Below are 136,984 nucleotides of genomic sequence, written 5' to 3'. Positions count from 1 at the left end.
AGGACAACCGGAGCCCAGTGCCCATCATTGCCATAACTGACCCTGTTGAGAGAGAAATCGATTTTATCCCTTCCAAAGTCCCTTATGATCCCAGGTGGATGCTGGCAGGGAGACCCCATCCGAGTAAGTGAGAGCAAGCTGAGACCTCTGCAGCAGTGCTCCCAAACATACCTTGTAGGTGCAAAGTGCAGCTCCTGGTACAAGAGGTGCTTTTTGTGGTGCGCAAGGAGCTCTTCAGCGCTCACCCTTGTGCCACTCCACCTTTTCCTGTGCTCTGCAGCAATCAAAGGGACCTGGCAGAGTGGCTTCTTTGACCAGGGCAGCTTTATGGAGATCATGAGGCCGTGGGCTCAAACAGTTGTGGTTGGCAGAGCAAGGTACTGGTGGGAGCAGGGGGCAGGGAGACATGCAGGGAGCCTGTACATGTGGCCGTGCTCTTATGCCCTGGCTGTGGCATTGCTTTTGGGATGATGGAGTGGGAACACCTCTGTGGTGGGGCTGGGGTGCAGCATGGAGAGGAACTGGGCTCTGCTGAGAACACCCTGCCCTGCTGCAGGCTGGGAGGTCTCCCTGTGGGTGTCATCGCCGTCGAGACCCGCACCGTGGAGGTGACCATACCTGCGGACCCAGCCAACCTGGACTCGGAGGCAAAGGTGTGTGGGGAGACCTCAGTGTGTCTGGATGGCAGCTGGGAGGAGGCTGGAGGGGGAGCAGGGAAGAAGCTTGGTGTGATCCTTTGGCTTCTCCTTACACATGGTGGAATGAAGGCTGCTCGCTCAGTTCGCTGTCTGTCAGCTCTCACACCATGTGTTGCTGACCTAACAGCGCAGCATGATGGGGAGCACTGGTGCCAGTCTCAGTGCTGCTGCTCTGTCTCTTCCAGATAGTCCAGCAGGCCGGGCAGGTCTGGTTCCCAGACTCTGCTTTTAAAACAGCCCAGGCTATTCGGGACTTCAACCGGGAGCATCTCCCTCTCATGATCTTTGCCAACTGGAGAGGCTTCTCCAGTGGCATGAAAGGTACCTGAGCTTGGGGTGCCCACCTCTCTGGACTGAGGGTACTGCTGCCACCCCATGGGGTCTTGGGATGACCCAGCCCACCAGTGCCCTGCCTACACTGCAATAGGATGTGGGATTGGGCTGGGGGTGGGATGAGGCAGTGCCAGGACCCAGGTCCCAAGGCTTGGTGGGTTCCTGCTGGGCTGCCTTTGGGGTGCTGGTTTGGTCTCTTCAATGGTGGCTTTGGGAACCCATGGCCATCAGAGCACCCAGCTAAATCCCTTTGGCTTTCAGACATGTACGACCAAATGCTGAAGTTCGGTGCCTTTATTGTCGATAGCCTGCGGGACTTCAAGCAGCCCATCCTGGTCTACATCCCACCGCATGCAGAGCTGCGGGGGGGCTCCTGGGTGGTCATTGACTCCACCATCAACCCCCTGTATGTGGAGCTCTATGCAGACAAGGAGAGCAGGTCAGCATCCAGAACACATCTACATCCTCTGCAGCCTGGGTGTGGGGAAATGAGAGCTGGTGCATGGGGACTGCAGAGTCATGATGCTGCTGAGAGCTGCCTGGACCTCTTGTCCTGGGGTTTATTCTCCCCTTCAGTCCCTCATCTTTGCCACTTTTTCCTTCCAGGGCAGGCATTTTGGAGCCCGGAGGAACAGTGGAGATTAAGTTTAGAAAGAAAGATTTGGTGAAGACCATGAGGAGGATTGATACAGTCTATGCCAAGCTGGCTGAGCAGCTGGGTAAGAAAAGGGTGTTTCAGTTTGCGGGCACTGGTAACAGTAAGATAAAACATGAGGCCCAAACACCATCAGGAAATCCTTTAGTGTTCCTCTGTGAAAATTCCTCATGGCTTTTCTGATGGTGGAGCCTACTGAGAGGATGTGGTGGTACTTTAAAACACCTGTATATGGTGCTGGACTTTTCTTCCATGCTTTGAGATGAAGAATGGCAATGGCCATGCCGAATCAGTGCCTAATGAGATGAACACAAAGCAAAGGGATGTGATGCTGAGCACCTTGTTTCCTGGTGGGGGTGGCTGATGTGGGAGCACAGCCCCTGGGGTGTCCTGTGGGATCCCATCACAGGGATGGAGGGGGTTTGCTCAGCACAGCATCTCCCACAGGGACCCCCGAGCTGCCCGAGGCACAGCGCAAGGAGCTGGAGCAGCAGCTCAAGGCCCGGGAGGAGCTCCTGCTGCCCATGTACTATCAGGTGGCCCTGCACTTCGCTGACCTGCACGACACCCCGGGCCGCATGCAGGAGAAAGGAGTCATCACAGTGAGCCCGGGCACCAGGGGATGGGGCTGGGCACGGGGGGGTTGCTGTGGTGGCACAAAGTCCCTTCCTATGGGTCTGGGCTTCAGTGCTCCTGCCCTGGGTGCAGAGACCCCCAGGGAGAGCTGTGAGGGAGCAGGTGCTGCCATCAGCTCCTCTTCCTGCAAAGACAAAGCAGGCTCTGCCCCGTTCCTGCAGGACATCCTGGAGTGGAAGAGCGCTCGCTCCTTCCTCTACTGGCGCCTGCGCCGGCGGCTGCTGGAGGAGGTGGTGAAGGCTGAGGTCCTGAAGGCAAACAGCGAGCTGAGCCACATCCACATCCAGTCCATGCTGCGCCGCTGGTTCATGGAGACCGAAGGAGCTGAGAAGGTACCTGCAGCCCCAGCCTCCTGAGGCACCCCTGGGGTTGTCACCTTCTTCCCTGTCACTCAGGCACTGTCCATTAGAGCCTGTAAACCTGGGATGGGAACTGCTGTTTTCCACCCTGTGCCGGGGTGGATGTTAACATGCCAGGCAGTGGGGATTGTGCTGTGTTGCATATGTGGGCCTGAGAAGTAAAACCCCATTGCCTGATTTTGTGATGGGAGCCAAAACCCCGAGGCCGCAGCAGAAAGGGGGGCTCAGGCTGGGCAGGCAGCAGGACCTCTTGCCCACGGTGCTGCTCTCTCCAGGGCTACCTCTGGGACAACAACCAGGTGGTGGTGGAGTGGCTGCAGAAGCACCTGCAGGAGGATGAAAGCACACAGTCAGCCATCCGGGAGAACATCAAGTACCTGAAGCGGGACTTCGTGCTCAAGCGCATCCGGAGGTGAGCGGCCGCAGGAGCTGGGACGGGCGGTGATGTCCCCTCGCTGGGGACACCATGTGGTGGAGAGGAGGCAGCTCTCGCTGCAGCCTCCCTCTCCCTCTGCCTTGCAGCTTGGTGCAAACCAACCCCGAGGTGACCGTGGACTGCATCATCCAGATAGCTCAGTACCTCACCCCTGCGCAGAGGGCCCAGGCTGTCCATCTCCTGTCAACGGTGGATAATAAGAGCCCATCTTGAGCCAATGGCCGGCAGTGTGCAGGGCAATTGCCATGGGGCAGCAGGGACATGGGGACAGGCGGCTGCCCAGAGGCCAGACCTCACCTCCTCACCCGGCTCCTCAGCCTTGAACTGAAGCTTTGGGCTCTTACTCGTGTGCCTAAATAGAGGATGGCAGTGTTTGGATTTAAGCCCTGAAGCTGGTCTTGCCATCCATCCAAGGCCCCTCTGGCGCTGGGGTGTTCGTCAGAGGGGCAGCTTGGCAGAAGATAAACTCATCCTGAGCCAGGCCTGGAGTCTGGACCTGGTGCAGAAGTTGGTTTTAAATCTAAAGTCTTTTACTGTGTTTTAGTTGCAAGCTCTGGCCTTGGTCTTTAAAGCAAGCACCGGAGTCAGCCACATCTCTGGAGACTGGATGGAGCTGGAAACACAAACTGCATGGCTCAGGCACCACAGGGAAGTGGGATGAAGAGGAGGAGGAGGTCTCCATTGACCAGGCACTGGCACAAGGAAGTGTAACACCTGCTTAAGCAGCACTCTCAAAGTGCTGGTTTCTGATAAACTTGAGGACTGTGAGGAGCAGCTTGTCCCATCCTTCCTGTTCCTGTGGAGCCATCAGTGGATGGGACCGAATGGCTGGTGGCCCCGAAGAGACATCAGCGAGTTGTGCAGCAGGGACAGCAATGGATCCACCATGGTCTGACTGACCCAGCTGTTCCTCTCGCCTGTTCCGTGTCCTTTCTGGCTGCTCCTGCAGCTCCTTGAGGTGTTTTCAGCCTGTGGCTCCTGCAGGGGATGGGGAGGAGGGAGGGGACAGCCCCGGGTGCTCCTGCCCCAGTGACCCGGGTCCTCTGCCTGAAGCACAGTGGTTGGGGTGAGCTCTGTCTGCCTGCACCTGTACCTTACATCTGAAGTGGCCTTTGATCTTGGCTCATGGAGGGGAGATGTGCAATGTGCTTTGCAGTGTCTCTGTGCCACTTCACCAGCACAGGGGTGGTTTTGCCTTGCAGGGTGGTGATGGGAGGTGGGATGCCTGCTTCCAGGGCAGTGCTGGCCATGCCTGTGGGGTCCCACAGGGCCTGTGGGGGGTCTTCCTGTCCTAGGGCTGGAGGGGAGAAAAGGGCTTAATGAAGTGCTTTGTGTTTAGGAAGGTGTTGTTGCACTTTGCTAGGAAGGGGATGTGGTGGTCGCTGTACGGGAGCCAGGCACAGGCAATAAAGGGAGCCCAGCTCTCGGGCAGCTCTCCTGACCTCCCCTGCTGTCGTTGTCTAAACGTGGTGGATCTGAGCAGGGTTGGTGCCTCTGCCACTGTGGAGCCCCCTCCCTGCAGCACCAACACTGCTGTGGTGCAGAGCAGCCCTGAGCATTCCTCTTGTGTGTACTTCCCCCTGCTCCAGAGCTCTTCCATGCAATGAGCTGGTGGAGAGGTTTTCAGGAGCAGGTTGGCAGGAAGAGCTCATATCCCACATACCTGGGAACTCCTCTCCTGTGGGATTTGAGCCAGGGGCAAACTCCTGGCTTGGGAATGGGGGGAAGCAATGAAGCCTGAGGGAAGCTGCTCTTCCAGAGGGGAGCTTTCACCTCCTTTTGCAGATGGACACTAAGACTCCTGTGTGAGGGGATGAGATGCTCTGCTCTCAGTGGGGGCATGTGAACACCCCACTCGTAGACTGCGGAGAAGCACCTGCTCCTCATCCCTAACTTACATGCGAGTATCTCCTGGCTGGGTTGGATTTCCAATAGCGGATGCCTTGGAATGGCTGTTAATGGGGAGCTGCAGTGTGGCACGGTGACAACACCCACAACCACAGGCTGAGTGCTAAGAAAGGTTTATTTAACACATGAAGAAGCAGCGCTGCCGCCGCTCACAGCAAAGGATCACTCATGACAGTCAATGAGGATGTGGAGCATCCTTTGGAAGAGGCACCTGTGGGCAGATGCCTGTGGGAAGATTCAGGCACAGACCAGCCCCTGATCTTCAGTGGGGTTTCCAAGCCCCAGCGTGTGGCTCCAGCATCCTGCAGTGTGCGATGAGGAGCCTGCGAGCACATGGATGCAACCCCAGGAGCCAGGAGTGTCTATGGATGCACAGGAACAGATGGAGCGTGAGATGTAAGCATTACTCCATGGTCACGGAGGTGTGAGTAGACTAAATGCTGAATTCCCACATCCATTAACTTTGTAGATTCTCCGGTGTCTCCTCATCCTTTGGCAGGGCTGTTACCAGGTACAAACCAGGGTTTGACAGTGTAAAAGCCTCCGTTAGCCTCAGCTGTACTGGGTTCACCAGGAGAGAGCCTTGTGATGGTCACTAGGAACAGTTACAATATTTGGTCTCTGAGTTACTCCTTATAACACTTGAGTTTCACAGTGTCCAAAGTGCTTCTTTCAAGGTAGTGGAACAACAGCCCCTGAACTCCTTGCATTTGGAGCATGAATAATTTAGCAGGTGTAAAGCAGGCACTGCAGCATTTGACAAACTTCCCATTGTTTCTTTCCACAGCAATAAATATAAATAAATTTACAAAGAGGAGCACTGCCTAGCACGGAACAGACAGGAGCACGATGCACAGCTCTAACCACTTCTAATCCCCTAAACCCCCTAAAAACAGGCATCATTCCTAAAACCTCCTACTTTAACAATTCAGTAGTTCCACTCCCTTTGCAGGTAAGGGCTCTGCTTTTAATCCTACATAAAACAGTTCTCTGCTATGGGTTGGGTTTGTCACTTTTTAGTATTTTTCCTCCTTTTTTTCCTACCTCATAACAATAAATTAACAATAGTTACATCCAAAAAGCAATAGGGGTGCAGGTGGCTCCAGAATCTGGATGGTCCTTGTTCAAGGGCAATTGTTATTTGGTAACTTTAGGAAAAGAGATGGAATGGTGCAGGATCAACCCTTTTGGGCTCCAAGTTGGTGCTGCCCTGCCATTGGGTTGTTGGCTTCTGTGTATGTGGTGCCGGAAGAGCATACACATGTTAAGTCCAGAGCCCAGCACCAGTTAAGTGTGTGTACTTAACCGGGCTGGTTTTAACCTTTGTTACTTTCTAGTCTGAGGCCTTCCCCATCCTTCTGGAGAGCTCCCCAGTCCTGCAGCCCCAGGGTCCATTCCCCTTCTTCAGCCTTCCAGTGGGTGAAAGTGGTTCCAATAGTGACAGTTCGGTTTATTTTGGCATCTTGTGCTGTGTCCTAGGAAACAGCATCTGCAGGAGGAGCTCTCTTATTGCTTTCAGGTTGGATCTTAATGGCTGGGAGCAACTGGCCCCTGTGTTGGAGGTCCCTGGCATGGTGCAGAGCTCAGAGCAGAGCGATGGGTTTGTTGCCCTGGGGGTTCATGTACTGAGCTGCTGCTGCCACGTTGTCCAGCGCGGTGTAGGTGGTGTAAAGGCCGGTGACCTGCACGTCTGAGAAGGAGCGATCGCTGCCGCTGGAGGCAGGAGTGAGGCCGGGGGGGCCCAGGTCACAGTCTGAGAGGTGCAGCGGGGAGGTGCTGAAGGCAGCCAGGGTGTCGAGGCTGAAGCTGTCGTCTTTCATCTCCTCCCATATGTTACCTGGGAAGCAGGGAAGTCTGGTCACAGCAACGCATCCAACCCACCCGGGCACCTCGTGTAGGGGCTGGGCTGTAACACGAGGGCTTTGCCAGCTGCTTAGGACCAGCGCTGCTTGTGGGTGCTGCCAGTTGCAGTGCAAAGGCAACAGCAACCACGTTGGTTCCCCCCCCCTGCCCCCCAAAATCCTCTGGTTCCAGGAATGTAGGATTCTTTGGGCAGCATCTACCTACATTGTGCTGACCAGAAACCCAGGGGCCGTGCCAAGCTGGGGAAGTTCTTTTACAGAAGGGGGAAAAGCAGAGCTCTGGATGCAGAGCAGCTGGATGTCCCTGCTCACCTCTACTGCAGTGCCTGCACTTGAACCACGAAGGTAGGCTGTTGTCCCATCCAGCACAAGGCAGAAATGCACTGAGGGTCAGGTAAGTCGCACTGCAGCAGCCAGCACCCAAAGTTTTCAGCTCAGTTACACCCCTGGTTCTATAGTCAGGACATAAATCGTGTCCTTCCCCACCCCAGCTCCTCCTCCTGTACCTTGCAATGCAAAATCCATGATGCTTGGGTCAAGAGCATCCACCTCCGTGTTCATGTCGGCTGTCACGTTCAGGAAGTCCGGCGGTGCGCGTCCCATGGGGTGGTGTGGGAGGGGACTGTGGCTCCCATCAGGCAGGGTGTGCAGAGGAGGGGTCTGTGCGGGTGCTGGTGAGTCCGGAGCGATGCGGGGCTGGGGCTGGAGCTGGTGGTGCAGGGGCATGGACTGCAGCGAGAGCGTCATCAGCGGCTGCGGCTGCAGCTGCGCCAGGGCCATGCGGCTCAGGGCAGAGACCTCGGGCTCGGGCTGCTTGCTGGGCCGCCGGCAGCTCTCGGGTCTGTCGGTGATGAGCTTGTCCAGCTCCTCTGCATGGGCAGTGCCCATTCCCAAGGGACAGAAGAGACAGTTTAACCCGTTTGCCCAAGCAGGGGCCAGCCAAAGCATTTCACAAGCGAGCGCAAACCCATGCTCTTGCCATAGAACTGAATGGGCAGCGTCTGTCCCGTGTGAGACATGGCACAGGTACAGGCTTTGACTGTGCAGGGAGCCCCTAAACTGAGCTACAGAAGTGATCACAAGAGGCTTAGACCGAGCAACTGAGCCACCACCACTGGCATCTGACCCATAGAGGCAGAACGAGCATCCTCAGCAGGGCTCCTGCTCAGAGGGATGCTCTGCATTCTCTTTGTATCTCAAATGAGGTTGGTGTGAGAGACTCCTGACAATTCCAATGGCACTTTTGGTTTTAAGCAAAGCAGAAGGTGATTTATCCTTGATTAAAAGCAGGTTTTGCAGCAAAAAACTCCAATTTATTTTGCTAATATTGAGCTCCTGAAAGCTGCATGTGTTTTTGTAAGTAAGAATGAGAAGGTCTTAGTGTGGGGTGAGTTTTGCAGAGGAGCAGGCAGAAGTGTGTTTAAAAAGTGACGTTATAACTACTAACACTGGAGGCAGTGTAACTGCTCAGCTGGTGCTGGCTCCGTCTGCATGGGGGGGAAAGACAACCCACAGTGAATCTGGGGACCAGCTCAGTGACCTCCTCCTCCTGCTGCTGGGTCTCACCTCAGACCAGCAGCAACGAGCTCCTTCAGCACAGAGCATGGGGTGTTTCAGCTGAGCAGAGGAGGAGGCTGCTGCAGGGCAGATCACCCATCCCTGCTAAACAGCCCTTTGTCCCCTCTTGCCTCTCGTACCCATTGCAAAACCCCACCATAAGCCCTACCTGGGTTAGCCATGCTCCTGTGAATAGCAGCCAGGTCCTTCCGCTTCCACTTCTGCATCTCCTCCTCCATCTTGTCGATCTTGGCTGGGTTGAGAGCCCACAGGCACCCCTTGCGGGAGGTGCCGCTCAGTTTGTTCTCCACCTTCTCAAAGCACTTGTTGAGGGACAGGTTGTGGCGCACGGAGTTCTTCCAGCCATCGGGGGCTGTCTGCAAGGGGCAGGGGGATGTGGGTGAAGTGAGCCAGGACCACAGTACCGGAGCCTCTGCCCTTTGGCTGTGCCCGTACCTTGAAGTAGGGGAAGTGCTCCTTCATGAAGCTGTAGATCTCGCTCACTGGCAGGCTGCCTGTTTTGCTGTTCTTCAGTGCCATGGCGATCAAACAGCTACAGGACAGAGAAAGGCAGGAAAGAACAGAGTGTGTGCCCTCAGCCATCCTGCTGCCTTCCGGGCTAGCATCCTCAGGCACAGCCGACCATGGGGTTACTGCTCCCAAGTGCTCACAAGCTATCTGAGAGCTCTCTACTCACCTGTATGAATAGATGGGCTTGGGGTAATGCTTTGGGTGCAGCTCTTGGGCAGAGTGAGGAGCCAGGCGTGGCTGAGAGTAGTGGGGCTGAGTCCCATAGGATGTGTTGTAGATTGCTGCTGGGTTACACTGTGTGCAGAAGGAAAAGACAGACGCAAAATGTCCATGGGGAGGTAGCTTTAGGGATGCTGTGTCGGTTTTAAGGGTTCTAGATGTGATCTTGGGAGGTACCTCAAGACACAGACAACACGCAGATCACAGTACCTGTTGTGTGCTCTGTGCTAGGGCAAACACTTGCTGTGAATGAGGAGGAGGAGGAGGGAAGAGCTGTTGCTGTGTTTGTAAACCAGGAGACGGCTGCCCACCTACAGCATACTGGTTCATCTGCTGAGATAAAGGCACCAGTTGTGTCAGTCTCCAAGTTACCAGCATCTTTGCTGAGAGAAGTGGTGCAACAATAAACCAGCAAGGGCTGCTCTTACGTTCGTGCCATGTGTTGACATAGAGCTGAGTCCCAGGATTCCCTGTGGAAGGCTGGCCTGGACGTGGATCATTGCTCCAGGTGCTCCTGTCGAGTGCAGGTTGTTTGCCACAGGACCTGTTTTGGAGAAAGCAAAGGCAATGAATGCCTGCAGGAAAGTGCACTTCAGAAGAGAGCTGCCATTCACCAGTAAATGCCTTGCACTTGAGCCCAGTTCAGCTCTGCAGTGGATAATCACAGCTCACTGGCTTCCCATCCCCAAAGAACCCAGTGTCTCGCAAATGGCCAAGATGCCATCAGCTGCTCCTAAGGCTTGTTATGCAGGGAATGAGAGATGAACCTGTAAGAGTCCACAGTGCTGCTGCATACACAGGAGCTTACAAAACAGAAAGCCCCACGTATCCAGCATTATCTGCACTCCAGAAGGGTTTCTGCTCTGAAGAAGGGGATACACTGAGCTCTCTCAGCTGAATGCCTCAGGGAACCAGGGTGTTTGTCTAAAGGATGCTCACAAGGCAAGGCAGGCGGTCAGTGAACACACGCTGTGAGTGCGTGAAGCAGACAGGTAGGGGGTCAGTAAGTTACTCTGGATTTTAGCAGGGTTGAAACAAATGAGGAAGCCTGATTAGTTAATGTCAAAGCTGTGGAAAACCTCTGAAATGTGAGTCTGGTGCCCAAGTTCACACAACAAGGCACCAGCAGTTACACTGGGCAGAAATGCCAATTGGATCCTAAGGTCTCTGTTGTCATGGCCGGGGCTCACTGCCTCTTGGGATGAAGGAAAAGGATCAGGGATGCCCTTAACAGGAGACAACAGGTTCCAGGTCTTTTGACAGGAACCAAAATGTAATGCACTTCATATAAACACACTAATACACTAACAGGAAAGCTGGCCTGGAGGGGAGGAGGAGGTGGTAGCTGTGCCTGGTTAAAGAGCAGTCATTCAACACCCCAGCAGTTTACCTGTCTGTTGCAGCATCGCGTTCTGGGCACCAAGGCTAAAATCCATCCTCCCACTGGCCATCTGCTGTAAGCGAGGGACATCAACAGATGTCAGCCACGACAAGGACTGCAAGTCGCTGGGGAGATCATCCTCACTCAGCTGGGAGGGCTCGGGAGCCAGGAGCCTGCAGGACAGCAGGAGAGGTGAGCAGGGAGCTGTGCTGCTCCATCGCTGCCCCGCTCAGAGCGGCGGTGCCCGGGGTACCAGAGCTCACGTTTGCAACTGAAGGAACCCTTCATCACTGCCATTGGCAGCTATGAGGTTACCGGTGCTTAACAAGTGTGTGAAACAGTTACTAGGGAGGTTTTGGCATACTAAAGGCTCCAAATGCAAAGCCAGGGACTGAACGCACACTCACACCCACTCTGATGTTAGCAGCACGACGCTGAGGGGCTGCTTTTGGGTTAAAGCCCTGGGTTTGACCCGTTCTGCATCCTCCATCTCATGCTTCTGATAGAGTGTGTGGCACAGAACTTAACTATAGAGATATGTTTAGAACACTCAAAGATTCCCATATGGCCCAAGCTCCCATTCAAGAGCTATTATAAATGAAAGGCTAAACTACTTATGTTAAACAGTATTACAGAAGTCAGGTATCTTAGAACATGGCAGGAAGTTATCATTAGATACCCACGGTAAACCCAAAGGGATCCATGTCAAGAAAAACACCTGAGTACCATAGAGGATAACCCAGTACAGTTGGTTGTAGTTGATTTTGCTTTCGCAACACAGGCTCTTGAGAGCCCTCCCATAGATGTGTGCCACTGACGGGTGCTCCTTGCCAAATGATGGCACAGGAGCCTTAAATAAATCTGGTCTCTTGCTGAAGCATCTTTTATGTTTTAGACTCCCCTAAATCAGCTCAAAAGAGCAGGGCAGAGCTCCAGTGCCCGGCTGCCCAGCAGCTTTCAGCTCCTCTATTCATGACCTCCAGAAACATGTATCCAAGCTCCCAAAGCCATTATCTGGGATCTCTGGAAAGCAGAGGGTGATTTATTTGTTTGTTAAAGGAGTCTGAAAAGAAGAAAAGAGGAGGAGGGGGGAAAGAAAGGCTCAAAACACACGACCAGGAGCCAAACCCTCGAATCCTGGCCAGAAACCATGGCCAAAGCTCTCTCCCAGCCTCCCCTGGTCCCTTTCTCCTACTGTAGTTACAGCACAATAATTAGCATTGCCATGGTTACCGCTCTTCAGTTATGTTGTGAGGCCTGGGACTTAAATGCAGAAGAAGCCCATCAGGTGACGGCATTCCCGGCGCGGAGATTGGCTGGATTGGAAGTAAACAGGAGCAGTAAATGATTTGAAAACTGGGCAGGCTCGTGTGGTTTGCAACAGTTGGGCCCATTCATGGGGAGCCGATAACCCATTGTGCCGGCAGCAACCGCTGCCCGCCGGCACGTGGCCCCCATTGTTTTGGGGATTCTTGGTTAATTGTTTCCCCCCCCCCCTTTCTTCTCCTGCTCTTTCCAACCCTCCCATTAACGTGGCTGAATGGCAGGCGACACACAGCACACATCCCATGCCATCTGGCACCCCTGCCACTGCTCCCAGCACCGCAGCCCCTGCCACAAACAGCGGGGTCAGATGGGCGGTGAGGGTCAGCACACGCCTCCTGTCAGGCAATGAATCCGCCACATGCCCTCGGCATGGGATGAGCGCATCCATCCCGCACACCCCGTGCTGCTCTGCAGCCTGCCTGGGTTTAGCTTGGTGGGAAACGGTGGCTTTGCACTCATCCTGATGCTCTTCCCAGAGGTGGGAATGACTGGTGATGCTCCGGGCACAGCTGGATGCCATCGGAAGCTGCAGCTGCACCTCCCCTACTTGCCAGTGAGCATCATGCTGTATCCCGCTCAGCATCCTCATGATGCACTGACTGCACTGTCAATCCAAACAGGGACAAGGAAGGTGACTGAGCTTTTAGGTGATATTAAGTTATTAGAAGCAGATCCCAGCCTGGTTTGGGTGGAAGGGACTTTAAAGCTCACCCAGTTCCAACCCCTGCTACAGACAGGGACCCCTTCCACTGGAGCAGCTGCTCCAAGCCCCTGTGTCCAACCAGGCCTTGAACACTGCCAGGGATGGGGCAGCCACAACTCCCTTGGCTTTAAACAGATACCAAGATGCCATAATATAACATCAGGACAAACGTGTGAGCCGTCTCTTCTCCCAAGACAAAGACATTTCCTTCCCTTCCCCACCCTAGCACATCTGAATTTGGGTTTACAGCACTTTTAAAACCACCTCTGGCTGCCCACTCACTCCTTTTCATTTTGAATGGATTTGAGTGTCAGAATAACTGTTTTCAGGAATAATGGAGAAAAAAAAGGAGTCTATTGAATCAGAATGAAATATTTCACGTTTAAGGATTATTCTTCAGGTTGTTTTCAAAACCAGTGCTGAAATTTCATGTCTTAAAGAAGATGAAACTGCTCAAAGTATGCCCAGGGGTTTTACATGCCCAGGTGTATTCTGCAGCATAAACCCAGCTCATCTCCTAGTGCACAGCTTCAATGTGTGCCCTGCTGTTAGTGAAGGAATGCTAACCTAGCTGCCTCGGGACAGAGCTGTGCACAGGAATACCTGACACTTGCATCTCATAGGGTTCAATGTCCCTGCCCTGAAAAGCTGCCTGTGCCAGGACAGCTGCACATGGATCAGTAGAACAGAATCATAGCATCATAGAACACTCGCACATAGCACATGCTGTGATATCCCATGGACTCTGATTGTGCCCCCCTCTGCCACCCTTTCCTTCTCACGTTCGAGGGCAAACTTCAGGAGTCAGAGATCCTGCCTTTGGACGGGTGTTCACAGCCCCTGGCACAATGGGGCACTGTAGTAAAAGCAGCTCTTTCAGAGCATGTAAATGAGATAAATAGCGATGATAGGCTGTAATGAATGCAGCACCAAACCCCTCCCCAGCTGCACATTCCCCAGGGCTGAGCCAGGAACCCCTGGGAAGACAAGGTGGCAGTGACCCCAACGGTGCTGCAAGCATGGTGTCCTGTATAAAGGTGTGATGAGATGATGCAGCTTGGGTTTTACCCTGCTCCTTTCAAAGCCCTGCAGGAAACCACACTTGTTTCTGTGTGCTTCTGTCCTAGAAAGGCACCTGCAGAGGAAGAATCCACGTGATGCTGAGGGTTTGAGCCCCAGTTCTCCTCTTCGCAGCAGAGGATGTACCCCTGAGCTATGGCAGGTGTGATACAGAAACGCTCAGTGGCAGCATGAGTCTTTGCTCTCTGCTCTAGCACAGCCTACCCAAAATACCCATCCAATTCATCCCTGCCATTACCTTGAGGGACTCTGCAACTCACTTCAGGGCTGAATTTGGATCTGCATTCATAGAGGTAGCTTTACCATCTTTTCTGACATTGAGCTGTGCTAAGAGCTGGATCTAAGGTTCATCACTGCTGTGAATGTGAACTATCCACTTCTACATCAGCAAACACATTGGGAGGGCAAATTTGTCACTGGGGACTATAGGGACTGTCTCTTCAGCAGCATCATAGGTTGATCTGCCAACCAAGTGTGCTAACACTAAAGGACAGCTCAGCAGGGACAAGCACACTTTATCTCCAGACAGTTTAACCAATAAGTGGGTGTTTTAGTTTATGGACTATTTGTATTTATCTATTACCATTGCAGCATTAATACCTGAGTTTTTGCCTGGGCTGAATACAAGGGGTCAACAAGCAGGAGCAGATCAGGAGTGACACCTGAACAGGAAGAGTCCTAAGGAAACCTCTTCTTGACGTGATGATGAGCACCCGGTTTCTTTTGCCTGTGGTTACACAGTGTCCTCAGATCACACACAGTGATTTCCCATATGTAAAACACCACAAGGAAAACGTGTGTGTTTTGTGACTCTTCAGCTGTCTCCATGGGGAGAAGCATTCCCTGTTTTACTGAGGGAGTCAACCTCACCATCCCTTCTGCTCTGCCTCTTCCCTCTATGCACTTCCCTTCCCATCTTCCTCCCATGCAGGTGCTTTTACCCACTCTAGGTTCTGCCTCCATCCTCCCTGGGTCTGCCCCATCTCCCCTCCTGCTCCAGCCAGCAGCTCACCCTGCTTTTGCTCTGCAAGTCCTCTGCCTCTTGAATCCACACCACGCGCCCAGCCCCAAACCAGCACACCTTTCTCTTCCCTTCCTTTAAGTTCTTTGAGTGATTTCTGGCTGGGTTTGCCTTTGGCAAATGCAGCTGGGATGTGACCCTGCAAGCAGCTTTGCTATAAAAAACCCCAAATAAACCAATGAAAACATAAACCTGGGACTGCCATCAGCGTGAGCTTCTCTTCCATGTGTTGAAGTGTAAAGCACCACAGCAATGTTTACTATTAAAGGAGCATTATCTACCTGGGAAGGTGATTTTTCCTTTAACATTGCTCCAGCTGCTGTCTGTTAACACTGAGCTGATTCACCTGCCTGGGGTTGCTGTAGTTCTTTACCCCAGTGTAAAGGGAATATAAACCATGCTATCCTTTGGGTGTTGTAAGAACCCATCTCAAGTGCATTACTGGCTGCTGTGGTCGTGCAGCAATTCTGCTTCCTGCACCAAGGAGATTAAGATGGGTAAGATAAGAGCAGTGCTACAAGCAGCTGAAATGTGCCAGGAGTGCTGAGGAGTTCCTTTCCTGTGTCCATGCTTTGAATGGGAGGTCAAGCCCTGCTCATGAGGTAAGATATGGGATGGTGAGCCTGGGAAGCAAGACATTGCCTGGGTACAGACCCATCCTTTCCACCGCTGCCTGCAAGTGCAGGGCAGTTTGAGGAGCAAGAGCCACAGTGTTTTATTAACAGTGCCCAGCACAGTGCAGGAGCTGCATAGGAAACAGTTGAGTTAATCCACTTAAATCAATCCACAGTGGCCTGAGTTTGGCTGGTTCCTAGGAGGTTTCTCGCGTGTATTTAAAGGATGAAGCAGCTACTGTGGTGGAATTCCTTGGGCACACGGAGCCATGGGCCCGGTCCCTGTCAGACACACACGGTGTCAAGGGAATGGACCCTGGCACGTTCTTTGGGAACAGTTATGGTTCTGTTGGTTATGCATTTGGAGCCTTTTGGCTGCAGGAATGTCCTTCAGGCAAACCCGCAGCCCCACTGGGGACAGAACCACTTAGGAGAGCTAAAATGTACCATGTGCCAGAAGGATAAAGACTTCCTGCCTTTTTCACCACCATAATGCAGTCACATCCCTACGATATGAACTGCAGCTGTTGCAATGTCTGTATCTTGCTTCTTAGTGTATGATTTTATGCTCAACATTGCTACAGTAATTATGACAATGAAAAATGAATCAGATTATCTGAAGAGCTGATGAACACAGACCGGTTTTTGGAGAACCAAAGGAACTGTTAAAATGGGGTGAAGGAGGATGTCATTTACTAATATGTTAAATGGTTAATGACTGAGTAACACCTTTTGATCACAGAAGATAGCTATTGAAAAGTTAATTCCTGTTTAATAAGTATAGAAAGTGTGCTGCAAGGCCTTCGAAACACTACATGAGGCTTCTATCAACTGGAAATACATAGTAATATAAACAACATAGGGATGGAGCTCTTACACAAACTATTGAGCTGCACATCATGAAGTTAATTTATCTTGATCAAGGGTTAGCTTTACACCTGAAGTAATGTTATTTCTTCAAATAGAATTCTGCATTTTAGTGACTCCTTTCAAAATATAGATGCCACACTGTTACCTGAAGTGATGATTTGCTTCCTTAAATCCAGATTTCCATATATGCCAAATAATCAATAGCAAGTTGCTGCCTCCCTTCTGACAGCCTGTTTTTCAGGTCGTGATTTATTATGCAATATGCAATAAGCAACACATAACTGTGCCTAGTTTGGGAATGGGATGGTCCCTAAGATAAATAAGTACATTAAATCAGATTAGACTGTGAAGGGATAGAGTGCAGATTTCAATGAAAACTGTTGCTTGAAGACCACAGTGTGCTACAGTTCTCTACTTTTATTCCCTGAAATGTAAAATGAAATCGTTGGAAACATTTGTCACTACAACAGTCATGAAAATACTGAAGGTTGGGGCATTTACACTGGAATATGAAGTGTTACTTGGCACTAGTAGCCAGGCAGTGGCAGCGCCATAAACCCATAGACATCAGAGGAAGGATGATGGCTCTTAATCATCCCTGGCCATCAGGATGTTCTGTATCCCACAGTTAGAAGAGATCTCAGTCTAAAATCGTTTTACTGCAGTACAAATAGTCCCTGGACTTTTCCTAGCAGTCTAATCCTCCTTGCTACCCTATGTGCTACATCAAATGTATTACAGATGCTTTGGATCCACAGAGTTCAAAGATCTGATAAAATCAGGGATTTTTTTTCTTTTTAGGTTTAAAAAATAAATACTATCACTAAAATCCTCTGCTTTCAAACTGTACCCATGAAAACCTCTTCGTGTTCGCCCGTTTGATCCCCTGCTTACATGCCCATGCGCTCCCTCCTGCACTCCTGCAGGAAAGCCTGGTCTCCTCCAAGTCCAACTGTCCCATTGAAAGATTCCAAGTGAGACAGAAGAGTATTCTCAGCACAGCCCCAGCCTCCCACTCACTAATTGGAGGCCATTCCCCATTTTGTGGAGCCTTGATGCTCCCCCATGGAGCACTCGGGATTGTGGGTTCCAGTCTTGGACTGTGGTGACAGCAGGAGAGTAAACAGAGCTGATAGAATTTGACAGGTCTATTCTTTCCTTAAAATCATTCAGTCTAAAAGATTTTTCTTTTACATAATCCAAAGTGTTTTCTCATGGAGCAGGACAAATGCTGCTCTGCATTTATGGGGCAGTTCAGATTTTATGCGTCTTTATCAGCATTTGCCACTATTAAATGAGGTCAAATCTTTCGTTTTAAAGCTGCGTTAAAGAAATCGCAAGTGGAGGGGGGAAAAGCTGCCGAGAACTGGGATCTTTCAGTGCAAAATGGTTAGCAGAGGACTGAAAGTCCATTTTAAAAGCAGCTGACTTCTGAAGAAAAGAAGAGACTCTCCCGATCATGTACTGGCAGCAAGTTAAATCCTGACTTTCCTCCCCAAAAGAGAGGTTTTTTTTCTGCAGCTATGATTTAAAGAACGGTTCTCTCCATAAAAAGGGTCTTTGTTAAGGTGGGATGTTCTTCAGGGCACTGAGGCTCCAGACATGCATTTAAGTACCCGGAGCCTCTCTCCTACAGCCCCTTCATTAAATGCTGCATCACTGCTTTACAAATACTGACACAGCCATCAGTGATGCCCGGAGCAAGCAGGGCTTTAGTGACCAGCAGAAGGGGCTCTGCAGCCCGTGTGCCACAGGGGCTGCACACAGGCACAGATCACTTGTTGAGCTGCAAGAGGCTGCGGGGCAGGGTTTGGGTCTTGAACAGAGGGAGGCGGATGGAAGCATACCTGCATCGGAGCATTGCTACCCATGGGAACGGGTGAGAACACCCCCAGGTGGGGGGGTGTGGGGTGTGGGGAGGTCATAATCTCTCATTCCTCACATTAACCCAAGAAAATAGAGTTGTTGTTTCACTGCAGGAGAGGGGCTGCGTTCTGCTCTTCTGCAGTGGAGCTTCCATCACGTGAAGAGTTGTAACCCAGGTTAACCCAGTGCACTGTAATTCACACACAACTGCCCCGTGACTCCCAGCAGTGCTTCCAAATGGTATCAGACACATAGGTTATCAAAACTATAAGTTACCAAAGGCTGCTGACAAACCCAGCTTTGCTCCCACCCATCTCACAAGACACGTCAGTACTTTGGAGCACTACAGAAGTGCTCTTCTGGTGTCTATTACACTTGATTTAGTCTCTCCGCGACTGCTTCATAGCAATGCAAAACGGGGTCTGAAAGGGAATGTCTCAGTAATTGTTAGTTAATGAGAATATCCCTCTCTGGCAACGCGCATACAGTTGAGAGAGTTTGCTGGGAGGTCAACCCAAAGCTCTGAAGGTGCATTTATCCAACATAACTCAGCATCAGAACACTTTAAACAGGAATGTTTCTATACAAGTAACGCATTGTAACAGGTCAGCAGCTTAGAAATGCAATTCAGAGTGGAGAAATAATGCGGTAAACTTTAAAAAGAAGGGGGAAAAGGTGATTTCTATGCGCTAAGGAAGTTTCTAGGAAATCACAGGGAAACAACATCAGTTATCAGCACCAGCACAGCGTGTATTGTTGAGATCGGTAAAAGCCTCACCTGTACTCCTGTGGAGGGTGGTGGGTTTGCCCTGAATTCCTAAGGATTCCTGACATTATGGACGGGATATCGCTCTCTATCATCTCCTTGGCACGGACAGGGAAACCGAAGGAAGCTGTTCGGGCAGCAGTAGCTATCCAGCACTTCAGCAGCGGCGGGAGACCACGAATCCCAGCTGGAACCCCGGGCTGCAGGGAAGGAAAGCCCAACTTCCATCACCTCGCCCTGCAGGTGCACTGGCCTTATTTGCACCTGGCAATGCAGTGAAACGCTTTAGGGAAGGAGGAAGTATCCAAAGCTCCAAATGGGACCGTTCCCCCGACGGGGAGGGCAAAGGGGCTGTGGGTACCGGAGCAGCGCAGTCAGCTGGGATGCACACCCCGCTCTGGTGGCCGCTCTTAAACACCCCGAAACCCGTTGGGCTGCGCCAGCCTCGGAGCTGCTCCTCAGTCGAGGCCACCCCGGCCCGAGGGGACCCCGGGATCCGAACCCGGCACCTCCGGCCCTGCCCCGGGGCGCTCCGGAGCCCTCCGCGGCGGCGGCCCCCGCGCACCCCCGCTCACCCCGCGCCTTGCACCCACCTGCGGGCCGGGGCCCGGGGGCCACCGGAGCTCCGCTCTGCGGCCGGGATGGGTCCGTCCGAGGGCCCGGGGGGGGGGGGCAGCGGCTCGGGCCCGGCGGCGCTCGGAGCCGCAGTGAGTCCCGGCGGGGCCGGGCTCCAGCCCCGGTTTAAATTTCCCTCTCAGGAGCTGTCCAGCCTGGAGCATGCGCGGCCGGGGCCGCCCGCGGGGTCAGGCCCGGGGCAGGGCCGGGGGAAGCGCCGCGTTCCGCCGGTCCCGCCCCGCCGGCGCCCGGGGGACCGGACTGTGGGGAGGGCACCGGGGGGGGGTGGAAGGGGAAATAACGCCCAAAACGGGGGGGGATCTGCAGAGGACCCGACTCGGAGCAACTTCAAGGGGGGGGGAGGGGACCCGGCCGCGCTCAAACGGCTGCAGCGCGGGGGGAGCGGGGCCGGGGCCCTCAGCCGGGGCAGTGCCTCAGGAGGACCCCGCACCGGGGCCGAGCAGGCAGTGCCCGGGCCCGCCCCGCCCCGCCCGCCGCCTTCCCCGCCGCTGAGCCCGCCGCGGGCCGGGGCCCGCTCCGCAGCGGGAAGGTGCCCGGGAGCGGGTGAGGAGGAGCGGGGGGGATGAGGTGGGACCGGGGCTGAGGTGGGACCGGGGCTGAGGTGGGACCGGGGCTGAAGTGGGACCGGGGCTGAGGTGGGACCGGGGCTGGGGGCGAGGGCAGCGGAGGGCGCTGGGGCCGTGGGCACCGCTCCTCAGGTGAGGTGATGCACGGAGGGGTGCGCAACAGAACGATTCGCTCTGAGCTTCATACCCTGAGGCTGCTTAACCGCGGTGTGCCCATCGGATAGCGAAGTGTGACGGCAAAGGAGTGCGGTACAGGCAGCGGTACCCGCAGGTGCCGGAAGGACACAGTGAAATGGCTCAATGGGGTCAGACCCGTGGCAGTGAGGGTCAGGCACAGGCTCTGCTGCTCTGCACTCAGCTGGTGTTTACCGCTTGGTTTTTTCTCCCTGTAAGCCCAGCACCAGAACAGGCACCAACCTTATTTGTCATCAAAGGTGGTCTCTGTAGAGGAGCAGTTTGAAGTCGATGATGGAAGCAACTTATATGGACTCTGCATAGTAAGGCATTAATACAGAAATCACAGCATCCCAGCCTGGTTTGGGTTGAAGGGACCTCAAAGTTCACCCAGTTCCAACCTGTGCCACGGGCAGGGACCCCTTCCACTGGAGCAGCTGCTCCAAGCCCCTGTGTCCAACCTGGCCTTGAGCACTGCCAGGGATGGGGCAGCCACAGCTTCTCTGGGCACCCTGTGCCAGCGCCTCAGCACCCTCACAGGGAACAGCTTCTGCCTAAGAGCTCAGCTCAGTCTCCCCTCTGCAGGTTCAAGCCATTCCCCTTGGCCTGGCCCTACAGGCCCTTGTCCCAAGCCCCTCTCTAGTTTTTCTTGTAGCCCCTTTTAGGTGCTGGAAGGTTCCTCGAAGATCTCCCTGGATCCTTCTCAAATAAAATCTACTTTCAATAAACTTTCAGAATGAAACCCCCAAAGACTCACAAGGAATCCATGTCCTTAGGCTCGATGGTTTACCAAGCAATGCAGAGGGAACGGGACATGAGGACTGGGGATATCTTCCACTCTCAATGAGAATCTGCTCACTTTGATGAGCATCAAATCTCCCTCTGTTAATTACTGTCAATAGAAATAGTGATTAATACTTGTCAGCATCAAGGCCTATACCAAGCACATCTGGAGAACCAAAAGCAGAATAAAAGAACCCATAGCAGCGCTTGTGCCTAAGCACAGAGTTGCAAGTGTTCCCTTAGTTACAGCAACAGGTTTTGCTGGGTTTTGTAGCTTTCTCCATGTTCATCTTACACTCGTCACATACTTACCTTGAAACTTCAAAAATGCCACTTTCTAAAGTGCATTCCTGGAGCTTAATATTTGCGGGGGGGGGGGGTAAAGATAAAGCAGACCAAGGCTTTGAGACCTGCATGGAATCTGCTCCAGCCATTGTGTTGGACTTTCCGCTTGGCTGGTTTCCTTGTTGCAGCACATTCAGGGCATGGATTCCCTTCTCTCCCTCAGGTGATTTGCATACCTCCTGCCTAGAGGGGCCAGATTATAACAGGTAAAGAGTCCAAGGGTGGTTTATACCCATCCTGCTCACTGGGAGAGCTTAGACTGAAATGTGACGGGACAAAGAGCTTAGCCTCTGCGGACACTTAGAAGAGTACATAGCAAGTTGCGACAAGGGAAGTTCTAGTTCATTATTAGGAGGAAAGTTTTCCCAATGAGGATAGTCCATCGCTGCAGCGTGGCACCGAGGGGTGGTGAGTCTCTGCCCTTGGAAACACTTAGAGTTTGGCTGCTCTCCACCTGCTTTGGGCAGAGGTTTGGAGCAGGGACCTCTTGAAGTCCCTTCCAACCTGAATTACCCCATGACTCCGTAACAGGGACGTGTGGTATCCCTTGGGAAATGTGCACATGGGTATTTGAGGGCTGGGTTTGGATATCTGAGCGGAGCAGGCTGTGGAGTCTGCCAGTTACCAGCCAAAACACTGTTCAAATTCCCAAGCAGTTTGAACAGTTTCCTCCCTAAGCATTGCCTCACTGTGCGTGGCTTTGTGGTTACTTCCATGTATTTGGGGGGAATTCTTTGTTCTGGGTTATGCGGGAAGCTGGAATCCAGGTAAGCTGCACATCAAATACTTGACACACAGAGACTGACTGCATCCAATTCTTCCTGTTTTAGGTGTTTTCTCACCAGTTAACGTTACACTGGAGATGTTATGCCGTCCAAGGGAATAGCAGGAACAGGAATATCAATATGTATTGTTTCTTACATGCATTAGCTAAGTTTCTTTAATTGGATTAAAATGTATTTTTATATTATTATTTAATATTTCTTATATTAATTTATAGGCTTGCCTAAGTGAAGGACTAGGGCAAGTCCACCTGACACAGCTGAGGTTATTTTTATAGAGAATATTAGCAGAGAAATGTGTATTAGTTATTTCTGTGCATCCAGTTTCTCTCTAATTCATATTGGTGGCCTGTAAAATCACATATAGCTTTTAAGAGAACATAATGTTCAGCAATTGAATTCTTCCTGCCTTTGGAGTGACTGATTGGTAGCAAACAAATAATGCAATGAAACAACAGAGGCAAAAGAGGGCTTTGCCTTATGAAGGCATTGGCTTTCTTGCGTGTGGATTTCTCCTAAATGATCTTCAGTTTCTATAGGCTACCATTTAAACTGCAGGAGCTTCCTTTGGGTGAGGAACTGATTTCATTTTGCTGCCAGCTGAGGTCATCATAAAACAAATTTGGTTTCTTTTCCCCATTCTCAAGTGTGCTTAAGGAGACAAGGAAGAAGCAGGGGAGACTTGAACCCTCAAAAGCAGAAATCTGTGAGAACTCTGCAAAGACCTCAGTGTTCCATCTATTTAGGGTGTAAAATCCGATTCTTCCCCCATCTCAGACCAGTTTGGGCTGGGACTTGTGTTTCTATGCAGAGCCCAGCACGGCTGGAAAGCAGCTTTGTGTTTACTCCTCATCTGTTCTGTTAAAGGACATGCGTGTGTCCTGACCCTGGATCTTACTCCTCACTTGGTAGTGTTCATCCTTCTTCTGCTGAGTATCTAAAGTGTGTGGAGGAAATGATGATGTGAGTTAAGATCAGTGCCCTGTCTGTAGTGAAAACAGGCTTCTAAATGCAGGTAGCACTTCTTAAAAAGGAATCACTTCTTTGCACTCTTCAATCCAGCTTTGTTTTATGTGACAGAGTGGATCCTTTAGCTCTTCCTTATTTACTCAGTGCCTTTACAATTCACCCCTTCGTTCCCCTTAGTACAAGAGTGAAATACTCTATGTACATTTTAAACTGCAACTTCCTCATGCCATTTCTCAGTCCCTGAATGAGATGGGAAGTTACACCTCACCCCCCTACAGTGCCCAGATTGTCTGTTTCTGTTTGTATTCCTCCCCTCAGAACCAAAAGGCAGCTATTTTAATTACCTGAGACATTTTGTGCTTGTGTCTGAATGGAGCTCCTATGCAAGTGGGTTCTGTACACCCCATTTCAACAGAGGGAACTTCCCCGCTCCCTCCTCCCATCACAATGCAAAAGCTTTGACCGTTTCTTTTTCATTTTAGAATACTGTATCGTAACAAATTATAGTTAAAAATCATTTGGTGTGAAATTGCAGATTAATCCCATGGGGATGGGGGTTTAGTGCTCCACTGGCCACTTGGGAGCATACAGATGGTGAATCTGAGGTTTACAAAAGGCACAATCACTGATTACATGCATGGATGTAACGGACAAAAAGGCTTTCCTCATGCTAAGATACGGAAGAGACACTGGAGGTCCTAGTGCCTGGCTTGGGCAGGAAAAGCTACACTTTAAAATGCCTTTACTGCTGAAAAGTTTCGTATGATGTATCCCAAACAAAGGGAAACCTGGTTTTCACTCCCTACAGGGTCCTATTTTTACTTCCTATAGCAATTACTGCTTTTCTTAGCCTTTTTTTCTTTCTGTTATTGTTTTATTGCATCTTTAGGCAACAAACAAATGGTGATTTCTTTAGAAAGGGTTTGGCAGTTCCCAAGTATCTGTTCTTGTTCCTAGAACTAAGACCTGCTGTTCCCGTTTCAGGAGGGAGGAAGTTGCCTTGCTCAGTGTGAAGTGCTGGTACCCTGGCATGGAAGAAATCAGTCTTCATCCTCACGGAGATGCTGCTGCTGCACTGGATGCTGTGAAGTTAAAACTGCCATGGACCTACTCAGTGATTTTGATGTAAAACTGTTCATCCTCAGGAACTGCAGTGTTACAGAAGAATTCCGAAGCCCTGGAAACAACGAGCTGGGGGGATTTGCTCTGTTCACCTCAACTGTTCCCATTATACCTGTAGGTCTCTTAGAATGTCTCTAAAATACTGAACAGAGCTATGCATTTGATATGTAATTTCCTCTATGGCTGAAACCATCTCACTGCTGTACATTTGCAGAGTGCCTGGAAAAATGGGCTTGAGGCTTCTGTTACAGAGATAATACAGATATTGTTAGATGGGCTCTAAGATCTGGCAGAACCACAAAACCCAAAGGACACTCAAAGCCTGACAGCCTGTTTATAATCAAGCCACTTAAACCTCAGCCTTGCCCTGTTTTATCTCTGTGAATGGACTACAAGAATGTTTTGCCTTAGTACGTGTCTGTTTGGGGGCAAAACGTATGTTATAGATAGTGTAATTGTACAGTGCTGTGGTTATTATACAAACTATCACGAAGTAAGTGTGTGACAAGAGAATTCTGGTTGGCTGGCATGTTTTCCACCACTTCAGATGTCCAACGTAACTGCTCTTATCACAGGCTGTAGCAGATTTTAACCCTCAAAATTTCATTAAGGAGTAGTTTTAGTGTATTTTCATTTAGCCTCCAGCGAAATAGCTACTTCCAGAAGTACCATGACTAATACAGGACTGTGGGAAAAGGAAAAGTGGGACTGAAGCTAAAATTGCTTCCTTGAACCATTCGGTTGTCTGCAGATACGGACATGTGGGTATGTGCCGTGTGTGACAATTAGTATCAGGATGTGCAAAAGGTCATTATTCCCTTCTTAAAACCTGTAGTTATAAAAGGTCGGAATAAAAACTTATTCTCAGCCTGAATTTTTCATGCTAAATTTAGACTGAAGTTAGAACAAATCCTTCACCTGGGTAAGCAGAGTAGTAACACTTTTATTTTGTGTTTTGGGGATAAAATAGATACTTTTAAAGTTCTCTCTGCTGGTCACTGATGGAGATGATTTCCAATCGAGTTTGTCAACAGAAAGCAACTTCTTCAGCAGAGCGTGCTGCAGACCCAGTTGTCAGGTTTGATCTCTTTATTGCTCTTTTGTAGACTGGGGTTTATTTACAGCTGAAGGACACTGCAGAGAATCATGTGTAGGTCTCATTGTCGTAATGAGCTCTCCCTAAAGTCATGTTCCTGATTGTTTCCAGCAGATCTCCATGGGTTGTGTTGTGTGGATAGCATCAGTGAACGCTTTTGTCCATACCTGTGCTCACAGGGAGCTAAAAATAGGAAAGGAAAAAGGAAAACTTTACAGGCACCTACTTTCAGCTTTGGGTAAATACACAACTTCTTATTACAGAAGTAATGTCAACTACCTAAGTACTTTGGGATATTCACCTCTGGGGGACTATTTGTTGCCTCAGTTGGAGGCACAGCTGGATATTCAGCCCTTAAAAGACTAAACCATTTGGTTCACACCGTGATGGACATGTAGAGCATAACTGATGGGTCCACCTTGCTTCCCAGCAAGGCTGCTGTAGCATCCAACCTTGACAGAGTGGAATGAAGTTTGCCCAATATGCTACACCCTGAGCTGCACAGAGACAGACACCATCTGAAGATCACAATCTGGCCACTGTAAACTGCTATTTCTTACATAGAAACACAGTGATGAGAGAAAAACCATAGTCTAGTTTGGGGTTTTAAATGGTGCAGAACTCAAACCTCCTTGATCACATCAGGCTTATCAGCCAGGACTAGAAACACTTGAATATTCTTCAAGGTTTCAGGAGGAAAACATGAATAACAAATACACCATTTTTCTTGGTTTATATTTTGGCAACATCTTCAGCACATACCCTGACACTTCTTATCTTCAGTAAAATATCTCACCCACAGGATGTCAGGGCAATGCTCTAAATGGGTAAAGCCCCAAGACACTGTGATAAAGGATTTTCACAAGCTGTGACAGGATGATTGATTTCCATTTTCCTTCTAGCTGCTGTAAATCTTAGGTGAATAGGTAACTTGGTTTATGCATGTGTTGTAGCTCCTAAAAGCAAATCTGCTTGTTTCCTTGCTGGTCATTCAAGAACGCTGAGTGTTTGCTGGCATTCCTGGTATTTGCATAACTTTACAGGTGGAAGCATCCTGCAGAAACCAACACTGGGATAATCCCTTTCAAGTCAGTGAGACTATCCGTACGGGTGAAGACAAACAGGTACATACTTTTCTAAGGTTCTAAGCCTGAAAAGTTAAGATCTCTTCTCTAAATAAGACCATCATCAAGTTAAGCTAATGAAGAAGTAGTCAGCTCTATGTGCAGCTGCTCTAGCAGGTATCCTGCCACCTCAGCATCTCTCCTCTGAAGAACAGCACAGTTCAGATGAGGAGTGTTTCCCGTTGCTGTGACACACAAGTCCAATTAAACCCTTTCAGCACCTTCCCTGAGCAGAATTCTTCATTCCAGTAATTGGAAGACACCACAGTACAGCCACTCTGGTTCATCAGATTTTAGCCTACGAGACTTAAAACTAACATTTTCAAAAGCATTTCATGGTTTGAAAGAATGGTCAATTAACCTTCAGTTTCCTGTGGGGAACCCTGCAAAGAACTGTCAACAGTTCAGTCGAGAGAGATTTGTCCAGTGACCTACAGGGCCACTAAGTTCACGAATGCATGTAACAGTGTCATCATAGATTTGTTTCCTGGGTTACTGTCACAAGAGAATAAGCCACTTGTTTGGCAGTTTCTGCTACAGTACTGAAGGAGGAGTGCTCCAGTACAAAACCAGAGCCACCCAACAGCAAAAAGGAAACTCTCTGCTATCTCCCAGATGAATTATGTGTCTCTTTCTCTTCTTTCCATAAGGTTCTGTTCCTTTTTCCTAAGATGGAGCCAGGGGGAATTCATCGACTGCCTGCTGTTTCTTTGTATTTTGCACTCTCTTCGAGTGGCAGTGTAAGATAAACGTCTGGTTATTCTGTTGGTGGCAGTCTTCACCTCTAAGTGATAGCAACATCTCATCTGTATTCCAAATTGCGGGCATTCAGTGGAGCAATAGGAATTGATTCAGGGGATGCACCTGCTGAAGAAAATCAGGCATCCCCACTGTGATCCCTTTAAGAACCTGCGTGCCGTGAGCTGGTACTTCACACTAGAGGAAATGCAGGCATTTTTATAGTAGTTTTTTCTTTTTAAACTAAGGATTGTGATTGAAATCTATGCAAAATTCCTCTGTGCATGCAGGGACAGTCATGGCTCAGGCTCCAAGGATCTTCCTGCCCAGGCTGATCCCCATCTGAGTACAGCCGTATGGGTCAAGGCAAGCAGGTTGTCCCCTAGAGCCAGGGGTGACTGCCTCCCAGTGCTTTCAACCAGGAGAAGACACTGGAGGAAGGGGATAACATTGGTCCTTTGTATTGCCAGTAACCCTACGCTGTATTTTAGCAATGACACATTTGTGCTGTTCTAATGGTTTCTGCAGGATGCTTCCACATGTAAAACTGTAGTTATGCAAATACCAGGAATCCCAGGAAACACTGGGTCTCCTTGTGAGGTTCTTGGTGTACAAGGAGGGGGGGATGAAGAAAACTAAGAGATCAGATTATAAATGTGCCCATTCTTTCAGAGTCACACTGGGGAGAAGCTCAAATGCTCAACTTTGTTTTGCCTTTCCTCAGGAGTCACGGAGAACAGGCTCAGAATGCAGAACATGACTGTAGGTGTAAGGGGGAGGGAGCAGAGGATAAAGTGCCGTTGGCAGCACGTTGCAGGAGCATCGTTAGACATTGAGAAAGATCTCATTAGATGAAAAAGGTATCTTCAGAGGGAAACAAAAGGCGAGCGCAGGCCCAACGCAAGCTGCAGGCACTGCTGCTGACAAGGGATGCGCAGGCATTGCCTGGGAGAGGCTCCCGATCTCAGGCAGTGTCCGAGGGGTGCTCACACACACTGACTGTCATTCCAGGGAATAAACAGTCAAGAGAGCTCCACATCTCCCCCTCAGCTCAAGATGAATTACTCATCTAAAATGACAGCTACTGTCTAGTGCCTGAGCCTTGCCAGGCGCCGTGTCACCCATTCATGTTCTTCAAGGACAAATGGTGTCGCTTCTCTCGGGCACGTTTCTCGCTTTGCCTTGGAAGTGCTTAGCAAAAGATGACAGATCTTTTCCTATTTTTATTGCTGAGCTGAATAGGAACTAATCCGTTCATCATGTGTAATGTCTATCAAGACAGAGAGGGTTCGTAATGCGTTCAAATGACTCTCCCTGGGTTTGTTTTCCAACCACTCTATGATTCTTTTTATAACACTCGTGTAAAATGAAAGCTCAGCCATTTTTGGAGCATTACCTAAGGAAAACATTGATCCTGCTGAACTCCTGAACACTGGCCCTGGGACCTGAAGTTGGGCACTTACTGCTCTAGTTTTGCTTTTGTCAAATAGATTTAACCTTTATGCATTCTATATCTTGCTGGTTTAGAATGGGCAGTTTAATGGTCAGATGAATGGCAATATATGGGTACGTAACAGCAAAACGAATCTGTTGGGGTTATTCATGTGCTTTTGGATTTGATTTACTTCCTACTTCCTTATTTAATAACTAGGTTCCTTAAGACTCCTTAAGCTTGAATGACCCATGTTTTGTTGGCAGGTCTATTCCAATGACCCCTGCCAAGACCCCTGCCCCAGTGCGTCTATCAGACAAAAATGAATCTATTCCAGGAGCTATCAGTTCCCATTATCTCTAATTGAGGCTGACAGTTGGAGACAGGCCTCATTATTTTTAATTGGGCCCTATAGTTCTAGAGTTAAATTAAACACAATTTAATGCAGATAGCTCATATACATTGGCATGACAGAGTCAAAGTTTCCTGAAACAACAGGGTTTGGTTCCAGGCTTTGCTTTTAAAATAGTTTTACTGCTTTGAGCTGTGCACTGTTTAAAAGGTGCCTGTTGCTGATGACATGTACATTCATTAGAGTGGGACCTGACCATGCACCTGCAGAACCTTGCCACTACATGCACTTCTATACTGAAAATCAGCATGTAAGGCATAAGGTGGTGATGAACAGCTCGGACTGCCTGGGCTAGATTCATATGCAATTGTTAACATAGCTTTAAATGGATTTGCAGTCACTAGTCATGCAAATGGAAGAAACTCCTGAAAGTTTTCCCCAAATTTCTGAGTGGAAGCTTTATTCAGAACTTAAAAATGAAGATACTGCTGATTACCTTGTAACAGAGCATCTGGCCTTTCTTCTGTCATGGAGCAAGCACTCTTACCACCCTCAGGTGATGCTGTTCTGTGAAGACACCACTGAATTAAGAAGGAATTGAAGCATCCTGTTACACAGGTGCATGTAGCTCTATTATAAATGATCACGCACTGAATTGTCATGGGGAAGGACAGACTAATCCATGCCAGTGAAGGAACCCATCTCACCATCCTTACCTATAGACTTCAGCCATACAAGGGCTTGTAAAACCATTCCTTGTGCTCATAGTGAGGCAGCAGTAGGCTGCAAGACTAAGTCAGGTTTTATTGAATCTCTTGCTTTGCCAGAGGTACTGGAGGAGGAAATGCATCAGTGCTACTCCTCGTTGGATTAAAGGTCATGGAACCAAGCTTCCCACTTACAGAAGGCTCTGATTGATCATTGGACTTTCAGCTGCAAGTTTCCCTTTACAGGTAAGGTTAAGAGATAACTTCTTCCACAGGACATTTCCTTAAATACATCTGCATGTGCTGCAGCTCCCTCTGCAGCTTTGCTTAAGGTCAGATAAATAAACTACAGCACTTCTCTAATGAGCTGTGACACACACAGCCAAACTGGGCAGGTTTTCACCTATATGTGTATAGGAATGCAAGACAAGCATCCCTCTGGAACGGCAGGAACTCTGAGAGCTCCAACAGCTTGCATTCAGTCATTATGTATTATTGTGTGTTTGATTAACAGGTACTTAGCATGGAAATTATGTCATCAAGCCTATAGGATTATCCTTGGGCAGTCACTGTTCCTTCCTGACTGCTTTCCTTGGCCTGTGCTCCTTTCCAGACCAAAAGTCAGTTCTGGAAGCTTCTTGTGAAGCCTGTTACACCTGCAGCACTGAGTCTCACCCCAGAGGGTGAGAGGGATGGAGGTCAGCAGGGAGGGAAACCAGTGCAGGAGGGAGAAAGGGAAGGCTCAGAGCAGGAGCTTGCAGGACACGAGTCAGTGACAGTGTTCAGGCTGTAGGGCAGAATTTCCTTTCCCTTGTTGTAGACAGAAACCAGGGGTGGGGAGGAATGAGATAATTTCCCTCCCAGATACTTGTGATGGAAGTGAAAAGAGTCACCAGAAGCAGTGGGGTTTGTCAGTGCAACCGGTCACTTGCAGGTGTAGCTTACAGCATCTCTTTCCTGCCGACATTCCATGTGCACATGCTACTTTAGCCAGAGCTAAACGCAATGAGCTGCTCAGCTCCTCTGCTCATTAGGTATTTCTGTTAGCTTTAGCTTGGCCAGCAGAAAACCCTCTTTTCCTAGCGCTGCAGGAGGTCCCTGCTGTGACAGGCTAAAATACCAAAAGATACAAGGGGTCTGTCATATGCTGTTGTCCTTTTGATTGAACTTGGAGAGAAAAGGCTTTTGTATAGCTTGTGGCCAGTTAGCCAGCACACTCCTAATATTATAGGCACAGATTTAGTGACCTGCATGAGAAGTGAGGTTGAAATAGATTTATTACAGCTTTCCATGCCCCTAGAAACCATGGATCTGCACTTGGGACTTTTGAGGGCTCTCTTGTACGTTAGCACTGGGGCACTGCAGAGCAATTCATGTTTGAATATTCACAGCAGCTGTGCAAAGGGGGGAAGGCTTGTTAGTTGTGTTTTACACGTGTGGAACTGAAGCTTTAAGGGTGTATGTCCATGATACAGTACAATGCTATGGAAAGGTTGAGATGAGGTAAACTTATGTGGCTTGGCTCCTGGAAAGCAGGCTGGTTTCTAGGCATTTTAGACACACATTTGTTTGTAAGGCATTGTCCTGTGTGTAATAAGCATTTTGGGTGTAAATTCACACCAGAGGCTTGTGGCCAAGCAGAGAGCTGTGTGCAGGGGTCACAAATCCTGACCGACCCTATCAGTCCTATTTCTGTGCAGGCATAGGCTCCCATGGTGGGTGAATTGCACATTCATTTATTAAATCCTAATAAATGGATTTGTCTTTCCCAGTTATCATCCGAACATACCTGAAAATCAAATCTTCTGGTCTGTCTAAGCCACCTGATTGTGTTTCTGTCATCACTCACACCACTGTGTCCTGTGGGCTGAGCCCCTCTGCTCCTGCACAGCCACTGCTCCTGGGCTGACATGCATGGAGCTAGCAGAGAGCTCCTAGGGCTGACAGACACCTCTGGAGCATGACCCCGTTCAGCTCCAGGGCTAAAATGCTTTACATGGCACCCCTCTGTTGTTAGCATAGGAACAAAGCTGCCAAAATCATCACTTCCATATTCATTGGACTGATTAACTTCTGGATGTCCCAGTGCTCCAGTTCAGTCCCAGCACTCCAGTTCAGTCCCAGCACTGCTGGTGGGTACATTCCTGAATGCTTCCCAGCTCCGGGTGAAATCCTGAGTTGCATCCCTGTACTAAGAAATTCCTCCTAGTTTCAAGTGCAAACAGAAGGATGTGTTCATGTTAAAAGAAGGAAGTGAGAAGAGGGAGGGTTTATTGTACTGCATGGCATGATGAGAGTTACAGATAACACTTTGTCACACATCATGTTTTCTCTTTGTTGTTTTATTTCCTAGAATGCCAAGTCCATGAGAAGACCACGAGACCCAGGCCCTGGGAAGGTGGATTTTCCTATTCCAGACACCATTCTGAGTGGTGCCAGTGAAACTTCAAGTGTAAAACAGGCCCCATGGCACAGGCAGTGAGTGGATCATTCAGTAGGATGCGTTACATCTGCATGATTTCAGGTTTGCCTTGTGAAGATGAACTTTTTGATGGGCTACATTCATGATTCTGTGGCTTGCGCAATTTGCTGTGTAAGATTCCTGGATTTTCGTGGCCATCCTGGATTGATAGTAAAGAGTTGGAAGGGAAAAAGGCTTTTGTTACAGTCTCTTCTCAGCAGCTTTCAAAGCTTAAGGCATGCTGGCTATCAGGGGGACTGCCCTGGCTCTGTCAAGGAGTCATGCACTGGGGGCACATCTCCTGCTCCGTGTGCTGATGTGCAGCGTGAAAATGATGTATTCCAGTCTTACAATGACAGAGTCTTTGCAGCTTGGAACGTTTGCTCTTGGGTGCCTGCACTGCCACGTAAGCCCCGACTCGCAGGGAGCAGGTTGTGGTTTCGCTGTGTTTCACCGGGATCAAATTATCTCCCGTTCCCTCTGGGGTTTTTTTGTCTGCTTTGTTTGTTTCCTCTCAACTGGCTCCAGCAAGAATGTGGGTTATAAACAAAAGATGTGGAGGATTTAATTTAGCTAGTCAAAAAATACTCCTTTCAAATGGTAAAACTGGGGCTGAAAGAGGGCTCTGAGCTGCTGGGTTGAAAGGAGAGGAGTTTCTTTCTCAGTGCTGTTCAACAGCGATGGGAGAGACTCAGGTCCTAAGCTGATGGATCTGCCCCATGCTACCTTCTGACACAGCACCACTATTGTACCTTGCCTGCTAGCCTGCTTTCTTCTTTAAATAATATATACAGGACAGGCCTGTATAATTCACTGGGCAGCTTGCAGTGATGTGGAGACCAGATTAAAGAGGAAAATGGAAGTATTAGGGGATTTTAGCAGAGCAGTCCTATTTATCACTCGATGTTTGGGATGAATGAGTACACGGGTGAATAATTGATAACTGTTTTAACACCAGCAAGGATTCAATTAAATATGAACAAGAGGAGGCTGAGCACATGGTAAAGTATTTATCTTTCCCTTTTGAGTGCAAACAATCCTTTCGGATCTGGTCACTGCAGACAGCTGGCAATGAAATGGGTGTGTGAGAGAGGAGGAAACCAGATATTACCTTACTTAAAAGTCATTCATCATGTCACAGGAGGGCAGCAATCTGAACTCCTGAAATAAATAGTCGCTAAAGGTGATCTCTCTGCACAGAGCTACTGCGGCATGAAGCTGCTTCCAGCCACTGTTCCCTCTGTAATTAGCCCAGGTACCCGAGTGCTGTGCTTGCAGTATGGCCAGGGAAGAACAGGACACACTACAATGATTTCCTGGGTGAGAGACCTCCATGAACTGTCTGTATGCAATGCAGTATTCCCATCTCCGATTTACCCACCCGGGCGCTGGAGTGAAGCAGGATTCTGGGTCCAGTTTTCAAGCCTGAGTTGCAAAGACCATTCGGAGAGCCCCACCAGTATCTGTCCATCAGAGAACCTTGACCCCAAGCACAGCATTAATTGCCATTTTGCATTTGGCAGCAAAGACTATGATTTCCTTCTGTCTTTTAATTCCATGCTGGTTTTTAACTACCCTACGTTCCCCACTGAGAGTGGATGGCATGGAAAGGTCTGTTGGATACTTCATCTGGTGGCGACTTCAAGGTTGTAACTGCCTGAAAGAGTAACAGTGCTTTTGTTGGTGGTCAAGGTAACAGCACCACAGCCCATCAAACAGCCCAGGCCAGCTTACTGGAAACATACTGCCCTGTCTGTGTAAAAACCAGGGGTTTTGGGATGAGGATGGGTACAGAAGCTCCTGCCAGCAAAATAAGTGATAGTGAGGGATCAGTGTAACACTGATGTGAGGGTTCAGCTGAGTGTGAGCCCACCTTGGTTTGCCATCTCTTGTAACACTCGGTGACACACTCAGCTCCACTCTGCTTGTCATACATCAACTAATGAGTTTCCTCAGCGTTTCTGCCCTGAAGTCAGCAATGCACATTCATATACTCTTCATCTGTGTATTATTCTCTTCATCTATGTATCATTCATATACTCTTCATCTACGTATTATTCAGGTGCCTGAGATCCAAAGTGAGCGGCTTTGCAGTGTTTATCAGCATTCCCTATGAGACAAGTGTGCACAGGAGCTACAGAAGGCAGCCTGTGGCACTGTTAGCCCGAGCCTTTGCTGCTGCTCAGTTTTGTCATGCGAGCACTCCTCGCTCTTCATTGTGCATAGCTTTGCATTCTGCTTTGCTGTGCCTCATGTATAAATACGCCCAAGTCCTTTAGATGCACCTCACAGTACATAATGGGGATGAACTGGTAGATGATAAATCTTGCAAGAATTGAATAAATGTTTTCTCTGTCTTCATTTAAGCAGCTCTGGAGATCCCTTGGAGCTCGAGGTCTGTTTTGCATCAGATAATGTGTGCGGGACTGAGCATGAGGCCGGTGCAGCGCGGATGGCAGCAGAGGTAGGACTGCCTCTCCTCAGATCTGGTTACAGCACACCAGGACCCTGGAGAGGAAAAGGGAGAATACAATATGTGAACGTGAGAGTTGAGCATTCCTTCATTACAACACTCTTTAGATTGTGCTTTCTTTAGGGTAAGGCTGTACCCTTGTCAGAGGGGCAGCACATTGCACGGTGAGGTGGAGGGATCACAGACGTTGCAGCAGTGCAGGAGAGTTGGTAAAATTGAGCCTGAATTGGAATCCCATTAAAGATTCATGTGTAGTCTCAGCATCTGTTCCTGCTTTGTAGGATATCGGCACTTTTAATTTTTAAGCATGTCTTAGCCTCAGCCTGGGAAGGGAGATACTGTAACCTGGAGAATATACATTATTAACCTTGAAGCATCCAGCTCGTGTCAGCTCCTGCAGCCTCTGACATTCCAGTCTGTGCACTGCCAGATGCGCACCCACCGCTCGGTCTGGGGCACTGGCACAGCCTGGATGGGGCTCACTCCGGGGCCAGTTTTAGTGCAGCAGATGGATGCGCTCACCTATTGCAGTAGTTTGTAATTAACATCTGATGCTTACACCAACTCACCGAAGATCACCGGTGCTTGCAATGTAATCTCAAGGAAGATAGATAGAGTTTCTAGTTCTTATCTTGGAAAAGTGGCCTCTAAGTGTATGCAGGTGCCACAGGACCAAGTCCCCAACTCCCACAGTGAATTATTAATGGTGCTTTATTTGGGTGAGGACGTAGCCTCCTCGCCTGCTGCACAGTGTTACCAAGGACCTTAAGTTCAAAGCACCTTTTGAATGGTTTAGCTGGAATAATTGTTAAGAGCTGACTCTAACAGCATTCAAGATGGACACCCAGGTAACTTTCATTATTAGTGGCTGTGGTGATAGATGCATTAGCAGCTAGCAGATGTAGCTCCATAGGATGTTTCTGTTAACGGCATTAGTAGATATTTAAGTCGTGCATTTCCATAGGCTAGGTGATGCTATAATGACTTTGAAATAATGTTTTTCTAAAGCACAGCTGGTAGAATTGAGTCACAAATAGCAAGAAGTTGGTGGTGCAGAAGCATGTGTTGTGTTCAGCTTGGACAAGGGGCCTCCAGTGGGAAGAACAACTTCTGTCCTCGATACCTGTGTGCCATAAATGTTCACTTGCCATCTCTGCTGGCTCATTTCACTGCATGGACTTCAACAAAGAAGCTTCTTGGAAGCTGTGACTGGGGTGACCTCTCTCTCACATGCTAACGCGGTGCTGACAGAGGAGATGACAGATGGAACTCCAGGATCAAAGCAGCTTCTCTCCAGCGAGACATTAAAACTCCAAGGTTTCTAACAGCTCTTGCCATTAGGGTACAGGTTCCTTGGTGTCTGCTGATGACTTTCTCTTCCCATAGCAAAACTTCTAGGGATAACTCTGAGACCTCTGTAGCAATACTGCATCACTAACAGATGTGGTCTCTTCAATAGTCCAGTTTAGTCTTCCTAAGTGCTTAGGAAGTCTGGAGCTGGCCTGTGTGGACAGTGCTCACGGTACTGGTGTGGCACTCTGCCTCCAGCAGTCTCCATCATGAAACCTGGTGACAGTTTCTATAGGACAGGCATCCAGGTAATCTTGACATCTGAAAGGTCTTTTCCAGCCTAGTTGATGCTGTGATTCTTGGTCCAGAGCTGCCTCCTAAGCAAATGGAGGACGTGGTGAAGATCTTGAGATCTCCTTGGTTATAGATAACTTGGTTAATCCTCCAGTTATTTCTTGAGCACCAGTGGGTTGAGCCCACTGAAGGAAAGAGCTTCCTTTGCACCTCCTTTTCTCCTCTTCCCCACTGAAAACTGGTGTCTGTGCTTGGGGGGACAATGGAGTTCACACATGATGACTCTTGTGAAGAGCAGTTGTGGTGTCCTCTGAGAACCGTGGTTGAAAAGCAGCACAGAGAGCTGCCCCATCAAGTCATTGGGCTGGAGAGAGCTCGGCACAGGAGGAGAGGGAGGCCCATGCAGGCTGGGGGGGGGGGGGGCTTGAAGCAGGAAGGGTCATGGAGTCGCTATGGAGAGGAGCTGGAGCGAAGGTGGGCGGCTGGAAGCGACGGCACGGAGCACAGGGAGCAGCAGTGAACACAGAGCAGAGCTCTGCAGCTGGCACCATGCAGACCAAGTGACAGAGCTTGATGCTGAAGCCAAAGAGAAGGAAGGGAATTCTCCTCCAATAGAAGGTGACAGAGGCAGAAAATAACATTTGAGCTGCGTGTACTGAGCCAGAGAGAGAAATTCAGTTTTAATTAGCCTCAATTAATTCCTTCCAGATCTTATGTCTGGCGATAGCACGGAGTGAAAGGAGGTAAGAGTGGGTTTGTTTCAGTGTGTCCTAGTAGCAGCGAGGGGGACAGAGGGATGTCTTTGGTGAGTTGAAGGGCTGGCTGCTGAATGCACAGGTGATGCAGGGTCTGCCTGTGCAGTGATGCTCTTACATCCATTTAAGTTTTGCTTATTGCAACACTGAAGGGTTTATTACTCTGCATTGTGCTTGTCCTTGTTGCTACTCCCTAGTGCATGGTCTGACTGAAAACAGAGACAATGGAGCCCCTCACTCACAGATCCAAGCCTCAGTATTGATGTAAAATGGGATGTGATAGGTACCGTCCAGTGAAGCTTAAAACTGATACAGGAAAGAGGGATTTCCTTTAAATAATAATTGAAGAATGCTTGAAAATACATTTTTTTTTTCCCAGAGAAGGAATTATTTTATCCAATAAAAACAATAATTAATCCTTCTCTTCCCCTTTTAATGTGTGTTTGTTTGACAGACCCAGGCTCTAACAGCTGTCAGTAGCTGGGGGCTTTTGCAGTGTTGCTGTGGAAGTTTTCCTGCCCACTATTACACGAGGAAACAGATATTTGACATAAATTACAGTTACCAGACAAAACTAAACCCCAAACTTCTTTGCTCTTGTCACATAACCCCCCGTGGCTGATGTTAAACCTGCTCCTTCTTTATTCATCCTCCCAAGGAAAACCAGCTGGGACCTGTGTTTCTCCTTCCTAAAGCCCCAAAGCAACATTGCTTGCTCATTTTGTTAAGGATGAAGCCTAACAAGTGGTTAATGTTTTGTTGCTCCTTTAAAACATACTTCTGCCCTTACCCATTTCACCTGTTTTAACAGGTTTTCCCTGTTTCAGATGATGAAGTTTCCCTGCTTCAGCTGTGCTGTAGCCTTTTAGCAGTAAGGGCAAAGAGCTGAGTCCTGCTGCCTCCAGCCAGCTCTGCCTGGTGATGGAGCATACACAGAGGGGGTAGGTTTGTGTTTCAGGGGTTTATTCTTCTCTCCCTTCTTGGCTTGCCTCAGGCTGCCTCTTTGCAGCAATATGGAAGGAATGGGGTAAGTTCAGAGCTCTTTGTGGTTTTCTGCTAATGTGTGCTTAAAACTGAGGCTTTCTGGCTAGGTGAGGAGGGATAACTTGTTAAACTGACCTGCTCTATGGGGGCAGCAGGGGCTTCCCTCCCTCTCAAAGGAAGAGGGGTATAACGGTTTCCACATTGTCTGGGGGAGGATGCTGTAACCAAGGAGGAAAGAAGGAGCTGAACTTCACCTGCTTGGAGAGGAGAGAGGGTTTTGTCTCATCAGTAGAGAATGGGCTTGCAACATACACACCGAGAGCCTGGTGGTTGGATGTGACTGCTTGGGGAGCCTTGATCTTTACTTCAAAATGAGATTAACTGTCTTTGTGATGGCTGGGTCCTGCTGCACACAGGGTGCTGGAGGTCCCCACCATACCCTTTTGTACTGGCTGTGGAGCCAAAAGAACTTGGATGCTCTAAGAAGGATCCCTGTGCTCCTTTTCCTTCTTCTCTGTCCCTGTTGCTGTTATGTTGTCAGCACAGGATGCTTGCCTCTTCCCTTGCTTGGTTTTGGAGCTGCAGGCAGTGATAAGTTCCTCACAGGTACCATGACCAGACCCTTCCTACCTGGAGGATGTAAGTGTCCTGTTGCTAATGTCTTCCTGTTTGTCTGTGTTAGCAAAGTGCTTTGTGTGCAAGGGGATCCAGGAAAACTAAACCAAGGAAGGCAGCTGATAATGATGTTTTCTGCATCAGTTTGAAGGAGGTTTGCTGTTAATTCCCAAGAAGGTTCCTGCTCCCCTGTGGCTGCCAGCCCTGCTAAAACACTACAGAGCCAGGAAATTTACACCAGGTAATGCAATGAGCCTGTGCTTGCAGCTTCCTCTGGTCCAGCCTCTGAGCTCCTGCCTGCAAAACTGCAGCCTTGGCATCGGCTGCTGCTTCAAGCCTGACAAAGCAGGCCCGGAGCGAGTGCATGGTCTAAATCAACATGAGCATTAGGGTGACCTTTGCTGTAATTCATGTGAATGAGATCTTGTGCTGCAGCCTCTGCAAGTTCCTGGTTTGAAGTTGTTACCAAAGCAGATCCTGATGGTTTTGGAGGGGGTGGGAGGCTCTTGTGCAAGGATAAAGATTGGCTTCTCTATGGGAATGTGAGTTGTAACCTTGTTCTGGACAGCAGTTTGTTGTCCTGCACATCCCTCATCTGGTCTGCTTCCAGTTTTGATGCTGACTTGTCACCTCCCTTGAGAGGAGTGATTGCACAGGTCAGCTTCTCCTTGCTTTCTGGTACCCAAAGGGTTTTATTGTCAGGGTTTGCAGTGTAATGCTTCCATGGGAGATGTGATACCAATACTTACATCCTCTGGGGCCTTCTTGCTGTGCCCAGAAGTGTGTGTTTGGGTCCAGTTTTCCTCTACTTCTCTCTTTTGGCTGTCTCAAAGCCTTGAATTCACCATCATGGCATTTACACTTGTGTTTCTGTAAACCAGTGCTGCCCTGGGGGAGCAGGAGGTTTTCCTATTTTGGAATTACAGCATAAGAATGAAGATTTGTGGTTGTGAAAATAGCAATATGTGAACATACTGTTGTTTAATGCTGCTCTCTCTGTAACATCTGGATTGACAGATACTCAAGGACTGTCCTCCTTGTTCCTGGACATTGAGTACATCTGCTCTCCCTTACTTCCAGAAGCTTTAACTCTGAATGTTAACTTTCCTGCTGCAAATCCTGTGCTCTCTATGGAGCTTATCAGCAATTTATGCTTTGGAATAAGACATCCTGTTCTGCAGTTAATACAGTCAGGATTCATTAAGGAGTAGCCTCTGCTCCAGCAGCAGTGGTACACCTACGCATGTCAGAAGAAAACTCTGGTGTTCATACCTAAAACGCAATGCCAGAGAAAGCAAGAGTCAAGTGTCTGTGTTCTGGCCCTGCAGGGTTTGTAGCTGGGGTTTAGAGTGTCCTAAACGTCCCCTGTGAGGTTTGATTGTTGCTTTCCTCCACACAGACAGAGTGGCTGTGGTGTGGGGCCATAAGCAGCATTTTGGGCAGCAGCTCTGCTCGGTGCACAAGGAGTGATGAAGCAAATAGAGCTTTCCTAGCAGCTGTGGCAAGTAAAAGGTGATAAAGAAGGGGTTTGTGCTTTGGATCACGTATTGGTGCCTGCTGCCGGTGCTGTAACCTGTGGGCACTGGTGTGAACTGGGAATTCAGGGGTGAGAAGGGCTATTTTCCCCTAACCCGCCCCAGAAGCTCACGCATACAGGCGCTCACCCCAGCCCTGAGCTGCTCACATTAACCTGACAGGCGATTGTTTTATTAGAGCTGACGTGCTGAATGGGACTCTCTTTAATGATATTCTTTACCTGTCTCACTGTGTTAAAGTGGGGCCAGGACAAAGGGGGTTGGTCGGGCAGGTGGAACCGCACACCAGCACCGGTTCCATGCCCCGACCCGCGCAGCCCGGGTGGACCCCGCGTAACAAGAAAGAGTTGCTAAGAACAAATCTCTATTGTTCGCCGTCATCTTTAAATGAGTGTCAGGGTAGGCAGGGGGGCTTTGACCGTTAACCGCACAATTTAGCCTGCCCGTTGTGTCCGGCAGCCCCCCCCCCGCCTCGGAGTTTCTCGGATGAGAAAAGGCGGCCTCAGCCCCTTATAAATGGGCCAACTCTTCTCCTTTGTGTGCAGACTGCCCAGTGTGAAATCTGCAGTGACGTTAAATGTTTTCTAATGAATAATTACTGAAAGGAAATGGAGGAATATATGTGTAATGGATTGTAGCGCATTAAAATGTTTTCTTTTGGGCACAAAAATGTTGTCCTTCACCAGCGCCGCGATTGTTTCAGGAAGCCTTTTGTGGGGGTTTGATTCTCAATGGATTATCTGTGAGCGCTCGCATTTCAAATAGAAATCAAAAGGGTCCTTTGGCAAAGTAATGTTTTTCAAAATGGCAGCCATGAAGCCCATTTCGTATTTAAAGTTTGGGCTTTAAAGGAATGTTTGAACTCGGGAGATTTTCTCACTTTTTGTTTTTTTTCCCTTTCTTTTGATTTATGAAAGTGAAGTGGTTCACCTCGACCTCTCCTCTATTGAGAAAGACAGACAGTCACCCTTTAACAAGTCTATAGCAGACTATGCCCTGGAGACAGACAAGAGGCCTTAAGAACTGTTGGCATTTCCCTAGGCTGTTGATTAACCTTAAAACCCTCTTATTCTGTATTCTTTTGAGCAGAAATTAGGTTACAATGTGTAAATTTTTCCGCAGTATAATTGTATGTATGAATTCTCTTGCCTTGGACAGTGCGTGCAAGATGGGCCAGGGTCCTTGTTACAGACCCAAGATGTCCCTCTTCCACGGTGCTGCTGCATTTCCAAGCATGGGCAATGTACAGAGGTTTAGCTTCATTATAAACGTGAAGGAGGCTCCTGGAGATACAGGGCCCGGTCTGCCTGGGGTATCTAAAACTCATCCCAGCTTCTTCTTGGCTTTGCTGCAATGGGATGACCATAACTTGGTCACCTGGGGGAGATCTGGTCTGGTTTAATTCATTGATGTGCAGTTATTGTTCACCTGAAAATTGCCCTGAGCACATTAACTCTTACGAGCCAAGGTTTCCACAGTAAAGTGTTTCGCTCTTGCTCTGAGCTCACTTATTCTTTAGTTCCTATTGGCAACCAATACCTCTTTGGTGTGGATTCCTTTTGGGGATGGAAGGAGGGGGTCCTGCCTTCTGTGGGAGCAGACTGTGCAGGCAGCTGCCTGTAGCCCCTTCCAGCATCACTCTGGCATGCTGTAATCTTGACCTTGAGGTCGGTGCAGAGTTGAAGGGATGTGATTGCTGGGACCAGTCCATGCTCTCCTGCTGACCTGGCCAAGCAGGTTCTTGCAGAACATCTTCCTTTATTGCTCTTTATGGTCAAGCACTGTCACTGCCCTTCTGGCCAGCTCCTTTTGGGAGCCTTGAGTGGAGGAAGGTGGAGCAGAACTCAAGGGCTTCCCTTCCTGCAGCCCTTGCAGTGCTGCCATCCTGTTTTGAGGACTCTTAATGAGCAAATTCCTGTTGCGCCCCGGGAGCAGGACTGGGTCAGGAGCTGCCTCTTGCACTAAAGGAGTATTTCCAAAACAGAGCTCTGATGTTTCCAAAGGAATCTGTGTCCGCAGCATTGCTCCAGGCCCATCTGTCCTGAGCAAGCCTCACGCTCTCCCATCTATTATAAACTGGATGGCTTCAGAGATGTCTGTTCACTGCCCTCCCTTCCTGTGGCATGAGTCCTATTTGCTTATGTTTCATGGATGTAGCAACAGAAGAACAGGCAGGAAAGGTCATAAAAGTTTGGTGTCAGACTGGCTTTCCTGGGGTACCAGCTGGAGACAGATGATCAAGTTGCCTGGGCTGTGCTTTAGGATCACTGTGTCCAGTGCTGCATAAAGCTCTGAGTGTTGGAGGAGTTGGGAATGGGAAGCTTCTGCACAAGAGATGGTAACATGAGTGTGCTCTTGTTGGTGAAAGTTAGCTTTCCATTACCAAAACATGTTTCTTTGGGGAAACAGATGGTTCTAAATGGATGCCCCATCCCTGGCAGTGTTCAAGGCCAGGTTGAATACAGGGGCTTGGAGCAGCTGCTCCAGTGGAAGGGGTCCCTGTCTGTAGCAGGGGTTGGGGCTGGAGGAGCTTTAAGGTCCCTTCCCACCCAAACCATTCTGTGATGCTATGATTCTAAATAACATGTTAGACAGGTGTTTCTTTCCACTTCTGTTTGGGGATGTATATTACGGAGAGGTGTTTATTGTACGTTTTGGATGTTCTTCTTTATAATGAGTATTTATTACCCAAGGGTAAGTCAGAAATGCCTTTGCCTGATTCAGCTCCCCAGATCTTACTCTTTGCCTGCCTTCTTCAATGACTGGGCTGTTGTCTTTGACAGCTGGGCAGAGGGGAAAGAATTGGCAGCATGTAGCAGTCGTTGGCAGTCAGATTCCAAGCCCAGAAGTCCTTTTTGGGGGTGCAAACTGTCCGTTTCCCATGGAAAAAGGGAGAATCCATGGGAATTCCAAGCTGCAGATGTAAAATGAGTTTTGCAGTGACCTCTAGTGGGCAGCCAAGCCGGGAGCTGCGGGCAGGGGGCGAGGAGCCCCTTCGGGGTGATGTTATTTTGCACCTGGATTTGCTCGTTACCCATTGGAAAGCTTGGAGCCCATCGCTTCATCTTCGGGCTCAGCCTTTGGTCTTCCGGCGAGACCTTAGAGTCCCATCGTGCGGTGCTGTCAGCATAAACCTCAGCGCAGCTCGAGTGCTGACAGCGCGCTGGATAATTCATTGAGCAGGGAGGATGCTGGCATCCCTGCGCACGGAGGGAGCAGCAGACAGCCCGACACATGATCCGAGGTGTCAGCGGGGCCGCAGCTTCAGCCCCGCTGCCTGGGAGAGGCGATGACAGCAGGTGACATCCTGTGGCTGGGCAAAGCAGGAGGTGAGCTGGAAACCCTTGTGCTTTTGTGGAGTGGTGGTAAGGAAAGGCAGCATCTCTGCAGGTTGGGGTGGGGGGAAGAGGTTCTGCTGTTCTGCTGGAGCTGGTGGCCTTTTGCATGGCCCCATTCAGCCTGGAGTCGGGTGCTTGCAGGGCAGTTTGCTGCTGATCTGGGGCTTGAAAGATGCACTGGTGTGAGTGTGTGCACCTTTTGTGTCTGCATGCATGGCATGGCTTGGGTTGGGTTTTCAGGTGCCCTCAGGCTCGCAGTGGCATCAAACTGATGCTCCTCTTTCCCTGTACATTGATCTCTTCTCTTCAATGGTATTTAACCAAAGAAACAGTAATTAACTTCAGAGCCTGTTGGAAAATGAAGCTCTGAGCCTCTGGTGAAGATAAGTCATAATTTAGCAGAATTGCTTCTAAGTTGCTTTTTAACTGTTCCTTGCCAGGTCTTGTTTGGTACAAACGTTACCAAAGAACCTGGCTTGTCGGTCCTGACCCTTTTCCAGAGCTGCACATCTCATGCATGGTTTGTGTTGTGATCTGCCATGGTTCCTTTGCTGACAGGCAAATCCCTGTGGGGAAAGAAGCTCATTGTAGTGAGGGAGAGAGTTTCTTCTACTGCTTGCATCTCAGTAGGCAGGAGAGAGATCTCCTGACTCCTCAGTGGTGAGGGAAGGAAAATAGTCCTTTAACAAGAGCAGCTCCTTGCTGGGGTAACGTGCACTGGTGTGTCCTGGGGTATCTCTTACTGATGGTGGTACCAGGTGAGCACAAGACTGGTAAAGCTCCAGGGGCAGGGTGGGAAATGCACTGTAAGAACATCTGACCTCAGCAACAGCAAAATACTGTCAAAATCTGAGCACAAAGCACTGGGATTATTGTTTAATGGGAGCAGTGTCACTTCCCCATTAACATACGAGTGAGAGAACTGGGTTAAGGAAACCTGATCAGGTAGATGGCCACTGTGCTTTCAGGCTTATGTTTTCCCTCTTCCTGCTTGGAGAGAAGGGAAAGTCTCTTGTCCAGCTTGTCCTGGGTGCTTTCTCAGAAGGACACATCCCCCTCCACTTGTTTCTACCCTTTCTGCCTGGTAAAACAGCAAACTCCAAGCTCGGGCAGCCACTGGGCTATGACCGGCTGTGCTATGGTTCAGGTTCTGTGCTGCATCAGGTCACACTCAATTAGAAGTTCTTGGTTTTCATTGTGAATATTAAGGACAAACTGTGCTGAAAATGAGACTAACACTAAAATTCCTGTTGGAGAGCTGATCTTCTGAACTGCCCCCATAGAGAACAGTGTGTGTTGGGGCCTTTGCTCTTCATTTTAGTGAAACTCTGCTTCTAAATCCACTAAGTCTTAGTGTCTGCAGTGCTGTCAGCTTCCACCAGTGCTAGGCAGGCGCATCCCAAAAGCCTCCTTCTGAAGCTGGGGTTGGTGTTAAGGTAGGAATCTCCCTCTGAACTGTGTAACCCTGGTGTCTTTTAAAGACAAATAAACCCTGACAAAAACCCACTTAAGAAACACTTATTACTTATTGTAATAAGTATATTATTATTAAATGAGTAGATTATTATTAATACTCTACTATTGCAATATACTTATTACAATAAGTATATTCTTATATACGTATTGTATAAAGAAGCTTCAGGCTAGCAAATAGACAAACAGAATCTATCAGCTTGATTTCATTAAATAAAAGCATGCTATTTACCCTTGCAGCCTGGGAAGCAAGAGCTTCATGCTCAGCACTGAGTATCTTCAGTATAAAGTCAACTTCCATGATAAAGACTCCAGTGGAGCGTGCAAAAGAACTGTGTTTTGTCACTGCCATCCTTTCTGCAGCCTTCAGGCTTTGGGGAAAGGTGGAACTGTATCCAAATGGCTGTTTCATTACTTGGAGTGGCTGTGACATGCTCGGGTCTCTCGCTGGTGTGCAGAGACATCTGCTGCCCAGTCCTGCAAGTTAACTTCCATCTGCTTGTTCGGCACTAGGAGTAATGGAGCAGTCTTGTGCGGAGTAGCACTGCAGGAGTAAGCCTTGTTCCCCAAAAGGACCCAATTCTGATCATCCCTGGTTTGTTGCAGAAAGAAGTGGAAGATAACCCTGATGCAAACATGGAAGGGGCGCTGATAGCCCGGGACAGGGTCGGGGTGCAGGACTTTGTGCTTCTGGACTCACACACCAGCGAGGCAGCTTTCCTGAGCAACCTGCGCAAGCGCTACCAGGAGAACCTCATCTATGTAAGTGCTGGCGTGTGGGTTCCCACAGCCTGTGGCAGGTGAGGGGCTCTAGGTGTGACCTTGCTTGTCTCGGAGGGGCTGAGTACTTCAGTCAAGCTAAGGAGGCTTTGGAGCAGTGTCTGTTTTCCCAGCAGCCCTGAGGTCATACATTGGCTTACAATGTTTATTTGACTCCTCTTTCAGGAGCCATCGTTCCATGATCCATGTGATGGAACAGGTTTCCCACCTGCATGTGTTTTTTCCCCCCACAGACATACATCGGTAGTCTCCTGGTGTCTGTCAACCCTTACAAAGAGCTGGATATCTACACAGTGACACAGATGCGGCTGTATCGAGGGGTGAACTTCTTTGAACTGCCACCACATCTGTAAGTAGATCCCTTAGGATTTCAGTCTGTATGAATGAATTGGGTTTTCTCTGTGACACTTGTGCGCAAGCAGCAAAGATGTGCACCTGCACTGACTCAAGGCAGACCATGAGGTCTGTCTCTATCAGAGGAAGCTGAGATCTTCCCTTTACTAGAATTAAAATTCCTCTGCTTTGGAAGACAGAATCCCTGCTGAGTATAAACTGTATTCACTAGGAACACATGCAGCATGTAGAAGTCCTACAGCAACAGAAGGAAAACAACAAGCCCTGTCTGTCTCTCAGATACAGACTGGGGTTTACTATGAGACCTTGAGCCTCACATTTAAAGCTCTGCTTTCCATCATGTCCAATATTGATAATGTACTGCTGAAAAACCTTTGACACTGTCTCCTGTTGCCATTTCTAATGTCTGCTTCACCCCTGAATGCTGCTTGTGATCCTCATTCAGATATGCCATAGCTGACAATGCCTACCGGGTGATGTGCAACGAGTACAACAACCATTTCATCCTCATCTCCGGGGAGAGCGGAGCTGGGAAGACGGAAGCATCCAAGAAGATCTTGCAGTATTATGCAGTTACCTGTCCAACTACTGAGCAGCTGCAGATCGTCCGTGATCGTCTGCTGCTTTCCAACCCTGTTCTCGAGGTAAAACTAAATAAAGCTATGACAAGCAGGAGAATTGGTGTTGTAAGGAAGAATAACAGTGATTTGTTTAGCTGAATTCCACATTAAAGCCAGGTGAATACCTTAGTCTGTAATTCTTTAACCCCACTAAAGTCAGTAGCAGGACTCAGCTGACAGAGCAAATCTTTGCTGTTGGAACTTTGCCCTGTCAGGGAGTTAGGCTCTCAGTGAGATGAGAAGTGATGTGATGTATCTGCTCATCCCCAGGCTTTTGGAAACGCAAAAACTCTGCGCAATGACAACTCGAGTCGATTTGGGAAATACATGGATATCCAATTTGATTTTAAGGTGAGAACAAACTTAATGGAGCAGCTGTTGAAACAAGCTGGATCAGTGAATTTCTTGGATGCTCACCAGGCAGCACAGGATTTATTAGGACTTAAGCTGCAGATTTGTGACCCTATTTTTATAGGCTTTGCACCTTTCAAGTAAAGTGACTGCTTATACATCCTGAAAGCTTCCTACATTACTGGCAATGCTGCCAGTGCTCTGTGGAAAGCTAATGCAGGTTGTTGTAAAGCACAAGCTGCACTGGAAGGAGAGCAGACTCTTAAGAAACAGCTTGTACTGCTCTTATATGCTAACTCTTAATCAAAGGATGGCAGGTAAGAAACATGCTGTTCCTGATGCTCTTCCTTGTCCCTGGGTGTAAAAAAGCAGCCATCACAATGATGTTATAAAGGATGCAGTTTATACCTGCTGGTGCTGATGTGGCTGCTTTGTGCCACCAGGGAGCTCCAGTGGGAGGACACATCCTCAGTTACTTAATTGAGAAATCCAGAGTTGTCCACCAAAACCATGGAGAAAGGAATTTCCATATCTTCTACCAGTTACTAGAGGGTGGAGACAAGGATCTCCTTTGCTGGCTTGGGCTGGAGCGCAACCCCCAGAAGTACGCGTATCTCATCCAGGTCAGTGAGAGCTTGGCCCCCTCTGTGCATCCTGCATCTAGAACTGTAATGGTTGCAAATGCAGCTTTCCCCACATACTACATGTGCTGCTGTAGTGAATTGAATGGCCTACTGCTGCTGTGAGAATGGGCTTTGAAACTAGTGCCACCAAACCCTTTCATGACCCTAGCTCCCACTGGTTTGGTCAAGATGCTTCTTGATTCATTGGGAAGAGTTGTCTGAGCTGCTAGCAGTAAAGTACTGTCTGCAACTTACATATTATATAAAGGCATCTCTTCTAAGGTTCCTGTGTTGGAACCTGGTATAAAATGAGCTTTTCAGGATTTATGGACCTTGTATTATAGAGATCCGTTAGTATGGTTATGTAGAATACAGCTCGCTCTGTAGTAGTGCTCTTGGTTTCCTTTCCTCCTTAATAGTGAAGAATACTCAGGCAGAAGACATTATTACCATAAAAATGGAAGGTGTTTGGGAGCTCAGGCTCTTCATGAGACTTTATGGCAATCACCATCCAAACTCAATGCTTCAAGTTAACAGGAGTTTTAAGTCTAAGTTGAAAGATCTGACCAATGAACCCCTTTCAGGGTTAGCCAGGAGTGAACTAAACTTGCTAGGTAGCTGTAGACTGCATATGTACAGGTTGAGGAAACTGGGAATGGAAGCAGGATACCCAGTAGTGTGCTGCTGATAATAAAATGGCTTTGCCAATGAATTGTACTGCTTCATCTTTCTTTTACTCTATAGGGTCGATGTGCCAAAGTGTTTTCTATTAATGACAAGAATGACTGGAAAATAGTCCGCAAAGCTTTTTCTATCATTGATTTCACTGAGAGAGATATAGAGGTATGTGTGCTAAAGGGGACTGAGCCTGCCAAAGGGAATTTAAATGAGGAACTTTCTTTAAGAGTGATGGAAGCAGCTTTGCTTGGAAGAGGTGTTAAGGATAGAATAGGATATTGGTTTGGATGGGTTTAGGGAGTGGGTGGGTGAAGAGCTAATATTCTTTATGAGCGTGTGTAGTAGCATCCCATGGAGCTGTGGGAATCTGTTTTCTAATGGTGTATCTCTCATTGTTAGCATCTCTTTGGAATTGTTGCCAGTGTCCTGCACCTTGGGAACATTCAGTTTGAAGAAGACAGCAACGGACACGCCATCATTCGCGATGGCACGCAGATCAAATGGATTTCAAAGGTCAGTATTACAAGTGCTGTGAAGAAAGCCTTAACCTTGCTGTGTTTTCCTCTTAAGGAAGAATTGATGTATAAATACCCAGCTCTTGTTATAAGCTGTCTGGAATGATGAGGTCCCTTTTCTCCATAGCACATCTCCCTGAAACTTACTGCTGCTCAAAGATGACTCTTACTGGGAATGGCCTGGGGGTTATGCCCTTCTGATCACACATTGCTGCTTATTTAAAGCCTTCTGCTGGCCATGCTCTGAGTGCAGCTATTTCTCTTTCTGCAGCTGCTGGGTGTGCACTTGTCCATTCTGCAGGAAGCTCTCACCAATCGGAAGATCGAAGCCAGATCCGAAGAGGTAGTGAATGGTCCTGGGTGACCGCAGGCAGCTGGGAGCCCAGCTAGTGATGGATGAGGAGCTCTGTTCTTAGCAGTGTTAGCAAAACCAGATCACTCTGGCTGTCTTTCTTCCTCCATATCACCTTCCTCTTCCAGCCCAAGATGCTAAGTTAAATCCTATTCCCATTAGTAGAGTTCTGCTGCTGAGCAAGGTGGTCACTGTGTAAAAGCTGGGCACAGGGACTTGCAGGCAGCTTTGTTTGAGCCAAGCAGTTTCCTTTTGTTTAGTCCCTAGAGTGCTTTTAGGGAACCTGGGCTGCATAAACAGAAAAGCATTGGTATAAACTGTTCTTTAAGCTTTCTGTGGTCATCTGGGGTGTTTCTCATCTCTGGCATATCTTTCCTTATCTTCAGGTCCTAAGCCCATTGAATGTGGATCTGGCATTCTATGCTCGGGATGCAGTGGCAAAGGCGATTTATGGGCGAACGTTCACTTGGCTGGTCAACAAAATCAACGGCTCCCTGGCCAACAAGGTTGGTTTCTGGTCCAGTGTCCTCTTGGATACCAAGAACCCCTCACACACTGAGCAGAGTTTCTCCAGTGAGGCCCTACAGCCCTCGTCACCAAATATAATTGGTGTAGGGACATCCCACAGCACTGAGCTGTATCACTGCTTAGCTGGGTGTGGAAGGGGGTGTGTTATGGCTTTAGCAGGTCATTACCTGCTTTAAAGTGGCTACTCCATTGGCACACAACACCTAAGAATTAGGTGAAAGAAAGGACATGAAATGTGCAGGGATGAAGCAGCAACTACAGAGCAATGGTGTCTTTAACAGGATTCAACTCAGAAAACAGTTATTGGCCTGCTGGATATCTATGGTTTTGAAGTGCTGGACACAAACAGGTAATAGCTGTTCCTGAGGTTTGGGTAACCTGTTCTGCTGGTGGGGCATATGCTAGAGTCCTACATGGCTTCTTACCCCAGCAAGGCAAGATAGGGGTGGCTGCAAAATCTGGGAGCACTGGGTTAGCTGACCCCCTGCTGAAAGCTTGGACTGCTCGCTTTGACTCGAGCCATTAGTACAAGAGCATGGCAGGAGTGTGTGGGTTTGACCTGTATAAAGTGGGTTGTTTGGCTTGAAAACAGTAAGTGGTGGGAGAAGTAGAATTGTCCATGAAATAACAACTGATACTCACTTGGCCCTTCTGAAGCTTTGAGCAGTTCTGCATTAATTACTGCAATGAGAAGCTCCAGCAGCTGCTGATTGAGATGACCCTGAAAGCAGAGCAGGAGGAGTACGAACTGGAAGGAATAGAGGTAACTTCTTATTTTTCCCCCCGTTCTCTTTTCCTTTGAAGTGCCATTACACTGAATGCCTTTGATCATCAATGAAGAAAGCATCCTGCTTCTTTTAGTTTGTGTTGCTCATGTGGGAAGTATAAGATAGTATTTATAAGACAGTGGGTCTCATTCTGTAACCCTTTTGCAGTGTAATTAAACATCTCGTTAGTGGGATTGGAACCTGGCTCCAAAGAACTGAAGAAATTGCCAAAGAAAAGATCTTCCTGTAAACTTGTTCTTCCTTCTTTCCTTTGCCAGTGGGAACCAATTCCGTATTTTAACAACAAGATCATCTGTGACTTGGTTGAGCAGAAGCATAAAGGAATAATCTCCATACTGGTAAGAACAGAGTTTGTGCTGTTTAAATTAAAACGTGTGCTTATGCCCTACTGTAATGGTCCATAATCGTATTTTCCCTCTAGTTATGTGATGGGTCTGCATTATTCAGGATGTAAATGGATAAATCTTGTAAACAGAGACCCAGAAGATTAGGGTAGAGGATCTGCTTGCTGGAGCTATGGGGTTGAAAGGTGGGATGCTGCTTCCACAGCAACTCTGCTTAAGAAGGTCCTTTCCTTAACTAGGAAGTTGCTTGTATAAGATAGAACCCATGCCAAATTGTAACCAAGCACTTTGGTTTTGCATAACAAGGTTGTATTAAACACTAGTGAGGAGGGAGTAGTCTTCTCAGAGCAGAGTCTGACCTGGTGCCTGCTGTTCCAGGATGAAGAATGCTTGCGACCTGGTGAAGCGACTGATTTGAGCTTCTTGGAAAAGCTGGAAGAGAAAGTAGGAGATCATGCCCACTTCGTGACGTATGCATTTACACTCTGTATCCTGCCACACGCAGAACTCTTCCAGTTCCTTACCCATAACAGAGTACTGGGGAGGAAACAGTTTTTGCTTTGTCCCAGAGAAAACCAAGCAGCCTCTCTGCTATCTAATGCTGTGCTGGTAGAATAGAACCTGAGGTGCTGGGGGGCAGGGGTTCCTGGCTCTCTGACTAGGGCGATGCTGATCTTTGAGCCTGGACTAAAGCTCCTCCAGCCCCAACCCCTGCCATGGGCAGGGAGCCCTTCCACTGGAGCAGCTGCTCCAAGCCCCTGTGTCCAACCTGGCCTTGAGCACTGCCAGGGATGGGGCAGCCACAGCTTCTCTGGGCACCCTGTGCCAGCGCCTCAGCACCCTCACAGGGAACAGCTTCTGCCTAAGAGCTCAGCTCAGTCTCTCCTCGAGCAGGTTCAAGCCATTCCCCTTGGCCTGTCCCTACAGGCCCTTGTCCAAAGCCTCCTCTCCAGCTTTCTTGTAGCAGTGTGAGCTGCTGTAAGGTCTCCCTGGAGCCTTTTCCAGGCTGGACAAGCTCTCTCAGCTTATCTCCATGGGAGAGGTGCTCCAGCCCTTGGAGCATCTCCATGGCCTCTTCTGGACTTGCTCCAGCAGCTCCACGTCCCTCTTACATTGGGGTCCCAATGGATGGCACTTTGGGTAATACTCAGTCTCCAGTATTTTCAGGTTCAGTTTTGGTGGCTGATGAGCACATTGGCATGAGGCTGTTCCTGGCATTCCCAGCAGAATCCTACCAAAAGGCTTTGACAACCATCAGTTCAGAGCCACACTGCTGACCTGTCACTGGTTTTACATCTCTGAAGCCTGTCACAGCCAAGTGGTGAATTGGTGGCCAACTTCCTTGTCACTACAATGTGCCTTAATACTGTTCTGCCTGATTAAAAGCTTGAAACAGAGATTGAGCTTCTTAAACAGGCTCTGTACTTGGCAGGGGAAGGAAGCTTTGTACTCATGTGCTGTTGTGACACTCGGCTCTGCTGTCAGTGGCTGCTTATGAAGCTGAAACTTAAACTGTTAAGTTGCTCTTTTTCCTTTGTTCCTCTTCTTTCCCCAGGAGTCCTTGCTTTCCAAACCTTTCCTGCTAGTCTAGATACTGTGATTCCTGCTCTTATCTGGGTTCTTGCTTCAGGGTAAAATATCCCAAACAATCCTCCCCCATCGGTTGCACTCGGAGGGAGCTGAGGATCTTTTCCTCATGTAGGTGATGAAGAAATAGTAAGTGCATGTTATGAGAAGAAATCTCAATACTTCTGGAAAGGGTGATTGCTGCCAAAAGGCAATGGATAGGCCACTGGTACCCTGAGGAGTTCATGGTAGCTGACCCCCATTCTCTGATGGTAGCTGGTCAGAATGGACAGATGATGCCTTGATTCTGGGCTGTAACTGTACAGTCGCAGCCACATCAATAGGAACAAACATTAGATTTCCAGCTGTCCTACAGCTGCTTTTCACACAGGTGGTTTTCTACAAGCTGAGGACGTCTGTTTGCTCCTTTTTCTCTTGGTTTTTGTGTGTTTTCCCCACAGCCGCAAGCTTGCGGACCAGAAAACACGGAAATCCATTGACTGGGTGGATTTCCGCCTCCTTCACTACGCAGGAGAAGTCACTTACTGTGCTGTTGGTGAGTGTGAGCCCAGAGCTTGCTGGAAGTTACCTGTGCTGCAGTGTGGTAGGTGAGAAGTTGATGGGAAGATGAATTACTAAATGCTGCCCTCTGAGGGTGCTGTTACTTGGAAGTCTTAAATGTGAATGCAGTGAGAATTCTGTGGCTATAAATACCCAGATTTTGTGCTGCTGTGTGTGGCCTCCCAACAAATCAAATTCCTTTTTCTTCTTCAGGGTTTCTGGAGAAGAATAATGATCTATTGTACAGAAACCTGAAAGAGGTAAGGACAGGAAAGGGATGCTCTTAACTCATCATGAAGCAGAAATGTTTTGTGGATGTATTTAAGCTCTGTTGCGAACAAGAATGTGTATTTCTCCTTAGCACTGCTCTTTAGGCACCTACCTGTGTGTCCCTACAGCTGTGCTGCTCTGGTGTAACAGCCTCACAGCTGCTAAATAAGGCAGCTTTTAATTTCCTCCTATTTCTGCTGTTCCAGGTGCTGTGCAACTCTAAAAACGGCATCCTCAGGGACTGCTTCTTGCTGTCAGAACTAGACAACAGGAGGAGACCAGAGACTGTGAGTTTCATCTTTAGCCTTACCTTTAAATAGAAACTCAGCTTCCCAAGTCTTGCTTTAGCTGCTGATCCTGTCCTTAGTCCTGAACTCAGTGGGTTATTCATTTTGCTGGTGTTATAATCACGGTGGTTGATAGCGCTGAGACAGCAGCTAGCAAAGTGACATACCTTAATGCTGTTATTAATGCATCCTTCCCAAATGAGCCCTGTGCCTAGCAGCCAGCTGGGTTCTGAAGTGCTGCCTTGCATGTCCAGCTGCATGGCAGAGGTTCAGGTCCTGCAGCAAAGCACTGTGTCCAGGTGACTTGCACCTGGCTGTGCTTCAGAAGCTCTGTGGTCCGAATGTATGTATCAGCCTTTTGCTTCGTTTAAGATGAGGGTAGGGAATGAGCTGATTGCAGTTACTGCAGCCGTGAGCTCCAAAGCTAAGGGAGTTCTTCCATTGTCACCTTAGGTTGCAACCCAGTTCAAAAACAGTCTGACGAGTCTTATAGAAATCCTGATGTCCAAGGAGCCTTCCTACATCCGATGCATTAAACCGAACGACAACAAGGAGCCTGGTAAGGCATCAGGCTGGAGACACAGCTGAGATGAAGGAAGGGAGGGAGGCTTTAGCTTATAGCTAGACACAGAGTGTATACTTATACACGCTCTATCTGTGGTGTGTACGTATTCCTTCTGTATTTATGTCAGTGCAGAACAAGGGAGGGAGCTTCCACACTCCATCTTTCCCTCTGACCCCATGTTCTTGCTGCAGGGATGTTCGATGATCTCCTGATCCGTCACCAGGTGAAGTACCTGGGCCTGATGGAACACTTGCGGGTGAGACGTGCCGGCTTCGCCTACCGCCGCAAGTACGAGCTCTTCCTGCAGAGGTGAGTGGGAAAGCCCTGCTCCCATGAGGGCTTCGGAGCAAGGCTGGTTTAAACATCAGGTCCCAGCAGTAGGAGGTGTGGAGGTGTCAGCAGACACTGCTCTGCTTCAGAAATAACCTCAGTACATGTCTTCTGTCTGTATCCAGTTTGTCCTGCTTTGGCATCCTCTGCTTTGGATAAAGCAGTAGGAACCTGGGGGAGAAAAGGTTCCGGAAGGAGCTCCACGAGCATCAAGTCACTTGTGTTGATCTCTTGCTGATCTTCCAGGTATAAATCCCTCTGTCCAGCTACGTGGCCACACTGGCATGGGCCAGCGGTTGAGGGTGTGGAGAGGCTCATCAAGCATCTTGGTTACAAGCCTGAGGAATACAAATTAGGAAGGTAAATCCTTTCTCTGGCTGTGATCTCTGCTGCTCAGCTGTGTGGTGCTTCCTAGAGCTGATCCTCTTTAACATCATCTTCAACCTATGGCTTGAGAATACAAGTTGTGTAGAGGCAGAAGTCTCCACACTGCACCTTCCAGGACACCTGGGGCCTTCTGCAGTAACTGGGGTTTTGCTTCCTACCCTCTCCCTGCCACCTTTTGCCAAGCCCTTGGCACCCTTCTGGGATGTGCCAGCCAGACAAATGGGGTGGTTACAGGAGGAGATGGAACTCCTGAGCACCGTGGTGGGTTGGAGGACTCTGAGCCTGGTTAGGGCAGCTGGAACCGTGACTCCCTGGGAATGAGCTGTTCATGATCTCTCTTTTTCAGAACCAAAATCTTCATTCGTTTCCCAAAGACTCTGTTTGCTACTGAAGACGCATTTGAAATCAGAAAGCACATCTTACGTATGTTTCCCACTCCCTTTATCCGTGTGTAACTTCAGCTTGAAACGCAGAAATGCCATGGAGCTGACTCAAGGCACATTTACCTGCACTGTCTGGTTTTGGTCCTGTTGGTGCTTTGGCACCTCTGTTCCTCAGGGACTGTGCAGACCCTCCTCTGCCTTGGCAGCAATCAGTGTTTGATTGCTGGGAGCACAGCTTCTAAATCCAGAATGGTTTGGGTTGGAAGGGACTTTAAAGATCACCCAGTTCCGTCCCCTACCAGGAGCATCATCTCTGCTTTGTTTTCCTCCTCTTTTTGCCAGTTTCAAGGCTACAGGCCAAATACAAAGGCTTCCTTGGGAAAAGGGAGTACATGAAGAAGAGAAAAGCAGGTATGGGCTCTGGAATTGAGGATTCTCTTCTGGGGCTATGCTTGTAGCTTTGGGAGCTCAGGAATCCACATTGCTGTAGCTTTCGCTTGGGGCTGTGGGTGTTGGGGTGAGAGGCAGGGGGATGCCCATGTGAAGAGCATTCACAGAGGTCCCTTTAGCTCTGTTAGCTCAAAGGGCAGCTTTCCAAGATGGGCTATTTGCTGTGGATGGGGGAGAGCGGGAGGCTGGCACCATCTCAAGGCAGAGTTCTGTGGTACAGGGGGTACTGGGCCAGGCAGTTAGAGTGGAGAAGTTGTTCTGATGGTAAAGGTCGGCTGATGGGAAGAGCCGGCTGTAACTTGTGCTGTGGGAACCTGGAGGGCAGCATGGCACCAGAGCTCTGGTACTGATCAGGATGCATCCTTGCAGCCATCAAGCTGGAGGCGTGTTGGCGAGGAGTGCTGGCACGGAAAGAGGCCAAAAGGAGGACGTGGGGAGTTCAGATAATCAGGAAGTAACTATCCCTGCGTGGTGGTGATGGGGAGGGTGGGGGGTCACTGGACAATGAACCTGGAATAGCTGCAGTGCACTGAGCCAAACCCATCTCCATCACCCCCATTCCTAAGCCACCACTGCAGTGAGGAGGACGGTTGCCTGATGGGGTTGGTCAGAAACACCTGCCACCTCTTCAGCAGTTCTGACTCCCACAAATCCATTTGGAATGCTATAAAAGCTGAAGGTTTCCATTGCTGTAACACAGGTGGTTGTGTACCTGAGGCAGCATCAATGATCTGTGCCTGGTTTGTGCCTTCTGTGACTTGTCTTTCACTTCCAAAGCTCTCTGGAAGTAACCTATAAGCTCTGGTTCTGAATCCTCTGCAGGTTCATAAACGGCTTCATCAATCGGAAGAAGCCCCTTTGCCCTGAGAACACTGAATTTGTGAGGCTTGTGCAGTACAAGTACCTGATGAGGCTCAGAGACCACATCCCAAAAAACGTCTTGGACAAGAGCTGGCTCCAGCCCCCGTCCATCCTGGAAGAGGTGAGGATGCTGCAGGCTTCGGGAGAGGGGAAGGTGGCTTTTAGTAACTCTAGAAACGACTCAGCTGCTTGGTGGGCACCAGCCCCTCTGGTACCAGTGCTCCTTGGAGGCTGGGGGAGCTCTAATGGAGCTGTGACTTGATGTTAAAACCAGCTTGCACTGAGTGAGTGTCTGTCAGGACTGCAGCTGGCACAACCTCACTGCTGTTTCTTTAATGCAGACATCTGAGATGCTACAGAAACTCTGCATGAGGAACCTAGTGAGGAAATACTGCCGAGGTGTTAGTGCCGAGAGGAAAGTGCAGGTAAGGAACATGTGGAATGCGGATGTGTAAGTTAAAACAGGCTGTGCAGGTGGGACATCTGCTCCCTGAACTGTCTGAAAGGCAGGCTGCACACGGCTGCTCCTCCTGAGCCTGGGGTTGGCTTCAGTGGCCCTGGCAATGCCCAGTGTGGTTCTACAGAGCCATGGGTCTTATGGCATTAAAACTGCACTTCATGTGATAGGAAAGATCCATAAATAAGAAATATCTGTAGTGCTCATTAGTCCCTGGTACCCCTTCCTTTATGTGCTGTAAAATGGGAATGACCTAAAGGCATGGGAAGAAAGACAGCTCAAGTTGGGTGGATCCTGCATGAGGGAGAATGGTGTCTGGTACAATTGCTGATGCTCCCGATGGAGAAACTCCATGAGGATAAAGGCTGTCCCTTCTCCAAACAGTTAGAGCAGAAGGTGGTGGCAAGCGCTGTGTTCCGAGGGAAGAAGGAGGGCTACGTGCAGAGCATCAACCAGCCCTTCGCAGACACCCGCCTGAGTGAGTGCACCCCAAAGCCCTGAAGAGCCCAGCATCACCAGCTGCTGCCTTCGGGCCCGACCATTTGAGTTCCCTTCCTCTGTGGTTGTCCTGGGTTCTGCAATGCTGGGTCCTTGGGAGCTCACAGAGAGCTGGGTAGAAGGCATAGATATTATGGATGGATGGATGGATGGATGGATGGATGGATGGATGGATGGATGGATGGATGGATAGATAGAAGGGATAGATATTCTGGATGGATAGATGGATGGATGGATAGATAGAAGGGATAGATACTCTAACCCTAACCCTCTTGTGCCAGGGCCTGAACCAAAACCAGGCCATAACCCACCATGTGAATTCCTTGTCAGGCAGGAAGAATCACAGGCATGGGTTTGGGAGTAGCTGGAACCCCCACTTCAGAAGGGGGAGGGTACCAAGGGGACAAGGACAATAGGATGAAGACCACGAATGCAGCTCTCTGGAGTGGGAATGGTGGCTGTCACCTGCACTCAGTTTATCTTTCTGGTTTGCTCCTCAGAAGAGAATGACATCAACCCCAAAGTACTGCAGCTCCTCCATGGCGAGAAGATCAAGGTAAGGGAAGGGAAGCTGGAGCAGTGCAGCCCTTGAACTGGTCACACAGTATTGGGTGTTCTACAATGCCTGAGGCTGCCTTACAGCCATGCAGTCACAGTGTCGAGAGTGTTTCCTTGCTCTTAAACTGGAGGCAGGTCTCAAAATGCAGCTGGACACAAAAGACTTCAGATTCCTTTCAATAAATGCTTAAAAAGCATCACAAACCCTGCAGGTGTGTGCTGCACTTCTCATGTCACAGCATAGAGGGCACAGGGAAACCATCTTTCTCAAAGCATCATTCTGCTACCTGAACATCCAAGTGGAAGGAAAGCAGAGCGCTGTCAGCAGTGGTTCTGCTGCTCCAGGGTGCAGAGCTGCTCCTTGCTGACCTGCCTCCAGCACAGCACCCTGTGGTACTGAGTGATGCTGATACCAACTTGTTGTTTCCAGTACGTGACCCCCGTGATAAAATACGACAGGAACGGGTTCAAAGCACGGGACCGGCTCCTGGTTCTGACCCAGTCCTCAGCCTATGTGGTGGAAATGGCCAAGATCAAGCAGAAGATAGACTATGCCACTCTGAAAGGTAAGGGTGGAAGTCACTGGGGGTCTGCCCTTGGTGCATGTGGGGCTTCTGAAACTCCTTCTGGGTGTCTGGGGTCTGGGTGTCAGCATTGCAGCTCCTTGGAGTACAAGTTAGGAGTAAGAGGACACAGTCTGAAACCCTTAATGGCAGGAGGAGATTGCTTTCTGCTGGCATCGAGGGGAGGAAATGGAAAACCCAACCCACACATCACCCCCTTTTCTGGGTACTTTTTCATCCTGCCACTGTCTGAACAGCAGTTCGGGCTGGAATACATGTGTTCTGCTTCCTGCATTCCCAAAACGAGGACTGGAGTGGATCTGCCTGCAGGAGCAGCACCCCAGCACTGGCCTGGAACTGTCTTTGGCACTTCTTCCTCTAATCCCTGCTTTTCTTTTGAAGGTATTTCCACCAGTAACCTGAGCGATGGGATCGTGGTCATTCATGTTCCTGAGGACAACAAGCAGAAGGTAGGAAACAGTCAAGTCTTGTTGATGTTTTTAATAGCTTCATATCTAATATCTTAATGCCCCAACCCTGGCAGTGCTCAAGGCCAGGTTGGACACAGGGGCTTGGAGCAGCTGCTCCAGTGGAAGGGTCCCTGCCTGTGGCAGGGGTTGGGGCTGGAGGAGCTTTAAGGTCCCTTCCAACACAAACCAGGCTGGGATTTTCATCTTCCTATGAAATGCTGGGATTCCACAATTACTGATGTTCACTACTTCTGTAATCAGCTGGACCTTTACATTCGTATTGTCTCGCACCATGGAAGCTTTCCCTTACCTGCCTGTTGGAGCCCAAGTTGCTCTAAATCCTGAATAGTCTCTGTAAAAGGATATTTGACAAACCAGACTTGTACATGACTGTTGTAACTGCTGTGTAGGGGTAAGCGGTTGTAACCACTGTGTAGGGATCAGTGGTTGTAGCCGCTGTGCAGGGTATCTGTCTCTTCTGCACAGCAGCCACTACTCCAGCACTCAAAGGAGCTGCAGTGTGGCTGCCGTGCTGGTCAGTACCCAATGACTTTGTGCCTCTTTCTTGCTCCAGGGAGATGTGATCCTTCAGTGTGAGCACGTCTTTGAGACAGTCACCAAGCTCTGCATGTTGGCCAACAAGCAAAACCTCGTTAAAGTTGCGCAGGGAAGGTAAGGGAGGCAGTGCAATGGGGCAGGGTCCTGCAGGCTGGGGTTAGGGAAGAGCCTGCTTCAAAAACCCTTAGGGCTGCACTATTCAAGCCAGAACTGTTCAGAGCAGACAGAGCCCTGAGCTGGTAATTGAGGGCTGAATCAGGGGAATGGCTTTAACCTGCAGAGGGGAGACTGAGCTGAGCTCTTAGGCACAAGCTCTTCCCTGTGAGGGTGCTGAGGTGCTGGCACAGGGTGCCTATGGCTGCCCCATGCTGATGGGGCTTCCTTCCATGCTGGTTGTGGTTGCACCTTGCTGTCCATGACCCAACTGCCTAAAACATCAACTTGATCATAGGTGCCTGTAGTTTCAAACCCCTTTATTTCCAGGCTTCTGACAATGTGACCTGGGTGTCAGGTTGTGGTTTAGTGGTTTTACAGCAGATCCAATTAGCATGGACTGAGAAAAGCCTGGGTCACTTCAGGATAAATCCTCCTCTCCCTGAAAGCTGGAGAAGGCCTTGAGATGTGATGCTGGAGCACAGGACCCTTCTCAGTCACACCACCAAGCTAATGGCAGGTGGATGCAGTCTGTCTCTCAAATCCCTACGTGAATTGAGAATGGCACATGAAACTGGGCTTCTGCTCCAGCTTTCCTCTCTGCCCTTTGCATTTCAGTTGTAATTAGATTGTGTGTTCAGTGCCTTTCTCCAGGTCAGATCTGCTTATCTTCTCGTGCTTAATTGCTCCAGGAGAATTCAAACGCCTGGCCCAGGCAGGATGCTCCATTCATCCAACCCTGCTGGCTCGGGTGCTATAATGCAATTGGTTAGGAAATTTACCTAAGCTGGAGGGCTCAGATCTTCTCATCTAAGGAGCTTTGCCAAGGGAACAGAAATAAAGAGGGCTCCAAGTAAAGCCTATTGCAGGGAAAGCATCTAATGAGCAATCCTGTCTGTATTTGCAGCCTTCAGTTCCGCATTGGCTCTGGTAAGGAAGGGACGATGGTGTTCAGTGTGGGGCAGGAGTCTCAGGTCTTCAAAGCCAAAACTGGACAACTGACAGTGGTAAGGCCTCAGCCAAGCCCTGGGAATGTGACTTGGGCTTTCTCCTCTGATGCTGAACCCCTATAGAAAGCACAGCTCAGTTTCAGCAAGGGCCTTTTGTGTGAGTTCAGGAAGACTGGATTCATCTTGCAGAGCAGAGGTGCACAATGTAACTACTCAGTTAGTATCTACCTATGTAAGATAACACATAATAGATGGTCATGGCTGCATTGGGAACTGCACTTTGCACCTTGCTGCCTGCTTTCTCCAGCTAGCATGGGCAGAAGAACAGGGGAGGGTGTGATTCTTGGTGCTTCAGTGCTGGGCTTAGCGTGTTTGGTGCTGCTAGCTGACAGCTCCATAGAGGAATTACACATGGACATGTAATGCCCTTGGGGTACCCATTAGCTGTCCTTGCAGCCTGGGGTAACTTTACGTGCCAACTGCTAAACAGAAACCACACAGCCTCTTTTCCCACAGCCAGGCCATCACACGTGTACCTGATCTGATGACTCCTTCCTTTCTCATCCAGGTGTCAACCCAGGCAAAGTCTTGATGAGCAACAGTCCCTGCTCCTGGTTGCTGTCTTGGCCAGGGGCAGAAAGGAGCCTGCAGGATGAGACCAGCACTCACACCGGCCCTGGGATCTGTGATGCCACAGGGCTGCTGTGGTTTGAGTTTGCTTGCATCTTTTAGGCTCTTTTTTATAGCTTAAAACTATTCAGTATAGCTAAATAAATGACATTAACTTGCTGTAACATTCCAGTGAGGAAAGGTGCTCATTACACAATTACAGGGAGGCATTTGAACTAAAACCTGCAGTTCTACATGTCAAATGTCCATCCCTAGGCACTGAGTAAGAGGTGAGAGCTTTGCATACAGAAGCAGGAAGGCTTCTCTGGCTGTGTTTGAGCCACAGCTCACCAGAAGTGCATCAATGAAGTTAACTCTGGTCTGAAACTACCTTTTCTCCGGGGCAGGCTGGTAAAGCCTTTAGCACTGCTGTTCCCCTGAGGTGGCAAAGGGGAGGGGGCGGAAGTGGGAATTCTCTGCACCTCCCACTTGGAAGCTGTTCCACTGCTGTGCTCATAGCCCTTACTTGGCTGCCTTGTGTTGGGGCAAACTGGTGCAGGTCCTGCTCCAGCTCTGCCTGGGCTGGAGCTGCAGTTTGAGAGCCTGGACTTGGTGCCTTCACACCCTGGGCTCTGCAGAGTCCCAAGAGCCACATCTCTGCTGGGAGGTCAAACTAACCCAGGGCGAGGGTGATGTCTGCTGTTTGTTCTTAACGCTTCTTTCCAGCTCCATGGGCCCCAAGGACAGCTTCAGAGCAGCAATAAAGTGACCCACGTGTAAATACGAAACATCTTCTAATTTATTGTGTTACATTAAAAAAAAAAAGTACATATTGCAAACATCAACCATAAACTGAGCTGCAGCTGAAGCTTTTCCTGTGGATAAGTATAAAGTAGGAGGGAATGATTGTACAGAACAAAGGAATTCGCTGCTGTTGTCTGAGAGATGGAACAACTCCATTAAGACTGAAAGGATCTACCTGCCCTTTGCTCTAAGGTAAGACTGGTGCTACAGTTACACAGATACAGGTGGGAGTAAACACCCTGATGGGAGATTTAACCCAGGGTTAAAGCTGCTGCTGGACAAAATCACTTCCACAAGGAAGATCTGAGTCACCCTACGCTGCTGTGCTGTCACTGGTGGTGTCTGGTGTGTGGGGCTGGAGAACCAAAGCAGCCAGGGCTGTGCTCCCTGTTACGTGTGGCAGTACCAGGGCTGCTCATGGCCAGGACCTCAGCCCTGCACTCACCTTCACCTGGAAGCTGTGGAGGTAAAACCCTTTAGAGTCAAAAGGCTCAAGAGCCGAGAGCATTTGTGCCATGGCATTAACAAAGTCTCTCTCCACAGCCTGAGGACAAGTGGCCAGCAGGTAAGGGACATTCAAAGGGGACAGTAGGACATGTTTGCTACTCAACTACAGCACAGGGAGGGTTAAGGCAGAGTCTGCCCATAAGTGCAGTAACAAACCTGAAACTACTCCAACTGTCCTGGAGTGACTGAACCCCAGCTCTGTAACTGCTGTACAAGGAGTAAACAGAATCATCCCCTGGTTTCTGCAGAACCTCCATGAGGAGCTCCTGAAGCCAGTTAAGAACCTGTTTACAGAGAGGTTAATCACAGAGCTGTGACCTGGTGGATGCTTAGGGCTGGTGTCACCTCCTGGAGCTGAACCTGCTCCCATGCTGCAGGACGTGACTGGGTTTTGTCTGAGCAGCCAGTGTGGGGGTGCTCAGCACAGCTGAGGATGGGGATGCCTGGCCTGTCCCACAGGAGAGCCAGCTCTGTGGGGTGAGCAAAGGGAGCAGGGTTTGCTGCAGGGCTACAGTTGAGGGATGGGCAGGAGCACAGGGAATGGCTGGGACAAGGCAGTCAGACTGAGCAGCTTCAGACAGCGCAGGGTATGGACCCTTCTAGGGCAGTGGGTCTGTTACAGACCCTCAAACCCATGACCAGCCCAGCAACAGCCACTGAGGGTCAAAGTACAGAGAGCTGGAAAAGCAGAGCAATTCAAGGGACTTCCCTTCCACACCCCCAGCTTATCACATCAGGAAGGTAAGAAGGGAGAGGCACTGGGTCCTTCACAACACTGCACTATGGACCTCTGCAACCCGAAAGTGTGCTGCAAACACATGTAAGGACAGCCTGCAAAAGAAGCCTGTAACTGTCAGGACAGAGCTGAAGCTGCAGAACTAAACATCAACCGTTGAGCTCTTAAGAAGCAGTATCTGAAGAAGAAAGGGGAGAGGAGACAGGTACAACAACCCCATCTGCATGTAGCTTAGAGAAGTCTTTGGTTACCAGATAGATGACCTCAGCCTAACTTTGAAATCATTTTAGCTTAACTTGATTCAAAACTGTACCCCTAAGCAAGCACTTAATACTTTATTTTAGCCTCTACAGCCAAGCTAAACTGAGTTTGGGGTGTAACTGCTCTTTGAAACACATTGGAGTAATGTAGCTGGTGATTCTGGCAACACCTTTGGTTTTTAATATGTTAAGATGCCATTAACAGCCCTGAGCCAGGAGTTGGAATCCTTGTAGCAGGAGGAGAACAAAACCGTGTCACCCCCTCACTGAGGAACAGGAACATGGAGCTGCTGCTCCATATGAGATGTCTGGCCATTAACCCCAGTGTGAGATATTCCAGATGAAGGGTCAAACCCCTCTAGAATAGGCCAAAGTCCTCTGGTGGCTGCCAGGTTACCAGCCTGAAGCTTAAGACTTCCTACGTTGGGCTTCCCTCCCTCTCCTGAAGCATTAGAGCTGTGGCTCCATGCATTAGCCTCCAGCATGCAGTCCTATTGAGTAGCACACCATCCTCCACCGTAATTGTTACGTGAGTCCACGATAGGCAACAAGAGATGAGGAGGTAGATAAAACATTCATTCATACTAGAAAAGTACTCCTAGAAAAAGCTGGACCACAGAGGGCTCCTGCACCCACTTCAGCTCTGCCCTTCCAAACAGCTGCCAGTTCTGAAGAGACTTGCAATGTGCTCAGGATGAAGTCAGACAAGGACTATCTGCCTCTGGGCCACTCCTCGTCCCCATGGTACTTGTGTTGTCCCTACTCAGAGCAAGACAATGCTCCTGTATCAGTTACAGCACTGAGCTCTAGCTCCTGCCTACACTGGGCTGGCATAGGGGCTCTGAACTCAGCTCCTGTCTTAGCTGCAGTAAGGGAAGCTCAGCTTGTGGACCTGTGAGCTGATGGAAACAAACCCCAGCTGAGAGCCAAAGTCAGGCAGAAGCTCTGAGCACTAACTGGTGTCAACACCACCCTAAGGAAAAGCAAGCCCATGCAGTCTGCTCCCAAGCCTCCTTCTGGAGGAATTTTAACATCTTCCACCCTTGAACCATTCAGATAAGAGAAGAGAGAAAGAGCTCAGAGCTGTAGAAGCTCCACTGAACCCTTGGAGGAGCAGCTCCCCCAGCACTACAGGAATCAAGTCAGCCCATGTCCTCCTGGGAGTCACTCCTGAGCCACCAACCCTATTGCCTACAGGGAGAAGGGAGCTCTGCAGCAGCTCAGGTGTGTTCAGATCAACCCAGTTCTCTGCCTGGGAGGAAAAGGGGGTCAGGGAGTGCCAGAGGGGAGGTGTGTGGCTGACTCTATGGTTTAAAGTGCAGGACAGTTACTAAAGCCAAAGGAAGCCAGCCCCCTTCCTCTCTGTAGCAAAAACAAGAGTGCTTCAAGTTCAGGGCATTTCTCCAGCTGCTCCACAGGTCCTTACCGTATCTCTCAGCTGCCCAGTCACCTCCTTGATCCTTGTCCTACAACTACTGCATTTAAATACCCCACCATAACCTAGTTTGTTACAAAACGTAATGTACAGCCCGTGTTGCACACGAGGGGAAGCACTGCTCCCGTGCTGCAGGAGCAGAGGAGGAGCAGTGCTCCCGGGCAGCGCTGCAGCAGTCACTGGTGCAGATGGGCCCTGTCGTCGGGGCGCTTGATGTGAATCCTCCGCACGCGCTCGATGCGCTCCCGCTCCTCGTCCTCCTCCAGGTGATGGGAGCGACCTGCAGCTCCCCCGGTGGCCTCCAGCAGCGCGTTGTCGGGTCCCCTCCCGTCCTGGGACTCGTAGAGCAGGATGTTCAGCGTCTCCTCATAGATGCGGGCTTCCGGGAACTCCACCTGCCCACCCCACAAAGAGAGCATCACTCGCAGCCGCTGCCAGTGCTGCAGGCACCAGGTTACCTCAGTCTTAATCCCTGATACCTTTCGGGTCTTAAGGTCTCTTCACTGCACCCTAGCCATGGGAATCTTTTCCAGCACAATTGTTTCTGTTCTGTTATTGGCCTCTGAGCCAGCAAATGGGGTTGTTTTCAGAGCAGACCTGCCCACAGGGCAGACTCAAATTGCCCCTGGGAAGGTAAGGCAGCACGGGGAAGTCACATCACTGCTCACCAGGATCTGTCTTTACACAGGGATGTCAACCGAAACTAGCTAAATGCACAAGTTTGCCTATAGATAAAGAACTGGACTGAACCTGCACTATGGGATACCACAATCACCCCTCTGTAAGTGCCACAGGGAAGCAGCATCCACCCCTAATGCACCCCTTGGACCAGTACCACTTTGAATGGCACTGATTATTCTACAGAGATGCTCAACAAAGAAAGGAGTGTTCAGAGCAGAGCAGATGTCAGGATGCTGCTGCCAGCAGCCCCTTGCTGGAAGCATCCAGGGCTTTGCTCTTACCTTTGTCTGTTTCTTCTCAGTAGCATAGACGATGGAAGTGCAGCAGACTTCGGCGATCTTCCGCCCCTGCCCATAGAAAGACCAGCAGCAGATCTCATCTCCAATCACGTCCTTTATGAAGAGCACTCTCCCATTAAACCTCAAGGACAGCTTGTCAAACAGCTCGATGTTCTTCAGCATGTTGTCATCGGAGTTGCTGCAAGGGATGAAGGCAGACGCTGGTCACGTCAAGGTAATGAAGGCAGCACACAGAACACAACAGGGTTCAGGCAGTGAGCAGTTACAGGCTGTAAACCCAGTTCCCTTTAACTCACTGTGTCTCTGCCAAGGCAGTGCTTACAGCTGGTATCCAGCCCTGCAGCAGATAACTTATTTATCCACTTTAGCACAAGCAGGAAAACCTGCTGCTGAAGAAGCAGTGATACATCAGCAGTACTGGGAATAACATTGCTCAGGACCGTTTAATCGCTGTAAAGAATTGTATTGCCCAAATAAAGCCAATCTTAAGCTCAAGCTCAGCACCAGCTGGATGGAAACAGCATTGTATCATGGAACATACACAGCATAAGGAAAGGAGACAAGCTCCCAGGCTTGATTTTACCACTTACTGAGAACACTACAGCAAGAAAGCTTCCTGCATTCAAAGAACGTGCTGCAGCCCTTGGGGAATGCAGGCCAGCAGCTGGCCAGGAGCCTCTGCCAGCTGCACTGAAGTATGAGAGGAACTCCTCTGGCACAGAAATAACCTTCCATTGATGACAGCAAGCTCCCTTCTGACTGAAGGTTGAAATTAATAGGGAAAAACCTGAGTGCATGCCAGCAGCAATCTGTCATTGGTTCCGAGTGAAGAGAAAGCAAATGCTTGTCATGGGTTTTAGTCTATTAAAACTTCAAACAAGTCCAGCAGAAGCCACTTACCTGGTGTAGGAATATTTGTTGTTGCTTCTGTTATACAGCAGCTTCACTGCTGGCTGTAAAACACAAACCGTAGATCAGTTACAGGCAGTACAGGAAGAGCTGGAATGCCAGCCCAGACACAGACCCTACAGCAGAGAAGCTGCAACAGGATGTGACACCATCAGGCCCAGGCCCAGTTGTTGTTACTGTTGTTGGGGCACAGCTGCCATGCACAGGTTGGCAGTGGGGCTGCAACCCCTCTGTGACTACAGCACTGTTGGTTCTCACCCTCCCAAGTGAGGATGCAGCCTGGCTCTTACCTTGTTGGAAGTGGCTATAAGTTTTTGCTCTTCTTTGGAGGATGTGATGACTGGTACCTTGCAGAATGGTTCATATGCATCTTTGTTCTGCTGAAACAAGAAGCAAACAGCAGCTGAACATAAACAGACCTTAAGGCATGTTCCTATGAACTGAGAAGGTCCTGTGTGTTCTGTGCTGAAGATGGCAGTGTGCTTGTGCTGATGGCAGATCATTTTGCAACGTAAGACCCTGATGGCAACGAAGAACAGTGCAAAGGAACCAGGCTGCTGCTCCCTGAATGCTCTCAGAGGAGGGAGCTGAGCAGCTCTTTATCCCTGTAAGTGGGTAGTACTAAATGTTGAGTTACTCAGGATGGATCTCTGGATGTGACCAGACTCCAGCAGATCAACAACATGAACTATTTCCATTCCACCCAAGCCTCAGAAAGGCACCAAAGTGGAAACCAGCAGAGAATCTTGCTCTGCCCAGATGCTGCCTCCTCTTGTGGACCCCTCACTGCAGCCAGCGTAACCCCCTTAGCTCTGTGACCTACCTGCAGGGCTGCTTGGCACTCATCCACCAGCCCCTGGACCAGGTAGTACTTTGCTTCAGCCAAGAGCTCCTCGATCTCCCTGCGGCTCTCTGGCAGTGGCACAGCCCCGTCCCGCAGGTAGTTCAGGATGGTCCCAAAGTGTTTGCCACAGCGGTCAATGAGGATCCAGCCTGGGGATGGAGGAAGGGCACGTTAAGAAGTGGAGGTAAACGTGGCAAAAGGCCTTGACACCTGCACCAAGCAGGTTCCTGCCAAGAGAGAGAAACTCCAGCTTCTTGCTTGAGCAAATAAGCAGAGCAGCAGAGAGCCCAGGGAATATACCTCCTCCTCCTGCATTTCCAGTGCAGAGTATGTGGGAGTAAGGTGGGAAGTTCACTTGTGTCTCATAGTTCTCCAGTTATTGACAATAATTAACTGAAACAGAGGAACAAATACTTCTCATTCTCAAACCAACCAACTCTGTTCTCCCTCTATCCCAAAGCCCTGACATGTTATTTTCTTGCCTTCTGTCTTAGGTCCCTGTGACACACACTGGGCTGTTCCTTACTAAAGCCAGCTACACTTGACCACCTGAAGGTTCTTGCACCTGAAAACAGCACAAGAACCCCCTGTGACCCAATGGATGTGCAAGAAGGTTGGCAAGAGAAAGGCAGCACAGACTGGGCAGCATCATGGCAAACACTGTGTACCCCCAAAGTGCATTGACTTGGGTAGAACACATTGGTTATCAGCACAACATCGATTGCTGCAAGACACGATGCAGCAGCATGTGGAAGTGGAATCTAAAGTACAGCTACATGCTGACAATGGTGTGAAGGAGACAGAGCTGCAACCAAAGTCCTTCCTAGTTAACCGGTGACACAGGATCTGAGCTTCACCTCTTGTCCCCCGTCTGCTGCCCGACCAGGCTGGATCCTGAGCAATGGGAGGCGATGCTGAGGCTCCAGTTTCCATAAATGAACAGATGGCCACTCTTCCAGGCTGCAGCTCAGGAATGCAGCGAGGAAACGCTTGTGGGGAAAGACTCATATTTTGGACAAATAAGGAAAGTAGGTTAAAGCAGCCCCTGTGTGTTCTGCATGAATGGAATTGCTGGTAAAGGCTGAACATTTGGTGCAGTTTGAAAGGGAATGCAGCCTTTTGCTGTGGAAAACTGAGGCACTCTCCAGCAGTTTACTACAGGCTTTTCATCTCCATCATTGTGCTGCTACATAAAATACAGTGTGCTTGCAATTGCAGACTAGAGAGCTGGAGGCAGGAGAACTAGAGGCAGAAATCAAAGAACAAAAGACTGATCCAGGCTGTACCTGGCAAACCAGAGCACGAACAGCCCATTTGTCAGTGCAGAGGTATGGAAAGTGAGATCTCCCATTTTAAGAAGAGGGAGCATCAGACATGCTAATAACCAAAGATATCCCCATTCCACAACTGCAGTGGTGACAGAAGTGACTCGAGTCCACCAACGTGCAGGAAGGCAAAGGGCAGGGCAGGAGCACAGTTCTAATCCCCAAACTTCTCTGTTATCTCCACTGTGATTCCCTTTGTAGGCTGCAAAAATCTGCTGGAGCTTTCTGTTTATAGATGGTGAAACCAAGGAGGAATTGCTCATTTTCATCTGGAGATGAGAAAACATCTCAAGCAGCACTGCAAGATACAAGGGATGGCTCAAACCCTCCTGTTTTAACCAAACAGCCAAAGCACAATGACTCACAGGGAAATGACCCCATGCCACTCAGTCACAGCTGTGCAGAGCCCAAGAAGTGGGTTTCAGTTAGTCTTTTGAAGCTATTTTAATGGCAGCAATACAGAAGTGTCCTGTGATCCATTTACCGAGGAAGGAATCCATGAACTGTACCTACTCACAGTAGGAAATTCCTCTCTTGTTTTACAATGAGTCTCAGGGACAGCATCCAAACATTCAAATGGAACCAGGCTGCATTTTGTGACTAAGCTTTGACAGATGAACCAGCAGCCTGACATTGAAGCCTGACACTGGAGCCTGCCTGATGCTCAGGTCTTACTGGTAGCTGGATAAAAACATGCACCTGGATCAGTTGATTAAAGCTAAGAGAGGGAAACAGCTACACTGCAGAAAAGAAACCTGGAAAGAGATGTATGCACCTGGAAAACTTACCCCCTTCTCTCTGCTCTTTACCATAAGATGGTCAAATATGACAATGTGCCACAGCTCATGAACCATTTCTAAGCTGCAAACACTCACCCACCACCAGAGAGAACTCAGTCTTCTCTGTCTCCCAGCCAGCAGCACGTTGCAGTTGCTAAGCTCTGAGATGGTGCTGGGCTCAGGAGAATGCATCTGAACCGAGGGGAGGAGCCCTCATGACCCATTCCAGAGGCTGGTTCAAAAGTTGTCTCCTTCCAGCTTCTCCAGCTCTTTACCTCAGAACCACTTTGTTTGGGCCAGACTCTGGGTGTGACCAACGGGGGTGTTTTGAAGGGGTTCAGATAAAAAGTGTTTCCTTTAACAGCTCCAATACCATTGTCCCAGTTTCCACTGTCACACCAGGCCCTGGGAGATAAAGCAAGATCTGCTGCAATGGGAGTGTCTCAGTTACAACAGACAGGAAGTATCAAGTTCCTATTAAAACACACACTGGCAGAATGGAGCAATCCCACACGGACACTGTGGGATTCAGAGCAAAATCAACTTGGGATTTGCTGCCTTAAGTATGAGATTTTAGCACATTAAACTCCAGTTATGCTCACATCAGCAATGATTCTGTCAGCTGCTCTCCAGCAAACCGACCTGCACTTACAGCCTTGGGAATGGGACGGGATGTACCAGCCCTGCTGTGGTACCTGCCCAGGATGCCCGGAGGAAGGGCCGGGACCACACCAGGGTGGGCTTCCACAATTCACTTGGAATTTCCGATCCCCTTCCAAACTGAAGGACTTGGCAAGTCTCAGATTAGTGCCTGAGGTTCAGCAGCAAGGGGGGAGGTCCTCAACGAACCAGTCACTGGTACAGACAGGGTAGCCAAGCCCATCAGCACACAGAGAACGCTGATCTGAACCTCTGCTCCCAGCTGCAGTTATCATGCACATGTTTTAGCTACAGCATTAATTTAAATGTTTTCAAGAATCTCAGATCATCAGAAGATAAAATCAATGTGTCTGGTAAGGAAGTGTTTGGGTACTGCTCCTTGAGAAGGCTGTTTGACATCCTGCACATTCCTTCTTTCCAGACACATTTAACATGGAGAGATCCATTCACCAGCTCTCTCCTTTGCTTGTCACTAGTACAACAGCAAGTTTCTGGCTCTGTTGCAGTGAAGGAAACAATCCATACTCATAAGAAAACCATTTCATTTCCAAAAGATCAGCTTTTAGCTTCTAAACCAGTGTCCCAGTGTTCAGATCACATTTTATACTTAGATTTGAGGTAAGGAAACAAGATAAGAGAACTGCCTCCTGGGCTTCAACGTAAATACCCAAGCCCTGACTCATTCATAGTTTCCTAATCTCTATCCCACCATCTTCCATACACTTGAGAGCTTCAGTGTTAGTGTTCCAAAAGCACAGCCCATACTATCTGGGCCTGACAGAAGCCTTGGGACTTGGTACTGTCCTTCTGCTGTCCAGACAACTATTCAACTCACAGAATCCCAGCCTGGCTTGGGCTGAAGGGACCTTGAATCTCCTCCAGCTCCAACCCCTGCCATGGGCAGGGACCCCTTCCACTGGAGCAGCTGCTCCAAGCCCCTGTGTCCAACCTGGCCTTGAGCACTGCCAGGGATGGGGCAGCCACAGCTTCTCTGGGCACCCTGTGCCAGCACCTCAGCACCCTCCTGGAGAAGAGCTTCTGCCTAAGAGCTCATCTCAGTCTCTCCTCTGGCAGTTTAAAGCCGTTCCCCTTGGCCTGTCCCTACAGGCCCTTGTCCAAAGCCTTTCTCCAGCTTTCCTGTAGCCCCTTTAGGCATCAGAAGACTGTTGTAAAGTCTCCCTTTGGTCTCCTCCCAAGTCACGCGAGCCTTTTGCTCCACATCTTTTCTCAGCTGTATAAGCTGAGCTGTAGCACTCACAAAATATAGAAATACCTGGGCCTACAACTACATGCTCCTCTCCATTCTCTAATGCTTTTTTCCCACCTCTTCTGAACTATTTCCACTGCAGAGGAACGAAACCAGCACGAGGACACGAGGGCAGCCCCTTACCTTCGCTGTCGGTGAGGACTTCCATCCGGCCACTGAACATGGCCTTGAGCATGGTGTCCTGCTTGGTCAGGGTCTGCATGGTGGTGTAGTAGAGGGCACCACCAATGTTGAGCTTCACATACTTGGAGCTGGGGCTGGTGCCTTTGAAGGAGGTGGTGCGAGTGGCCGCTGCTGGCACTGCTGAGCTCACCACACTTTCTCCCGACATCTCTTCCTGCAAGGAAGGAGTGACTGGTTACACAGGCAGCTCCGACACACAACACCCCACTCACGTCACGGGGGGTTACTGACACAGAGCAGTACAGGTGTGCTGGGCATCATCAGCCTCAGCTCCTCTCCATGAAGTCCTCAAGTGTTTTAGCCTTGCTCTTTGTTCTGACAGTGACATAGACCAGCCAAAGACCATAAATGACCCTGGTCAGTGAACACTGAGCAGCATTTCACACCGCAACAGCCGGAGCTTTCCCACAAAGACTGTGCTCGTTTCTTTCTACAGCTTAAGCTCTTACTTTACCAATAATCTGGTAACTGAGCAATTCGCAACACCCAGAGCTTGAGCAGACGATTCCTGTGTGTTAAAATACAGCCTATCCACAGCTTTCCCAAGGCTCTATTCCCTTAAAGCACACACGGGCTTCCCACTCCCTTCCCTCCTTAGGACACCAAAACCCAATGTCCCACGTCCCCACTGCCTCCTCCCCCAGTCTGCAGCCCGTGGCCTCCAGTCACTCCTGGTTAATCAGCTAATGAGCTCATGGGCTGTAACAGGAACACTCTGGCTTAGCCCCACAAATGCTCTGAGAGCCGCTAACCATAAATCCTTAATCAAGCCATTAACTGTTAATGGTTCTGCCTCACACGGTGTCAGTGTGATGGGGTGACCGACACCTCAAGGCAGTCCCAGATCCTGCCACCTCCGGAGCCCGCTGCCTGCCTGCACCGAGTGATCTGGGCTCTGCTCTCACTAAAAGCAGAACTATCCCATAGCAAACCTGACCCCGAGTGCCGCTGTGTTTCACACGGCGAGGAAGTGGCATGGGCAGAGGTGGCCACAAGGGACCATTCCCTCTGCCGGTCTGGAGCCGTCTGCCGTGCACCTCAGCCCCATGCCCCTGCTCCAGCTCTCCCCAGCCATAGGGACCGATCCCCATCACCGTGACGGGAGCCGTGCCCAAACGGGGCCCAGCGCACCAGGCCACAGCCCAGGGGCACACAGCCCCCATCCCTGCCCTCCCCAAGCCCCCAGCGCCATCCTGGGCTGACAATGACAGCCCCACCAGGGCCCCCCCACTGCTGAGGGCCGGATCCCCCCAGGGCTCAGCGCCTGGAACCTCCATAACCTCCCCTTCGCCAGCACCGCGCCCCTGGGGGCTGAGACCCCCAACCCCGCACCCCCTCACCCCGGGTCCCCCCCCCCGGTGCCCCTCGGCCCCGCTCCCCCCTCACCATGAACGGCGCAGCGCAGCCCCACGGACCGAGCGAGCGGGAGCGCCGGGGCGGGGGAACTTCCGCCCCTCACGCCACTTCCGGCCCCGCCCGGGTGCGCCGCCAAACCCTTCCGATGTCCCCTCAGCCTCTCCCGGGCGCGGCTGCGCTGCGCTCCCCCCTCACGGGCTCGGCTCGGCTCGGCTCGGTCCGGCTCGCTCCGCCCGGCAGCAGCGAGACTCAGAGCCGAGGGTTTCTCTGCGTGGAGCTGGCGGGTGAGAGCACGAGCGAGCGGAACGAAGGCGGCGGGGCGGGTTTGCCGGGCGGACCCGCAGCGCGGAGACAGGGGGAGGCTGCCGGGCAGCGGGGCGCTGGGCCGCGGCCTGCGGCGGCGGAGCTGCCGGGGCCCCGGCTCCTGCGGCCGGGAGAGCTGAGGTGAGGCCTGCGGGGAGGCCCTGGGGCTGAGGGGTCTGTGCTGGCCGCTCTGCTATGACCGCTCTGCGGGTGGCTTGGGCAGGCTCCGTGCGTTGGAGCCCGGCTGTGGGTGGCTCATGGGTCCTGTGTCTGCTGCGGGGAGCCCTCGCTGTGGGCGGCCGCTGACCGGGTCTCACCGGTTGCAGGGCCCTGCCATGCTTTAGGCTTCTTTTATGCATCAAATGATCTTCCTCACCTTAAGCGTGAGGAGCTGCCCGTGCCAGGGGCCACAGAGAGCGGCGCTGCTCCTCTCCTGAAGCTTTTCTGGCTTAACGTTCTCTTGAGGGTGTATTTGGTGATGAGTGGGGTCAAAAGGACTTGGATCTGCAAAGATAAAGCCTGAAGCCCTGAATCACCCACAGGTAAGGCACCTCCCTGCGCAGGAGCTGCCTGAGGCCAGCGGGTGAGCACCATGTTTGTGTGTAAATGATGGCCATACACCTCTTCTGAAGGGGTAAGCCCTCAGGTGAGTTTGTTGTTGAGGGTTTATAAAGCCCTTGTTGGGTCTGTGCGTTTTGTCTTGTTGAGTGGCAATAAATGAACTTCCAAGCATTTCTTGTGCCCTTTCCCTCATATCCTTGCCTATAGAACTCTAGAACATAGTTTTTGCCTGTAGAGCTTCCCTATAGAACTGTACTTGTATGTTATCTGTAAAGTGGAAAATGAAAGCAGCTAAGACTGGAAAGGGGAGCTGCAGTGCCAGGAGTGGAGCACAGTGACAACACACTGATCATTTATTCATTTTCTCTTAAAATCTCCTTCTCTGCATTTATGTTGTAGGCTTTGCTGTAGTGCTTCTGATCTCATTGTCTGTGTGTTACTGCAGTCCCATTGCCAAGTAACTGTGCCTTTCCAGGCTGTGCTCTGCACGCATTGCTCTCTGTGCCGCTGGGTTCTCCCCTTCCCCTATGTCAGTGGTGGCTGTAGCTCGGTCAGGAGGAGCATAAAGGATTCCCCCTGCCTGTGTGTTCTGCGCACTCTGCTCCTTGTTCCCAGGTGTTTGCTGCAGTGACCTTCTGCTCCCTTGGGCTCTGCTCCTTGTTCCCAGGTGTTTGCTGCAGTGATCCTCTGCTCCCTTGGGCTCGGGTGATGAACATGTTCAGTGCACTCTGCTCCTTGTTCCCAGGGGTTTGCTGCAGTGACCCTCTGCTCCCTTAGGCTCGGGTGTTGAACATGTTCAGTGCACTCTGCTCCTTGTTCCCAGGTGTTTGCTGCAGTGATCCTCTGCTCCCTTGGGCTCGGGTGTTGAACATGTTCAGTGCACTCTGCTCCTTGTTCCCAGGTGTTTGCTGCAGTGACCCTCTGCTCGCTTGGGCTCAGGTGTTGAACATGTTCAGTGCGAGCCAGTCCTCCAAAGCCCAGTTCCTCGACAAAGCACGCCAGGCCCGGGAGGAGCGGCGGGAGCTGAAGGAGCGGGAGCGTGCTGCAGTGCTGGTGCAGGCTTTGGTCAGGAGGTTCCTCTGCCGATGCCGCCTGCAGAGGGAGATAAGGTGTGTGGAATCCTCCCTTGGCTCCTGCCTGGAGAGGTGTGCTTGAGTTTCACCTTCTGATCCTCGTTATTCCCCTCTTTGGTAGGAGAGAAGTGGAGGATTTCTTTGGGACAAATGAATCTGGCTCAAGTAAAAGGAGTGCTCTTTCTGTCTTCAGAATTGCCAGGAAACTGCTGTTTGTATTTAATCACAAAGAGGACAAAGAGGTAAGGTGGCTACTCTGATGTGCTTGTCTTTTGAGAACACATTTTAACATGTTAACTATGGTTTATTGGTTTCCTAGTGATCGTGTAGGTTCCTGTGTTGTGTTTTGGCTTCAGAAATGTGATCTCTGTCTCCTGGTCCTTCTGGACGAGATCTGCCTGTAGGAATGAAACATGAGAACCCTTGAATTTTTCAGGAGCACTTCTCTGTTCAGGGAGTAGTTTAACGGATGCTGTTCCTGGTGACTGTGCCAACCTCAGTAACTGAGCAGCTTCCTGACTTTGTCAGCTGCATCAGCTCCCCAGGCAGGTGCATTGTGGCCAGTCACAGATTGCTCTCCTGGCGCAGCGCAATGTGTTGGCTGTTCGTATTGCAGCTGCTTTTCTGACCATGCCCTCAATTGTGGTTTCAGAGTGAAGCCCTTTGCTGTCGTGTCTATGAAATAATGATGAGGGCAATTACAAGGGAAGCAATTGGCAAAGGAAAGGCTGTAGTTAAATTGCAGTAGCAATGGGTGACTTCTTTAATATCAGTTCCCTCAAATTATTCTTCTGTTGATGGGGCAAGTGCTGCAGATGCACTTTTCTATAAGAACAGCATCAAAAAGAGGTGTGTGTATTATCCAACTCTTTGGATGCCTGGTATCCATCTGCAGTTCTTCATACAGTAATAGGGTGTGTTGCTGGGAAGTTCCTGCTCTGTTTCCTCTTTTTCTTCCTCTTTTCCATCAAGTCAGTCCCTGCTGGGCTGAGGACTAGACTGTGCTTATTCCCACTCTTAGTTCTAGACTCTGCTCTTGGTTCACATCACCACAGCAGCCAAATTTGTGGCTCAGAATGGCTTTATAACTTGTAAGCATATGACAAATACAATTCTACTGAAATAATTATTAAGGAGTTGTGAGTGTGATCCCTGAGTTCTGCTCCGAGCTGTGATGGTCAGGAGTTTGGAACACACTGCTGCACTCCTTAGCATTAAGTTGTTGTAGCTGAACCCCAACAGGAAGATGCTTTTCCTGGCTTCAGTCCGTGCTGTTGAGGGAGGCAGTTTAACAGGGATGGCTGAGACATTCCTCCTGTTGATGAGCACCATGTTCAAGGAGAGACCCTCCTCGTGTAGCTGTAAGCGTGATGTGCAGATGTGCTCTTGGGGAAGGAGTAGGGAATGTGCTTGGAATATTTGTTGGTTTGATACAGATGTATCTTACTTGCTCTGCTGAGCTCTTCCTTGTGCTTTTCCAGAGTAACCCATCCTGTAGTTAGAGCTAATGCCACTTGTTTTTTTATCCCCAGAGATTTGAAAAGCTGTGCCGTTGTATTCTTAACAGTATGGATGCTGAGAATGAGCCCAAGGTCAGCAGGATGGGGTTTGGTTGGGGGTGGGAGGGTTGTTTGGGTTTTCTTAGTCCTAGTTGTGGGGATTTAGTGATTTTCAGTGAATTTTGGAGAGAGAAATAACTTGCTCCTGCTGCTGGGTTCAGCAGGACACTGAGGAGGCTGCTTTTTTACAAAGCTTCCAAAGTCATGTTTTCTGCCAGTCTGCAGCACAAATATTAATGTTGCTCCCATCTGTGTCCTGCCTTCCTCAGGTGTGGTATGTGTCGCTGGCGCTCTCCAAGGATCTTACCCTCCTATGGATCAAACAAATCAAAGACATCTTGTGGTTTTGCTGTGAATTTCTCAAGCAGCTTAAGGTAAGGAATATTTTCTCTGTGTTTTGCACCCTGCATTTCACAGTTCTGTAGTTTGGCCCAAAGCTCATTTGATTTGTTAACACTGGTGTTTGTTATCACAGCCTGACATCCTACAAGACTCCAGACTGGTCAATTTGCACCTCACAATGCTTGTCACCTTCACAGACACTTCCACGTGGAAAATCCTTCGGGGAAAAGGTTGGTGCATCCAATTCAGTACTTTTAAGTCACTGATTTGGGACTTGCTATTGAAATCTACCAAATGGTGTTTGTGCACCTTGTCTTCTCCCTATGGTTGCTGCAAAGATTCATTGTGCTTCTTGCACAAAGCACAGAATGGAGACCAATGATTCCCTGGGGATTAGAGAGGCTGTTTCCCTTAGAACAGCAACAGTTGTTACAACATTTTTATAACTCTTCAAAATCCCACACATGAGAAGTGTTCAAAGGATGCTGGAATGTGCTTTTAGCACTGGGAGTTTGTAGGAAATGCACGTAGAAAAGGTAGACAAGTATTGTAAGGACATGAGACTCTTGCACCTTAGGACTTGATGTGAGATTCTGCTAAAATGGTGGGTTTGCATATAAGGGACTTTGTGCAAGGAGGACTTATGGGCTGATTAAGTGTTTTAGAATGTGTAAGGAAGTGAAGAGTGGGGCTGTGATGCCGGTTTAGTAACATCAGTGCTTTAACCCGTAAGGTGAAACCCTGAGGCCTGCCATGAACCACATCTGTGCAAACATCATGGGACACCTGAATCAGAAGGGATTTTACTCTGTGCTGCAGGTCAGTCTTGAGCTGATACAGTTCTATCTTCTCTTTATGCAAAACAAGCCCCAGTCCTGTGCTGTGGTCCTTGTTCTGAGGAAGCTTTTATAATCTCTGTGGTGATGTGTTCTGGTTGTGGGGCACTGGTAATTTGTGTGTGGTCAGTTTTCTTCGAAGCAATAAAGCAGTCTTCACACTTGAAACAAATGCACTGTCTCCTTTTTATCACTGCTGCTGAATCTGACTCCTACTTCATCATCTCTAATGAGGCAGACAGGAAGGAGTCTTGAATATTTTCCCAAACTTTGCTGCTGCCATGTTGCATGGATTTGGGTTATTTACTGTTCTTCTAATGGCATTTTTCTTCATCTTTTAAATGGGAATTATGTTACCAGGCAGCTGTGAGCTCTGCCTGCTCATTTGTAAATGAGGTCTGAAGACCCTCTGAGTGCAGATCCTAGAGAAATAAGTACTGTAGAGTGTGTGATTCCATTGTATTGTCTCTGTTTTGCTGTTGCTGACCTGAAGCTCTTTTAGTTCTGCCAAATGACTTGTAATAACGGGGTTTTGGGTTGTTTGGTGGTGTTCTTTTTCTCTGGTCTAAAAATGTCTTTCAGAAGTAATCATAATCTTTTTTGCTGAGGGGTTTTTAATTACTTTTATTATTTTAATTTCCAGATTTTGCTGACTAATGGCTTGGCAAGATCGAGACCATCCCTGTCCAAAGGCTCTTTAACTGCTGTCTTCTCTCTTGCACTGCGGTAAGGCAGCCAGAGCAGCTTGGGATGATGAGCAGCCAAAGCTGTCTTTCTTGTGCTTCTGAAACACTCCTCATTGCTTGGTCAGGTTACTTGCACTGAAGTATTTGTCTCTCTATAGCCCTGTGGTCGCTGCACAGTTTTCAGACAATCTGCTGAGGTCATTTCTGATCCATATCATGTCTGTGCCTGCTATAATGACTCATCTTGCTACTCTAACACCTGAGGTAAGTGGGTGATGTAATAGCACCCAAACTCCACTGAATGTCCCATAGGGTCACTTGGTCCATTTTATCAGCTCTTGGAACAGAGCACTGGCATTTGTTTGCCAGTTTCAGCTCTCTGCTGTGGAAGCACTTGATCCCTAAATGCTCCAGATAACTTCTGTGGTGTTAGAAACCCAGAGTTATTGATGCCAGTGGGTGATGGGCTCAACTGCAGGAAAACAGATAAAGGAATAAAATAAGGCACATTCTGTGCCACATGGGTATTCTGTAGACAGTTGCAGATGTCTGTGTACAACAAGAACATAGCCTGTTCACCTGCAGAGTGTTTTATTTCCTACACCAGCTTCACATCAAACACTCCCTTCAGTGCTATGGGCTCATCTTGCTGCTGTCTTTGGAAAGAAGGGACAGTCCAACTTGCTGATGGCAGACAAGGTGTGGTTCTGTGTGGTGCTTCTCAGCCTCACTGGCACTTAAATTCTGTCTTCCAGCGTCTGGTGGTGATAGAATCTCATGAGCTTTTCCGCAAGTTCATCCTCTTTTTAAGTCGGGAAGCACAATGCCAAGATGTCTGCGTGTGCTTAGAGGGGAGTCACACTCTGTGCTTGTTAGGTAAGCACCTTAACGCTTCTTTGTTTTACTGTACTTGGAAGATAGTCTTGATTCAGATCTTTCTCCGTAGGTCAGAGCTGCCTTCAAATCATCTGGGGGGGTTTTATCCTTATCTAAATAGCTTCTAAATAATAAGAGGTGTGTTTTGGGAAAATTGTAAGTGTGATTTAAAGCCCTTAGAAATGGAAGAAGGGGCAGAGACTTGCTCTTGTATACATGTCTTCGTGCCTAAACTGTGTATTGTCTCTGCTAGCTTTTCACTTGGACCATGAGAAAGTCTTATGGTGTATCAGACTTGAATCTCACTTCCCTAATAGACATGCTACTGAAGTATTTAGGTTCACATTGCCATAAAAGTAACTAGAGGAACAGATGTAACTCTGGAATAACCATGGATTGTAGCTTTATAGTACCTTGTAGGTGTTGGTGGGATGCAAGTGGCCATAGTGACATGCCACCTTAGTGGCTAATTTGTGCTGGAAATAGCTTGGCTCCTGTAGCCATTCTTCACAGAAATCCTCTCTTGGACTTGGAAAAGGGTTTGGGTTCAGTTTGGCTGTTCTGTCTGTAACCACTGTCCTGCAGCATCTGTTCCTCTTTTAAATCTCATTGTGCTGGTCATTCCTTCAGGGAATCTTGTGTTCCTGGGCTCCTTGAATGATAAAGTTCTTGAGGAGGAGACAGCTCACTTTGTGGGTGTGCTCATTCACATGCTCTCCTACTGCCAGAAGTATGTGTCACAAAAGAAATCCAACCTCACCCACTGGCATCCCGTTTTGGGCTGGTTTTCACAGACAGTGGATTATGGGTGAGTGAGGAGGACCTTCTGGTGTTCCACAATGAAGCTTCTCTTTCTATTTTTCTTCTTCTTTTTATGCTGAAATGTGGTTTCTCTTTTGAGATGAACAGTGTGACCCTACTCAGAATAACTTCTCAGATGTTTCAGGTTATAACTATGAAATCTGCACAATATAAACTGCTGCATTCATACACCGACTGTTAGATTAGAAAAATCAGTTAGTATACACCCAATATAGGACCTGTGTATCAGTTCTTCCTGTGAGGACCAGCTGTAGGGAGGGTGCCTGCTCCATTTTGACTGTAAGCTGAATGTATCACAGTATCATTGGCTGGTGTTTTATTCCAGCCTGCCTTCTAACATGGCTCTCTGACTTGTCTTTCAGATTGAATGAGTCCATGCCTCTGCTGACAAAGCAACTGCAGCATCTCTGGGGAGTCCATATGATCCGCATCCTCTTCTGTGATGTGCTCAGCAAGAAATTGCTGGAGAATCAGGAAATAGCTCAGCTGCCATCACAGCCCATTTCCCCTCAGAACAGCCTTCCTATGAAGAGTGAGTTCTACAGGGTTACCTTTGTGTGTGTGTACATGTGTGTCTCTCTCTCCCAGACTTGCAGGGCTTTGACTTCTCCACTTAGGCTAAAAGCTTTGGGTAGTTACTTGCAGCAGCTGCTGCTACTTAAGTGGGGATCTGATTTCTCCTATTAGTAATTCCTGTTCAGAATGCCTCTGTGACCTGGGGTGAGTCTCTTTGGTGCTATAAAAAATATTTGCCTATTTTAGCAGGTTTTTTATTCTTTCTCAATTAGCTGAGGTGCTTTCTGCATAACTTAGAGCTTCCCAGGGCAAGGTGGGAGGCCAGCTTCCCAGATGAAAAGCAAGGTGAAGCTGCCTCATGTTGCCAGCAGCAATACAGTGATCTGCAGAAAAGACCACCAAAACCTACTGTCTGTGGGGTGACCCAGTCTGCCAAAATCCATTTTATTGCAGGGCTGCCAAGTGGCTGAGTGTTAAATGGGTTTGAATCACATTCCTCAGGTGCTTCTCTCTCCCCCAGATCTGTTCAAAAGAGCTTTCCAGAAGTCAGCATCTGTCCGCAACATCCTCAAGCCTGTTGGAGGCAAGCGAGTGGACTCAGCTGAGGTGCAGAAGGTGTGCAGCATCTGTGTGCTGTACCAGACCACACTCACAACACTGACACAGATCCGCCTGCAGATCCTCACAGGTCAGGGCCCATCAGTGCTTCTTAAATCACTTAAAATGGTGAGAAAAAAAATGTTTTTCTTATTAAATTCTATTGACTTATTGGTAGTTTTATTACTGACAGCAGTTCATTGACTGCTGGGTGGAAGGCTTGTTCCATCCTGGATCATACATCTGATCAATAACATTCATCACTTCTTTATCAAGCATTAACTCTTCAGAATACAAACTGAAGCAAGTTTTCCTATAATGAAACCTTGGTTACTCCATAGCAAACTTAAGACTGAGTCAGTGTTTTTGAGAAGCCTGGCAATATTAATCTTTATGGTGGAAACACTGAATTGCTTTCATACATCTTGAGAACAAATTACCTGTCTTAGGAATGGATGGAGGAGATAAGCACTGCTTTGGCCTACTGGCTAGAGCAGAAGGATAAGCACAGAGCCTTGGTTCCTTTGTGGCTGTAGTGGTGACCACAGGTACAACGTCATTCTTTGTGTTCTCATCTCTAAGATGGCTCTAACGGTAATTGGATCACAGGAATTAATTCTTTTCTGAAGCTGCAAAATCACAGGAAAGGGTTTCAGATGTGCAAACTAATTGCTTGTTAAAAGCTTTTTTTTTCTGCTTCCCTGGGGATTGAGCATCTCCTGTTAATGCAGACAGGCTTGGGAGCCAAATGTGATGCTTATGTTGCCAGAAGTGTTGCTTTTGCAAAAGGATCTTCAAGCTCCAAGTCACATTTGGTCTCTCTGGGCCTGCATGAACAAGCTTTACTTGAATGTGCTTTATGTTTTTCTAGGCCTCACCTACCTGGATGATCTGTTGCCCAAATTATGGGCCTTTATCTGTGAGCTGGGCCCTCAAGGTGGGTTAAAACTCTTCTTGGAGTGCTTGAATAATGATACAGAGGAATCCAAGAGGCTGCTGGCCATGTTGATGCTCTTCTGTGACTGCTCCCGCCACCTCATCACGTAGGTATCAAGCTGAGGGTGCTCTCTCAGTTTGTAACATGAAGCTGTTGTGTTCCTAAAGTTTCAAGTGGAATAGCTAAGGTCTTGCTGCATTCCCCTAGAGATAACTAGGCACTTCGATGAGTCTCCTCGAGGGAGAATGTTCCAATACTGCTGCAAGAGAGCTCCCCAGCTTATGAGCTTCTCTTTCCAACTCCTTTGCTGTCTCACTTGTAGACTTACCCAACATGAAGGATTGGAGAAGGGGTGCAAAGTTTCCTTTGCTGCTCAGTAGAGACAGTTTTCTTAGCTTGAATGATCTAGGTGTTTTCCAGGGGATGAGTGCATAAGAAACAGTTGCTTTGCTTCTGTCTCAGACCTTTCATGCTGTCTTCTATTAGGATCAGATATCGATCAACATCAGTAAATAAGGGTTAGTTGTTTATGACTTTAGATCTTCACGGGTATCAGTTGTCATAGAAATAAGAGCTGCTGAGGAAGGATAATGGGCCCTTATGAAAATTTCAAAGGGGAATTCAGTTTACACTTGTGCATTTGCCTTTGGTTTCTCTGGTAGGATTCTGGATGACATAGAGGTCTATGAAGAGCAGATTTCGTTCAAACTGGAAGAGCTTGTTACCATCTCATCTTTTCTGAATTCCTTTGTATTTAAGATGATCTGGGATGGAATTGTAGGTAAGTTCTTGCAGTAACTTCAGGTGATGTTTTTGTTAGAACAAGGGATGATAAGTTTGGAATTTGAAGCCTCTGCTCGTTATTACTTTGCACAAAAACCATACTGCATTGTGTGACATGAGAACGTGCCCCAGTCTTTTGATGTCCAGATGCCACTGTCCTATTTGGCACCAAACGCAGTGCACTCTTTCGTTTTCAATAAGAGTTTGTGTACCAGACATGATGGGTATGTTGTTTAGTGCCAGAGGCTAAGTTTAGCATGGCTGCGGCATGTGTTGGGCAAGAGTGCTTTACCAAAGCAGAGTGGGCTTGCTCAGGTCTCTGTAGATATCTAGTGTTGACCTATTCGCTGGTATAATCTGGGTACAGTTCATATCTAGTGATTAGATGAGAGAGTCCGTTACTGTTGTGATGGCTCAGTTGGAGCTGGCTGAGGTGGCTTTGATGTGGCTTTGATGTGGCTAAGATCAGAGAAGGTGCTGTCTGTCTTCTGGGAGGCACAAAGTCTCCTAACCTCTGAAGGCAGTGGAAGTTCAGAGGAATACACTGGTGCTGGGAATGTGGGGCAGATGATGACCATATTACTCTTGGACATTCCTGTTACATGGGGTGCCTGGCCATTGCTGCATTGTCCCTTTTGTCCAGAGAATGCCAGAGGGGAGACCTTGGAGCTGTTTCATTCTGTCCATGGCTGGCTCATGGTCCTGTATGAAAGGGACTGCCGCAGGCGATTTGCTCCTGAGGATCACTGGTTACGCAAGTAAGTGTCCATCTTGAGGCACGGATCCTGTGCAGCTGTGGGCTTGTCCCACTGCACCAGCTCCCCTATGGTGGCTAGTTTGGGATCCATTCCTTTAAATTGGGTGCCTCCTGTTCTGCCTGTGAGATCAGGGTCAGAACTGCTCCCTGTGTTTGCATGTAAGGGCACCCTGCTATTAGGCTTCTCTTTGGTGGTATAAGGATTAGCTGCTGCTCGTCGAGGGTGGTGCTTTGAAAACTGACTCAGCACCTACCAGCTTGAGCATCTCTTCTTAGACGCATACGCCTGAACACTTAAGTTGTGTTTGAAATCATTACAGGTTTCCTCTCTCTCCCGCCCCCAGCTGTTTATACCACACATGGGCATTTCTCAAGGATCTCTGAATCTGTGCCTTTCTTTGTAAAGGGACCTCAAACCCAGTGTGCTCTTCCAGGAGCTGGACAAGGACAAGAAACGAGCTCAGCTGCTCCTGCAGTACATCCCACATGTCATCCCCCACAAGAACGTGAGTGAGGCAGGGGCAGAGGATGGAGGCTGAAAAGCTGGTGGCCTGGGGTGGAAGGGATGTGTGTCTTGAGCATTTTGTGTCATGAAGCTTGTGATTTAAATGCTGTGGAACAAACTCTTCCCCTCCTCACTATCCTTCCTCTAATCTGTCTTAATTTCTCATTGAGGGAGAGCTGATTTGTGTGCGCAGCTGCATAGACTCCTCCAGCAGCACATGGTGTGGCTTTGGAGAAAAAAACCAAAGTGCCTTAGATGAGAGATTTTATGTGGTGATAGGAAAGGTGCTTTTGTTCTCAGTACTGGCAGTACCCTGTCCCTCCCAAAGCAGAGCTTCGAGGATTTCTTGGCCCCACTGGGAAACAAGGAGGCAGATCCCACTGTTCCTAGAGAGTAGATGGCATCATTGGGCCTTCCTGGGAACAGGACAACCAGGAGCTAGTTCAGGAGCTGCTGCACTGCAGGGTAAGGAGCTTTGTGGATGAAGACTTAAGGTTTGTTTTCTTCTTAAGAGGGTTCTGCTTTTCCGTAACATGGTGACAAAGGAGAAGGAGAAACTTGGCCTGGTTGAAACCAGCTCCGCGTCCCCTCATGTCACACACATCACTATCCGCCGCTCACGTATGCTGGAGGTGAGTAACCGGTAACTCTGGCTGGCAGGAATGTGGGGTGTGAGTATGTTACCTCCTCCTCTGTGGGTATTGAGGGAGCCATGCTGGTCTGTCTGCTTTTGGATGGGGTGATGTTACAGGATGATGAACCTTAGTTCAGATCAGCTACAGACCTGGAGTTCTGAAGAGGTCTGTTTGAACACAACATACAATGGAAGATGCAGGTTGCTGTGGTTTAGGTGTCTCCCATCTCTGCTGCATGCTTTGAGGGTGTTTCATGTGTCTCCCTGTGTGACTGTCCTCTGGCTCCTCTGGTCCATGTAGGATGGATACGAGCAGCTACGGCAGCTTTCCCAGAATGCCATGAAGGGAGTGATCAGAGTGAAGTTTGTGAATGACCTGGGAGTCGATGAGGCTGGGATTGACCAGGATGGGGTCTTCAAAGAGTTTCTGGAGGAGATCATAAAAAAGGTGTTTGACCCTGCACTCAATCTGTTCAAGGTACGATGCAGGGCTGCAGATGCTGACCACAGTGACCCCTTGCAAGCAGGAGCAGGCTGGCTCACTGTGCTGTTACCTCTGTTTGTGTGCAGACAACCAGTGGTGATGAGAGGCTGTATCCATCCCCAACATCCTACATCCATGAGAACTACCTACAGCTCTTTGAGTTTGTGGGGAAGATGCTTGGGAAGGCTGTGTATGAGGTGAGCTGAAAGTACCATATCAGGGTATTGTCACTGTTGGTACAGCACTGTTCAGATGCAGTTCTGTGATGGTGCCTTTTGCCTTTGAGATTATCTGTCATATGTTTGGGGAGGTGCTACTGAAGAGGTGAGTTTGAAAAGGGTAAAGGCACTGATGGTGGAGCAGTCTGGCACTTATTCAGGCGTGGGTTAAAAATCCATTACCCTCTCCATGTAAGGTAGTTCTTTTAAAGGAAACATGGATTTCCCCCATTGCCTCATCTAATGAATGGATTTTATGAGGATGTTGTTTTCTTGGCTGGTTTCAGTGTCTTGCATCTTTGCACTTGTCCCACAACACATGAAATGCCTGCAGGCCTGCAGAGATGCTGCACAGAAAAGGCACACAGTGCGACTTTACTTGTGCATTCTTGTTGCCTGTAGGGAATAGTTGTGGATGTACCATTTGCTTCCTTCTTCCTGAGTCAGCTCCTTGGGCACCACCACAGTGTCTTCTACAGCTCCGTGGATGAACTTCCCTCCTTGGACTCTGAGTTCTATAAGAATCTCACTTCGATTAAGGTTTGAGCATTACTTTTCCCTTATCCCTCGCTGCTGCTAGAAATGCTACATTTGCAAATGCCTTTGGGGGACTGATCATCTTTTAAACACCCTGGAAGGAACTGGTGATTCTGAAGCAGGTTGGCAGGTGACTGGCCTGTGTTTTTCGTGGGGCAAACAGGGATGAGAAAGGAGTCTGCAGGTGTAAACCTGGAACTGGCAGTCAGGAAATCCCAAGTTTTAGCCTCGGCTCTTGTGCAGTCTCCCCATAACCTCAGGCAACTCATGTATTTGCTATGCTTTGGTGCCTTGTGCCTGCTGGAGATCACCAGAAGAAGAGTAATACAAAGATGTAGAGTTCCTGCTGCTAAACATTGACCTTCATCCCCTTTCTCTGTTGTTCCTCCAGCGTTACGATGGTGATATCAGCGACCTGGGCTTAACGCTGTCCTATGATGAAGATGTGATGGGTCAGGTAGGTTTTTATTCAATGACTGCTTGGGCCAGCATTCCAAACACAAAGGAGACAAACTACTACAGCTGTTGGTGCCTGCTGAGCTTTCTGAGAGCTGGTCTTGAACATCTAAAAGGCAGCCTGTCCAAGCTCATGCTGCCCAGTGCTTTTTACTCTGCTGCTTGTGTTTCTGAGTATGGTGGATGCTCTTTGTGGCCCATCTGAGCAAGAACCCTGAGGGGCCTGACTAATAAATGACCTTGTGTTTGATTGTGCTCAGGGCTGAGCTCTGTGCTCCATTTACACAAGAAAAGCCTGTACTGAAAAGCTGGCTCAGCTTCAGAGGTTCTCTGAACTCAGGCACAGGGTTCTGTGACTTGGTTCAATATTCAGCTGTGGGCAGAGAAGAGCTATTTCCACAAAAGAGGCTGCCCTCTGGCCCTGAATTTTTCTACTGCCACAGATTTTTCCTTTCTAGTTGAAAAACATTGGTTTGTGCTTTCCTTGCATAAGTGCTTTTCCCTGCTTTCAAAGAGAATAATCTCTGTGAGGAGGGAGAAATCCCTTGTCTTCAAACGTAGCCCTTACTGTCAGAGAAACTTGAATGAGTCAGGAGGTCTTTTGGCCTTGAGAAGAAAAGGCTGTTTGTGAGTCCCGTTATGAAGGCTCAAAGGTACCTGATTGCTTGAACCCTGGTTCTGTGATGCTGTGTGTAAATAGCTGGAAAATATGGATAGGCAAAATAAAAATGCCTTTGCTGCCTGTGTGTGCTGCTGTTGCTGTAGGTTCTCTGGGGAAACCCCAGCTAGTGCTAAGCTTGGGCACTGTTAGGAGTGTAAATCCAGTGTCAGAGAGCTCAGAGACCCCCAAGTCATGGAGTGTTTATCTGGAGCAGCTTGTCCTTGAGAGCTTTGCATGCTGCAGTTGCTTATTCCTAAGCTGGTTAGTTTGGATTTAGCTTCCATCCAATAGCAATAGCAGTGTAAATGCACCTGCAAAGCTGTGAGGTTGAGTGGGAAGACAGGGAAGTTCTGCTACAGCCCTGCTTTGCACAGCTGAGAGGCTGCATCCACAGCACTGTGGGCTCAGCGCCTTGCTGCTGCCTCAGCATTGCTGAGGTTTGAGCTTTGAGGTTTTCTCCACCTGAAAAAGAAAGGTAGGAAACAGCACAGGAGAGCCCAGCAGTCAAACACTGAGTGCTGCTGCATGTAAAGCGTCAAAACAAACCAGGGCACTCCTGTTTCCCTTGTGCTTTGGCCATGCTGAGCAAAGTGGGTAACCCTGTGGTTCCTCAATGGATTTACCTGTGTTGGGCTCCCTTCTGACCTTGAAGTCACCTGTAACTGAAGCACTAAGGCCACTGTAATACATGAGTTAATGGCTTTCCACCACTTGGTGTTGGTGCAAAGACAATCCCTGACTCTGCTGCTGTAGCAGGCACTAGGAGGGTCCCTGCTGCTGTCCCTGAGCTGTGCTGCTGGCTGAGCACCAGCCCTGGCCTGGCAGGGCAGGGACAAGTTGCTTCCCAGCTGTTTCACTTTGAGTGCTCTGTGTCATGCCTTGAGTGCCCGGCTTGAGGGACAGTGGACTCCAGGGAGCTCTGTCACTCAGTGGCCCCAGATGAGACCTGTGGAGCAGACAGCTTTGGATTGCACTGTTAGACTGAGCTATGCAGAGGCTCTGAGCTTGTTCAGCCTCTGGATTCGGGGACTGTGTCAGTCCCCCAGGGCTCTTTGAATTGATTTGTGTGCGGTTCAGCAGTGATGGATCAGTCTGGAGAGGAGGCTTCTTGAAGAAGGGCTGGCTGCACTGGTGGGAGAGTTGCAGTTCCCCACTGTTCAATTACTCTGTTAATAGTTCAATGCAACTGGTTCAAGGCAGAAGCAGAATTATTACTTACATTTTAAATCCTACTGTTTCATTGTGAAAATGAATGTTTTATGGGGAAGGAACAGCTTAGCAGGGCATTGCTTTCCATTGTGGTTCCAGGCAGTAATTAGCAATACAATCATTTCTTCCCTCAGCTTGTTTGCCATGAACTTGTTCCTGGAGGGAAGACCATTCCCGTTACCAATGAAAATAAGTAAGTACAGCAATTAGATTTTTAAGGTCACCACTGCAAAATACTTGATTCTAGTTCTTTGGGCTTGCATTTGGAATGAATTGAGATGGATTGGAGGAGAAGGAGCACATAAATATCTTAATAGAATTTCCTGGTTACAGTTCATCGGCAGAAATTGCATTAAATTTGATTTGCAAAATAAAAATTGACAATTTACTTCTTGAAACAGCACTTCTGAGGTCAAAGGCACAGAGCTTGTGAGATTCTGCAGGATTTAATGATGGTGATAGATACAGACAGATGGATTCAAAGCAATTCAGGCACACAGTCATGAACATAGAGGGCACAGATGCTCAAAGACACCTTGGAGCAGACAGATCCTCTCAGAATGATAACATGTGGCAGTTGTATAAAGCACCCTTCTTCAGAAGAGGCAGTGGTGAATTCAAATGCAGTCGACAGTCGTACTTTGGGCACAGGAAATCAGAGGAGACATGGAGCCCTGTAGCTATTTTCACAGATAAGCGGCTTTTAGATAGTTATCGTAAATGTCAACTCCGGAGCCTGGAAACCAAACCCACCTTTTTGTTCCCTTCATTTTCTTCTTCTCTATACCCTTCAGTGATCATAAAAGCAGGGTAAAATATCTATTAAGCAGATGTGTGTTTGAACTGGTAATCCGGGGGTTGTTCACTTTAATGGCAAGCGAAAGCCAGAGCCTACCTGAGGATTTGTCTTTTAGTCGTGCTCTGCAATTTGATGGTCCCAGTCTTCTCCCTTCTTGAGCTCTGACCAGGGAGTTTGCATTTGAAAGGCTCTTTGCCTTGTCAGAAGTCAGCTCAGGGAGAAAGTTGAAAGTCTTCTGTGTTGCTCTACTCCCTTACAGCAGAAACTTTGAAGCCATTGTGCAGATGTGCTCACAAATCGGTAGCTGGGAGGGAGCAGAAGTGGTGTAAGTGGAAGCAATCTAGAAATAGATCTCTCTCTTAACAGTGGAGGGAGGTTACCTCACTGAAGACCCTGTCAATGTGATTGTGGTGGTGTCTGCCTAGGAGCTGATAAAGAAGAATCAGCAAGCTCGATTGTTTTGATTGTTGGTGAGAAGAGCAAGCCTGATGGTGCCTCCCTCTAATAAACAGCACACCTCTTCCATACTCCTGGGATGAAGGTGGAAATCTCCCAAGTGGTTTTTAATGTGTTGTTTTCTCCAGCCATAAGTTTCAGTGCAGGTGGCATCAGAGCCCAGACAGTTGTGTTTTCAAACCTAGAGGAGTGCCTGTCATTGGGGATCTGATCCTTTAAAGAGGAGCTGGACACGTGCTCCCCTCCATGTGCTTCTCTCTGGTCAAGATTAATCAAGTCATTATTAGAGCCAGTTGGTCCCTGGGCTGGGAAGGAGCTCTAAGAAATGTGCAGGCAGTGCCAGAGGCAGGGGGAGAGCAGAGTCTGGGCAGAACAACAGCTCTTTCTGCTTAAATGAAGAGCAGGGCCTTGGAGAAGACAGTCTAATGCATCTCCAGGCAGTGCCAGTCCCTTCTGGGCTGGAGAAGCAGGTCAGAAGCCTTGTTCCTGCACCAGCACGGTGGGTATCCCTTTACTGCTCCAGCTCTTCACTGCCACCTTCCCTGTCACACACAGAATCAGCTACATCCACCTCATGGCTCACTTCCGGATGCACACACAGATCAAGAGCCAGACAGCAGCGCTCATCAGTGGCTTCAGGTCCATCATTAAGCCTGAGTGGATTCGTATGTTCTCTGCACCCGAGTTGCAGCGGCTCATCTCTGGTGACAACGCCGAGATTGACCTTGAGGACTTAAAGTAAGTGAGCACTTGGGTCTGCTGGTGTGGCTCAACAAACCAAACCAGTTATTAGAGCTCTTGGGACATTTGCAGGGGACTGACTTGTTCACAACTTTTTGCTCCTTCCAGTGGAATTTGGGGAGTGGATAGAAACAAATAGAGCTCAAGAGCATGTTCCTGAAAGCTAATTTGGACAAAGTACTAATGAACAAGGGGGTACTGATCTATGAGGGTGGTAAGACACTGGCACAGGGTGCCCAGGGAAGCTGTCAGTGCCCCATCCCTGGCAGTGCTGAAGGACAGGTGGGAGCAACCTGCTCTAGTGGAAGATGGGTAAGCTTCAAGGTCCTTTCCAACCCAAACCATTCCATTATTCTATTGAATGGGAAGGGTCCTTTCTTACACTGCTCCATGAGAGCAGAATTCCTCTCTCCCTTCCCTTTTCTCTGATGAAGTGCCCAGTGTTGGTGAGGGCTCCCTCTCGGCAGTGTCTGCTGCAGCAGTGAACCCTGATCATGGCAGGTATTAATTCCAGTGCTTATCACCTGGCAGCTGTGACCCTCCTGCTGCAGGGGGACACGAGCCTGTCACAAGCTTTCTCTCCCTAGAAAACACACAGTGTACTATGGGGGCTTCCATGGGAGTCACCGGGTCATCATCTGGCTGTGGGACATCCTGGGCAATGACTTCAGCCCTGAGGAGAGAGCCATGTTTCTCAAGGTAAACACAGTCCTTTCAGCCCAACCTGTGATGTGGAGTGCTTGGGCCTGGGCAGTTCTCCAGTGAGCTGGGTGCTTTCTACACTGAGAGGCAGTGTCAAAATGCCATGTGTCTGTTACAGGCAGGCTGCTCTCACTGCTGCTGTATTTCATTGCCAATCTCTCTTTCAGTTTGTTACCAGCTGCTCCAGGCCTCCACTGCTGGGCTTTGCCTACCTCAAGCCTCCTTTTTCCATCCGCTGCGTGGAAGTCTCTGATGATCAGGTAGGACCCTGCTTGCTTGTGTCTTACATTCCCTGCCAGGCTTCTGCAGGCCTCCTGCCCAGCTTCCTCTTCTCTGTCTGAACAGGAAACTCTTTAAGGCATGAAGATAAATATTCTATAGCCTTATTCTAACACGATGGCTGCACCTACCTCTTCCAAGATACAGCAGCACTTGGGCTCTTTTTGCCTGTCTCTAGGGTTGTGTTTTCTCCCTGGGGCCATCCTGTGCCTCTTACCACAGGGACTCTGCATGTCTAAGGGCAGTTGCAGGTACAAGAGAAGCTCCCTTCTAGGTGTCGCAGGGCACAGGGCTTCGAGGTTTGCCTCTCCCTGTTCCTAGCAGACAGGTTTTGTGTTAGCAGCTCTGTGTGTAGGCACCCTGCTTGGAAGGAGCAGAGCAGCACGAGGGTGATGCATTTCTGCCCTGTTCCAGGACACAGGGGACACGCTGGGCAGTGTGCTGCGGGGCTTCTTCACCATCCGCAAGAAAGAGCCAGGCGGGCGCCTCCCAACCTCCTCCACGTGCTTCAACCTCCTCAAGCTTCCCAACTACAGCAAGAAGAGCATCCTGCGGGAGAAGCTGCGCTACGCCATCAGCATGAACACTGGCTTCGAGCTGTCCTAGTTGCCGTGGCCCTGGACTCTGCGATGAGGGCTCTCAGAGCTGCTGACTGCTGCTGGAGGTGGAGACCTTCCCGCACACAGGGTGGATCAGCTCCGCCGGAGCTGGCTGCTCCCTCGAGGGCTGGAGAGATGCAGCTGATAATAGAGGTTTACAGGGAAGAGCTGCTGGGCTAGACAGGGCTGGCTCTTTGTCAGGCACTGCTCCAGGAGGAGGGAGGTGATGGGCCTGACCCAATACCCTTCACTTGACACCCACGTAAATCGTCTTTCAAAGCAAACCCCGGGGGAGCATAAAAGGAACAGTCCAAGTGCCAGTCAGATTAGTGACCGTGATACCCCCCGGCAGCCGTGCGGCCTGGGCAGCTGCTGCTGTGGGAGGGTTTCTTTTCCCTTTCCCAGGAGATGGTCCAGTTTCTTGCTGGGTGAAGTCAGCCTGTGGGAGGCTGCACAAAGGCAGAAACGTGACAGAGCCCACAAGGAGAGGAGGCTGCGGCGTTGGATGTGCCACTGGTTTACTCAGGACAGGTACTGCCCGGGGGCTTCCTTGTGCCCTTGCTCTGTGCAAGGCCCTTGTGTGTGTCTCAGAGGGTGAACCACTTGCCCAGCCTCCAGAAGCAGCAGGTGAAACACAAGCAGATGAACCCCACCATTCTCAGGAAGGTTTCAGAGGGCTGTAGGTTAAGAGCTGAAGCTGTGGGCATGGGGTCAGCGTGCTGAGCTGCTGTGCCTCTGCCAAGCTCATGCCAGGGCCTGTGCTTTGGATGCGAGGGGTTGTCTGAGCTTGCTCAAGGAGCAGAAAAGGTTTAACTTGATTTAGTTTCCAGAGGACAGGAGCTGGCACACAGCTCGGGCAGCCCTCACTCCCCAGCGTGGTGCTCCAGTGGGGCAGGTCCCCCCTGTGCTCCATGGAAGGGGAATGTGTGGAGCTGCCCAGAGCCCTCTGGAAACCTCCACTGGCAAAATTCTTTGTGCTTGGCTGGAAGTTTCACTTTGTTTGCAGGCCCTTTTGTTAGGGGGATGTGCTGTTCCAAACAGGACTTGGCCTCTGCGTAACAGCCGCATTTGCTTTGTTGCCAAACTATTTCTTTTGGTTGCTTTGTCTCTTCTGGCCTTATTTTTAACAGTTGGTGTTTGCCTGGAACAGGCAGCTCTTCCAGGTGGTTCTGAAGGGCAGGGGGGTGCAGGTGTGTGTGTTGGGAAAGGTGCAAACCCTTTCTGCCATTTCTAATCCAGTCTAGAGCCTGATTTGTCAGATGTCTGCAGCTTCCCAGCCTTGCCCCCTCATGCTGCAGGAGCTGGGTGAGCGGAGAGATTCCCATCTCCTGGACTGCTCTGTCCTTGCTGGTTTCTGGCACAAAGGAAAGCCATGTACATTCTGCTGTTCAGGATAGGATTAAAAACCAGTCATCTCCTCTTCCCCTGTTGCTGCTCACTAAGGAAACAAGCTCCCACAGAGGCTGCTGGTATTCCCCTTGGATTTCACATCCCCTCCTTACCTTCCTAAGGTAAGGCACTGGTGACCCTCACCCTGCGCTCTGGCCCCTCTGTGCTGTGTGGGCAGATGGGCTCAGAGCCTCACCACAGCCACTCCTGCATGAGGCTGACGTACCCCACCTCATTGCCTTGGTCCTTCCCACAGGGATTCACACCCCAGGCCCACTCTGTGCAGCACAGGGCTCTGCAGGGAGATGCTCCCTGGGCTCTTTGGCAGAGCCTCTGATCCATGCTTTTGTTTCACAGAAAATACTTGGCACTGTTTAACCAGGAGTATAGAGATGGCCTTTGCTTCATCTTCCTCTTCTGGCTTGCTTCAGCTGCTTTTTGGAGAGGTAACCCTGCTTTTAGAACCAATGCCTGGATGTGCATTTGGAAAGCAAAGCCAGGGTCCTTTTCTATGTCACCTTCATTACTAAACAGGAGTGATTGGAAGTGTTGGTGAGGGCAGGAATGTCTGTGTTCAGAGGGCTCCAGATCCTGGACTCCAAGTCCAAAGGAATTAATAGTAAACTGATTTTATTAACTTTTACTGGTTTTAACATAGAGCATTTCAGCATGAAGCAGTTGCTGACAGTGTGGTTGAGAGGGTTAGGCACTGACTTGTACCAATCTTAGCTTCAAATGCCACACCACATCCCTTCTTTTTCTCCTAGGGAAGTACAGTGTGTCTCAATAGAGCACGATGAGCATTCGCTGCAGTGAGCTGTTGAACACTGAAATAGAATCTTTGCTCCCTATTTTCCCTTCATTCCTCAGGAGTATAATTCCTAGAAAAGATCTTAATGCAGACTTAGCCAGAAGCCCCTAAACCTGGAATTACTGCACTATGAGGCACCACATCCAGTTTGTAGCTAGTGTGTAAACCAGGATTGCCTGGTAGGTGCCCTGCTGCCTGTGTGAGCAGCAGCAGCACCATTTCTCTTGTGTAGCTGCTTTCTACAACTGGCTTTGGTATGTTTGTACCCCAAGCAGAAGGCTGTGAGTGGGGACCAGCCCTGCCTGCACCGGTGTCCTTGCACAAGGCCTCTCTGCAGGGCAAGGATGGATTTGCCACAGGAGGTTAATGACTGTTCTTTCTATAGAAGACTTGTTTCTGTGGGACCTTGGTTATGTCCCTTGTATCAGAAATGCAGGGAAGAGAAGAATAAACCTGGGATGAGCAAGGTGACCGGATGTCTTCTCTTCCTTGTGCTGGGTGTTCTGCTCCTGCTCAGATCACGGGGGAAGCAGAGCTTTTAGATGCTGGGACTGGGTTTGGACAGCTGTGAGCCACCTCTGAACCTTCACACCCAGGAACCCTCCACTCACTGGTGTGCGGAGGGAGAAAAGAGGTTTAGGAAATGCAGGTTTGTGGGACAAGGCTGCGCTTTGGATTTTAGAAGCTGCTCTAAGGACTATCCATGGAGCTCACAGGGGGCTTTGACAAGGGCTGTCGGGACAGGCCAAGGGGAATGACTTGAACCTGCCCGAGGGGAGGCTGAGATGAGCTCTTAGGCAGAAGCTCTTCCCTGGGAGGGTGCTGAGGCGCTGGCACAGGGTGCCCAGAGAAGCTGTGGCTGCCCCATCCCTGGCAGTGCTCAAGGCCAGGTTGGACACAGGGGCTTGGAGCAGCTGCTCCAGTGGAAGGGGTCTCTGCCCGTGGCAGGGGTTGGAACTGGAGGAGCTGTAAGGTCCCTTCCAACACAAACCATCCTATGGTTCTATGATAATGGTAGCTTTACATTAATGACACAGGCATTGTGTTTATCCTCTTATCTGGCTCTGGAAGCATCCTTGTAGGAGTGAGGAGCTGTGCCCGCTGCTACTGCAACTTCTCCCCCTGCTCAGGTCTGGTGCATGGCAGCACGGTCTTTCACTGCCCACCCTCACCATGCCCATGGTGCTGTGCTCATTGTGGTTCCATGCCCGTGGTGCTCAGGGCTGGCCCCATGGGCTCTGTGGGGAGCGGGAGCCGGGAATGGGGCTCGCAGTCAGTGTGCAAGCACCATTGTTTTGACACTGAGGCATATGGCACCGTCAGGGAGAGCAAAGGGAAGGAGCAGCAGCTGCTGCCGAGGCAGAGCTGGCAGCAGGCAGCCAGGCCTGCACCGCGCCTGCTCCCGCCTGCGCTGCCAAGGGGAAGCGTGGCCATGGTCGGGAGCTTGGGGCATGCACACACTGGTGCTGAGCCGAGAGGGATGCACTGACCTTGGTGCTGTGGTGTCCCAGCCATGGGCTCCCACCACTGCTGCAGTGCGAGCAGTGCTTGGGAGCAGTCAGCTCTTCTCCTGCACCTCTTGTGTTCCTATAGACTGTCCCCATCCCCTGGCTCTCACCACCCACTGGTCTTCCCTCTGATACCACCGTTGGGCACAACCTCTTGGTCTGTGCTCCACGCCAGGGCTGGTTGAAGCTGGGATAGAGCAGGGTGTGCTGGGCTGTGGTCACCACATCCCTGAGCAGAGCAAGCTGAGGGACTCCTGCAGCTCATTTTTGTGTTGGTGACTTGAGTGGGTGATGGTGTGGTCAGAACTACATGGCACTGCCTTGGCACTGCCACTCCTGGGTTAGTGCTCCTTAACTGTCTTAAAGGTGATGTTATGGCTGTTTCTAAGGTCAAGTTCTTTGATGCTTCCCCTGGGCTCATTTGAGCCTCTCCATGCACATCCCATGGAGCTGCTGGAGAAGGGATAGGGCAACTTCTGCCAGGCTGCAGCAGGGGCAGAACTGAGGGACTGAGACAGCCCTTTCCTTGACCCAAACAGCTCAATCTGCTGCAGGGACGGTGGCTCCTATCCTGGGTTCCATAACTGCCCACCCACCCTCTTCCCCTCTTGTAGCATGAGCTGTTTGGATGGGGAGTGTTTGACCAGTTCCAAGCAAAATGAGTGTTCTGGGGGCCTGCAACTGCAGATGGCAGATGTTGTCCCTTCCGGTCCTGCCGCTTGAGAGGAGGAGTGCAGAACTGCTGCTGGTTCCCCATCAGCACAGCTGGGTACCCCAGAACTTGTCCTTCAGGCCTGGGGATGGAGAAGGGCCACACGCACTACGAGTCCTCCCTTTAGGTGCATGAGCAGAGGAAATGCTGCCTTGGATAAATTTCCATATGACTTGGCAAAATGTATGTTTGTGTCATTTCTGCAAGAGCAGCAGCCAGCTCTGCTGCTTACACATCGTGGCAGTAATAGAGGTGCTTGAGTTATAGTGAAACTTATTTCATTTTACAGCTCCTACCGCGTTAACAGATGTACAGGCGTCTGATCCAATCATGCAGCAAGAGATTTTGGGGCCAGTTCTTCCAGTTTTGACAGTGTGGAAGCTAGGAGCAGCCATACATTTTACAAACAAGAGTAAACGACCCTTAGCAACATATGTCTGCGCTGGCAGCTCCAACGTAACCATAAATAAGGAACCCTGCTAGGCAGGAATGTATCTGGGCTCTGCCTACAGTCAGTGTTGGACAAAGCATCTGCCTTCCTCCCATTATATTAATGAGGTGCAGGCACCGGAATCCCCATGCTGTATGGCTGGATTTGCTGGGTGGGGACAAAGGACTTGGAAAAGCAAATGCTAATGCAGAGCAATGGAGGTTTATTTGATTTAAAGGCTCTATTTCATTCTAGTGATGCTTTATTCCTGATTGCTGTCTTGCCAGTTCTCTTGTGCATTACTGTAGGTGGCTCCAGGGTCATTGGCAGATGGAATCAAGATGTTTTCTCGCTGCTGCCCATAGCACTAGATCCTGTGGTCTCATGCAGTTAGAATCATATGAAAGGTTTTGGTTGGAAGGGACCTTAAAGCTCAGCCAGTCCCAACCCCTGCCATGGGCAGGGACCCCTTCCACTGGAGCAGCTGCTCCAAGCCCCTGTGTCCAACCTGGCCTTGAACACTGCCAGGGATGGGGCAGCCACAGCTTCTCTGGGCACCCTGTGCCAGCGCCTCAGCACCCTCCCAGGGAAGAGCTTCTGCCTAAGAGCTTATCTAAAATCCTAATATCTAATCTAAAAAGCACCAGGGTCACCCCAACACCAGCCCTACAGCATCTTTGGGTAGGAAGGGAAAGCTTCGTGTTAAAGTGCAGTAGCTGAATTAATTTCTCCTTGCAATCAAAACAATACCTGCTTTGGTTCCAATGCAGTAGTGAGGTTTCTTCCCCCCAGCTGGAAAAAAGAGATGCTGTTAACTCCATCCCAGAGCTGATTTATAAAGCATTCATGAAGAATTTATATTGCAAAGGATTTTATTCAATTAAACTTGAAAAGCCTCTGGATTCCTGAGGTTCAATTGTGATCGCCGAGACAGAGCTATCATAAAACTGGATGGCCTGTCTGGAGCAGGCATTGAGGAACTGTCTGATGTGACACTGCAGCTGACGGTACAGTCCAAATCAAGAGCATTTGTCATTGGGATGTGGTGGAGGCTAAGGCTTGGGAAATGACTCTGTGAAAAATGGGCATTAACAATAACCATGAAATATCTGTTTAAAAGAAGAGGGTGAGTGATGAGGCAGGGGTGTTCATTAGTGCTGGGCATTCTTCACTCTGCCCCCACGCTGATTAAAAAGTTAACACAAAAGCCAGAGACCCTTTGGGGAAGCAAAGTTTAAGGTTGTTTCTACTTAAGTAGTTGAACAGAGGAACTGCATGATTGATGTGGAAGGTGCCACCACTGACAGTGGCACCCTGAGGGCAGGACAAGAGCTCTCCAGGTGTGGAATCCACCAACAGAGATGGCACCAAGCCCCTGTTACTCCTCACAACTCCTTCATCTGTGAACCTCAGCAGTACCCAAGGACAGAAGCTCAAATGGAACAAGGACTTTACTCCTTCAGCTGGTACCTGCAGCCAGAGGAGAGGATGTGACCAAACTCAGAGGGATTTATGTGTTCAAAGGGGTAGCTCCACATGGAATAAACCTCAGCTACCTCCACAGAGCTTGACTACACATCACCTGCAGGGTTTGTCCCTTCCTACTTTAATCCCTCCATCCTGCGTGGGCCCTGCTCCTGGCAGAGGATGCACTGGATTGTCAGCATGGAGATTCTTCATGTGGATGCAGAGAGGCTGCCAGAGCCAGGGAATTAGTGCATTCCTGGAAATCCACCCAGCTCAGCCTCAGCCAGGCCTGATGGATTGAAAGCAGCTTAAAGAAGAAAAGCACACAGGGCTCACTACTGAAGTATGAGTTAAGGGCCCTCTGGTAAAAGTAAATTCACATTTATTACTTCAGAGCTTGTGGGCAGCTCTGAATCCCTGAATCTCCACCCAGCTGCTGTTCTGCATGAGCATCGTGACTTGCAAAGAGAAGCTGATTGTTTTCTCCTCTTCATTCCTCAGCATCCTGTCAAAGCCCTTCCACAGCACCTGCACTGCCAGGGCAAGGGGGACTTGTCTGCAATCAGCTCGAGTTCTGTCAGGTCTCCTGCCTCAACTGCAACACCAGGCAAAGACCAGAGTGTTGTACAAGGGGTATTTGGGCAAGGCTCAGTGAACAGAGCATGTTCTGCACCATATTTAAGAACAATTCCTAATTATTTAAGCTGGAAGTTCCTGGCAGCTCACATTTCCAATCCAGGCTTGTTCTCCTTCCCTTCCTTGATGAGGGAAAGCACTCTGCTGGATTTAGCTTCCCATAATCAAGGAAATAAATGTTCCAGCTCCCAGTTACAGCTCCGGCTTTATATATATTTTCTCTTCCTTCCCTTCCTTCATTGCAGCGTAACGTGCCAGAACAAAGAGGTAGTCGCTCAGTCTGGAAAGCAAGGGGAAAAGCAGTGAACCCACTTCTCACATCAGGCTTGTTTGTCTCCAGCAACACCCAGCTACACTCAAAGCACATCTGGTTACAGCAAAGCACATCTGGTTACAGCATAAGGACTGCAGGTAAAGGGACCACAGAGAAGTGATTTCCAGAAGAGCCTTCAGAAAGCTGAGTGCTCCCTCAGCACCACTGCAGCAGCTGCAGACGTACAGGCCTTGTAACACTTAACTTCAATGATCTTATTCTGTAAGTAAGGCTTATTGAGAGGTAAAACCCTGCAGTTTTAGCCCAAGACTAAGGGTGCAAGCCCAGGCACGCTTCAGGAGTACAGAGCAAGGGTTTGGGGTTTATTTTATTACCTGTTTAAGTATTTGGCCACGTTTGGATCTGCTTCCCCTGCTTGTACCAAAGGAACCACGCTAGCAAAGGAGAAGAAAAATGCTGAAGGTATTTAACCTTTGAGCTCTGCCTGCACAAAGGATTTGATCTGCTGGAGCCCCCTCCCAGCCCAGCCTCACCTGGAGCCCCCATTCTAACTCCCCACATGCTCTGTGCTTCCCCAAGAGGAACCTCTTTGATAAATGATGCAACTGGTTTTTGTAACTGCTCTGGAGGGCTGCAGCTCCACTCCTCCAAAGGATGCTCATCAGTGGGCATCACTGAACAGGGAGCAGTTTCCAGGGTCATCATCCTTTTCTGCCTGTGAACAGGGGCCCTTTTGTCAAGGCAACAGCTCTGTTCTTGCCTCCTGATTGGTGCACAGCCTTTTCTGGCTTGCTTTTGACAGAACACTGACTGTGATGTTGAGTTTTCTTCTGTGGACCTCACCCAGGGGAGTTTTCATCTCCAGTAGAGAAGTGGGACAAGGAAGGTGTGAGCAGTAACATCTCAAGCCTCTAAAAGCTTCCCTGGATCCCACACCTGCCAGTGCCCCAAAGTACACTTAGCAACTCAGACATGAACCTCCCAAGTAGATGCATCTCAGCATAAACCTGTTCTTTCTTAAGTCTTTAGCTCAGGTGACCCAGTTCAGGGGAAGGATAAGACTTGCTTTTTGCTGCTGGCACTCCTGGAATTTGGCTAATCCAAACACACAAAGCTTGCCTCAAGCTCCAGCTGAGTGCAGTACAGCCGATGGCTCTGACTGCACCGATTTGCTTTCATTGCAGTATTCTGATCAGCTTCTATCAGTTTTATGCTGTTAAGCTACAGCCAACACTCACCACCTTTCAGCTCTGCGGCAGACAGCTCGGGAGAAGTGGAGAGCAGCACTGCTTTTACCTCCTGACTGAAACAACAATGCAACAGCACATCAGTGTCTGCAACAACAGGTACAGCCATCCACCCTACTGTGGAACTGCAGCAACGCTCATCACATCTCACACACACATAAGACTGGACTCTGTGTTATGGCCAGGCAACTGGGAGAGATACTGCATGCAGGATGTGGACATTTAACTCAACCAGGACCTTGTCTCTGCTTTTCTTTTGGTATTTGTCCATGTAAATCACAGCCTCACAACCTCTTTTCTCACAGCAAGTGATAAAGGAGATTTGCCCTAACAGCATGAACCCTCTCCAGTTGGTAAGAGGCAGACGCAGCACCTACTGGTACCTACTGGCAAGATGAAAGTTCTGAGTGGAGGAAGCTGCTCTGAGTAGCTGTCAATCCACTGCTCCAGCTCCAGCACTGGCTTCTCGCTGAAAGATGTTCGTTCTACAGAGGGAAAAGAATCAGCCAAGAGAAATGCAGAAGTGATTCAGACTACAGACAGAGCTCTGCTTCCATGTTCCTTGGATCAGTAAGTCCCAAGAAAGCAGCCCAAAATCCTGCTCTAGCTCAGGACTTGAGTCACCCAGACACTGCAGAACAGCTCCATCTCCCAGGTACCAGACCAGCCACCCCAGCACCAGCCCAGGACAACTGTCATTCAAGAACTGTTATCCCAGGATAACTGTAGGACTTACTTAAGTGAGCCTCCCTGGCTGAGGAGAGCGGTGTGGCGATGTTGGAGCCCACATCCTGCAGCATGCACTGGATCTGGATATGGCAATCAGGACAAAAATGGGAAGGACTCTCATGAACCAGCCTTTGATGCTGTGGTACAAGTGCAGCAGGCTCTGTGCAGGCTGTGCTGATTAAAGGAGATCCTAACCTTGTTGTTCATCATCCCGCAGCCGCTGGCAGGGGGGATCAGGTAAGTGCTCCCTAATTGCTTTATGAGGAGCCAGATTAGCACATGGAATTGTTTTCACTGGCATACTAAACCACGCAGGCTGACTGCAGAAAGCAGACTGGGGAGTGTCCATAACCTCTGGAAGAAAGGCAGTGACAAAGAGCTGCAGGCAACGCTAACTCTGTATCACGTCTGCTTCCAAGAGGGACATCTCTCCATGGATCAGGATACGTGCGAGGCAGCCTGGTGAGGCTTTCTAACATCTCTGATCAGCTCCTTCTGCATTCTTGCACGCAGCAGAGCTGATCAGAACTCATGTGCTTACTTTGCCCTGGTTTCGAATCTGAGTGATCTGACACCAAGATTTGTGTCCTTAACTATGCCCAGTACCAGGTGTGGATAAACCTAGAGATGCTTTTGCACCAACCTGATCACTTGATCTCCCAGTTTCCTTCTTGGGTAAAGAAATAGATTTCTTAGCAAGCAAACAAGGGGCAGAGCCTTAAGAATTCATTTATTTCAGTACTGGATTAATTAAATCCCTGTGTGTCAGTGGAAGCACTGTGTCTAACATTAAAGAGTTTAGGATTGTGTTTCAATAGCACTGATGCAGTGACTGCGGTGGGTGAGGGTTATCATTAATACTCACTTTGTGAAGCTGCTCAACAAATGTGTGGCCCTTTTCACTGCTAAACTCACCAGCAAGCCTAGGTTAAAAAACAGAGTTAGCTGGAAATGGAAGAATAACCACGACTGGGGGCAGACATAAGGCAGAAGCTGTTCCCTGTGAGGGTGCTGAGGCACTGGCACAGGGTGCCCAGAGAAGCTGTGGCTGCCCCATCTCTGGTAGTGCTCAAGGCCAGGTTGGACACAGGGGCTTGGAGCAGCTGCTCCAGTGGAAGGGGTCCCTGCCCGTGGCAGGGGTTGGAGCTGGAGGAGCTTTATGGTCCCTTTCAACCCAACCCAGGCTGGGATTCCATAGGAAACACAGGATCTGGACACTCCTGGCTCGTTGTCACTGCATCCCCCCAGACACCTTTGGCTCACAACCTATCCCTTTCCCTGCTGCAGGGCTGGGAGAGCAGCTCTGAACGCAGGGGGATGCCCCAAAGCCCCCACCGCAGGGGGACAAAGCTGCTGGGCCCTTCTGCATGTGGAGGGCCTGGCTCTGGAGCTCCCTGGAGCCCCGGCAGCGGCTCCTGGGGCAGGGGTTACCCGATGGCCGAGCTCAGCTCGTCCGTGGCTCCCAGAGCTTCGAAGATCCGGTCGCCCTTCGGCCGCCGCTCCCCGGTGAAGGTGCTGGAGAAGCCTTTGGGAAAGGCCCGGGGGAGGCGCTCAGAGGCCGGGCTCAGCCCTGCTGCGTGTCCCCTGCCGCCGCCCCCGGGCGCTACCTGCGTCTCCCGTCTTGGTGTAGATCCTGGGGGCCCGCTCGCTGCGGGGGCCGCGGTCGGGGCTAAGGAGGAAGAGGCCGTGAGCGCCGGCCCAGGCCCGGCCCCGACCGCACCGCCCCGCGGCCCCCGGCGCTCACCTGCCCGCCCCGCTCCGCTGCCGCCGCCCCAAGGCCGCCGCTCCGCACCGCAGGGCCCGGCCCCCCCCGGCCGCCGCCGCCGCCGCCGCCCGCGGTAACATCCCTCCGGGCCGCCGTAGCCGCCGACCCTCCCTGCCCCACGCGTGCTGTCACCCCAGCGCCGCACCACTGCGCGCTGCGCCTTTCCGATTGGACAGCGCAAAGCCCCACCCCCGAACCGACCGCGGCTATTGGTCAGAAAGCGAGGAGGGCGGGGCATAGCGTGGTTCCTATTGGCCAGCGTGGCCGTCAGTCAGCGTGGCCGGAGCGGAGCAGCTGAGGCGGCCGTGCCGGGTCCCGCAGCGGGAGATGTGGGAGCGGAGCCTGGTGGTGTCGGCGCCGGGGAAGGCGATCCTGCACGGGGAGCACGCTGTGGTGCACGGCAAGGTAAGGGCTGTGCCTCCGCCGGGGCTTCGGGGCCGCCCTCGCCTCCCCTGACCCGCTTCTCCCCGCCCGCAGGTGGCCTTGGCCGTGGCGCTGGACCTGAGGACCTTCCTCCGCCTGCGGCCCTGCGGAGAGCGCGGGGTGTGCGTCCGCCTGCCCGGGGTCGGCGTCGTGAGGAGCTGGGACTCGCTCAGCCTCCAGGCCCTGCGCAGGGGCTTTGCAGGCAAGCGCTGCCCCGGGGGTCCGGGGGGGGTCTGGGGCCTGCCCGGTGCCCTCTGCCTGGGACCCCCATCCTGCAGGGGCTCTGTGCTGGGTTATCTGTCCGCCCTCCACAGTGTTGTTGGGTCTCGTCGCCTCTGGTCCCCCTCAGTGTATGGTTAACAGAGGTGTCCCTGCTCCAGCTCTGTGCCTCTCGTGAGCTGCTTCACGCCCTGGTTCCTGTGAGTGACCCTCGCTGCATCTGGGTCCTCCTGTGTCAGGTCCCAGGCGCTTGTGCTGGTGCAGCTCAGGCAGGCAAGTTCACATCCGGATGCATTCAGGGGTGCGCTGCCAAAGCAGAGTCTCTCTGAAGCTGGTGTGAGCTGAGGGCTCCTGGGGAGGGCAGGGTATGGGGCTGTTCTCCTGTCTCTGTGCCCCATGGCAGCTTTCACTGGGATGTCTGCAGCCTCTTGTGCTAGGTGCACCCTGGGTGCTGCCTGTGCCGTTTGCCTCCCAGGGACCTGGCATTAACCTGTGTTTGCTTAGCAAAAGGCAGAACAAGCTCCAATAAGTCAGAGCACTGTGGCAACCTCTCAGCACTGACCCAAAGCTCTTACACCGATGCCTGCTCCTGGCTGTTTGGAGTCCAGCCTCATGCAAAGCACCTCAGAATATCCACGTTCTTCAAGAAAGAGTTTGGGGTTTGCCAGGTTCTTTGTAATGATGGATGGATGCACTGGGAAGTGCAGGCAGCGGCAGTTGCTGTAATGCAGTGCAGGTGTGGGGTGTGGAAACAGGGTGCTCAGGGTGGCTGCTGGAGATTGTGCTTTTCGTTTTATCCTAAACCCTTAGGTAGAAGGTTTGTGGGTGAAATCTGGAATGGGCTCAGCCTGTTTCAGCCTGTTGTAACAGGAGAGGTGCTGTAAATGCTGCTTTCATATTGAGCCATTCCTGCCTTTCTGAGTGTTTCAGTTCTCCCCTCTTGCTTCCATAGCTGACTTGGATGAATCAAAGTCCCCCAGTGCAGAGCAGCTGGAGACACTGAAAGAGTTTGCTGGAATTGCTGCTGGAGCCTCTGCTCCTGAGAGCCTTGCCATTCTTGCCTTCCTTTACATGTACCTGGCTATTTCGGCTAAGCATGGGTAAGGCTGACTTCCTGCCCCGAATGAGGTGTTCACCATTAATTGCTTCTCCAAGGTCATGGGAAGAAACCATCCCTTTGAGACAGAATCTCACTTCATTTGGGTTCTGAGCACCTCAGGTGATGCTCCTCAGAGCTGAGCTCTATAGAGGGTGAGATGCTCTCATTTAGGCATCAGGCTTTGAGGTGCTTGAGTTGGAGCAGTTCATCCCACCCTTCCTGCACAGTCAAGAGAAGCAGACACAGATGTCCCTACCTCCAGTGGGCACCTCAGTTCATCCTGGCTTAGGATGCTGGACACGAGCTGTGAGTTTCATGTCTGAGCTAAGGCTGATCCCTCCTGTGGGCTGAATCTCCTTAAAAACATGAGAACGTGGGGTCCCTGCAGCTGAGGACTGGTCCAGGTTCTAAACTTGACTGACACTGTTGCTATCAGAATGTGTTACCGGACAGCTTAGACCCAATCAGAACCTGACCTCAGTGTTCATAGCAAAGAAACGAAAGGCTAAAGACGATGATGTGTAGCTGCATTGTGCTTTGCTTTGCAGCCTCTCAGTTGTGTGGTGAGAGCACTGGGGCTGTCATCAGCCTGCTCTGAAACCATCAGTTCCTAGTTCATGTCACTCACCAGCCATGGAAAGCTCCTGGGTTTGATGTTAGGCTCTGTAACACAACCCAGATGGGTTCATTGGAGAAAAGGAGCACACGGGCACAGATACATGCTTGTTGCTCCAGTGGGATGTAACTGTGTAGTTAGGGACTTGGAGTAATTATGCTTTATTTAAAAATACGTTTAAAATTCTGTTTACAGCAATCTTTGAAGGGTCTCTTTATGGTGCTACTCAAGTATTTAGTTACCAAGTGCCCTGCCAGCAGCTTGACAAGCTGTGCTAATCACAGACCCAATTCAGGGAGGCTTTGTTCTAGCACAATGGCTTAGCAAGGCCCCTCAGCTGTGCTAACTGAGCACTCCTGAAGCCCCTGTGTGTGCTGATGCTTATGCTGATGTTGCCACTTTCCAACCAGCTTTCCCTGTGATCAGTCCTAATTGCTGTATTTTGCCTTGTAAATGTTGTCTCAAGATGGATTTCAGAGTCATTGTGCTGCATCCTCTGTGCTTGTGTTCCAGAGATGTTCCCAGTGTGGATATACTGGTGTGGTCGGAGCTGCCCACAGGAGCTGGGCTGGGTTCCAGTGCTGCCTACGCCGTCTGCTTGGCCGCAGCCCTGCTGACTGTGTGTGGAGCTGTCTCCTGCCCTCTGAAGGAGGGAGAGCCCACGGCCAGGTAACACATCCCATCACCCTGCCTGCCTCGGGTGCCCTGCTCTCTGTGCCCCTCTGTGTCCTTTCCCCCCCACAAATTCCTGCTCTGGTCTCTCTTGGTCTCTCTGGCCAAGCCCTGGGCTGTGATTGTGGCTGCAGCAGTGGCACCCTGAGCCCGGCTCCTTTCCCTTCCTCTCCTGTTGCTGCTCTGTGTTGCTGGCAGCAGGGATGTGCCCTGTCCCAGGGCTCTGACCTGGGAATCACGACTTTATAGCTCACATCTGATGAAAGCAGCTGGATGCAGAGGCTGTGGAAAACTTGCACCATTCCCCTCCTCTAGTGCAAGGTCCATGGGCTTAAAAAACCCAGCTTTATTTTGCCACGCAAATAAAATGCACACTTTAAATGGTGAATTTGTTTAACCTCTATTTCCTCTCTGTCCCTGAGCATCTTCCAGGCTTTGCTTTGAGCCCTCAAGGAGTCAAAGATCCTTTCTGGTTTCCCTGTGTTTTCACACGAGTGTTTCTCTGCACGTGGTACCCGTTCCCCTCATCTCCTGCCCGACTTTCCCCCTTATCAGTGCCTGGTGAAAGGAGGTTTCTTTCCTCCTGCCCTTGGAGTTGAGCCTTGCCAGACTGGTTTGCTGTGCTGTGTGTGTCTGTTTAAAGATGCGTATCACAGCTGGAGCTCAGCACCTCTATTGTGCACTCCTCCTGCCAGGTGCACCCTTTATGGTTGGCTTCAGTGGACTTTGTGTGGGGCTGAAAGTGCAACAGCAAAGGGGGGTGGCTCTGTTCTGCTTCAAACCCGGGTTTGCTCCTGACCCACAGACACGTTCTTGGAGCAGAGCAGTTTGTGCTCGGGCAGCTCTCCTGCAGCCGCAGGCAGGAGGGATGAAAGGCTGGTCCCGAGGCGAGCAGCGCGGATGCCTTCATTCCCTGCTCCCACTCCTGCGCTGCAGCTTGGATGCAGCGTGGTTTTCCCCTCCCGCTGGCATGCAGAGGGGTAAGTGAGAGATGAGAGTGTCAGACTTCAGAAGGTTTTTGCTTAACGTGGCAAGAAAAGAACAGCGTGATATAATGACTCCTGTGCGGAGAAGAATCGCAGCCTCTCAGAGAGGATTAAAAACAAGTGGTTTACAGCAAACTGCGCTTCTATTTTGAGTAGCGGCGGCGTGAGCTGCTTTGCTGAATGCTTTGCAGATTAAATATTGGCAAGAGAAATGAAAGGTGCCTGGAGATGGATGAAGACGTTCAGCTGAGGCCCAGGGAAGCAGGGAGTTGGAGGAAACAGCTTCCAGAGAGCAGGTGGCTCTCAGAACTTCAGTGCTGCTCTCATTATTTCATGGAAGACTGATGCTTTTCCAAAAGCCATGGTTGGGCCCCTGCTCCATCATCTGATACCTGTTCTGGGCCCTGTATTCCAAAAACCTGTTGAATGCATGTTCTTGCTGCAGCAAACACCAGCTCTGATGTGTGCAGAGCATCGCTGGTGCTGTGATAGCTGACAGCACCGTGCATCAGGGTGTTTGAACGGGGCCTGGAGTGTGTGCTGTGTGTCTGGACCACAGAGCAGGCAGCGTGCTGGTGCAGTTGTGTGCCTGTGTGAGCCTAAGAGCATTACAGCAGGGGACAAGCTGAGGGTGCTGAGCTTCTCTTGGGGTACCAGGGTTTGAGGCTGGAGTGAGTGGGTTCGAAATAGCCTGGTGAGTTGTGAAGGTTCTGTGGGTGCGTGCCCCAAGGGCCCAGAGCAGTGGGGTAGTGAAGGGTGCTGGGGGAGGAATCACTGCACTGGATTGGCAGCTCTGCATTTGATTTTTGTGGTGCTACAGCCCATTAATGAGTATGTGCAGGCAGGGGCCTGGATCCTTGCTGAGCATGACCCAGCACCAAACTCTTTGTGCCACCCTTTGAACTCCCAAAGCACTTAACGGATTGATGGCACTGCTTTTAGGAGGACGGAAAGAGCTGCTTTTGTGTTGTTAGCCTAACACCTTCTGGGTCTGCATTTGGTTCCCTTCTGTGCTCTAAGTGCTGGCACCCGGTGCAGCTGAAGTGTTAGGAGTTAATCCCTGAAAATCAAAGTCTTTGCTGGAGATGCTGTAGTTAAAAGTGCTTTACTTTTTGACCCAGTTTGTGAGGCAGCTGAGCAGCTGGCAATTAGAGGCATGTGTGAAATGCAACTTTTACTACTCTCTTCTCACATCACACCTTCTGTGGCTATAAATACACCATCCTGCCTGGTGCTGAGCAGGATCTCAGGCCAGGATGTGTGGAGACACACAGTGTCAGGGAGGTGGGGGCGGCTCTGGGCTTGCATTGAGTTAAATCTGATCCTCACTTGAGCCAGACCTAGGATCTTCTCCCTGAAGTTTCTCCCCATGACTCAGCACAAGCTGGTTTTGGCTGTGTATTGGAGTCATTTTCTTGCCTTTCAGGTGGACAGAAGAAGAGCTGGCTTTGATTAACCACTGGGCCTTCCAAGGGGAGCGGGTGATCCATGGCAACCCCTCGGGGGTGGATAATGCTGTCGGTACATGGGGTACGTGTGTGCTGCTCCCCGGCACTGGATATGGGTGCTGAGGGGTGGTGGAGCACCAAATGCATTTCCATTCTCTGCTGCAGGGTGTGCATCAGCAGACAGTAAGGCTTGGTTGGGGTTGCTGCAGGGACACTGAATGCAGCAGATGCTGAGGTACAGCAGAGGCACCAGAAACCCCCAAGTTCAGGTCCCTCTTTTGACCTGAGCAGAGGGAATCCTTCCCTCCCGAGCTGGGACTGGCTGCAGTAACACCAAGGGTCTGCATCCCCCAGGCAAGTGCCATGGGCAGAGACCCTGCTTGCAAATAACTGATACTGAAACATGCTGGTGTGAACAAAGAGCCCTAATCCTGTCCCAGGGATAATGCAGTCAGACAGCTGTCCGTTAGTTTCAATTAGCAGAGACTTCCAAGGGGTTTGGAAGTGTCCTTGGAGACTTTTAATAATCTTTCTAATGAGACCTAATTGCAGAGCCTCTGGAAAAGTAGGAGCCAAGTGAGACATTCCTCCTGGACACTGAAATTCCATGCTGAAGGATGGCTGCTGACGTGACAGTTTGAAACCTCCATCCTTGCCTCTGCTTGGGGGTTGTTTGGGGGTTATTTAGTAAAGATTTAAGGCCAGCCAAACTTTGCCTTTTGAAAAGTCTTTAATGTGATCCCAGAGCAAAGGGAAAGCCATTGGGTTAACTATGGCTGGGCAGACCCCTCATTAAGTCGGCAGGGTGAGGCAGATCCATGCTGCCTGAGAACATGGTTCATTTAGCTGGTGTTCCTTGCAATTACTGTCATGGGCTCTGGGTGAGGTTCTAAAGATGAAAGCCCTTCTGTCTCTTGCCACTGTTCTCTCTCAGACATTGCATGTCTTTTACTTTAGGTGGAGCCCTGAGATACCAATCAGGGAAAATCACACCATTAAAGAGGTAATATTAGAGCTTAAAAATAGCACTTAGATACGATGGGTGGAATACGGCAAAGAGGCTTTGGGTGGATGTTGGAGGGTAGGAGATTGATGGGTGATCACAGGCAGAGTGGTGCTAGGGCTTTGGAGCCAGGTTTTGCCCTGGGTGTGGGTAACTCGAGTGTTGGCTTGGTTTGGGGTGGATGGGAACGATGAGGTGTTTGGTCCTTATGAGATGAACACAGTGCAAAGGATCAATATTAATTTCATGGCATTATGGGCAGCAGGAATGGATCTGCTCCTGGCAGCAAATGACATTGTGGGGAAGGGGAACTTCTTGCCTACCTGGTGGTAGGACAGTGGGGAAGGCAGGAGCAAGCTACAGAGACAAATCCAGGTCCTGCCTGCTCCTTCTGCCTCCTGCCAAGGAGGTATAACCTGCCTCCATTAACATCTTTCACAGTGCATGAAATTGCTCTATTAGCAGTTAATGGCCAGTGCTTTCTAGTCTCTGAGATAGTATTTCAAAGGGAAAATTTTGCTTGAAAAACATAGATTTCGGTAAATACATTACACTCCTATTTATAGCACTGGTATAGTCATGCCTTGTATCTGAGAGGAGCAAGCCTGAGCCCAGCCAGCACTTAAGCACCTGCTTAACTTCTTTTAGTGGGACTCCTTATCTTGGGTGTCCTGCTCAAAGGTGTTTAGAGGCAGAACAGGCTGAGCTGGAGGTGTCTGGGCCTTGGGAGCTGATAGGGGCTGTGAAGGGAAGAGGCAAGGAGATGGCTTTGTTGTTGCAGGGTGCCGATGCTGAAGATCTTGCTGACCAACACAAAAGTCCCTCGAAGCACCAAGGTCCTGGTGGCTGGTGTCAAGGAGAAGATCCTGAAGGTGTGGTGGTTGTGTGGGGATGGAGCTGTGTGCTGTGCAGGGTGGGGAGAGAACCCGCATGAGCTCAGATCTCCTCGTGTGGGACTGCAGGGCTCATGAGGGAACCCTTGTGGCCCCTGCATTCCCGTCTGATGCTAGCTAAGGCCAAGATGTGCTGGGAATGAGGGTTCAGCTCCCCTCCACCTTTCTCCAGCATTAACAGGACTTGCCTGTTGCAACCATGGAAAGAATAGTTCCCTTTAGCCTGTTTCCTCTTCTTTCCCCATTTTCTGCAGGTGGGAGCAACCCACCTTTGCCCTGCTCTGCAGTGGGCTCTATGAATGAGTAGCCCCAAATGGGGTGAGGAATTGTCTAGCTCAAAGAGACTGGGTCTGGTTTCATCACTGTGGTATGAGATTAGTGAGCAGTCTCCTCGCATCTTGCCTTCCCCCTTCTCAGTTCCCTGCTATAATGAACCCGGTGCTGGACTCCATCGATGCAATTTCTCAGGAGTGCCAAAGTGTTCTGGAAGCGATGCCTGCAAATCCATCACCAGAGCATTACCCTGTGCTGGAGGTAAGGGGCTTGTTTGCCAGTATTTGTAGACACATTTACTGTTGAACATCAAAATGGCATTTAAAGAGCATTAGGGCAAAGAAAAAAATGGATAGCTGGAAATGTTCAGTTCTGAGTGAAACTGCTCTGTGAGCACTGCTTTGAATGCCCTTCCTGGAGCCGAGGGATAGAAAATGCTGCCCATGTGTCTCCAGAGCTGTGCACAGGCAGGGAGGGAGTGGGTCTGGTGCTTTGTGGAGCTGTAGCTCTGGGGGCTTTGTTTCCTATTGCCAAGATATGGATGAGATATGGAGAGATATTGCGAAGCTCTGGAGTGATTCAGGCGGGGATGCTGCCTCCCTGCACCATGGACCAGCCACACTCCTCCTGGCAGTCACTGCCTGTGAAGCAGCTGCTTTGTCACTGCCAGGGCTGGGGTGAGGAGCAGAGCTCAGCAGCCGCTGTTTGCAATGGACTGGTTATGAGCCAGCTCCCTCTGCTCTGCGCTCATCCTGGCTCCAGAGAATAACGGAGCTGTGCCCAGAGCTGACCTGACATTGATGCATGAGGTGCATACCGAGATCTGTGTTTGTCTTGGCTTTGTTCGGAGCAGGAGAGGCTGCTGCGGATGGGGGAGATGTGGTTCTGAGTGGAAGAAGCAGGTTTGGCAGTGCTGAGAGCACCGATTCCTACAGCCACGGGGTGAGGATGTGTGGCAGTGGCCCAGCTGAGGCAAACCTGGCCTGGCTGTGGGAGCCAAGTGACTTGGATGGTCAAGAGCCATTTGGTACCAGTGGTGCAGTTCTTGGTGGCATCTGGATGCCTCCCCTTGGCTCTCCTGTGAGGACCTCTGCTTGTCCTTGCTCTTGCTGGTCAGTTGTCCCCTCCACAGCCTTGAGCATGGTCCAGAGGCACAGGGGAGGGCTCTGGAGCGAGATGGAGCTGCTGCCCCAGCTCTGCCTGCACAGCACCATAGGGCTGCTCTGTTAGCAGATGGTGGGTACAGCCTTCTCCCTGCTTCAGGCTGCATTGCACCTCGCTGCACGTGGGACTGCAGCAAGCACGGGAGGGTCCCCCATGGGATCCAGAGCAAAGTCCTTCTGCTCCCTTTGCACCAAGGCTGGGTTTCTGTAGCCATCACTATGGGCTGACCCTAATGAGGGCTAAAGGAGTCTGCAGCAAAACTTCAGACAGCTCTTCTCCACCTTCATTCCATATTGCTCAGGTTGTTGGAAGCACTGGGGGAGAGGGAAGGGCTAATTTGAGGTGTGCTCTGAGATCCTCACATGAAAGATGCCAAAGCAACCATGTATATGATGCCCTGGAAACAGCCCAGCAGTGAGCAGGTTTCTGTCTTGAATCTGTTGTTTTATCTTGTGCTTGAAGAGCCCGCAGAGGCACAGTTGATTATATGCAGCATCTATCTATCTATATTGGGCTGTTCCTGCAGTGTGCACTTGTGGACAGCATTGTATCTGAGCCATCGAACTAGTCTACTGTGTCATAAGCTGTCGTCTGATTCCTGGCAGGTTTTGGATCAGGAGCTGACAGGTGTCTGGGATCATCACAGGCAGAGCTGTGCCCTCACTCAGGCATATAAAGAGGGCTCTGGATGGACGCCTGTCCAGCCCAGCACAGAGCTGGATGGATGCGCTGAGTGCCGCTGGCTAATTCCGCTCCCTGCATTGGAGCAGTGCAGGAATGCCCTGGTGGGGGCAGAGGGATTGTTTCTGTTGTGCCCCCCCATGTGGTGTGGTGCTGGCAGGAGCCCGTGTGGAGCTGAGGGAGGTGATGTGGCAGATGCCTGTCACGCTGTAGCTTGGCTCCCACTGCTCTCTGTGCGCAGCTCACTGCAGCCAAGGAAGTGCTTGGTGGCATCATTCAGAGGAGGGAGCACAGGGTCCCTGTGAAGAAGCCTCTGGGGCTGGTGCTGGCTCCCTGCTTGTGACACCCTATGGAACAGTGATGGGAGCAGCCACCAGTGCCAGGGAAATGATGGAGCTGGTGTCAGACCAGTGTTACAGAGCATCCTCCACTGCTGGTGCTGATGAGCTGGAAGGCACTTGCAGTACTTGAGGGCCTGGTGTCAGGTTTGCTCTGAGTGTGGGCCAAGCCCTTCCCTCTGTTCCTTAATTCCTCTGGTACTGGGAGGAGAGAAGCTGGGCAGCTCTGCTCGGGGGTGGCCTTGCTTGCAGGGTGGTTTGTGCTGCTCTTCCCCCCAAGAAAGGACCCTCTCGACCCCACTTGAGCTGGGTGCCACATTCCCAGTGTGCTGCTGGGGGAGGCCCCTTGGCTCTCAGCCCATGGGAACAGGGAAGCTGCCCAATGCAAACAGGGACATAATTCCCATGTCACCTCTCCAGCAGGGCTGTGCCTCACTTGGCAGCATCAGAAGGATGCAGCTCTGCTGGATGGGTTGCAGAGCAGGGCAGGGGGACAGCCAGGAATGAGGGATGCTGGCTTGGTGCCCTTCCCACAGCCAGCAAGGGGCTTGCACTGTCTCCTGCTCAGGGGAGAGGTGAAGCCATCAGGAGGCATTGGGGGCTCTGATTTAGCACCTGAGATAAGTGCTGCTGGCAGCTTGCAGTGAGCAGGGTTTCTCAGGAGGTCCAAGGGCTCTTGTAACACTGCCCCTGTCATGGGCAGCAGCAGCAGCACAAGTTGTGATGGGGACAGGGACAAATGAGCAGCCCAAGGCTCAGGTGCTGGCTTTGACCTTCCTGCCCAGAGCTGCTGGACCTTGAGAGATGCTGGTGGCCAACTCCCTGTAGCCATGAGGTGGCCATGTAGAGGGATGGGAGGGAGCCTCTGTCGTGATGCTCATCTCATGTGTGTGGTTGCTTTTAGGAACTCTTTGATATAAACCAACACCACTTAAACGTGATGGGGGCCGGACATCCCTCCCTGGACCGGCTGTGCCGGGTGACAGCATCCCATGGGCTGCACAGCAAGCTGACCGGGGCTGGTGGCGGTGGCTGTGGCATCACCCTGCTGAGACCAGGTCAGTAAATCCCTGCCTCTGCTCTCCCTGGGCATCCTGCCCTGCTTCCATACAGCCCTGCCAGCGGGGTCAGGTTTGCAAGCAGAGGGGTCAATGCCCATGGTGGGATGTGACAAGTCACACTTTGTCACAAGTGTGGGGTGGTGTCTGGTGGTGTGGTTTGTGCTGTTTCATATGGGGACCATCCAGTGCCTTCGTTTACATGTGTCAGATCATCAGGGCACCAGCACGTGTTTAACCATGCAATGGCCTCACTAACTGCCTGCTCTTGCCCTCCTCTTGGCAGACACCTCCCCGCTGGCCGTGGAAGCAGCCAAGCAAGACTTATGTGCCTGTGGATTTGAATGCTGGGAGACCAGTATCGGGGCCCCCGGGGTGACCCTGCACTCCTCCTCCTCTTTAAGCACCCAAGTGCTGCACGTGCTCACCGAGAGTTAAGCTGCTGCTGCCTCTGACACGACCTGAGCTCCTGGCACTCTGTCCTGGGACCTTCTCTGCTGTGGGGCTGAGGGCCTCTAGGTGCAGGTGTGGGGCCTGATGCTGCTGGGAGTGGGGGCTGCCATAAGGACCCAGGAGCAGCAGGGTGTGAGTTCGACCCAGGCTCTCAAAGTGCTGTTTTGAATCGCCTTGCTCTACTGCTGTGCTAACCCCAAGGGGCAGGAGGAGAGGGGCTTGGCTGGAATCTGGCATGGATAATGACCCTTTGCTTGGTTCTGCTACTTCAGATGCATGTGGTGTCTCTTCCCTTCTCCCCTGGTGTCAGGCAGCAGAGGTTGGCAAGGTGGATGTGCAGGGAGCTTTGACATTTTGGGGTGAAAAGCATCTTGGCAGCTCAGGGGTTGACACTCACATCTCCATTTCTCCCGGACTGCAGCCTCCAGTGGAGAGGAAACCTTTAAATCCAGCTCTTCCCTGCTACTAATCAGGAGCTGGATAATTAAAAGGGAAGATGTGGCTCATTTCTAATGAGATTCTCACTGGTTTCACCCTTTCCCGTGGTCTCTGCCTGTAGCCAGGCTCTGCTTCAAACAGCAACTGGTGCCTGCAAGGAGGGTGGCTGAAGGAAACCACTTCTGCTTGCGATTGCTGTTCTGGGGTCTCTTGTGCTTTGTTCCTAACTGAGTGTGCCCTTGCCCCTGTCACTGGGATGTGCCTCATGCCAGGGGCAGGGCAAACACGAGTGTGGTTTAGTTTGGACTAATCAAGTAGGAAACCCAGCCCCAACCTCCTCAGAAGCTGACCTGAACTTGCAATTGGCCAAGTAGAAATGCATTTAAACAGGGGAGGTGAATGTAACTGTGGTTTTACTGCTGGAATTTGAATGAGCTGTGCCACAGCACCAAAGGGAATTGGCAGGTGAGTGTGAAGCTGGAGTATCCTGAAGTCAATACCCGGACCCTCAGTGGCTGGGGTCTCTTCTGTACCTGTCACAGGGATTCTGTCACGGTTGGGTTTTAAGTGCAGCTCTGCTCAGGGATTGCTCCATTCAAAGCTGAGGAATAAACTGACAGAGGTGGGGGCTCGTCTTCCTCCTCCACTGCAGGAGGAGAGACTCAAGCGCGATGTGCTAGCTCTGTCATCCCAGCATCGCGGTGGCCAGCTTCACTTCACTGATCACGTGTAAACTGTCTCTGGTTTTAATAAATGGATGGGGGTTTTATGTGCAAAGTGTTCTTTGATAATTATGCTGGGTACAAAAGGAGAAAAGCACCTAACACAGCTTCAGGAGAAACAGGTTTCAGATGCTGGGGCTCTACATGCCTAATTACATTTCCCATTTGCATCCAAGAACAGCTTTACACTAATCACAAGTCAGAAAGCCTGATAAATAATTTACCATTTTCTAATACAGTGTAATCAATGTGTGGATCTGGGAGCGCTGACTGCGATGTTCGAATGTGTCTGCAGTTCCTGATGGGTAGCACAAAGAGATGCCAAGTTCAGTGCCAAGGAACTTCTCTTCAGAGCAACGTGTCTGGGGCTCAGCCTCATTAGCAGCTTTCAGGGCTCACAGGCAGCTGGGGGGGACAAGGGGAAGTAAGAGTAAAGGTTGGGATTTGCTGGTGTAAATGGTGATTAAAGTGGGTGATTTCAGCTGAGCACTTCAGGTCAATGTGGGGCCTCCTGTTACCACTGCCAATGTCCTCACTGGACAAGGGGAGTGTGTTTTGTGCTGTCCCTGCTTCAGGTGTCATCTCCTGGCTGTACCTGAAGGCCTCAGCTTGACCCAGACCATCCTGCAGCCAGGGATGCCTTCACCTGCACGTTTGCAGCTCTCTCTTGCCGGTCTCTGCTTCACTTGTGGGTGTGATGGAGGCACAGAAGTGATGGGGAGCGAGGCGATGGCTGAGCCCAGCAGCTGAGATGTGAGTGATGTGGATTGTGGTGGGGGGCAGTGTTTCTGCCTGCCCTGACACTGGGGCTGTGCCAGGGCTGGGATCTGCCTTCCCTGTGCCACAGGGACCAGAAGTGCCCAAGTCAGCAGCTGGAGCCAGTCCCAGTTTGAAGTAAGCATGGATTTCACATCCATGTGTGAGCATGGGAACAACCGCTCCCTCCTTTCTGCTGTCCTCCTCCCCAGCTCCATCAGAGCATTCCCAGGGGCCTCACTACAACCCTGGGATACCCAAAGGGACATTTGGCACATGCCCACCCCCAGCCTTTTTGGTTGCACCCAACTGTATCCCCCTCCTGTGCTTCCCTGAGCCCCACATCCTGCTTTGCAGGGAATGTGTGGGATCCAAGGGACCCCATCCTTGTGCTGTGAGCTGCTCCCCAAGGCCTCTCATGCCCTGTGGGTGCAGTTTGCTACTTTGGGAGCAAAACCGAAGCACAAATTAAGCCTCTTGAGCACGTTCGTCCCGGACCCATCCCCTCCTGTCCCCCCAGCCCCACCACAAGCCCACCAATGCTCTGCTGCCTGCTCTCCCTAGGCTTGTTTTACGGATGGGCCATGGTGCAGTGATTGCTGCTGAAGGATTGGCCTGGTAATTTGGCTAATTTTTCTTGAGCTTCATTTTTCACATTATGAGCTCTGCAGGAAGACTGACGATCCCGGCATTGCCTTTAATAGTGTGGGAATGGGGAGGAGAAGCAGCTTCCATCCAAAGGGATGCAGGGCAGCATCGTTGCGGCAATGCCAGGGTGCCTCTCGCCACCCCGGAGGGCCCCAGTCCCCTCACCCTGTGGGTCTCCCTGTGACCTGAGACTTCCCCACTCGCTGCCTGTCCCCTGCCAGGCACAGATGGCATTATTATGTGTTTAATCCATGTCAGCAGTGGCTTCTTTCTGCTCCAGTGAATGGATGCTGAAGAGGCAGTGACATTATTGGAGATAACGGAGTGAACAGAAAGAGGGTCAGGGAGAGAATGGAAATGTCAGCGCGCAGCCACTGAGGAGGTGAGGGGCTGCTGGGGACCCTTGGGGCTCCCTGGTGCTCCCAGGATGGGGCTGGCGACCCTCCTGCACCTTGGCAGGGCTTAGGGCATGATGGGGATCCCCTTGATGTGGGGCTACCCAGCTTGATGCCATTTCAAGGGCAACTTCCAGCTGTGCCATCACCCCCTACAGACGGGCTCCCCATGCCCTCTGCACCCCAACACCAGGGATTTGAGGCTCCCTCCTGCCTGGAGCACACGTGGGAAGCCCCAATTGCAGCCCATTGAGACGAGCACCCGCGGGGGGAGCCCGTCTGCATCCCGTCCCCCCCAGTTCCCTCGCTCTGCTCTCCCCTCGCGGCGCACGGAAGGTTTTGAAAGTTAAGTATTACCGTCTGCTTTGTTGTTGCCTAACTACGACAGACAAATTGAGAACTGGTTGTCAAAATGTCAGTGCACAACAAATCAACATTCAAAATGAGTCTCGGCGCTCGGCGGTGTATAATTAAAACCCAGCCCTTTGCAGAGATTTCAGCGCGCGTTGGCTCTGCTTTCTATTTGTCTGGGTGATTAATAAAGGCAGCTAATTTTCAGACTTTAAAAACAGCTAGAAAATAGCTCCTAATTACATATTAGGTTCCAAGCGGCCCCCGCTGAGCGAGGCTGGTATTGGTGGGCCAGAGAATTTGGCAGGGGCTTAATTACATTCTGAGCATCATCTAATTTTAGTTAAATGTAATGTAATCAGCAGCAGATGTCTGAAATAAAATATGAATTATGAATATGATGAAATTTCATTCTTGACTAAAAAAAGGCATTTGCTATTTAGTTCATTAAAGGCGCGCAGGTTTATTAGGGAGCAGGTAGAGGCTGCGGCTGCCTCGCGCTCAAATGGGAGCTCGGAGAGAGGAGGAAATTGCATTAAAGGTGCTAAAATATTCCATTGGGATGATGTGCCCTTTGGGAATGAACGTGTGCAAAAGTAACGGAGCCCCTGAGCTGGCACCGGCACATCCCATGTCCTAGGGTGCTCCTTGGGATCTGCTGGGAATCCTGGGTGCATCCGGGCTCATGGTGCTGAGGAGCTCAGCTGTTGTCCCTGTTGCTTGGAGGTTCTGGTCTCCAGTGTCCCATCCTCATAGGGACATCAGCCGCCTTCCGGCTGGGCCAGGAGCATGGAGCATCCCATTGTCCAGTGATCCCTGTGGGATGCCATCGCCTGGGCGTCCATCCCTCCCTGCAGCATCCGCAGCAGTTCCAGCTCTGAAGTTTAAATTGCTTTTCTCTATTCCTCAGTGGCCCCGACTGACAGATAAGCATCTTCTGGAGAGGAAGAGAGATGCATGTTCATTATTCCCTTGTATTACAAATCCTGTCATTTTAACTCCTTGTGGATGCTGCGAGAAAGGCTGTGCTGGGGCACCAGCTTAGAGCCCTTCCTGCTTCCCACATGTGGTCCCTGAAGGAAGCCTGATTCCTCTTGGAATCCCCCTTGTAAGCAGAGGGCAGCCCCGCTCATCGCAGCGTGCCAGCAGCACCAGTGTCCCCTCTGCTGGGTCACAGTGGTTCCAGTGTGCCTGCACCGGGTGCTGCCGGTGCTTGCCGGCTGCCACGCTTGCTTGCGTGGGTTTGCAGTCCTCCCTCTTCTATTCATCAAGGGCATGACAGCTAAAATTCATTTGAAGATGAAGAAAGTGCCGGCTAATCCTTTCTGGGAGACAGTGATAGACTAGCGGCTCGGGAAGAATTGCACAGCAGTAATGAAATTAGGCTAAAGCTGCTGGCAGATAGCAGATAATTGTCCTTGTCTGTCACGAGGAATAACATCCCCCCAATCCAACACAGTGATTGTTAAACTTGCAGGGATTTATTTTATTTATTTGATGGGTTTGGGTTTGTCTTTCCAAAGGTCTTTTCCTGGGAAAAAATGGAATGAATGGAAGCTGCGTGCTCACCTCCTGCCTTCCCAGGGTGCTTCCAGCTCCTTAGCCTGGATGAAGCTGGAGCAGCCCATGTCACTGTGATGGGACACTGCTGGGGGCTGTTCCCAAGAGCAGGAGATGAGCCAGGGGCTTGGTGCCAGCCCTATGGCCATGAGGTTGGTGCTGCTGCTGCCGGTGCATCCCCAGCTCCCACTGGCTTTGCCAGCAGGACCCAGAGCTTTCCAGGGTGGCTCCATCCCTGAGCACCAGGGACTTGTCTGCTGGGATGGGTGCTGGGGTGCCCATGCAGACCCCAGCACCACATCGGGGCTGACCACAGCCGTTTACTGAGTAATGGATGTGGGCTGCAGGTGAGGAGCGCGGTGGCTGGCGCCGGCGATGCTTCATCCACACGGGTGATTGACTGCGGCCGGCACTGCCATATTTCACCTCCCGTCTCCCAGATGAAGATTACTCGTGGTTGAGAGTGCCTGAACACACGCTCCATTCTGCTCAAACACCCGCAGCCGGATCGACCGAGCGTGGATCGTCCTGGCAGCACAGGGATGGGGATGGGGATGGGGATGGGGATAAGGAAAGGCTGGACCATAGCTCCCGCACCTGTCGGAGATGCTCACAGTGATGGGGGAACCCACCCGGCGCAGAGGCTGAAATATTCCATGCACCTTCCCTGACATTTAATCCGGCTGCATGAGGAGCTCTGTGGCATTTCCAAGAGGGAAAGGTCAGGGGGTGGAAAAGGTTGGTGGGGTCGGTGCTCCCGCCTCGCCCCGCGGCCCCTCCTGACCCCCCCCGGGCAGCATTGGCATCAGCTGTGGATGGCTGGGAACACTGGGAAGCGCCATGTGCTGTCCTAAGGGTGCCACAGAGAAATGGGTCGGCACATAGGGGAGGGATGGGGCTTGGGGCACCCTGCTCCAGTGGAAGGTGTCCCTGCCCATGGCAGGGGCTGGAACTGGATGAGCTTTAAGGTCCCTTCAACCCAAACCAGTCCTGGATTCTGGAATTCAATCTCCATAGCTCCTCAGGCAGGAAGAGGGATGCTGTGACCCGGAATACCCACAGAAGGGATGCCAGGCCCGGGAGCTGCTGCTGTTCCTGACAGTGCTGGCACATCCGTTAATGGATGCTGATGTGTCACCAGCCCATTTGTCTTCATTTGGTGCCAGCCGGCAGCATGTGGGGCCACAGCCAGAGCTGGGCACACAGCCCTGGCATGGCTCAGCCCATCGCTGGCACCGACACCTGGGTGCTGGTGCTGGCACAGCCACTGCAACCAAACCCAGCCGATGATCCCGGCCAATTCCCACATGTGTATCCCAGGGAGCATCCTCGGTCACTTTGCAGCATGGGGCTGCCAGGATGAGACCCTGGCAGGGTTAGGGATACCCATGGGTGACCCCCATTCTGCTGCACAGCCTGCACCAATCTGTGCCATGGTGCTCCCAAGCTGGTGTCCCAGTATCCAATACAGCACCAGTGGGATTGTGGTCTGGGTCTGTGGTGAGGAACAGGGAACACTGAGCCTTGTGGTCTTGGGTCATGGGATTGGGTAGGAATTGGGCATGGATTCTGGGACATGGGGTGGCCCATCAGCTCCCTGTGGACATCCAGAGCCTCCCATCATCCTCCCGTGGCTGTACCCAAGGGGAACTGTGACATTGCTGCCGTGTCCCATCGGATTCCAGGATGGAGCTTCTCCAGTGGAGCTTCTGGTGGGTAATTTCTGATTAAGGATTACTGTACCATCGGCTTCAGTTTGATTGCAGATGTTTTTAATTATATCGTATAAGATCGTATTATGTAATTGCATTTATCTGATTGAAGCCTTAATTGTAGGATTTCATAATGGTATGACTGGGTAAATACACCATTGCGTCTGTTGTCCCCCACTGAAAATTAGGTGCTTCATGTCTTTATTGCATTATCCCGGAGAGGAGTTTAAATTGGGAAGAAAGGAATTAGGAGAGAGAGAAGGAAGGAAGGAACGGCCGAGTTGGTCCTCCCAGTCCCAGTGAGCATCATCCCCTTCCCAGCATCGGGATGAGTGGTGGCATTGGGATCTGCTCACTGGAGCTGCTGGTGGATGCCGGAGCACCAGCTCCTGCCCGAGCATCACCTCCAGTGGGATCCCTGCCCTTGGTGTGCTCTTCATCTCCACATGGACACGTGGATTTCTGTAGTGGTTTATTTGGCAGGATCCATGTTCCATGTTATCCTTTGGTTACCAGCGGCTGCTACAAGGCGTGAAGGACCATTGGGATTAAAGAGCCTGAGGCTGAGAGGTGCTCGGCAATCACAGGTGGAACCTGCAATTACACCTCATGGAGGAATGGAGCCAAACCCTCCTGGTGCATCCCTGTTGGCAGGAGCATCCTTGGAGCCGCCCTGGGCTCTGTTGACCATTAATAAGCAAATGAGGGAAGGTAAGAATTAATATATCTATGAGACATCATTGGAAAAGCCTCCAGTTCCTTGGAGGTCTCCTGGTTCCCAGTGGAAGCACTAACCAAGTGCTCATTAGAACAAGAGGGGGTCCAGGGCTCTGATCCCCAGTGTGCTCAGTGCAGCCATTGGGGTGTCCCATGTCTTTGCCCTCCCCACAGCAATTCCAGGGAGGTTCAGGGCTTTCTGGGATCCCTTTTTTTCCAGCCATAATCTGCAACATGTGGTTCACACGGAGCCTCCTGCCTAATGGGTTTAGGATTAGGGGAATACGCACAAATCCAGCGTCTCGCTGTCACTCCACTCGTCTCAATGAGGTGATTCCATTAGGATTTAGGTTAGAGGAAAGTCTCTCCCTGTCTCCCTTCCCCTTCCCCCCCCCATTAATATTATTTTTATTCAATTACATCAGCAATTCATGAAACTTCAAAGAGTTTTCATCAGCGCAGCCCCGATGCTGCTGGATCCTGTGCTTGGAACTGGGGAGAGAAAGGAAACAGAAGCTGCTGCTTGCCTGGAATTACTGAAAGGGGCTTTTTAATTAAAAACAAAGGTTGGGGATGAGGTCTATCCATAATTTAGTGCCTCTGGATGTAATATCTGCTGCTGGGCTCCTGTTAATAAATGTATGTATTATTAACAGTGCAATCTATATTTTCCAAGCCGGAGGAAGGCCCAGCTGTCCCTGCAGGTATGGCTGTCGGTACTTGTGCAATGGGGGCATTCAGTGGCCATGGAGCAGGGGGCAAGCATGGGGATGCTCCTGGTGATCCCTCTGGTGCCACATTGGCCACAGGAGCTGTTGCAGCCCTGATGAGTTAATAACTGCCTCCCATCAGTGTGGGTTATTTAGCACAACTCCATCCTCATTTTGATGATCTCCTCTTAATTAGCCTTTATTAATGAGATATGACCCTGCTCAGTGCTCTGGTTCCTCACTGGGAGGATGCCTGTTCCACCACGGCATGGAACTGGGGCGTCCCCATGGCCAGATGGGTGGTGGCATGGGACAGTGATAGCACACAGTGGTCCAGCTCCGGGGGATGATGGCACACAGTGGTCCAGCTCGGGGGGATGATGGCACACAGTGGTCCAGCTTGGGGGATGATGGCACACAGTGGTCCAGCTTGGGGGGATGATGGCACACAGTGGTCCAGCTCAGGGGATGATGGCACACAGTGGTCCAGCTCACTGTCTGGATGCTGCTCTCATGGGGGGTCCCCCCTCCCTGTGCTGCCCCAATGGGGTGGTCCCCACCTCCCCATCCCCTCTGCCAGCTGATGCGTGCTAATAAAAGCAAATTAACTTGTATAAGCATTCATTCTGCAGCCTCCATCCATCCCAGGCTCATTACAGCGGCGATCCCGGGAGCCGGGGCTTTGGGCACATTGTAATGAGGCGCATGCGGTAGTAAAAGTCCTTCTAATAGGATTTATTTACTGTAATTGTGATTCGAGGCACAGTGCCATCGCCCCGCGAGCCGGCGGGGCCAGGGGAGGGGGCAGCAGCCCTGCTGAGCCTGGAAAGCTGCTGCAGCCAAGGAAGGGGGAAGATCCAGTGGGATCAAGGGGGTCCCACGGAGCCACCTCTGGTTCCTTGCTCTGTCAGAGGTTTCCCAGAGGATGGATACAGGCCCCGTGATGCCAAACTGAACAAGAGCACAAATGGGTTGGTTTTTCACCCCAAAACTGGTGCAAGGAGGGGTGGGGATGGAGGGAGCACAGCACTAATGAGGCGCTGACCAACATCCCTGCAAGACTCAATGCTGGGGCTGGCTGAGCCCCATTAAACCTCCCCAGCACCCCATGTCCCCCCCACGACGGCTTCACCCGGTTGGTGGGCAGCTCACCTGTGATTTCATTAAGGGAGAGGTGAAAGGGACAAATGCAATTGAAATGAGCTGATTAAAAACTTGGATTAGCAATTCCAGGCGGCACAATGTGGCAGCCATGCTGCCAGCACTGATGGGCTGGGGAGGGGAGCGCCCATCACCATCCTCATTGGGAATCACCCTGGCATTCATCATCCCTGATGTTGCTCCAGTGGAAGGGGTCCCTGCCCATGGCAGGGGTTGGAGCTGGAGGAGCTTTAAGGTTCCTTCAACCCAAACCAGGCTGGGATTCCATGATTCCATGACTGTACGCTCAGGTGATGCTGGGGTCACTGCTCTTGCACATGGTTTCTCTGCCCGGCTCACATGGCATTGGGATGCATTGGGAAGCAAGCCAAGGCTGATGCCACTGCTGGGGCTCACAGTGGCAGCTCCGCTCCCACACCAGCCCTTGTGCTCCCAGAGGTCCCAGACCTGCTCCGGGGTCCCCGGAGGAGGGATTGGAGCCGGGTGAGCTTTCCTCTCCCTGCACTCCATTATTGTTGCTAAGGAAACCTGTTCCTGGGATCCAGGCTGGAGCACTTCTGCCTCCGTGGGGCTGTGTATCCGCCTCACCCAAAGTGCCCTGAAAGCCGGAGCAGACAATGGGGGATGGAGGGGGGAGCCTGCAATGGGATCACCGGCTTTGAGCCATTGGGGACCGGACCTGGCCGGGAGGGTGCCCTGAGCAGCAGAGTTGTCAGGGATCAGGGATCCCTATCCAAGAGAAATAACCCCCAAACCCCTCAGCACATGGCACAGGGCTGGCACCGCATCCTCCCATGCTCCCCTGATGCTTCCCACTGCAGCAAGGTGAGTTCCCATCGTTAGGAATGGGCGACTCACATGATGATTTGTAGCTTCCTCTTGATGCAGCAAGGATTTATTCCTTCCTAGGGCCATCAAGGGGCTATCAATGGTGTTGGACTCACTCACTGCCCTCTGGGTTGTAAATGGTCCCCAGTGCCCTGCGTGTCCCATCCCTGGCAGTGCTCAAGGCCAGGTTGGATACAGGGGCTTGGAGCAGCTGCTCCAGTGGAAGGGGTCCCTGCCCATGACAGGGGTTGGAGCTGGATGAGCTTTAAGGTCCCTTCCAACACAAACCAGGCTGGAATTCCATGATTCAGGCATCTCCCATCAGGGCCATGGCAGTCCCTGCAGGCAGCAGCACCGTGTCCTCCAAAGCCCAGCACCACCAAGGGGTCTTTTGTCTCGCCCTTGCCAAGCCACTATCTTCTCTTCTCCTCCTCTCTCTTTCCCCCCTGCATTCCTCATTAAAGAAGACTACAGATTTCCCAGCCTGTCTCCTGGTTCTATATTGAAAAGGCTAAATGGTATGCTGACACCTTAATTATACCCCATTGTCACAATGTAGCATGGAAGTGGTGTGAGTGATATGAGAAGAAAGGGCTGCAGCGCGCATGGCAGATCCTTTGATTCCCGGTGGCAGGTTGGGAACGATGCAAATGGGGGCTTGCGCCAACATCACCCCCGTGTGCAGCATCCGCATCCCAACCATCCCACTCTCCAGCATCACACCTGCCCGAGTGGGCTGGGGATACAGGACTGTGACACCGGTATGGGGATACTTCTGAGGCTGAGTGATGTGACCAAGGCCAGGCAGTGTGGTGGCCCCATCCCTTCCAGACACCCTGTCTATCACCATCCCATCCCCATCCCAGTGCTGCTTTGCCGAGGGCAGGGGAGGTTTGAAGCAGTGACTTCTGTGGCTTCTGATGGGGTTGGCTTTGCCTTCTCAGCAGCCGGGTGTGCTGTCCTGGGGGGGTTAGGGTCCCTGAGGCTGGCCTTGATCACATCACTTGGGGCTGGGATGCAGATGGGATCTGGTCATGCCTCAGAGGAGCACCCTGGGGTGCCCTGGTCATACCCCATGGGCTCATACATACCCCATGGGAGGGTGCAGGTTGCACTTCTGTCCCCCTTCCCCACTGTGGCATAGGGGTCCCATGCTCTGCAGGGACAGCAGTGCCAGCCCTGGCTCCCCACATCCCTGCCTTGCCACCCACCAGTGCCACAGGACCAGGACAAGCATTTGCCATGGTGCCAGCACCCAGCACATGGCAGCCCCGGTGGCACACGGCCGGTCCCTTGTCCTGTCCCACATCTTCCAAGGCTGGGAGAGAAGCGAGGGAACAGCCGGGAATGTTTTCCATTAAGTAAATGTTACCTTTTAAAATGACATGATGTGGGAACGAGACATCAAACAGGCAGACGGATTGCCCGACTGAGAGGCACTTTTCCATATGCATTCAGCAAATGCATTTGTTTTTGAAGATGAGATCCCGAGGGATTGCAGACGGGAGCAGGAACTTGTTCAAACAATTGTAAATGCCTTTGTACAATAAACAGCGGAGCCGAGAGCTCCGACAGGGCAGAGCCAATGGGATACATGGAGCAGGGGCAGGATGGAGCCTGGGCACCGCAGGGCTGGTGCTTCCCTGGCATGTGCCATGTTCCTGCCCCATGGCCCAGCTCCCTGCTCTTGCTCTGTGTGTCCCTGCCCCATATCCCGGCTCTCTGTCCTTGTCCTCTGTTCTATCCCATCCTAACTCGAACCCCAGCTGCATTCCCTGCCCCATGTCCCTGCCCTATGCCCCAGCTCTGTGCTCTGGTCCCATATCCCTGCCCCATGTCCCAGCCCTGCAGATGCTGGTGGCTCAAGCTGGTCTCTGCAGAGCAAAGGGGCGGAATGGGTCCCAGCTCAACATTCCATGCTGGACAACGCCGAGCTGTCCTTGCTGTTTCATTCCATGCCGTTCTGTGAGCACCCAGGTCTTCCAGGGCAACGGGTGCACACTGGGGGGAGCTTCAGGTGGGGACAAGCCCAGAGCCAGCGCCCTGAAGGAGCCAGGAGCCAATTGAGATGCAAATGTCCTTATTAATCAAGGACAAGAGGAGGAATGAGCAGAAACACCCAATACAAGGGCAGAGCGTTTTGTTACACCGGATGCTTTTCAAAGTTGCTAATGAGGCATCAGCAGCTCTTTTCATCGCCAGATTATTTGCTGTCTGGGTTCTCCAGCGATCCCGTCTCCTCCCGGCGCTGGGGATGGGGCTCCCTCCGCTTCCCAGCGTCTCCCAACCTGTCCCTGTGCCTGGTCCCAGTGGCAGGGGGGGAAACAGAGCAGGGACATAACAGCACCAGTTGCAATGAGAATAAAGCACCCAGTCGGCAGCAGCGCTGTGAGGACGTGATCCTGCTCGCTGTGTCCTGCCTTGGGGTCACTGTCCCCACGCTGTGTCCCCAGCTGCCCTCCCCGGGCATGCTCACACAGAGCCGTGTGTCCCCATCCCCAGCGCTCTTCCAGGATCACTTCTCCTCTCCCTTTGGACATAGAAGCCTTCCAGGAATGGTTTATCCTTGTGACCCCACACTGCCTGCAGCGGGATGGGGGTCATGGGGCTGAGCCACCTCCACTCCCACTGCAGCCACCCCATTCCCAGGGACCTTGCTGCTTCCCAGCAGCCCCAGCCCGCTCCCATGGTGTTTATTCCTGCACAGGGCTTTGTCTGCTGCCCTTAATCTGATTTCGTGTCGTTCAGCTGCAAAGGGGAGCCCTGTGCAAGGGGGGCTCCAGGGGGGTCTCAGAGGCCCCACTGCAGCACCCACAGGGGGGAAGCATCAATGGATGCTGCAGAGAGGACCCCCAGGACCATTTTCCCTGCAATGGAAGGATGGGAAACTGGGAAGGAGGGATCAGGGCATCCATCCCTGTAGTCCCTGCCTCCACCCATGTCCCAATGGAGGACCACGATCAGAGTGTCCCCGGTGGGTGACCATGCAACTGGCCCTGCTCCCAGCCCTGGTGGGGCCATGTGTGAGGGCAATAAGGATGTTGGCACATGGCACAGGGGCTGGAATATCTCTTGATTCCCTGAGCTGGGGCTGCCACTGGCTCCTTGGGAGGGGGAGAGGAGATACCTAGGGCAGTGGGATGTTGAGGGACATCAAGGGCGGTGGGATGCTCAGGGCAGTGGGATGCTCAGGAATACCCATGGTAGTGGGATGCTCAGGGATGCTCAGGGCAGTGGGATGCTCAGGGACACCCATGGTAATGGGATACTCTGGGACACTGAAGACAACTGAGGCCAGAGCACTGTCCTGGGAACAGGAAGGATGGCACCATGCTGGGCCAGTCCCATTCCTAAATGCCTGAGCAAACCCAGGACCTGGGATTTCATAGCTAAAAGCTGGTCCCTCTCGGTGCCCATGAGCTGCTGCTTCCCTTGCCCAGCCCTGCTGCAGGGCAGAGCCACAGCTGAAACCCACAAATACACCACAAAAGTAGTCAAAATAAGATAGACTCGTTGCGAGGAAGCCGACCTGAACAAACAAACTCTGCCGTGATTCAATTAATGGAGCAGTTAAGCACATAATATTGTTAAGCAAAGCAAAACAGCCTTTTGATGTGTTAATCATCCTCGTGCCTGGCAAAACCCACTGAGAGCAAAGAAATCTGGGCCCCCACTTCGGGGGGTGGCACAAGGGGGAAGCAGGGTCCCAGGATCCAGGTATTGTCCCATGGGATGGGGCAGGGTGGGAAGGGGGTGGCAGGGACCCGGGTGTCACCTTTCCATGTGAAACACGTCCCTGATTTGATTTCAGTTCCATTTAAGCGAGGCAATTTCCAAGTAGCCCTGGGTCTGCTGCAGCCGTTTCACTTGGATCTCATACCCAGCGCGTTCCCAGTGGGAAAGAGCCAATATCAGAGACCTCAGGAAAACCTGCCCCTGGCTTCAGCCAGGGAAATGAACCGGAATGGGAATCATGCAGAGCAGTGAGAGCCGTGGGATGCTGGAGCACTGAGGGGATGTCGCAGCCCCTGGGGCTCTCATGGGCAAGCAACGGAGTTGACAGCTCCCTGGGGCATTCCCACCTATTCCTTCTCAATCCCATTGGGAATCTCAGCCCTGAGAGTGGAGGAGTGGTGAGAGAGGGAGGCTGCACGGAGGACAGGGCTGTCCAGCTCCCTAGGGGAGGATGCTATGGGCTTAGCCCCAAAGCAGCCAGCAGAGAAGCCACTGCTTCAGAAGCTGGGGGCACAGGGGTGTTGCTGTGTACCTGGGCCATGTGGCAAAGGAGGGGGACAGGGACAGGGATGGGGACAATGCACCAAGCATGGGGTGAATGAGGAGAGGGGAGGCCACTCCCGAGCCACAAATAAGATGCAACATTTCCACCATAGTCAGCACTAAGAGGGGGGAAGGATTTCAATGTAAAATCATTATCCCAGATCGCATCCGCAGGGATTGATTGCTTTGCTCCAGCACTTCTGCTGCAGGACAGAGCTGCAGAGGAGGAGGGTCCCCATTCCCATGGGATCCCGGCTGCCTCGGGAAGGGTGCAACTATCAAAGCCAAGTGAGGAGTTTTCCCAGCTCCCTGTATCCCATACACCTTGCTCGGGTGCCTTGTGCTGCTCCCACTCATGGCTCCTTGAATCCCTCTCCATGGATAACAGCACAAAGGGCTCTGTGAGGCCCCCGCGCAGCCCCCAGGCTCTGTTTGTGATGAGCCGTTATTGAACTGATTCCCCCCCCCCTTTACATGCTCAATGAACATTAAAATTGAAGTTCTGCCCAGTCCCCCCCAGGGCGAGGAGGAGCTGTGGGTCAGCAGAGGTGTGCCCACATTCCGGCCCGCAGGAAGCTGATCCCAGCATCACTGCTGTGCATGGGATGGAGATCGGTGTGGATGGGGAAGAGGGAACCAGGACCAGCAAGCACCGAAAAGCATCATGAGCTGGATGGGGGGTGATGGATGCCAGGTCCCAGCTCGGGATCAAACACCCCCCATGTGTCTGGTGCCCTGACCCAGGGCCAGGCTGTGTCTCCCCATCGTGGGGTGTTCCCAAGCGCCAGCATCACAGAGCAGCCAGAGAGGACCAGGAACCTAAGCAAGGAAGATGGGTCACATTGGGACACATCTGGGCACTGTTCAGGGCACATCTGGATGCTGCTCAGGGCGAGTTTTGATGCATCACAAGGGAGGAGCAGGGTGGCTGCAGGGAGGGGGCAGCTCCTTGTCCCACTGGGGACAGGGCCCTGGGGGGGGGGTCAGGAAGAGGCTGCCCCTTCCTCCTCCTCATCCCCATCACTTCTCCTCCCACCCCAGCCCCAAATCAGTGCCTAATTTAGAGAACTGACGGGGAGACGGCTCTGCACTGACACCGTCACTACTGGAAATTTACTTCAAGGTTCATTGTTGGCAATGTCAAAAGTGATGAAAACCAATAAAAAGAACCAGCACAGCATGAATGTGCTGGTGACAGCGCGCGGGGGGGCCTGCCCCAGCCCCCTCACCGCAGCCGCAGCCTCCACAGATAAAAGGTAATTGAAATGTTAGTTCCATTAATATTTCAGCGTGCCCCACATCTGACAGCCGCACGCCTCACGCTCTCCCAGCCCTGTCTCTTTAGCTCCACGGCTGCCGGGGGAGGATCCCCACAGCCCCAGCACAGTGGGGGGGTCAGGCAGGGCTGGGTGACACAGGCAGTGGCCCCGAGTGGCACCAGTGTGGGGACACCAACACATGATGCTCAACACCTCCCATGGTGCAAGCAGGCTTGGGTTTGGGGCTATAGGAGCTTGGGGTCACCCTGGAATTGGTTCTTGTGTTGGGTTTGAGGTGGGAAGTGTCACCCGCTTTGTGCACTGGTATAGCACACCTCAGCACATCCCACACCATGGACCAGCACATCCCACACCATGGACCAGCACATCACACACCAGGGACCAGCACATCACACACTGTGGACCAACACATCACACACTGTGGACCAGCACATCACATGTCATGGACCACCACATCACACACCATGCACTGGCACATCCCTCACCATGGACCAGCACATCATACATCATAGCCCAGCACATCATACATCATAGCCCAGCACATCACATATCGTGCACTGGCACATCACACACCTTGCACTGGCACATCACACATCATGGACCAGCACATCACAGTGCACCGACACATTACACACCATGGACCAGCACATCACACACCGTGCACCAGCACATCACATGTCATGAACCAGCACATCATACATCATGGACCAGAGCATCACACACTGTGCACTGGCACATCCCACACCATGGACCAGCACATCACACACCTTGCACTGGCAAATCACACATCATGAACCAGCACATCACACATCATGGACCAGAGCATCACACACCTTGCACTGGCACATCACACATCACGGACCAGCACATCACAGTGCACCGACACATCACACACCGTGCACTGGCACATCACACGCAGCGCAGCCCCCCCTGCACCCAGCAGAGCGTTTCATCTCCCCGCACCCGCCTCTCCTCATCCTCATCTATATCAAAGCATCAGGCAAATTAAATTGTTTGCAAAGCACTGTCTGCGCGTCTGTTTTATTCCTGCTCTGGGAACACGGCACTGCCGCGCCTGGGCCATTTTGTTGAGTTTTCCCTGTAATTCCTGTTCAAAGCCCCTGCGCTCCCGCCTGCCTCCTGCCATCGGGAACAGTGCTGCTGCTCTGCCAGCATCGGAGGCAGTCTGAGCTCCGGGATCCCTGTATCCGCCCCAGTGCACCCCTGATGGGGAACACAGAGGGCCTGGCTTGAGGAACCTTCCAGGGAATAGGGGTGGCATTAAATGGTTTCCCTTTGGATTGAAGGCTGGGGATGGGGATGCTTGCGAGCAAGGTGTCTGCTCTGGGAGACAGCACAGAGGACTGCAAGGGAGAAGGAGGATGGAGCCAACAGCCCTGTTTGGGCACCCATGGGTGACACCAACTCGTGTCACCCTTTCTGAGCCAGTAGATCCCAAAAGGAACCCCTGGGATGCTGTGATTGTGCCCTCCTTGGACCCGGCCCAGCATCTCCCACTGCCAACAAACAAAACGAGCTCTGGCCCCTAAATTGCTTCCTATAACTCCTCTGATCCCAGAAGAAGCCCTTTTTTCTTCTCCATTGACCGGCAATGGCTGGAAATCGCTGTGTCCCAGTACCTGGGCACGGAGCTGCTGGCCCCAGCAGGGATGTTTGTCACCATCCCATGGAGCTGGAGCAGCAGCAGCAGGGAAAGGGCAGCCAGGAAGTCCCCTTCTGTTGGATCCAAACTCTTCCTCACTGTTCCCCTGCTGGTTTTCCCCCTTTTTCTCACTTCTATGGCAAAGAACAGGACCTAGGTTGATCTGGTGATGAAGCCAGCCTGCCTGCGGTGAATCCAACCTGCATGCAGCATCCTGAGTACCCCTTTTGGGTGCTGCGTGCTGCCCTGATCCATGGTCCTCACCATGGATCTCACCACAGGCACATCCCCACGATGGGCTGGGGGCATTATTTGTGTTAGCAAAAAAGCAGATTAAAAGCCAAGCGAGCAGCTCATTGTAACACGCTGTGTGCAGCAGGATCTGCTGCACTTGTCTTGGTCCTGAGCCACGGTAATTGTATTCTATGAAATATTTATTCATTTTCATTCCAATTTCATTTCCAACTTGCATTTCCTATAAAATGATGTGGGGAAGGATAAAAAAAAGGGAAGAATCACCCTGGATGCATTTATCATCATCACAGGTTCCTTCCCAGACCTTCCCTGGGGTGGCACCGCCGGGCAGGACCACACAGATTGGGTTTGTTTAAAAACTTTAAATCCCATTTTTCATTCTCAGGGGGTCCTGAGGGCCGCAGGACCCATTGGAGCTGCACGGCAATGAGGGCAGCACACTGAAATGTACCTATGCAGGGGAAAGGATCCATAGGGACACTAAAACACACCTCACCCCACTGCAGATCCCAGGGCTTGGAGCAACCTGCTCTCGTGGAAGGTGTCCCTGCCCTGGCTGAGCTGTGATTTCAGGTTGGGATGGCAGATTCAGGGTGATGATCCTGTCATCAATCCCTATGAAACTCCTGCCCCAGCCGTTATTTCCAGGCTGATCGTATCCAGTGCCTGATAAACAGTTGATTCCTTCCCCTCCCAGCCCCGCGCCCCATTTGCATACAATAAATCTCGCCCTGGGAAGCGCGCACGGGAGAGCTGAGCCCTGGCTCATGCTTTATGTATGAGAAATAAACACGAGATCAAGTTTGCATAATCAACACGGCTTTAATTTACGAGCTCTTCCACTCGGGTCCCCGGCTGCAATCAGGCTCCGTGTGTGCATCCTGACAATCCGCTTGGAAGTATCTTCATTAAGTGCTTGGAGACTGCGTTCGATTGCCAATGGCAAAGTGCACGGTGCCTGCTTGGGATGTGAGCCCTTGGAATGCCACGGCAGGACAGGGCACGGCCAGCAAGCACAGCTCCCCTTTGCCCACCAGCCTCACACACGGAAGTTCCTTTTAGTGCCTCTAAACCAGGTTTTACTTTACTATAATTTGTCGATCTGTGCTTCCTTCTGCATGCTAATATATGCAAAAAAACACTGGGGCTCCTATTAAAATGCCATGAAAATCTAATGAAATTAATGCTGGCAACAAATATTACCTAATGGAAGAGCCCCCGGGAAAAAAAACGAGGAGTGCAAATATATATTTGCACATATTTAAAGAACTCTGTCAAGGAGTTTAGCTTCACAGTTTAGGCTTTATTAAAAAGGAGGGGGAGGAAGCAGAGTGTTTAAAGAGCCCAACGTGAGCAGAAGGGCTGTCCTGAATTATATGTTTAATTTCAATGGAATCTGGTGCTGATGGAATTGAGACCCTCTCAGCTGTGCTGGTGCTCAGGGCGGTGAGCTCCCACCAGACAAAGCCCATGTCCGGAGAGCATCCCATCCTGCAAGCATCCTGTCTGGTGAGAGCTGAATCCAGTGAGCATCCCATCCAGGGAGCATCCCATCCATCAGGCCTTGCGTCTAGCAGCATCCCATAGGGATGGCAGCAGCACGGAGGCCTCCCTGGGGAGGGGACACCCAATTATACGTGTTTGTTAACTTAGGTGTTAATACTCTGAAGCCATCTGGCAATGACAGCTTATTATAAGCTTATCTCTTGCAGAAAGCTACTCCTCATTGGTAATTACAACAGCCACTATTAATTCCTCTTTAAAGGGCCCTGGCAGGTAATATCTGCCCCTACATTTAAGGTTTGAACTCTATCTAAAACCTCAGGTCCCCCTCCCGGCACCAACTGGGGTCCCCAGGCTGGGATGATGGGGACCTATCACTGGGGCTGGAAAACACCAACTTGGCTGCTGGGTGTGAGGTTTTGGGGTCTGATGATGTCCCCTTCTTGTCCCTATGGCTTCAGGACTCAGGGCATTACCTTCAGTGGTGGGATGGGGCATGAGGGACAGTCCCCCACACCCCACTGCACTGCTGAGTGCTGCTCCGGTGACTGTGGCAAGCAGTAATAATAGATTTTATTACCCATAAAAGCTATCTTTAATGGTTAAGAGCTTGTATCTGTGGTGTAATGGCATTAAAACGCTGCTGGCGGGCAGCCATCCTGCCTGCCAAAGCGAGGGGCTTCCTGCCTGCTGGAGTTTTCCCACTGTGTTCCTGTTTTACCCATGGAAACAGAGCGAAGGCTCCGAGGGGAGAATCTGCTGAGGCTGCTCCGGTGTGGCACAGAGCTCGGCTGGCAGGAGCAGCACCATCCCCATCCCCATCCCACACACAGCACCATGGGGATGGACATGAGGGTGATAGTGTGGTACCCGATGGCACGGTGGGGCACTGGGGTATATCCCTGTCCCCATCCCCTTTGCCCCCTGAAATCCACTGGAGCCCCATCCCAGGTGCCTGCCCCTGCTCCTTAAGCACTTTAATGACTCAGGAGTCACAGGTGATGCTGGTCTGACCACATGCCCCAGCCAAGGGCTGCTGGGAGGTGATAAATGAGAGGGCTGAGCTCCAGTATCCGTGTCCCTGTGCATGGACAGGGATGGAGCAGCAGGGAATACCAGGCAGAGCCCCAGCACAGCCATGGCACAACCACAGGAGCCCTTGTGAGCATCCACGGGCACAAAAGTCACCAGATTTCCCACACTGGATTTGCAGTCCTGGCTTCACACCCAGGAAGGAGCCACACAGGATCTAAGGCAGGAAGCCATGTGGAAGGGGGCTGCTTTGACACTGGGAGCATGTGGACATTTGTACTGGTAAGTAACCCAGAGAACTGGTTTGGGTCAAACCAGCTCATGGTGTTTGTCCTGAAATGTGGATATTTGGGATTTCCTGCTTTTTTTGATCAAGTTAAGCCTTTGCAAAACCTTCCCGTAGATGGGTCTATATAAATAGATAGAAATATGAAGCTCTATTTTTACACTTACATAAAAAAGAAGTTAATTTCCCATCATTGCAATATCCAGTAGGAAAAGTGGCAGCGTTCCACCTGGGAAGCATGCGGATGAAAAGCTTTGAGCCCCAGGAGCCATCCCCCCCTGGTTCCCAGCCCAGAGCCCCTCTGCCTCCTTCGGCCTCCCTATGTGGGCTGCTCACTTCTCACTTTAAAACCCAACACCCCCTTTGCCCGGCTCTATTCCCAAGTCCAAAATAGCTCCGGTGGTATCCGCTCGGCTCTTCCAGAAAGGATTGTTCAATATTTCCCGGGGAGCTGTGGGATGTCTGGTGTTAGTGAGCACATTAAACAGGGGTATAAATTTGTAATGAGAGACCTGAAATGAATGGTACTTATCATTTATGGATGGAATAATTAAAGATACTGTACTTGGGGGTTTTACATGGTCCTGGAAGTTGTCATCCCTGGAATGAGGGGGATAAGTAGAAGTGAAATGGATTCAGTTTAGGAAGTTGAGGAAGCCCCTTGGTGCATCCTAGAGGATGCCGCTGCCAGTGATCCTCACTCCATCACTACCAGGATGTCCCTGCTCCTGCCGGTGTTTTCCCTTTTTGGCTGCTAGGAAAAGCAAGTCTGGGCTGTCAGGAATTCTGGGATTTAAGGTGTTTTTGATGACTCTCCTGCCCTTGGATACCTCCTGCTGTGTCAGAGCCAGCCCTGGGGCTCCCGTCTGCTGCTCAGCCCCAGTGTGGGGCTGTGCCATGCCTGGGTACAGCACAGCACAGGATGGTTGCAGGCTGGTGGCTGATGCTCTGCTCCAGGCATCCCAGGGCCATGCACAGGCCATCCCTGGGGCTTAGAGGGGGGTCAGGCCATGGGGTACCCTGTGCCATGGGGCACCCAGCTCACCCAAGCACCCCGGGGGCAGAGCCACATCTCGTCCTCTGTCCTATTTTAACTCTGATCATCTAAAATACTGTAACTATGGCAACTGCTGCAGGTGAGACTCATTACAGTTAATCCTCTAATTACTAACTACCTCTTCAATCAGTTGTAATTACTTTGGGGACACAGTTAACCTCTCATTAGAAACGCATGGCCACGTTTTACCAAAAGCACAAACAGTGACATGCCTGGTAATTTAGCACCGCGGCACTCAAGGCCACTCTCCTTCTTTTATGCCGGCACAATCTCATCCCTGTCATTAACCAGGAATGGTTGTCATGACAATTAATCATTCAATCCCTCATCAGCAACTTTTGCCAAATGTCACCCTGCTCTTGATCAAATGAGAAGGGAAAATTAAATGAATCAATTCAGCACCCTGGCATTTGTGCCTATGGATTGTGTAGGGGGGGTTGATCCGGAGGGTGCCCTGCTCTGCCTATGAACCACGGTCTGGGGTGCCTTGTCCTGGGGCCCTCCAATGACCCCCGGGTGCTGGGGGTCACCATGTGCCCCTTTGGGCTCCCCAGGGCTATTGCCACTTCTGCCATGGCCACCCAGATGTGCCATGGTGATGGTTTGCTCAGCCAGGTTAAGGCTGGTGACCTGCAGTCAGTGAGTGCAGTGCCCACTCCTCCAGCATGCCCCAGTTTTGCAAGCAAACCTCTCCCCCATCATTTCCCTTTTAAACCTGTAATTAGCTGGAGTCATTTGCTGCATGCAAATCCCAGCCCTTATTGCCAGTGCTAACCTTGAGCAGTGCTGGGGCTCCCAGTGGCTCCAGCCCCATGGCTGTGCTGGACCCCTGTGGGGCTTGCAGGGGCTCAGGGATCTACCAGAGCTCATGGTCCCACAGAAAATGCGTTGGGATCTCAGTGCCATCCCATGACCCTGGGAGATTTTGTGGAGCCCCATGGTGGGGCATGAGCCCCCCACAATATCCTGCTCCGAATGGCACTGATCTGCTGGGAGCTTCATTTATCATTCCTGAGGTTGATCCAGGCCAGCACCCATGGGATTCTGGGGAGATGGATTTGGGTGTCTGTGCATTATCAGGAATGCTTCTT

At 50.7% G+C, this 136,984-nt stretch overlaps 7 protein-coding genes across 9 annotated transcripts in view; 4 read left to right on the top strand and 3 right to left on the bottom strand.

The window, feature by feature from the left end:
- ACACB (acetyl-CoA carboxylase beta) overlaps positions 1 to 3,341 on the top strand; it is a 21,230-nt gene extending 17,889 nt beyond the window's left edge. Inside the window, exons 43-52 of the mRNA XM_034068231.1 lie at positions 3 to 123; positions 281 to 377; positions 557 to 653; positions 884 to 1,019; positions 1,293 to 1,470; positions 1,638 to 1,750; positions 2,134 to 2,288; positions 2,484 to 2,654; positions 2,957 to 3,093; positions 3,204 to 3,341. Coding sequence (XP_033924122.1) covers positions 3 to 123; positions 281 to 377; positions 557 to 653; positions 884 to 1,019; positions 1,293 to 1,470; positions 1,638 to 1,750; positions 2,134 to 2,288; positions 2,484 to 2,654; positions 2,957 to 3,093; positions 3,204 to 3,330 — 1,332 coding nt within the window. The 3' untranslated portion in view covers positions 3,331 to 3,341. The remainder of the gene's footprint in view (positions 1 to 2; positions 124 to 280; positions 378 to 556; positions 654 to 883; positions 1,020 to 1,292; positions 1,471 to 1,637; positions 1,751 to 2,133; positions 2,289 to 2,483; positions 2,655 to 2,956; positions 3,094 to 3,203) is intronic.
- Positions 3,342 to 6,608: 3,267 nt separating this feature from the next.
- On the bottom strand, positions 6,609 to 18,916 carry FOXN4 (forkhead box N4). The gene is made up of 9 exons (XM_034068518.1): positions 18,834 to 18,916; positions 10,585 to 10,748; positions 9,623 to 9,738; positions 9,405 to 9,524; positions 9,142 to 9,269; positions 8,901 to 8,997; positions 8,614 to 8,821; positions 7,394 to 7,756; positions 6,609 to 6,862 (listed from the first exon to the last, which is right to left on the bottom strand). The coding sequence occupies exons 1-9, from the start codon at positions 18,914 to 18,916 to the stop codon at positions 6,609 to 6,611; spliced, it is 1,533 nt and encodes a 510-aa protein (XP_033924409.1).
- Positions 18,917 to 45,477: 26,561 nt separating this feature from the next.
- MYO1H (myosin IH) lies at positions 45,478 to 61,267 on the top strand. The gene is made up of 31 exons (XM_034068344.1): positions 45,478 to 45,627; positions 45,879 to 45,994; positions 46,445 to 46,643; positions 46,890 to 46,970; positions 47,414 to 47,593; positions 48,338 to 48,436; positions 48,671 to 48,784; positions 49,058 to 49,129; positions 49,525 to 49,644; positions 49,948 to 50,015; positions 50,324 to 50,429; positions 50,712 to 50,792; positions 51,177 to 51,268; positions 52,826 to 52,920; positions 53,139 to 53,185; positions 53,402 to 53,482; positions 53,936 to 54,041; positions 54,239 to 54,356; positions 54,624 to 54,737; positions 55,111 to 55,187; positions 55,490 to 55,558; positions 55,967 to 56,051; positions 56,420 to 56,579; positions 56,800 to 56,883; positions 57,300 to 57,393; positions 57,914 to 57,969; positions 58,402 to 58,537; positions 58,937 to 59,004; positions 59,579 to 59,676; positions 60,623 to 60,722; positions 61,234 to 61,267. Exons 1-31 carry the CDS (start codon positions 45,502 to 45,504, stop codon positions 61,255 to 61,257), a joined length of 3,066 nt encoding a protein of 1,021 aa, XP_033924235.1. The 5' UTR covers positions 45,478 to 45,501; the 3' UTR covers positions 61,258 to 61,267.
- A 1,222-nt stretch (positions 61,268 to 62,489) lies between these two features.
- KCTD10 (potassium channel tetramerization domain containing 10) lies at positions 62,490 to 73,416 on the bottom strand. 2 transcript variants are annotated; one of them, XM_034068345.1, is made up of 7 exons: positions 73,350 to 73,416; positions 71,904 to 72,117; positions 67,729 to 67,898; positions 67,196 to 67,285; positions 66,897 to 66,949; positions 65,979 to 66,174; positions 62,490 to 65,411 (listed from the first exon to the last, which is right to left on the bottom strand). In XM_034068345.1, the coding sequence occupies exons 1-7, from the start codon at positions 73,350 to 73,352 to the stop codon at positions 65,193 to 65,195; spliced, it is 945 nt and encodes a 314-aa protein (XP_033924236.1). In that variant the 5' UTR covers positions 73,353 to 73,416; the 3' UTR covers positions 62,490 to 65,192. The 2 variants fall into 2 exon arrangements, with proteins under 2 accessions (XP_033924236.1, XP_033924237.1); XM_034068346.1 differs by having other exon boundaries at positions 67,196 to 67,282.
- A 249-nt stretch (positions 73,417 to 73,665) lies between these two features.
- Positions 73,666 to 94,918, top strand: UBE3B (ubiquitin protein ligase E3B). 2 transcript variants are annotated; one of them, XM_034068332.1, is made up of 29 exons: positions 73,666 to 73,763; positions 74,165 to 74,268; positions 74,961 to 74,966; positions 75,123 to 75,292; positions 75,378 to 75,498; positions 76,789 to 76,848; positions 77,085 to 77,189; positions 77,291 to 77,387; positions 77,891 to 77,976; positions 78,637 to 78,719; positions 78,838 to 78,943; positions 79,435 to 79,555; positions 80,186 to 80,363; positions 80,740 to 80,909; positions 81,414 to 81,581; positions 82,362 to 82,533; positions 83,090 to 83,208; positions 83,854 to 83,968; positions 84,374 to 84,473; positions 84,985 to 85,104; positions 85,408 to 85,584; positions 85,677 to 85,787; positions 86,211 to 86,348; positions 86,737 to 86,802; positions 88,806 to 88,864; positions 90,482 to 90,664; positions 91,255 to 91,366; positions 91,537 to 91,629; positions 92,063 to 94,918. In XM_034068332.1, exons 4-29 carry the CDS (start codon positions 75,132 to 75,134, stop codon positions 92,252 to 92,254), a joined length of 3,213 nt encoding a protein of 1,070 aa, XP_033924223.1. In that variant the 5' UTR covers positions 73,666 to 73,763; positions 74,165 to 74,268; positions 74,961 to 74,966; positions 75,123 to 75,131; the 3' UTR covers positions 92,255 to 94,918. The 2 variants fall into 2 exon arrangements, with proteins under 2 accessions (XP_033924223.1, XP_033924222.1); XM_034068331.1 differs by lacking the exon at positions 74,961 to 74,966 and having other exon boundaries at positions 75,085 to 75,292.
- Positions 94,919 to 97,951: 3,033 nt separating this feature from the next.
- MMAB (metabolism of cobalamin associated B) lies at positions 97,952 to 103,295 on the bottom strand. Its single transcript, XM_034068434.1, has 9 exons — positions 103,195 to 103,295; positions 103,058 to 103,119; positions 102,882 to 102,975; positions 102,316 to 102,373; positions 101,458 to 101,530; positions 101,109 to 101,206; positions 100,713 to 100,777; positions 99,849 to 99,908; positions 97,952 to 99,480 (listed from the first exon to the last, which is right to left on the bottom strand). Exons 1-9 carry the CDS (start codon positions 103,293 to 103,295, stop codon positions 99,393 to 99,395), a joined length of 699 nt encoding a protein of 232 aa, XP_033924325.1. The 3' UTR covers positions 97,952 to 99,392.
- A 194-nt stretch (positions 103,296 to 103,489) lies between these two features.
- Positions 103,490 to 115,756, top strand: MVK (mevalonate kinase). Its single transcript, XM_034068380.1, has 10 exons — positions 103,490 to 103,620; positions 103,693 to 103,840; positions 104,810 to 104,957; positions 106,086 to 106,241; positions 108,657 to 108,760; positions 109,636 to 109,681; positions 110,463 to 110,553; positions 110,992 to 111,108; positions 113,935 to 114,088; positions 114,375 to 115,756. The coding sequence occupies exons 1-10, from the start codon at positions 103,543 to 103,545 to the stop codon at positions 114,524 to 114,526; spliced, it is 1,194 nt and encodes a 397-aa protein (XP_033924271.1). The 5' UTR covers positions 103,490 to 103,542; the 3' UTR covers positions 114,527 to 115,756.
- Positions 115,757 to 136,984: the final 21,228 nt, after the last annotated feature.

This window comes from Melopsittacus undulatus, chromosome 12, assembly GCF_012275295.1.
Source record: "Melopsittacus undulatus isolate bMelUnd1 chromosome 12, bMelUnd1.mat.Z, whole genome shotgun sequence".
Taxonomy (NCBI): Eukaryota; Metazoa; Chordata; class Aves; order Psittaciformes; family Psittaculidae; genus Melopsittacus; species Melopsittacus undulatus.
The sequence above is the reverse complement of the archived record's forward strand: the minus strand, read 5'-3'. Positions and strand labels throughout refer to the sequence as shown.

What these genes read in the sequence shown, in the direction of transcription:
- FOXN4 (XM_034068518.1), bottom strand. Translation starts at nt 18,916, where the DNA reads ATGATAGAGAGCGATATCCCGTCCATAATGTCAGGAATCCTTAGGAAT. An exon ending in TGTCAACACATGGCACGAAC is followed by an intron (nt 9,525 to 9,622) that starts GTAAGAGCAGCC and finishes TTATCTCAGCAG; the next exon opens with ATGAACCAGTATGCTGTAGG. An exon ending in TAGCACAGAGCACACAACAG is followed by an intron (nt 9,270 to 9,404) that starts GTACTGTGATCT and finishes TTCTGCACACAG; the next exon opens with TGTAACCCAGCAGCAATCTA.
- MYO1H (XM_034068344.1), top strand. Translation starts at nt 45,502, where the DNA reads ATGGAAGGGGCGCTGATAGCCCGGGACAGGGTCGGGGTGCAGGACTTT. An exon ending in GGAGTTCAGATAATCAGGAA is followed by an intron (nt 56,052 to 56,419) that starts GTAACTATCCCT and finishes AATCCTCTGCAG; the next exon opens with GTTCATAAACGGCTTCATCA. An exon ending in CCCCGTCCATCCTGGAAGAG is followed by an intron (nt 56,580 to 56,799) that starts GTGAGGATGCTG and finishes TCTTTAATGCAG; the next exon opens with ACATCTGAGATGCTACAGAA.
- KCTD10 (XM_034068345.1), bottom strand. An exon ending in AGTGCCAAGCAGCCCTGCAG is followed by an intron (nt 67,286 to 67,728) that starts GTAGGTCACAGA and finishes TTCTTGTTTCAG; the next exon opens with CAGAACAAAGATGCATATGA. An exon ending in AACAAATATTCCTACACCAG is followed by an intron (nt 66,175 to 66,896) that starts GTAAGTGGCTTC and finishes CATCCCTTGCAG; the next exon opens with CAACTCCGATGACAACATGC.
- UBE3B (XM_034068331.1), top strand. Translation starts at nt 75,132, where the DNA reads ATGTTCAGTGCGAGCCAGTCCTCCAAAGCCCAGTTCCTCGACAAAGCA. An exon ending in AGAATCTCACTTCGATTAAG is followed by an intron (nt 86,349 to 86,736) that starts GTTTGAGCATTA and finishes TTGTTCCTCCAG; the next exon opens with CGTTACGATGGTGATATCAG. An exon ending in ATGAAGATGTGATGGGTCAG is followed by an intron (nt 86,803 to 88,805) that starts GTAGGTTTTTAT and finishes TTCTTCCCTCAG; the next exon opens with CTTGTTTGCCATGAACTTGT.
- MMAB (XM_034068434.1), bottom strand. Translation starts at nt 103,295, where the DNA reads ATGTTACCGCGGGCGGCGGCGGCGGCGGCGGCCGGGGGGGGCCGGGCC. An exon ending in GAGCTGAGCTCGGCCATCGG is followed by an intron (nt 102,374 to 102,881) that starts GTAACCCCTGCC and finishes TTTTTAACCTAG; the next exon opens with GCTTGCTGGTGAGTTTAGCA. An exon ending in AGCCAGGGAGGCTCACTTAA is followed by an intron (nt 101,207 to 101,457) that starts GTAAGTCCTACA and finishes TTCCCTCTGTAG; the next exon opens with AACGAACATCTTTCAGCGAG.
- MVK (XM_034068380.1), top strand. Translation starts at nt 103,543, where the DNA reads ATGTGGGAGCGGAGCCTGGTGGTGTCGGCGCCGGGGAAGGCGATCCTG. An exon ending in ACGCTGTGGTGCACGGCAAG is followed by an intron (nt 103,621 to 103,692) that starts GTAAGGGCTGTG and finishes CCCCGCCCGCAG; the next exon opens with GTGGCCTTGGCCGTGGCGCT. An exon ending in CCTGCGCAGGGGCTTTGCAG is followed by an intron (nt 103,841 to 104,809) that starts GCAAGCGCTGCC and finishes TTGCTTCCATAG; the next exon opens with CTGACTTGGATGAATCAAAG.